At 41.7% G+C, this 138811-nt stretch overlaps 3 protein-coding genes, 1 long non-coding RNA gene and 1 pseudogene across 8 annotated transcripts; 3 read left to right on the top strand and 2 right to left on the bottom strand.

The window, feature by feature from the left end:
* Positions 1-4201: 4201 nt before the first annotated feature.
* pgm2l1 (phosphoglucomutase 2-like 1) lies at positions 4202-26602 on the bottom strand. Its single transcript, XM_024444391.2, is given in 15 exon segments — positions 4202-5085; positions 5368-5501; positions 5719-5908; positions 11415-11544; positions 11958-12002; positions 12005-12050; positions 14642-14822; positions 15072-15169; positions 15453-15642; positions 16722-16915; positions 17399-17482; positions 17841-17925; positions 19568-19674; positions 24910-25077; positions 26032-26602. Coding segments are annotated over 15 exon segments (1848 nt in total). The 5' UTR covers positions 26125-26602; the 3' UTR covers positions 4202-4982.
* Positions 26603-26715: 113 nt separating this feature from the next.
* LOC112266697 lies at positions 26716-28021 on the bottom strand (annotated as a pseudogene).
* A 15694-nt stretch (positions 28022-43715) lies between these two features.
* On the top strand, positions 43716-55104 carry LOC112266694. Of its 2 annotated transcripts, none has more exons than XR_002955980.2 (6): positions 43716-44029; positions 44626-44696; positions 45220-45312; positions 45436-45545; positions 45789-45891; positions 51758-55104. It is a non-coding gene; the product is annotated as an uncharacterized LOC112266694 (long non-coding RNA). The 2 variants fall into 2 exon arrangements; XR_006078785.1 differs by having other exon boundaries at positions 45789-45914.
* Positions 55105-58531: 3427 nt separating this feature from the next.
* spcs2 (signal peptidase complex subunit 2) lies at positions 58532-70803 on the top strand. 2 transcript variants are annotated; one of them, XM_024444389.2, is made up of 5 exons: positions 58532-58685; positions 67916-67999; positions 68119-68279; positions 69142-69276; positions 69475-70803. In XM_024444389.2, exons 1-5 carry the CDS (start codon positions 58647-58649, stop codon positions 69659-69661), a joined length of 606 nt encoding a protein of 201 aa, XP_024300157.1. In that variant the 5' UTR covers positions 58532-58646; the 3' UTR covers positions 69662-70803. The 2 variants fall into 2 exon arrangements, with proteins under 2 accessions (XP_024300157.1, XP_024300158.1); XM_024444390.2 differs by having other exon boundaries at positions 58590-58685; positions 67919-67999.
* Positions 70804-77190: 6387 nt separating this feature from the next.
* On the top strand, positions 77191-130400 carry LOC112266692 (ATP-binding cassette sub-family G member 1). Of its 3 annotated transcripts, XR_002955979.2 has the most exons (16): positions 77191-77520; positions 79956-80199; positions 98595-98712; positions 99199-99331; positions 99771-99821; positions 114710-114855; positions 121268-121391; positions 121675-121789; positions 122085-122230; positions 122374-122475; positions 122683-122851; positions 123048-123148; positions 124067-124225; positions 124809-124927; positions 125048-125134; positions 129509-129607. XR_002955979.2 is itself a non-coding variant. In XM_024444388.2 (15 exons), exons 2-15 carry the CDS (start codon positions 79980-79982, stop codon positions 129735-129737), a joined length of 1932 nt encoding a protein of 643 aa, XP_024300156.1. In that variant the 5' UTR covers positions 77191-77411; positions 79956-79979; the 3' UTR covers positions 129738-130400. The 3 variants fall into 3 exon arrangements, 2 of the variants coding, with proteins under 2 accessions (XP_024300156.1, XP_024300155.1); XM_024444388.2 differs by lacking the exon at positions 125048-125134 and having other exon boundaries at positions 77191-77411; positions 129509-130400; XM_024444387.2 differs by lacking the exon at positions 125048-125134 and having other exon boundaries at positions 77194-77520; positions 129509-130400.
* Positions 130401-138811: the final 8411 nt, after the last annotated feature.

Genomic DNA, 138811 nt, shown 5'->3' with positions numbered 1-138811 from the left:
GTCCAACTAATCCCCCTACAATTTGTCGGCGGTATCCCCTTTGTGTGGCCGTAATGCACCCCCAAAAAATTCCATGCCTTTTGCGGCCAGTCGCCATTGTTCCCTTCTCCCTGAGTGCTGCACCTCTCACTCACATGGCTCTCCATCACATTATCGGGTCTTTCTCACAGGCTACAAGTGAAGACAGACACTTTGGATGAGTAGGCCTAACGAACAGCAAAAGCAATAGCCTATGTCAATCTACTATTCCCCATCGTACAAAAGTCAACCTATTCTATTCGAGAAATACATTTTCCAAAACATAGTCCGGGACAGTTGTGGGATGCAATAGATCCCAAATTAATACAACCACTAGCATGAAAAAAAAAACGTTTTTACTCAATGCAACAGATGAGAACATTTAGCTTAAAATGTGATAAACTATTAGTCTATTTCTTCACATTATAAGCACAGCAATGCGTACACGGCAGTAGGCTATAAGCGTGAATGTTCCATTAGTGGGAAAACACCATTATCAATAGTGACCACAAATGCGATTATGCATGTGAAGCTTTTATTATAAAGGTGCATTTTTATGGTGAGAATTATCTTCCGCAAACTTGAAAATCGTACTGCTTATGTATGCCAGTTAGGCTCTACACCCCTGGATTAATGTGCTTAATTTAAAGAAGTTATTTGGCCACTTTGATTATGATTACAACCCATATCAAAACATATAGGCCCATGGGCTAGGCTTCATGAGGTGTGCGACTATGATTCGAAAAAGTACAAAAATATATTGTAAAAAAGCCATTGTTTCTTGCCTTACACTGGGTATAATTCATAAGTGATGGGCTAATATTGCCACCCATCAGACTATTCTTGATTTAATCTCGTCTTTACATATACAAAATACTATAAACTCAGTAAAAAAAGAAATGTTCTCTCACTGTCAACTGCGTTTATTTTGAGCAAACTTAACATGTGTAAATATTTGTATGAACATAAGATTCAAGAACTGAGACATAAACTAAACAAGTTCCACAGACATGTGACTAACAGAAATGGAATAATGTGTCCCTGAACAAAGGGGGGGTCAAAATCAAAAGTAACAGTCAGCTGGTGGCCACACCAGATACTGCATTAAGCACTACAGTGCATCTCCTCCTCATTGACTGCACCAGATTTGCCAGTTCTTGCTGTGAGATGTTACCCCACTCTTCCACCAAGGCACCTGCAAGTTCCCAGACATTTCTGGGGGGAACGTGCCCTAGCCCTCACCCTCTGATCCAACAGGTCCCAGACGTGCTCAGTGGGATTGAGATCCGGGCTCTTCGCTGGCCATGGCAGAACACTGACATTCCTGTCTTGCAGGAAATCACGCACAGAACGAGCAGTATGGCTGGTGGCATTTTCATGCTGGCGAGTCATGTCAGGATGAGCCTGCAGGAAGGGTACCACATGAGGGAGGAGGATTTCTTCCCTGTAACACGCAGCTTTGAGATTGCCTGCAATGACAACAAGCTCAGTCAGATGATGCCTTGACACACCGCCCTAGAACATGATGGACCTTCCACCTCCAAATCGATCCTGCTCCAGAGTACAGGCCTCGGTGTAAAGCTCATTCCTTCGATGATAAACGCGAATCCGACCATTACCCCTGGTGAGACAAAACCGCGACTCGTCAGTGAAGAGCACTTTTTACCAATCCTTGTTTGGTCCAGCGACGGTGGGTTTGTGCCCATAGGCAACGTTGTTGCCGGTGATGTCTGGTGAGGACCTGCCTTACCACAGGCCTACAAGCCCTCAGTCCAGCCTCTCTCAGCCTTGCGGACAGTCTGAGCACTGAGGGATTGTGCGTCCTGGTGTAATTCCGGCAGTTGTTGTTGCCATCCTGTACATGTCCTGCAGGTGTGATGTTCGGATGTACCAATCCTGTGCAGGTGTTGTTATACGTGGTCTGCCACTGCAAGGACAATCAGCTGTTTGTCCTGTCTCCCTATAGCACTGTCTTAGGCGTCTCACAGTACGGACATTGCAATTTATTGCCCTGGCCACATCTGCAGTCCTCATTCCTCCTTGCAGCATGGACTAAGGCACGTTCACGCAGATGAGCAGGGACCCTGAGCATCTTTCTTATGGTGTTTTCAGAGTCAGTAGAAAGGCCTCTTTATAGTGTCCTACGTTTTCATAACTGTGACCTGTCTGTAAGCTGTTAGTGTCTTAACGACAATTCCACAGGTGCATGTTCATTAATTCCTCATGGTTCATTAAGCACGCATGGGAAACATTGTTTAAACCCTTTACAATGAAGATCTGTGAAGTTATTTGGATTTTTACAAATGATCTTTGAAAGACAGGGTCCTGAAAAAGGGACGTTTTTTCCCCCCTGAGTATATGTAGGAAATCTGTTTTCATGTAGGACCATTATGCACCTGTCTTGAAACAGTATAATATTAGGAAAGTTGAGAAATCAATATAGTAGGCCTAGCCTATAGAAAGCTGATGGGATCCTCTTTTTAATAGCGTCAATCACAACTAAGAATGTCACAGAAGTAAAGTTTTTCATTTTGATAAGCCTGAATATAGGGTTGTGTTATACCTTTGTACAGACATTTACATTTTAGTCATTAAACTCTTCTTATCCAGAGCGAATTACAATTACTGATTATATATATTTTTTTTCTGTAAATTAAAGCTTTAGAAGTACAATTCATTATGCATATGTCAATACATCTTATGGCTATAGTACTGGGGAAAGTGTTGTTTTAAGATTGTCACCTCTCAAACATCGCTGTAAATCATGCCCCTTTTTAGTGTTAGCAGGAAGGTTCTTTAGTGTCCCTCAGAATAAATGGATCACAACTACTTTTTAGGCAAACCAGAGTTTATTGGTGGAATAACAAGCATACACATGTAACAAGGAGATGTGTTGGAATCCTGATATAATTTCAGAAACAATAAATAAACTTAACAGAAGTCTTAAACATTGAACTAACATTTCATCTCACCAAAAATTTCAAGCATTTTTCTTATCCTCCTAGATACAATTGAAAATATATGCTCTATATTCATATTCTGACAATTCAACAGAATGTCTTTACTTTGGGATTGCTATCCGATATCTTAAATATGCACAATATTAATTCGTACAGGCTATGGTATTGAATCATTGATATTACAGGCATTGGCTAAATGTGTTGCATAAAAATATATATAATGTACTCAAATTATTTAATTTAAGTTTAGGTGGGTCTGGAGAACAGAGTAAAACAGTTACATAATAAAAAGAAAAAAAATGAAATAAATATTGCACAACAATTGTTTTACAAACATTTGCTTAAAGGAACATTTAAGCATTTGGTGCATGTGACAAATAAATTAGATTTTATTTGAGTTTGCTTCATTAGTCCAATTTAATTGATTACATGCAACATATCAACAATGGACAAATTAAACAAATACAATTATAGTTTTGGGGTGGAGTTTTCCTTTAAGTAATACAACTTTCATCCTTTTTAGGTTGACAATACATACAAGCTAATATTCTGAAATTCAAGGTAGTCAACTACTCATCTGCACAACATTTTACAGACACAGTAAAACATTTCATATAATTTTTTTACCTGAAACAAAAAAATTACTAACATGGTCATTTTCAAAATGACAGTTGCAAGTAAAGACTTTGGAATTCCACGGCACTACATTTTTTAAATTTAAGGGTTACAATTACAATTGTTGGTCTAATACGTAAATTTGTTATATGTGAATTCCCCTTTCAAAAAAATAACACAGTAGTTAAAACATATTGCTGTGACTACAAAGTCTCCTAAATGAGGAAAAAAATACATGTCAAAACTGAAATGACAAAATGTGCATAACAGGTGACTTGTTTAGCTAGAAAGCAACAAATAAACAGACTTTGGCATTCAGGTGAACATAGGGCTAATAATGCACTGGAACTAAGGGGCCTAGCCCGAACCATGAAAAACAGCCCCCCAAACCATTATTCCTCCACCACCAAACTTAGGCAGGGAGCTTTCTGCTGGTAGCCGCCAAACCCAGATTTGTTCGTCACACTGCCAGATGGTGAAGTGTGATTCATGACTCCAGAGAATGCGTTTCCACTGCTCCAGAGTCCAATGGCGGCGAGCTTTACACCACTCTAGCCGACGCTCTTCAATATGGGCCATTCTACTGCCAATATTTGTCTATGGAGATTGCATGGCTTGTGTGCTCCATTTTATACACCTTTCAGCAACGGGTGTGGCAGAAATAGCCAAATCCACACATTTTAAGGGGTGTCCACATACTTTTGGCCACGTAGTGTATTTCTTCCTTTCTGGATTACCATTTTGATATGGGTACTTACAGAGTACAGGTGTTAAGACTATGAAATGATTGAAGCTGTAACGCTCACTGATGCAATGTAACAGATAGGGAGGCAGGAGTGGCATTTGCATTACGTACATGTGCAATGTCATACCTTACAATACTTAGCCTTTGGGTACAGTTTATCAACTGTACATAGATTAGAAGCAGCATGCGACAAGTGAGAGGTACTGTTCATATACCACATACACATCTATTAGGTGTGCCTATTAGCACAGCCTACTAGGAACAAAAGGACTAGTGGTATGGATATGTGCACTACAATGGAGAAGAGGCATTTTCATGAGTAAACCTTGTCTGGGGGCTGCATGTCATCTCACCTCATTGCGATTTTGTCTCATGGAACGGCACAGACTGTCCTGGTGTATACCTTAGGCTACTTATTTGAGATAAATGGAAAATCCTCATGTGACAAAAACAGATTCTGGTTTACAAATTCTACTCCTGCATATTAATCCACGTAACCCACCTTGCACACCAAATGAAAAAACCCAGACAAGCAATAGTCTAAAGTACATTTTGGTTTCACAGTTAGGAAAAACATTAATAGAACATAAGCAGGATAGTACAACAATATGACCGATGCATCTGTATAGAGATGAAAAGCCCAACTAGATTGATCGGCGAATCAAGTTGTTCTTATCAGGCTCCAGAAACTCCTCGACGAGAGTATCTGTTACTTTCTTAAGTTCCTCCTCAAGACTTGAGATGTCACTGAAAGCCAAAATAAAAACAATTTTAAAATGCAAAACATTTTTACAATCCTAGCTCGTCTATGGCTTGGCTTTACCTTAATTGCCCCAAATGTGCAGCCATTCGTCTTACACTATAGCTTAAACCAGGTCCAACACACTTTTTCCTACCATCTCTGCCACTAAAATACTGAGACTATACTGGTGCTTTTGGAACTATTCCGTAACACTGTAGCTAGCCCTAGCTGGTCCCTCCAGTGTGTCATTGCTAGTAGAAGGGGGCGCCGTTAGACTCAACACAAACCTTTTTCCAGGTGGTGCACAGAATTCTGTGTAGAACTTAATCTTTGGCTCTGTGCCACTGGTCCTTAGTGTGGCCACGATCCCATTCTGCAGAGTGAAGGTGATCATTTGGCTGCTCTTTGTCATAGGTAGCACCTGAGAGAGGATGGGAGTTTTTACCTATACCTCTCATTATGAACCATTCAATTTGAAGCACACTAATGTATGAAATAAAATTTAAATAAACCACAACATTACACTGTTACGAGAATTATGTTCTCAATGTTCAAAACCCAATTCAATTAAACTACTCAGTCTGCAAGCACACTAATGTATGAAATAAATAAAAAATAAACCACAACATTACACTTACGCAAAGTTTGTCAGGTTGACTACTATCATATCCTGTCGTCACATCTCTCACGTCCACAATGCTGTGTCCACCCGAGGATCTGGGGTAAGTGTTCTCGCCCTCAAAGTTCCGAAGACGTGTGAATATTCTCTTGACAGTAGGGGGGTCGTAGCAGATGACATATGACGTTGTGGAAATGTGATAACCGTAACTGAAGGACAACAACAGTAAAGGATATTAGCATTTAACTGTAGAAGAGAGAGACAATGGATATTTATGGTAAATCAATAAAGTGAAGCTGAAATAAAAACGGCCAACTTTATGGTGCAAAAACACCACAAACCTTAATTTATCAGAAACTACACTAAAAGTATGTGGACACCTGCTCGTCGAACATCTCATTCCAAAATCATGGGTATTCATATGGAGTTGGTCCTCCCTTTGCTGCTGTAACAGCCTCCATTCTTCTGGGAAGGCTTTCCACGAAATGTTGGAATATTGCTACGGGGGCGTGCTTCCATTCAGCCACAAGATCCTTAGTGAGGTCGGGCGATTTGGCCTGGCTCGCAGTCAGCTTCCAATTCATCCCAAAGGTGTTTGATGGGGTTGAGGTCAGGGCTCTGCGCAGGCCAGTCAAGTTCCTACACAGCGATCTCGACAAACAATTTCTGTATGGACCTTGCTTTGTGCACGGGGGCATTGCCATGCTGAAACAGGAAAGGGTCTTGCCGAAACTGTTGCCACAAAGTTGGAAGCACAGAATCATCTGGAATGTCATTGTATGCTTAAGCGTTAAGATTTCCCTAGCCCGAACTATGAAAAACAGCCCCAGACCAGTATTCCTCCACCAAACTTTACAGGCACTATGCATTTGAGCAGGCAGCATTCTCCTGGCATCCGCCAAACACAGATTAGTCCGTCGTACTGCCAGATGGTGAAGTGTGATTCATCACTCCAGAGAACAAGTTTCCACTGCTCTGGAGTCCAATGGCGGCGAGCTTTACACCACTCCAGCCGACGCTTGGCATTGCGCATGGTGATCTTAGGCTTGTGTGCGGCTGCTCGGCCATAGAAACCCATTTAATGATGCTCCCGACAAACAGTTATTGTGTCTGATGTTGCTTTCAGAAGCAGTTTGGAACTCGGTAGTGAGTGTTGCAACAAAGGACTGACCATTTTTATGTCCTGCGCTATTCAGCACTCAGTGGTCCCGTTCTGTGAGCTTGTGTGGCCTACCACTTCGCGGCTAAACCGTTCTTGCTCCTATATGTTTCCACTTTACAATAACAGCACTTACAGTTGACCGGGGCAGCTTTAGCAGGGCAGAAAGTTGACAAGCTTATGACGGTGCCATGTTGAAAGTCACTGAGCTCTTCAGTAAGGCTATTCAACAGCTAATGTTTGTCTATGTAGATTGGATAGCTGTATGCTCGATTTTGTGTGGCTGAAATAGCCAAAAATAGCCAATAGCCGAAATATCCAAAACCACTTATTTGAAGGGCTGTCCACATACTTTTGTATATATAGTGTATATATTTCTATGGTAGTTAGTGTTGTTGCGATACCAGAATTTTACCAGATTAGGTATTATGATACTAGACAGCAAAATGATACCACGGCAAAAAATGAAAGCAGGGAGAACAACTGTGAAAAGGTCAGTCCTCACTTCCCCAGAAATAAACCAAATAACATATTGAATTATAGCCAATACATGATCCATATTCAAATCAGGTTGGTGTGCTATTAGCAATAAGCATTATTATCTGTAGCCCAACTGATAATAAATAGGCTGAAGCATGGGGTTTCCCATATCCATACCCCATTGGGCTAATCATTAGCTAGATCCCAAACTCTAAACATGATGATGTTACTAGTTAGCAACGTAATGAGGACTTTAATGTCTCCCAAAAAATTGCATAAACAGTGAATATAACGTAGTGCCTACCAGTTACAATTGACCCTTTGTTACATTTAGCCCTGGTCTTACCCTATGCAGTCAGTTTGAATTGTAGAGCACTAACTGCTGATATACTCTTTCAAAACAGTGCAGTTTGCACTGAAATTAGGTAGCGATGGAAGTGTTTTCCAGCAATTGCATTGAGAAATGTTGTGCATTGACTGCTTATAAGAATGCATGGTTCTCTGCCTTTTGCACTTGCAACTTGAATGCGCCGCGAGAGGAATTTCTCGCATTAGAACGCACAACAAGCCGACTAGGTAGATAGGTAAACTATTCTAATATGGGGTGCCTGATTTTACTGTTTGTTACCCATTTTGTTGGCAGAAGCCCTAATGTATATGTGTGTGTATATATATATATATATATATATATAGCTTGGAAAATTCCAGAAAATTATGTAATGGCTTTAGAAGCTTCTGATAGGCTAATTGACATCATTTGAGTCAATTGGATGTGTACCTGCGGATATATTTCAAGGCCTACCTTCAAACTCAGTGCCTCTTTGCTTGACATCATGGGAAAATCAAAAGAAATCAGCCAAGACCTCAGGAAAATACATTTAGACCTCCACAAGTCTGGTTCATCCTTGGGAGCAATTTCCAAAAGCCTGAAGGTACCACGTTCATCTGTACAAACAATAGTACGCAAGTATAAACACCATGGGACCACACAGCCGCCATACCGCTCAGGAAGGAGACCCGTTCAGTATCTAGATATGAACGTACTTTGGTGAGAAAAGTGCAAATCAATCCCAGAATAACAGCAAAGGACCTTGCGAAGATGCTGGAGGAAACAGGTACAAAAGTATCTATATCCACAGTAAAACAAGTCCTATATTGACATAACCTGAAAGGCCGCTCAGCAAGGAAGCCACTGCTCCAAAACCACCATAAAAAAGACTACGGTTTGCAACTGCACATGGGAACAAAGATTAAACTTTTTGGAGAAATGTCCTCTGGTCTGATGAAACAAAAATAGAACTGTTTGGCCATAATGACCATAGTTATGTTTGGAGGAAAAAAGGGGAGGCTTGCAAGCAGAAGAACACCATCCCAAATGTGAAGCACGGGGGTGGCCGCATCATGTTGTGGGGGTGCTTTGCTGCAGGAGGGACTGGTGCACTTCACATAATAGATGACATCATGAGAAAGGAACATTATGTGGATATATTAAAGCAACATCTCAAGACATCAGTCAGGAAGTTAAAGCTTGGTCGCAGATGGGTCTTCCAAATGGACCCCAAGCATACTTCCAAAGTTGTGGCAAAATGGCTTAAGGACAACAGAGTCAAGGTATTGGAGTGGCCATCACAAAGCCCTGACCTCAATCCTATAGAACATTTTGTGGGCAGAACTGAAAAAGCGTGTGCGAGCAAGGAGCCCTACAAACCTGACTCCCAACTTACCCAACTTATTGTGGGACGCTTGTGGAAGGCTACCCGAAACGTTTGACCCAAGTTAAACAATAAAGGCAACGCTACCAAATACTAATTGTGTGTATGTAAACTTCTGACCCACTGTGAATGTGATGAAATAAATAAAAGCTGAAATGAATCACTCTCTACACTATTATTCTGACATTTAACATTCTTAAAATAAAGTGGTGATCCTAACTGACCTAAGACAGATAATTTTTAATAGGATTAAATGTCAGGAATTGTGAAAAACTGAGTTTAAATGCATTTGGCTAAGCTGTATGTAAACTCCCGACTTCAACTGCACGCACACACACGCACACGCAAGAAAAAGTATGTGAACCCTTTGGAATTACCTGGATTTCTGCATAAATTGGTCATAAAATTGGATCTGATCTTCATCTAAGTCACAACAATAGACAAACATAGTGGGCTTAAACTAATAACACAAACAATTACACGTTTTCATGTCTTTATTGAACACACCGTGTAAACATTCACAGTGTAGGGTGGGAAAAGTATGTGAACTCTTGGATTTAATAACTGGTTGACCATCCTTTGGCAGCAATAACCTCAACCAAACTTTTTCTGTAGTTGCGGATCAGACCTGCACAATGGTCCGGAGGAATTTTGGACCATTCATCTTTACAAAAAACTGTTTCAGTTCAGCAATAATCTTAGGATGTCTGGTGTGAACCGCTCTCGAGGTCATGCCACAGCATCTCAATCGGATTGAGGTCAGGACTGACTGGGCCACTCCAGAGGGAGTGTTCTGTTGAAGCCATTCTGTTCTTGATTTACTTCTGGGTTTTGGATCGTTGTCCTGTTGCATCACCCACCTTATGTTGAGCTTCAAATGGCGGACAAATTGCTTAACATTTTCCTGCAAAATGTCTTGATAAACTTGGGAATTAATTTTTTCTGTTGATGATAGCAAGCCGTCTAGGCCCTGAGGCAGCCCCAAACCATGATGCTCCCTCCACCATACTTTACAGTTGGGATGAGGTTTTGATGTTGGTATGCTGTGCCTTTTTTATCCACACATAGTATTGTGTGTTCCTTCCAAACAACTCAACTTCTGTCCACAGAATATTTTGCCAGAAGTGCTGTGGAACATCCAGGTGCTCTTTTGCGAACTTCAGACGTGCAGCAATGTTTTCTTTGGGCAGCAGTGGCATCTTCTGTAGTGTCCCCCAATGTTGAATGTTTTATGTATTGTAGACTCGTCAACAGATATATTAGCATGTTCCAGAGATTTCTGTAAGTCTTTAGCTGACATTCTAGGATTCTTCTTAACCTCATTGAGCATTTTGTAGTCATCTTTGCAGGACGGCCCCTCCTAGGGAGTGTAGCAACAGTGCTGAACTTTCTCCATTTATAGACAACTTGTCTTACCTTGGACTGATGAACATCAAGGCTTTTAGAGATACTTTTGTAACCTTTACCAGCTTTATGCAAGTCAACCATTTGTAATCGTAGGTCTTCTGAGATCTCTTTTGTTTGAGGCATGGGTCACATCAGGCAATGCTTCTTGTGAATAGCAAACTCAAATTTTGTGAGTGTTTTTTACAGGGCAGGGCAGCTCTAACCAACATCTCCAATCGCATCTCATTGATTTGACTACAGGTTAGAGGACTTCTGACTCCAATTAGCTTTTGGAAAAGTCATTAGCCTAGGGGTTCACAAACTTCTTCCAACCTAAACTGTGAATGTTTAAATGATGTATTCAATATAGACAAGAAAATACAATAATTTGTGTGTTATTAGTTGAAGCACACAGTGTTTCTCTGTTGTGACTAAGATGAAGATCAGATCAAATTGTATGACTAATTTATATAGAAGTCCAGGTAATTCTTGCCACTGTGTGTGTGTTACATATATCTCCATCTTATCCTGCGCTCCTAACTTCTCAAAAGTGGCTTGCGCTTGGTTAGCTTACTCAGCGTTGCATGTGCAAGATCAAGTAGCTTATCCTACTACTGTCCCATTGAGAAAATTTGCACAAATTACTAGACAGACATGATCCGCTCAGTCAGTATACATTGCGAGACACATTTGATAGAAGTACTGAAAGTAACAAAAATTCTACTACCGAACCATTTTTCATGTTCTTGTATCAAAAAAGTACCCAAAGTTTTGGTATTCCATTTAACACTAGGTTACATAGTCAGGTAGTCGGTTATAGTATCACAGTTCTGACAATGTGTACCTACTACCTAGTTATTCCAGTGAACTAACTACCATGTAGATACAGCGATTTTAGGGCACTTAATGTAAAGTGATACCAAATAAACTCAGTAAACCAGAACGTGGGGTATAGGAGGAAACTGGAATGACACCTACGTTTCAAAGATGTTCTCTAGCTGCTGATGAAGGGTCAGGTTCTTGTTGTAAAGATAAGAGGCCATCTCAGCCACAACCACAGCTGCACTCACTCCATCCTTATCTGGGACCATGCTGCCGCACAAGAATCCTGAAACACACCAGACAAAACAAAAAGACATTTCAGGGCATATTTATAAAATACTAGTCCAATAGTCACTGCAGCTCTCCCTCCTTTAGCAGCCTGTCTGTACCTCAGGTAAACAGTGTACTGATCAACCCATTTGGTACAACTGCAAATGGAAACATTTTCACGTCATATTCTCAATTAAATTGAACTGTTTTCTATAATATGCATTAAAGATACCTTGAAATGTAACAAATAGGCAAATTGTTTGATCAACTCAAAATCATTTGATAAAGCCTTATATTATGTTCAGGATTGATCATTAATTGTTTGCAATAGTGGATACCACCACCATGCATGACTTTATATTCAAAGTTTCAAACTGCTTTCACCATAAACGACAAAGCAAATGTAAGAACTGAAAGAGATTTGTTAACCTATAGACTCCTCAAAGGCGAAGATCACTTCATTCCCCGTTTTGCCAACTCGTGTATTTTCTTTCCGATCCATTTGAAACCAGGCAATGTTTCCTGAAACAGAGTGAACAAGGGTGCATTCTTAGGGCACAATGTAGAAAAATGTAAACAAGTGTTTATTGGACAAATTCAGGTAGGTCCCACTCCACTACCCACCATTGCGACCTGTACGCTCTCGTTGGCTGGCCCTCGCTTCATACTCGTCGCCAAACCCACTGGCTCCATGTCATCTACAAGACCCTGCTAGGTAAAGTCCCCCCTTATCTCAGCTCGCTGGTCACCATAGCATCTCCCACCTGTAGCACACGCTCCAGCAGGTATATCTCTCTAGTCACCCCCAAAACCAATTCTTTCTTTGGCCGCCTCTCCTTCCAGTTCTCTGCTGCCAATGACTGGAACGAACTACAAAAATCTCTGAAACTGGAAACACTTATCTCCCTCACTAGCTTTAAGCACCAACTGTCAGAGCAGCTCACAGATTACTGCATCTGTACATAGCCCACCTATAATTTAGCCCAAACAACTACCTCTTTCCCTACTGTATTTAATTTATTTAGCTCCTTTGCACCCCATTATTTTTATTTCTACTTTGCACATTCTTCCATTGCAAATCTACCATTCCAGTGTTTTACTTGCTATATTGTATTTACTTTGCCACCATGGCCTTTTTTGCCTTTACCTCCCTTATCTCACCTCATTTGCTCACGTCGTATTTAGACTTGTTTATACTGTATTATTGACTGTATGTTTGTTTTACTCCATGTGTAACTCTGTGTCGTTGTATGTGTCAAACTGCTTTGCTTTATCTTGGCCAGGTCGCAATTGTAAATGAGAACTTGTTCTCAACTTGCCTACCTGGTTAAATAAAGGTGAAATAAATAAATAAATACAAATTTCCACCTGTTTGCTTCCGTCACAGATTCTACATTATATTGACCAGACTAGAGGTAGACCGATTAATCGGAATGGCCGATTAATTAGTGCCGATTTCAAGTTTTCGTAACAATCGGAAATCTGTATTTTTGGGCGCCGATTTAAAAAAAAGAATAATAATAAAAATATATATTTTTTAAATTTACCTTTATTAAACTAGGCAAGTCAGTTAAGAACACATTCTTATTTCAATGACGGCCTAGGAACGGTGCCTTGTTCAGGGGCAGAACGACAGATTTTCACCTTGTCAGCAACGCAATAACGACCTGCCTCTCCCTCGTTGCACTCCACAAGGAGACTGCCTGTTACGCGAATGCAGTAAGCCAAGGTAAGTTGCTAGCTAGCATTAAACTTCTCTAATAAAAAACAATCAATCATAATCACAAGCTAACTACACATGGTTGATGATATTACTAGATATTATCTGCGTTGCATATAATCTGACTGAGCATACAAGCATACAAGTATCTGACTGAGCGGTGGTAGGCAGAAGCAGGTGTGTAAACATTCATTCAAACAGCACTTTTGTGTGTTTTGCCAGAAGCTCTTCGTTGTGCGTCAAGCGTTGCGCTGTTTATGACTTCAAGCCTATCAACTCCCGAGATGAGGCTGGTGTAACCGAAGTGAAATGGCTAGCTAGTTAGCGTGCGCTAATTGTCATTGTGTTGCTGGTTCGAGCCCAGGGAGGAGCGAGGAGAGGGACGGAAGCTATACTGTTACACTGGCAATACTAAAGTGCCTATAAGAACATCCAATAGTCAAAGGTTAATGAAATAAAAATGGTATAGAGGGAAATAGTCCTATAATAACTACAACCTAAAACTTCTTACCTGGGAATATTGAAGACTCATGTTAAAAGGAACCACCAGCTTTCATATGTTCTCATGTTCTCAGCAAGGAACTGAAATGTTAGCTTTCTTACATAGCACATATTGCACTTTTACTTTCTTCTCCAACACTTTGTTTTTGCATTATTTAAACCAAATTGAACATGTTTCATTATTTACTTGAGGCTAAATTGATTTTATTGATGTATTATATTAAGTTAAAATAAGTGTTCATTCAGTATTGTTGTAATTGTCATTACACAAAAAAAAAAAAAAAATTGGCCGATTAATCAGTATCGGCTTTTTTGGTCCTCCAATAATCGGTATCAGTATCGCCGTTGAAAAAAACATAATCGGTCGACCTTTAGACCAGACACTGAATTCAAATACATTTCTTAAAAAATGTAGTCAGCAAGATCAGGTGGGACCATTCAAGCCAACAAGAGGGCAGGTACGCATCTGAACAACAGGCACAACTTCGATAGAAGATGTTTTTTTAAATCAAAGTTGACGGGATGTCACATGTCCTTAATTATATCAGTACACTCGTAACAACGTAAGCATTACGAAACTTCTATTCGATTAAATAAGCCTCACATAGCAAGTAAGCCGTTACAATGACCTCCATACAAAAACACCTCGCTTGGTGAGCGAAAAAAACCCCACACAAAACGCCACCTGCTGGAGACAGATTTTGAGTCCAGTTATCCCTCTGCAACCGTTTGGTTTCAGAGGTGAGGTTTTTGGGCACCTGGCAGAGGGCTCTCATGCTACTATCGTGACTGCAGGCAACGCAACCAGATTAATTAAGTCTGAAAGCTAAGGGTGCCTATTGCTCGACCTCCAACCATGCTTCATTCACCCGGAGGAGGAAAACTTACGTACTTCAAAATGGAAGCCCTCTTTCCGTGCAAAGGCCTTGAGGATCTTGGAGGAGACGGTGGTGGCCAGCATGTACATCCTCTCCCTATCAGCCGGGTCTGGGTGAGTCTCCTTCCAATTGAACAGCATCCACCAGCCCAGCAGAGCTGCAAGTTCATTACCTGTGAAAACTTTCCATCGGCACCTAGACAGAACATGACGACAAAGCTAAGGTCAAGAGTTGTCATCTCAGCAGGAAAAACATGTTGTAGCTAACAACCAGGGCACAGAGTTCTCACTAGCAGATCACATGGTCAGGAAAAGCTCTTGGCCTTTGAACAAAATGACATTAGATCTGTGCATATCAGTAATAGCTTGTGGTCCAGTAATTAGTATTATATTAATTAGTATTATATTTTAAGAGAGTAGGCTACATTTGTATCAGGTATTTTACCTGTCAGATTGCTCTGCAACAGCCAACCGATCTGCATCTGGATCAGTTGCCATGACAATCGTGGCATTCTCTCTCTCAGCAAGGCGAAGGGAGAGCTCCTACAACACCAAAATATAAAAAAAACAATCAAGGTTGGACGCACAAGCCACTTTATATTCACGGGAGTGAGATGCACACCAATTTGTAGAAAAAAAATACAGTAATTTTATGCTACAGAGACACGAACGAGGCTGCCGCATTAACACTTCCTTCACGTGCTGCTCGCATGACCCGAGTAGTAGGCTGCATTGACTACAATTCACACACAGCGGGAATTGTGCATCTAGTGTAGCAACTCTGTAGCACTGAAAAGTTAGGTGAATTGATTTAATATTTCCTCACCAAAACAGACTCTCCTTCCTCTGGATTTGGACAGCTGACAGTGGAGAAGTTTGGATCAGGATCTTTCTGTTCTGGCACAGGGATAGGAGGGGGGAACCCAAATGCCCGGAAAGCCTGCTGGACGTAGTCATGCCCTACTCCGTGAAAGGACGAGTGCACGAACTTCAACGGGGACTTGGTGTTGAGTTCTCTGAGAAATAAGCAAGTAAAAACATATATATGCGTGTTTTTTATTCAACAAATATGAATTGTGTTTGCTGCAAAATTCATTGTGGACACTGAGAAAATTTTATTTTTCTGACTCAGAATTCAAACAATTCAACAAATTGAATATGGAAAGGTGATCGGGGGTAATTAAAAGAAACATCTGTGATAACTACAACACGTTCACAGCCAGTGTAAGGGTGTTTGCCAGCTCCCTGCTTCATAATAAATGTGTTTGACGACTCCCAATTACATCCTAAATCATAATTTTCTGAATTAATTTTATTTTTTTATTTATTTCACCTTTATTTAACCAGGTAGGCAAGTTGAGAACAAGTTCTCATTTACAATTGTGACCTGGCCAAGATAAAGCAAAGCAGTTTGACACATACAACAACACAGAGTTACACATGGAGTAAAACACACATACAGTCAATAATACAGTAGAAAAATAAGGCTATATACAATGTGAGCAAGTGAGGTGAAAGGGAGGCAAAGGCAAAAAAGGCCATGGTGGCGAAGTAAATACAATATAGCAAGTAAAACACTGGAATGGTTGATTTGCAGTTGAAGAATGTGCAAAGTAGAGATAGGGGGTGGGGTGCAAAGGAGCAAAATAAATAAATACAGTAGGGAAAGAGGTAGTTGTTTGGGCTAAATTATAGGTGGGCTATGTACAGGTGCAGTAATCTGTGAGCTGCTCTAACAGCTGGTGCTTAAAGCTAGAGAGGGAGATAGGTGTTTCCAGTTACAGAGATTTTTGTTGTTCGTTCCAGTCATTGGCAGCAGAGAACTGGAAGGAGAGGCGGCCAAAGGAAGAATTGGTTTTGGGGGTGACCAGAGAGATATACCTGATGGAGCGCGTGCTACAGGTGGGTGCTGCTATGGTGACCAGCGAGCTGAGATAAGGGGGGACTTTACCTAGTATCCAATTTACCTAATATTGACCTAATATTGACCTAATATCCAATTCTTAAAGGCAGCACACGCCACTGTGAATAAATCAGCATTAACTACTTGTGATCACTTTCTAAAGTACAGACTCCTAGCACTGTGAATTCTTACCTGTGGAAACAAACAGAGCTGAGGTCCTCCATATACATTTTGGATATCTCCCTCAGTGGATCGCTCCTCAGTGGACTGTTGTCTGCCAAACTCTCGTTCCAGGACTCGCTCCATGGCTCTGAGCTCTCTTCAATGCACTTCAGGATCTCCTTGTCATTAGGAGAAGAGATCTGAGCTCCATTGTGCCAGTAAACCTTCAAAAGAAAAGCAAGACACTGTACCAAATGCTAATGCACAGCTTAATAGCTTAACATTGTATGGCATACCTAATTCAACCTCCCCTTGGGACAGGGTTTCCCAAACTAGGTCCTCGGGACCCCCCTGGGTGCACGTTTAGTTTTTTGCCCTACCACTACACAGCTGATCCAAATAATCAACTCATCATCAAGCTTTGATTATTTGAATCAACTGTGTAGTGCTATGGAAACAAACTAAAAGTGCACCCGGGTGGGGCCCCAAAGACAGAGTTTGTTAACCCTGCCTTAGGATATCATTAGCTAGTAATAAAACACCAGGAATAAAAGGAATATATATTTTTTTCTTGTATGATAAATAGCATACAGTCCCCTACAAAATGCAGTGTTAAAAGCTTTTAGTTCAACAAGGATTCTAGATGCTGTACGCTTCATGCCTTGACTCAAGTGACCCTGGTAAGATGAAAAGCAGAAGTCTGATACCTTGTATCCATTGTCCTCTTTAGGGTTGTGAGAGGCAGTGACCATCACACCAGCTGCAGCGCCCAGCCTCTTTACAGCATATGGCTAGGAGAGATCACAAAACAGTAAGGCCTTGGGAACTAAATTTATGTAATTCTTAGCCTATTCTGAAAGGGCTGAGACTTTGACTTTACCAGCTGTATAGCCATATAAGTACATCCAGAGGTTTTTCCTGAAGACACAATCTGGCCATTAAAAACCATTATAACTAAGGCATAGACTTCTTCCTGGTCTGGTCAGGTCACATGGCCAGGTAAATCACCTGGCCCTTTGTATATGAAATCACCAGTATATAGGAAACAAATTGGTAAGCAACCAAGAAACAAGTGATTGTCCAAGGAGGGATAAAGTGGCCAGGCTTTAATTTGAATGAAATAGTTCAATTCAATATATTTGATCTTACCACAAAGGGAGTTGGGACATATGTGGAGAAAAGAAACACAGGAATATCTTTACAAAGCATCACAGCTGCAGTCAACCGGGCAAGTCTGTGGAATAAAAAAGAGAACATAATTTCTTTAGAAGAATAATACTAAATAGTCCATTGTCATTTTAATTTTTTTGTTGTTGCTTTACTGTGTGCTGTATGTAGTTTGAGGAGTTAGCGAGGTAACTTTGGTCAACTCTGAGATCAACTCGGGATAACCCGTACCACAAAAGTGGCTCACCTTTTAGATAGGTCAATTTCGATGACAATTAATCCTTCAGAACTAACCTGCTCCCCGGGCAGACTAACTCAGGGCTAACTCCATTCATCCCGAATGAAGTGTCTGAGCCGCGAGTTTGAGGACCAATGAAATCAGATTCCCTCCCTCTCCCAAAGATTGCGTCATCATCCCCTTCAATTGAGGAAGATGACTGATTAAATATTTTGATAATCAAATGTTTTTTTGTGTGTTCAAAAATAGTCATGTTAAAATACCTCTCTCATTACAGTAATGACAGAATGCATTTGAAACTTCACGCACAGTAAAACTTGTATGACTTAATAAAATTATTGTATCGATATTAGTGGGAAAAAGGTGCTTGTGCATTGAAAAGCACACCAAAGATGGCATTATGATAAGTAATAAAATAAATATGGCACTTCAATATGCCTATTTCACACCATAGCCTGCTGAATTTGCAAGATAACTTTGCTTTCGGCACAAATGAAAATGTGGTAATGACTCGCCCATGGATTGATGTTTCAGCATTGTCCAAATGAAAAGTTTGGTGTTCCACTAGCCACGTGCGACATGCATGCACAGTTACAAGCCTGCTAGAGTTAGCGGCAGATGGACAAGCCATGTCCACCGTCATAGTGCAGATGAAGCCTGATCTGTAATGTGAAGCTAACTGAAGCTGGTTATCTTAAGAAAACCCTGAGTAGATCTAGCTTCAATCGTAGTAGTTGGACGGCAATAATATTTTTTCATGGAGAATTGACCAATTTTCGATCCCAAGATATTTATTTTTATAGTCATAGAAGTAAGCTATGGTTGAGTACTGCACTAGTGTTGTGGTCACTGATATAATGTGTGTAAACAAAGCCAAAGAGTTAAAGTTGCTTTAGGTCACTCATTCTAGAGTAGTCATGTTTTAGTAAAGCAGCTGCACTATTGTTCCGTTTCATTCATAATACTCTTGACATTGAAACATGTTAACCTATTATATAGTTACCACCTCTCTAACCTCTAGGCTACCTGCCGCGCCAAACTCTCTAATATTCTAAAACTCTAGTTTGTGGTTCCCTGCGTGTCAACTGGGAAATAGCCTACAACACAACATCTATTTACTAGTATTATTTAGTCTCTAGAAATTTGTACAGTAGGCCAAGAATGCAATAAATGTTCTCCCTCAGCCCATCTGTATTCACAACTATTTTGCCGTCACACAACTTCAGGAAGGAATGTGACCTCCTAATACACTTTATCACACTTAATAACACACTGCACTGTCGACAGAGCAACCCAAAGCCACAATCATCATTACATTAGGAGTTATTAGAACTAAAAGGCCCACTGATATTTTACAGCCAGTTTTTATCCATTTACATTAAATCAGACTATCTAATATGTAGCCAGTTATACATGTTTGCAAGTGGTGGTATGATCTGCAGAGGAGAAAGGAGGAGGTATAGTATAGTACCGTTCACTGTTGCAACCACTGGCCTCCTGCGCTCGCGTGTCGTATCCAACCACTATGCCACGGCTACCGAAGTCGGGGAAAGACCTGGCCAGGTATTTGTACATACCCTGCAGTGAGGAGGAGTGGGAAAAGAATGGAACGATGAGGCCATGTCTATAGCTCTTTTAAATTCTTATTTTCTATTAACCTTCATGTTTTCACTTTGAAAAGAAGGTAAGGGAAACTCTGGTAAGTAGGTGGGTTGTTAGACTATGTGTGCTGTGCTCCATGAGACAGTCAGTTTGTTACGATACCAGAATTTTGACTTCGATACCAGGTTTGGTATCACTATACTCGATAACATCACGATACTCAAATGATACCCCAGCAACAACAAAAAAATGTATATTAGCCAAAGTCACAGAATGGCACTTGATCTAGACAGATACTTTGCTACTGCTCTGGTCAATCGTTGGGCATCTCGAGTTCAATATAATTTTATACCCAAAATTTTACGGACATTTTTGAGAGACAGCCACTATAAAAATATGCATTAATGAATCAATTATACAATGATAAAATCAATATGACTTTGTTTTTACCAATAATTGATTTGAATGGTAAATCTCTATTGATAAACTGGGTAAATCAATTTTTAGCCTAGGCTTATTAACAATACTGGTGAATGCATATTCAATAGGATTGTGTGCATGCACTGAGTTATTGAGCTTGTTCTGGCTGATTTCATGGGGCTAAAGAAAACAAGCAATCTATTTCCCTTCCATTTGGGGCTTATTTTGCTGTACTGGTCAACAACATTTGCATAAAAGTACTTGCTGTCTCTAACAAGTAATGACATCATTCATGAGGCAAGATGGATGCAACCAGCCCTACTCACAACACACACACACACACGCACGCACGCACGCACGCACACACAAACACAGTTTACTCAGGCAAATAGATAATCTTTGACTGAATAAGTGAATGAAATGTTTTTAGTGGCAAACAGCTTGGAACACATATTTTGCATTATAGCACAATCACAAACAAAGTAGTAGAATTGATGTTTAGCTTCAGCTGTAAGCTAACAAGGAAAGTTAGCCTACAAAGCTGGAAGCTACTGGTATCTTCTTGCACTGTAAAGTGTTCTAGCCTGTATGGGCATTGTTTTGTGAACAATTCGTGAACAATTAACCGTTTTAACATTTCTACATGCCGGGTCACATTATTCAAGTGTGTCAACTTCTGTGTAGCATGAGTGGGAAGCTAAAATCATGCAGCCCAGACTCCCAGTTCAGGTTAGCAATGAGTAACGCTATAGAAGACCTTGGCTGCGCTGATCAGTGAGACAGATTTAACAGAACTACTGAAACTAACAAAAATTCTAGGACTGAACCGTTTTCATGTTCTAGTATTGAAAAAGTACCAATGTTTCGGTATACCTTGCAACATTACTGCTGCTGAAAAAAGTCAGAGGGGAAACACTGTACGGTACATACTGTTGAAGTCAGAAGTTTACATGCACTTAGGTTGGAGTCATTAAAACTAGTTTTCAACCACTCCACAAATGTCTTGTTAACAAACTATAGTTTTGGCAAGTCGGTTAGTACATCTACTTTGTGCATGACACAAGTCATTTTTCCAACAATTGTTGACAGACAGATTATTTCACTGAATCACAATTCCAGTGGGTCAGAAGTTTAAATACACTAAGTTTACTGTGCCTTTAAAAAGCTTGGGAAATTCCAGAAAATGATGTCATGGCTTTAGAAGCTTCTGATAGGCTAATTGACATCATTTGAGTCAATTGGAGGTGTACCTGTGTATATATTTCAAGGCCTACCTTCAAACTCAGTGCCTCTTTGATTGACATCATGGGAAAATCAAAACAAATCAGCCAAGACCTCAGAAAAAAAATTGTAGACCTCCAAAAGTCTGGTTCAGCCTTGGGAGCAATTTCCAAACGCCTGAAGGTACCACGTTCATCTGTACAAACAATCGTACGCAAGTATAAACAACTTGGGACCACGTAGCCGTCATACCACTCAGGAAGAAGACGGGTTCTGTCTCCTAGAGATGAACGCACTTTGGTGCGAAAAGTGCAAATCAATCCCAGAACAGCAAAGGACCCTGTGAAGATGCTGGAGGAAACAGGTAAAAAAGTATCAATATCCACAGTAAAACGAGTCCAATATCAACAGAACCTGAAAGGCCACTCTGCAAGGAAGAAGTCACTGCTCCAAAACCACCAGAAAAAAGCCAGACTACGGTTTGCAACTGCACATGGGGACAAAGATCATACTTTTTGGAGAAATGTCCTCTGGTCTGAGGAAACAAAAATAGGACTGTTTGGCCATAATGACCATCGTTATGTTTGGAGGAAAAAGGGGGAGGCTTGCAAGCTGAAGATCACCATCCCAACTGTGAAGCACGGGGGTGGCAGCATCATGTTGTGGGGGTGCTTTGCTGCAGGAGGGACTGGTGTACTTCACAAAATACATGGCATCATGAGGCAGGAAAATTGTGGATATATTGAAGCATTATCTCAAGACATCTCAAGGAAGTTCAAGCTTGTTCACAATTGGATCTTCCAAATGGACACTGACCCCAAGCATACTTCCAAAGTTATGGAAAAATTAAGGACAACAAAGTCAAGCTATTGGTTGGAGTGGCCATCACAAATCCCTTTCCTCAATCCTATAGAACATTTTGTGGGCAGAACTGAAAAAGCATGTGTGAGCAAGGAGGCCTACAAACCTGACTCAGTTACACCAGCTCTGTCAGGAGGAATGGGATAAAAGTCACCCAACTTATTGTGGGAAGCTTGTGGAAGGCTACCCGAAACAATTTAAAAGGCAATGCTACCAAATACTAATTGAGTGTATGTAAACTTCTGACCCACTGAGAATGTGATGAAAGAAATCAAATCTGAAATAAAACATTTGCTCTACTATTATTCTGACATTTCACATTCTTAAAAAATAAAGTGGTGATCCTAACTGACCCAAGACAGGGAATTTTTACTAGGATTAAATGTCAGGGATTGTGAAAACCTGAGTTTAAATGTATTTGGCTAACGTGTATGTAAACTTCTGACTTCAACTGTACACACCGAGCATTAAAAAAAAAAACATTAGGAACACCTGCTCTTTCCATGACAGACTGACCAGGTGAAAGCTGTGATCCATTATTGATTTCACCTGTAAAATCCTCTTCAAAATCAGTGTAGATTTAGGGGAGGAGACAGGTTAAAGAAGCATTTTTAAGCCTTGAGACATGGATTGTGTCGGGTTTGCCATTCTCAGAGGGTGAATGGGCAAGACAAAATATTTAAGTGCCTTTGAAAGGGATATGGTAGTAGGTGCCAGGTGCACCCGTTTGTGTCCAAAACAGCAACGCTGCTGGGTTTTTCACGCTCAATAGCTTCCCATGTGTATCAATAATGATCCAACACCCAAATGATGATCCAGCCAACTTGACAACTGTGGGAAGCAACATGGGCCATTGAAAGCTTCAATGAATTGAGGCTGTTCTGAGGGCAAAAGGGGGTGCAACTGAATGTTAGGAAGATGTCCTTAATGGGGTTTTTTTTTACACTTGATGTATATACGGTATATATACACTGGGGCGGCAGGGTAGCCTAGTGGTTAGAGCATTGGACTAGTAATCGAAAGGTTGCAAATTCAAATCCCCGTCTCTGTCGTTCTGCCCCTGAACAGGCAGTTAACCCACTGTTCCTAGGCCGTCATTGAAAATAAGAATTTGTTCATAACTGACTTGCCTAGTAAAATAAAATAAAAACTATACCAAACATTAATATTGTTTTCGCCCCTTTCGCCCTCAGAACAGCCTCAATTTGTAATTGCCTATTCACCCTCTGAATGGCATACATACATACAAACTCCATACCTTAAAAATCCTTCTTTAACCTGTCTTTCCCCTTATCTACACTGACTGAAGTGGATTTAACAAGTGACATCAATAAAGGATCATAGCATTCACCTGGTCAGTCCGTCGTGGAAAGAGCAAGTGTTTTTCATGTTTGTATACTCCGTGTATATACTACAACAGCCCAATGCCTTTGACACTGCTTAAATGTAATATTGGATTCTACATTCATATTTTTTTAATTTAATTTAATTACATAGGCCTATGCATGTTACAATTCAGCTCTTTGCCCCAAATGTGTACAATTCAATATAAACCTTAACCATATATCTAAAAACTACTGGGAGGTAAGAGACTCCACCACCATATTTCAATGCTAACGTCCTTGATCTCATTAATGGTTAACCTTAAAATTGCTGATACCAATATATAGAAACCACTGTTACGCCTAACACGTTTATTTTAAAACATTGAAATAGTGGTTTTACAATAACCTGTGATTGATATATTATGCCGACTCACTGGACAGCATTGTGCTTAATTAAAAGGTAAAATCATCAATATGACATCATACACAGCGGAATGCCTACCTGCTTACAGACAACTGCAACAACAACCTTCAAATCTGTCAGGGCTGCCACTATTGGCTGTTTCCATACAGATGGAAAAGTGAGAACACCTATTTTTGCAAGGGCCAGATTGGATTGTGCTGAGCCGCGTAGCACCGGTCCATGGCCCGTGACGTGAACGGGCAAAAGTGGTGAGGGACGAGCGCCCTTCTCAAATCAAACCATAATGTGCGCCGCTTGGTCATGTTGTCAACAAGGCAGCATGGTGCATCGTCCAGAAACATACAACATATCTTTTCCATAAAATATATATTTGAATTTTCAAACTAGTTTTCTTTGGGAAGGCAGATAAAGCATTTTCATCAAAAGCAATCACTTTTGCATGTGAAAAACACAATGACAGTTATTACTCCACGTGCTTAATTACGTCACTTTCGTTTTGAGCCAACTTTGCCGTGGGCTTTGAACGGGGCACCCTGCTCATGCCCAGTAGGCAGCCCGGTTAAAAAAGGAATAGAATCAACTTTCACCCAGTGCAAAACACACCTACCCAAGGTTAATTGAATCTCCTCAATGATACAAAGCGCCATTGTGGGCTATCTCCATTTTAAAAGTACATTTCTACTTGGTAGTCTTCTACTTAAATGAGGTTATTGGCAGTTAATAAACAAATTGAAAAGGTGCATAGTATTGTGCTGGAGTGTATGTATAGTCTGACAAGGTATAAACCCAAGGTTGATGATTTACTGCCACCGAAGAACTGAGCCAATGTTGTTGTTGTTGAGATCTGTAAACAGGAAGTTGTTCCGCTGTACACAATGATGTCATATAGCTGAGTGAGTCTATACCTTTAACATAACCTGTGCCAGAATAGTTTGCTCATAGAAGGAAACTATTATTAACCTGTGTGGACTGGATGATGGTCAGATCATTAATGAGGGCAAAGCCTGCACCCATGGCTGCCCTCAGCCCTGCCGTCCCAAACGCCATCCTGGAGCAGAGCCTACGCCTCAGCTCCTCAACTTGCCCATCCAGCAAAAGGGCCTCTATCTGAGCTCTGGTCTGTGGATTCTGAATGGGAAAGAACATCCCAAAAATATATTAGCTTCACATTCAGCACTCACTTACTGACATCATTACTCAACACAGTTGCACACCACTTAATTTAAAACTGCTTGCAGATTGAATCAAATATACACAATACCAACGGCTTCAGCATTATGGATGAGCTACACTGGAACTGAACAAAAGGATAATCTTGCTGTTGCTAAAAGTAGCCTAATCTTGTTTGTTCAATCTGCATTTAAATATCCTCAGAATATAAGAATATCCTCTTAAATCTAAACAGACATAGATCTGGGCCCTTACAGCTCCTTAATGGATCTGACAGTCCAAGTAAGGTTATGAAGTCTGACATTTAGAGAGTGGGGGGTCAGCCATATCCATTGCTTTTACGGCCTTTCTAAACTAGGGCTCCAGTGCAAGTGTTGGGGGTGGAGTAGAGGCTGCATGAGCCGGGCTCTGTACTTTGCGATTAGTACGGTAATAAGAAAAATTGGTAAAATTGTTGCCTGGATACTAGACTTATTTGTGCTAATATTCCACACCTTGTCATATGCCAAACTGTTTGGCGTAATGACAAGGAGTGGAATGTTAGCACAAACATATCTGGCACCAGGATAGGTCTTGCCCCCCATAACATGTTTTACATTTTAGTCATTTAGCATTCATGCAGAGCGATTTAGGGTTAGGTGCCTTTCTCAAAGGCACAGACAGATTGTTCACCTAGTCGGCATGGGGATTTGAACCAGCAACCAAACAGATACTGGCCCAACGCTCTTAGCCGCTAGGCTACCTGCCACTATTAAAGACACACAAACACACATTTCAGAAGACCACCGATCTGAAGGACAAGGCATTTGCACCTGACATACCAGGCAAGTGACAACCCAAGTCAGTAAGTTACATCGTCAATAAAAAGTGTTCGTTAACTATGATGATGACACTGACAGTTGACTCACTGACCTTATCCCACGTTATCCATTGGTAAATAGCCTTATCAAGTCGCACGTCCCCAGTTGCATGGCAATTTAGGTCCAGGTCTCCGTTGTTCTCCATAGTAAGATATTGTGCAGCAAAACATCAAGCTAGCTAACTACGTAGCTAACGTTAACCAACGTTAGTTTACAAAACTAGCAAACTCACAGGCTAGCAATAGGCCAGGCAGGACATAACGTCCCTAGCTATCGTATCGGTCTTGACGTTGTCTGTGTGTGAGTGTTTGCTTTGGCTACCGAAAGTCAGCAAACAGATATAGCTAGCTAACAGAAGATAAGAAAATAAATGTATTGTCTAACAAACCGTTATGACGCTAGCTCGCTAACATTAGCTGGACGTGCAGAGTGGTGTTGTTGAGCGACCGAGCTAGCTAGCTACTAGTAGTAGTACCATGTTATCATCCGCAGTGGACATCTGGATGGCGTGAACACACTTGAAAACAGCACGCTAGCTAGTTATAACTAGTTATCAAGCGTAGCAACATACTGACCCATCCTTACCAGCCTTGTCCTATCTTGGCACTCAAGTTGTCTTTATTATGGTAAACTAGTTAGTAGAGGTTGGTGGGACTAGTTACCACAGCCACAAAGTCAAAATTGGATATGTCGTAAAAAGTCATCAAAAAAATATATATATATATTTTTGGTCTTAATTTGTGGTTAGGGTTTGGCATAAGGTTAGCAGTGTGGTTCTGGATATTTTTACATCATTTTAGGAAGATATATATATTTTTAAATAGGCGGGGTTTAGACATAATTTTGACTTTGTGGTGGTGGTAACTAGTGACAACCAACTAGTAGCCTTCAGTCGCGGGGCTACATTTGGGACCACCAAAACAGCGGGCTCACACCCTCATAGCGCAATGTGGGAAACGTAGTTTCTTAGCTGACAGATATGCCCGGGAGAGGGAGAGAAAACAACATAATGATTATCAAAACATACATGTTTTATTTACAGTGCATTGTTTAATTGTTATTAGAATATTATCCATGAAGCAGTGTGCAGTCAAACTTATCACTGAAAGTTTCCAGCAGTCGTGGGATGGTTTCTTCAAGTTCTTGACTGAGGGAGGTGACACCTTTGCCAACAATCCCACAATGTTTTCAAACCAGCCCATATCTGTGTTGCAGTTGAGTGCCAATGTTATGTATCTCCCACAATGGATTCCTGAAAGAGGAAACATTTGACTGTGATATCAAGCATGACACATTGTAGCCCTGTTGGTGTAAACATATCAACAAAAAAAGGTTATTTAAATCAAGGGTTAACCTACCAATGGCACATATCTTGTTGTTTCCAAGACCCCGGTGTCTGGGGAGGAGGATGCTTTTAACACAGCAGCCCAAGTTGATTATTGGGTAGCACACCAACTCCCCTGGGCCATGGATAGTTATGAACCCACCACGGTTGCTATGAAAGAATTCAGCACCAAGGAGTTTGAGTCTTTGCTCCTCTTCGAATGGTGAATGTCTAGTTCTAATGGTGTAAACTGGCGGGTGTTCACACAGTAGCAGAGCATTGTGCAATTTGTCTTTAGAATCCAGATGTCTCCTAACATAGAGTTGCTGTACCTGTAATGCACGCGCATTGGAAATACGACCCAACTGGATCACTTCAGCTGCTGCTGTTGAAGGGTGCATTTTTTATGATAATTGAGTGTAAACTCCTTTTTCAATGTTTTCGATAGACAGGCAACTCCAAGTTTCTATTCTGAAGGACATAAAGTACAGTAGACAATGCAGCTCGCATCTTTCACAACGAACTTTGCATCCTTTGCCTGTGTTTGATCATGCCTGGCTCCATGATTCAGGTTCTCCAGTGTCGAGATCTCGTAGATGGGGGGCTGATATGTTAAATCGCTAGTCTACTATTGTTAAATTGTCATCACGGGCGCAGCCATATTGGATTCGTTATTTTATCTTTAGTGGTAGTTCAACCAGCTGAGTGGTGCGTTATTGCCTCCAACTGGACGGGGTTGTAACCCGAAGCCTTTCTGTTATGAGGCAAAGAGGGTCACATTACTGCCCTCTAGCATTTCACTGTTCGAACAACATCAGAGAGAAAATGTCTATGGAGCCCCCTCTGAATACTTCCCCCTTTCCCCAAGTCTGTTAGGCCTATAGTAGATTTGTGAAAGTTAATGGAACCCCTTGCTTTCACCCATCTGTCCAGTTACATCCAGGATATGGAGATAATTATACATTGATTTCATAAGTACTTAAAGAACCAGGCCTGGGCATTGGTGGTAGAGGTGGTATCTACCTTCTTGTCAATTTCCCGCCATCTACACCGACCTGAAAAAACAGGACTGGTAAAAGCATATGCCAGGTAGGATAAGGGCCAACACCACATTGCTTTCACCTATCCAGTATTTTTACACAGATGAAAGGAATGGCATGAGGGAGTCAAATTAGATTATTGTCATGCAGCCCTGATAAGTTCCTTGAGTGTTTAAATTTAGTGGGGAGACATAGAGTGGAACCATTTTTTTCTTTCACTAGTAGCTCTGTAACATTATTCAGACAAGAGCAAGAAGGGCAGGTCTAGGAATAGGCTAATGTAAGAACACATGATACTATTCAATTCCAACATGTACTGTCCACTGGTCCCTATGTTTCAGGTCAGTTTTATTAGGTATGAAGTGCACTAACTACCAGATCTTTTTTTTTTGTTATTTTATTTGACTTTATTTGTACTTTGTGATCCTACAATAATAACAATGTAAAAAAAACAGAAGCTCTGACTCATGACTACTGGTCTTATTAAGTTAACTAGGACTGATTGCAAAGAATAGGCTAAACCTGAGAAACTGTCATATTGCAACTATTCTAAAGAACAGTCAATATGAGCAAATCCTCATAAAATATCTCTGCACAATGCTCTTGGTGCTCCTCACTTTCTTGGCCATTGCATGAAAGTCTTGAAAACTATCCACTTGTGAAGCAGACACGATCAGAATTACTGAACCGATGATTGATTCATCTAGCTGAAAAGTTTTTCAGTGATATTTTGCTGTTTAGTTTTACCACAGACCATAATTTGCATGTATTTGAACCGTTACAAACCTGTAAACTGTGACACTATTTATAGTTGCTCAGCAGATACATTTTCTCTGGGGATAAATATGTAATTTCTATAAACATCTAAGAACCTATTTATAATACCGTACCTACATTTCATGAAAGTGTGAAAGGTAATTTAATCAAATTAAGATACTTAAAATTATACAAAGGCAAACATAAAACGAGCTGTTTGTTAAATGACAGGTGAACAATGCTACCCTATATAATGTTACTTACCCTACATTATTCATCTCATATGCATACGTATATACTGTACTCTATATCATCGACTGCATCCTTATGTAATACATGTATCACTAGCCACTTTAACTATGCCACTTTGTTTACATACTCATCTCATATGTATATACTGTACTCGATACCATCTACTGTATCTTGCCTATGCTGCTCTGTACCATCACTCATTCATATATCCTTATGTACATATTCTTTATCCCCTTACACTGTGTATAAGACAGTAGTTTTGGAATTGTTAGTTAGATTACTTGTTGGTTATTACTGCATTGTCGGAACTAGAAGCACAAGCATTTCGCTACACTCGCATTAACATCTGCTAACCATGTGTATGTGACAAATAAAATTTGATTTGATTTGATTTGAAGTAAATGAGGCAGCTGCATGCTCAAACCACAGCGGGGTCTGCCTGAAACATGAAATAGTTGTGTGTGAGTACTATTTCAGCCAATGTTATAATGCAGGTAGTTCATTAGGGTCACGTTGCAGAAGAAAATGTTCCATATTTTCAATACTGTCCTCGTGTGGAACATTCGTGTTTAACGACTAAACATCAAAAGTAACTAACAAAGTATCAGCAGTCAGACAATATCTTCTTTAAGTAAATCAATCAAATCTTTATTAATGCAATTGCAGACAGAAGTTAACAACGGAAGCACATCACGTATGTTTCAGAGTAAGTTCCGCAAAATAGAAAAGGTTAAAGTTGCTTTAATATAGTTGCCGTCGACCCCTAGTGATGTAACTGCCTACGTCAACACCTTCTACTCATGAGACCAAGCCCATACATATACAGTTCTAAAAACATGCAGGAGAAAACAATAGTCCAGTGTTTTCTAAGAGCTCAGCAGTAATTGTCCATTCAAGTGTGGCTTACAGTGGTATGTCTGACTTGTCTCTTATCTATTTACTCCCCTGCAGGGGTCTGTGTCTATGTGTCTCTTTTAGCCTTGAGGCGCTTTCTCAGAAACACCCTGTTTTGACTGCAATGGCTCACACATCTGCTCAGACCGTTTCTGATAAGAGGCAGAGACTAGAAAAGAACTGTGGAAAGGTTTTAAACCTTATAATGCATATATTGGTAATCTGTGGTCCAGGACCCTATAAATGTAGTGGGGGAGGGTCTTATAGCCCTTCTCCTTCTATTAATACAACATAAGCATGAATACATCAATCATTTGGTGCAGCCCCTATCATGACCCCAAGGTGACCCCCACCAATCCACCCTTTGAGACTAATTAGTCTCACAGTTTCAATCATAATATTCTCCTCTGAAATCAAACAGATTTGGCAAATCACCCGGATCCATTTGATCCCAGGGATGGCCTGCTAAAGGGAGAAACAACTCGTGATGTTCCTGGAATGCTGGTGGGGGGGTGGGGTGAGTCTGTCTATATTCCCATTCCTCCTGAGTCCTGGGAAGAACAATGGGATTAAGAGAAACCAGAAATGCACCAGTCTCACCTTCAGCACAATTTGTATCAGCTTCCACCAACACCATCACTCCAGCATGTTCAAGAGCAGTTACAGTGATTTTCTTACAAATATAAACAGCAGCCAACATCACCAAACCTCCTACAAGTATAGGAGTAAACAATGAAAACAAAGTTAACATAACTTTCCCCATTACATTTAAAAATGTAGCATTAAACCAGTCACCAATTTTGCCAAAGACAGATTTTTCCGATTTTGAAAGAGTTTTACTAAGATCAGCAATCTTATCAATTATCGCAGTCATATTCTCAGAGGAGTCAAGGAGGAGCATAACACAATTGTCAGGATCAACAATACCTAGTACGTTACAGTGTCCTCCTTCCTTCGCCAAAAGATCATCTAAAGCCAACTCATGGCAGCCAAAGACTGCTTTCAGATTTTGGACATCTAAGGAGAGTTGGCTAAATCCTCAGATCGTTAAATTCATATGGGCCTGTAAAGAGTAGGTTACATTTTTTACCCACTTTCCCAGGACAGCCACACCCCAGGTGACTGACAAATAAGAAATCTCACCCGAGAGTAGGACATGACCATAGGCTTCCTGGTTGTCTGGGATGAGTCGTTTGGCGTGCTTCAGTTCCCCAGAGTTGGTTTGACCTGTCTCATTGAAAAGGTTGGTGACCGGAATTCTTAAACATTTCTGTTCTCCCCAAATAACAACATCCCCCCATCCAGGAGGTAAAGTGAGGGACCCCTTGTCACTGCATACCCACATCCATCCAAAAGGTGTTCCTCTATCCTGGAGAGATTTACACCTGTCACCTGTTGCTGTAAGTCTAACACACTAAATTCCCCTTTAGCATAGTTTCTCCTATCACTATACTCTTCTCTCAGTTGACCCATATATACACGGCAAGCTCTAGTATCTCCCATATCTTCCTTCCCATCATTACAAAGACACAGGGCAGGGGTTGACTTCGGGCTTAGGGAGGTCAGTATGGGATTCATGTTCAAGCTTCCATTTCCTAACAATTCTATCCACGGGTGCCTGCTGGGATAATTACACAGTACAAAATGGGTAGTTCTTACCGTGAAGACTGACTCACCTCTCCCGAGTCGAGTTCTAGGCCATAGAGGGATCTGCCTGTTTCCTTCTACCACATTAGGTAAATTTGCTCCCTTCTTGTGACCAACTCAAAATACATGTATCCCATAATCCCCGGGTAACCTCTCAGTTCTTCTCCCAAAGAAGAGTCCTGTGGTCTCCCTTCGCCTAGTAGGTTGATTACCTCTCTGCATAAAGTATAAAAACCCACATTCAAAATCCGTCCTTCTCATAGGCTCAGCCTGACTCCCGAACAGCTCAGTGGTTGATGTAGGCTTTTTAAATACTCAAATCTGGGTTCCTGGCCTCTTCGTCTGATTTCCAATTTTTCTCACCATTTGTATCCATTTGTTGTTTTCCTCAGATCCCCCAGGGGGTCCCGTGGTTGCACCCACAAGGAGACCCATGGAAAGGATGATGGGGAAAAACAAACCACCAGACCCGGTGTAGTCTCTGTTTCCTAGTTATAGAACCTGCGTGTGAGTGTGAAATGATGTCTCCTTCTTCTGCTCATTGGCTAGAGCCTTCATCTTTCTTTCCGGCCTTTTGGTCTGGGCCCTCTGCTACTGTCCTTTAGATCAGACCTTCTTCTTCTTTGGACCTTCTCGGAACATCTGGCTCGAACCTTCTTCTTCAGATGTTCTCGGGGACTTGCCCTCCCTCCCTCCCTCCAGTCGCTCATCCATGGCTTCCACTCTGGGAGATGCTTGTAGTGGGAGAGATGATGCCAGCCGAACCTCTCCGACACTCGCAGGGCTGTTGGTGTCACCTGGAATGGACCCATCCATCGTGGTTGGTTCCATTTTTCCATTTTCGCTTGTGAACTCTGATTTTCACCCAGTCTCCAACGTTTATGGGAAGCTCGTCAGGGTCTTCACCTGGGGGAACCTTGTTTGCTTTCCTATGGGCAGAGTGGAGAGACCTGACAATAGAGGTTAGTTCTTTCAGGTACTCAATGTGATCACACTGTGCCTCAGTTATGTCTATCTGTCGGTCAGTCATAGGTCAAACACCTGGTGTGTTCATGGGTCGTCCTGTTAACATCTCGTAAGGTGTACACCCAATACCTTTGTTAAGGCTGCTGCGCATTTTCATGAGGACAAGGGGCAAGCATTCCACCCAGCTCATTTTTGTGGAATGACAGGCTTTTGCAAGCCCCACTTTGATCTTTTGATTAGCCTCCTCTGTAATCCTGTTACTTTGCGGGTGATAGATGGACACAAACTTCTGGTCAACACCCATCATTTGGGCCACTTTAGCATCTACATCTCCTATGAGATGGGTGCCATTGTCTGCAGGCAAAACCTCAGGCACACCGTACCTGGGTATAATTTCTCTGACTAGCAATTTGGCAACTGTTCACGCATCGCAGTTGGTGGTGTGAAATGCGTCCACCCACCTGGTGAACCTGTCAATTATCACCAGGCTGCATCTCTTTCTTTCTTTTCAATCTACCATGTCTATGAAATCCATAGCAAGGTGGACAAAAATATCCTTTTGGAGTTGGGAACTTCCCTGGTTGCAGTGGAGTTCCCTTGTCTATGTTATATAACAAACATGTCACACAATGGTAAATTAACTGTTCTTTATGCTGATTCAAATTTGGGCAAAACCATTGGGCCAAAATTTTCTCCACTATATCCCCCTTTGGCGAATGGCTCACACCATGAGCCAATCGGCAAATCGTAGAGATCATGGTTGATGGTAAAACAGGGCATGCAGACAAAATATCAGCCTGCTGCTGTTTCTCAAGATCAGTAGTTTCAGATGACACTAACAACTAAAAATAGAATGCATGTGTGTTACAACGGGAAGCAGCCAATTTGACCTCCTCATCAGCTATATGCTGTTACCAATACCAGCATAATCACTCCAACCTGTGTGTGCCTCAACCTTAACAATAGCCAAATTGTTAGGTTTTCGGATAGTTTCAATCAACATAAGGTCTGTTTTTAATAGGTGTGTCTGTGGTATTAGTAAACCCTCTTGCTCTCCAAACCCCACACCATGACAAACCATCCCCAATAGCACATGCTGAGTCTTAATAAACAGTAAGTGCCTTTCATGCCCCTAATTCACAAGAGATAACAATTCTGCCTGTTGCGCTGATAAATATTCTGGTAAGGGCTGTACAATTTTTATTTCTCCTGCAATATCTACCACAGAAAAAGCAACATGTTTCTTCCCTGTGCTTTGATCTATATAAGCAGAACTATCAACGAACAGCACCATGTCAGAGTCAAGCAGAGGTTCATCAAACAAGTCTTTCTTTAGTACACATTCCTGGGCTGTCTCGATGCCCCTGTTACTGTTACTTATCACCCTATCCTCGACTTAGGCGATGTCATCTACAAAATAGCTTCCAACACTACTCAGCAAACTGGATGCAGTCCATCACAGTGCCATCCGTTTTGTTACCAAATTACCTTATACCACCCACCACTGCAACCTGTATGCTCTAGTCGGCTGGCCCTCGCTACATATTCATCGCCAGACCCACTGGCTCCAGGTCATCTATAAGTCTATGCTAGGTAAAGCTCCGCCTTATCTCAGTTCACTGGTCACGATAACAACACCCACCCGTAGCACACGTTCCAGCAGGTATATCTCACTGATCATCCCCAAAGCCAACACCTCATTTGGCCGCCTTTCCTTCCAGTTCTTGGCTGCCAGTGACTGGAACGAATTGCAAAAATCGCTGAAGTTGGAGACTTTTATTTCCCTCACCAACTTTAAACATCAACTATCTGAGCAGCTAACCGATCGCTGCAGCTGTACATAGTCCATCTGTAAATAGCCCACCCAATCTATCTACCTCATCCCCATACTGTTTTTATTTTATTTACTTTTCTGCTCTTTTGCACACCAGTATCTCTACTTGCACATCATCATCTCCTCATTTATCACTCCAGTGTTAATCTGCTAAATTGTAACTATTCACACCTATGGCCTATTTATTGCTGACCTCCTCATGCCTTTTGCACACACTGTATATAGACTTTATTTTTTCTACTGTGTCATTGATTTGTTTATTGTGTTATTGGCTTGTTTATTGTTTACTCCATCTGTAACTCTGTGTTGTTGTCTGTGTCACACTGCTTTGCTTTATCTTGGCCAGGCCGCAGTTGCAAATGAGAACTTGTTCTCAACTAGCCTACCTGGTTAAATAAAGGTTAAATAAAAAAAATAAAAAAATATCTCAGGGAAACCTGAGCTTGTCCAGGTTTGCCTAAACAGGAACAGTGGGCTCCAGTGTCTATTAGAAATGGTAGGTCATGTCCATTAACATTAAGAGTGACCATTGGCTCTTCTCTTCCATCATTCAATTCGTACTGGTGACACTGGAGCAGGGGAGTCGGGCGCCTTCATTGTTGATTCTGAGGGAAATAAGAACTGTTGGTGTTCTGATTTCCCATTGGCCATGGCTGTCCTCTGTCATTAACTTGTCCTCATTGTCCATAGGGCATACGTTGCCCCGGGGGAGCATTTCCAGCTCCAGGCGAGTAGTATTGTGGTTGAGGAGCATACTATTGCCGTGGTGGGTAGTACACTCCATGATGTTGATGTGCCTTAGCAAAGTTTCCTCTTCCTATGCCAGGCCCAAAGTTTCTTCTGCACCTGTTGTAACCTCTTCCATTTCCCCCACACTGCAAACTCACATGCTCCAACTTCCCACAGGTCCAGCATTGAATGTTGTTCCAGTCACGAGGGGCTCTGGTGGGCCCACCTCTTCCAGTCCATGTTTGTAGGTCACCATAAGGCTGAATAGGGAAAGACACATACCCCCTAGGCACCAGGTTCACGGGTGCCGGATGTGACTGTGGGGGAGCTGCAGGCTGTGGTTGTGGTGAGCCTGTAGAAACAACTTGAGCAGCCATCATATTGTGAATAAAACCAGCACTTCCTTTCTCAATCTTTGCAAGCTTGGCCTTCTTCAGTGCAGTGACTAGTCCTCCTTTTCTTGAGTTCTTATCAGTCTTTAGTTTCTTCCAGTTTCTGAACCAGTGTCTGAGATACTCTCTCTTTCTCTCCCCCAGTCTTTCTTCTTCTCTCTTTCTGACTTTCCTTCCTTCCCTGCTCTCTGAATAGGTCAACCATGGATGGTGGCACATTGTACTTTTTTTTGCTTCTTTAGTTGTTAGTATTTTTTTCTTTTTTTCTCTTCTCCTATGTCTAGGAGATGCAAGTAGAGGTTCATCAAACAAGTCTTTCTTGTTCCTGTTCCTTTTTTGTGGAGTGAGTTGGGGTGGCAAGGGAAACTCCCACCAGGAACTGTGCCTCCTTTTTTCATCCAATTCTATTGTTCTCATTCAGCTTGTTGCTGCTGTTGTGTCATCCACCTCCTTCATCAGAGTCCCCTCGAGGATAATTGTGGTTGCTTCTCCTTTTTCTTCTGTCAGTGGTATGAGAGGGTAGATGTGTGTATAGTCACCTCTGGGGTCCTCTGGGTTGAGTCTCATACGGCGGCGGGGTGGTGGGGAGTTTTCCTGTTCTGCCTCTGTCCTGACTAATTTCTTTCCTCCCGCACTCTATTGTTCTCTCCAGCTTTAGTTTGGTCAAAGTAGCCTTGTTCATGAAAATATGTCCTTCCAGCATCATCATTCCTATCACAGTTTCTGATACAAGGGTACTTTTCTTCTTCCCCATCTTTTTGTCAATTTTTCTTGTCTGAATTATTTCCTTGACTAAATCCAACCTAGTCTTGTTGAGTGAACCATCCAGTGGATATATGTTTTCTCCTGCCGTCTCTGTCCAGACATGCCATTTCTTAAAAGTTGATGTAAATTCCACAAAGGGAAACTTATTTTGCATATATTCAACAGGCGTGACAGGCTTCATTGCTCCTATCTCCTCATTCTGGTTTGACTGTGCCATGGTGCTCTGGCTTTTTATTTAGATAGTCTGCGTGTCATGTGTTTTCCAATTTCTATAGGGTTATCCTACAGTGGGTGTAATATGTATGAATATGCCTATATAAATTATTCTCTATCTCCTTTCAGTGTGTGTTAAACAACAGTGGGTGATACTGTAATCCTAATTCTAATCTCACTTAATCCAGGCTATAGTAAATGGTTCTACCAAACTCAAATATATTTCACACATGGGCCTCACAGAGACAACCGCATGATAGACTTAAATTCCTAATATTATATCTTAAGAGTAACAGTAATATTATATTCACCAGGGCCCCTGATGATAGCGTCACAAAGTAATTTTCTATGAATACAACTTTACAAATACACATTTCTGCAGAATTACAACTGCCTTGTAATAATTTACTGGTTTACTAAGGGTTGTACATTTCCTATACTGTCGTATGGTAGGAAAGTGTCACTAACAAATATGTTCAACCTTTTCTTCAAATAACTTCTGTCCTACTCCTAACTTTTTATTCCATTGGACCATGACCCAATAATACCGCCATAATCCACAAACAAACAAACAAATGAAACATACAACACAATATTCATAAACAACTCAACTCATTGCTAGGTAATGTTTTCAGAATTACCTCTCCAACATCAAATATTATTCAACAAATCATCCTCCACATAGGTTAGGGTGGTAGAGGTAATTTTCACAGAATTACCTCTGCAAATCAACTTCTTAATCAACAGGCCACCCTCCCCATAAATCAGGGTAGCCTTAGGTAATCTCCCCATAGGTCAGAATTACCTCTGCAAAATTACTAGTATTTAGGTAATTGTCGCTCAATTACCCAAAATAAAATAGATGATTATCGCTGAATCACCTCTGCAAAACAACTAGTATTCAGGTAATTGTTGCTGAATTACCTCCCAAAATAAAATAGATGATTATCGCTGAATCACCTCTCCTAAAACAAACTATTATTAAGTAATGGTCGCTGCATTACTTCTCCAAAAATCACTCAATTCCATTTATCATATATTGACATCATGTATTTCACCAATAACCAGGTATATGTAATATTTCCAATCTAGAATTCGACTATGTCATATTCAAAGTTTATGTATATATTTGGGTTGAGTGAGGTTCCACTTACTTGTTAGAGGGAAACCACACCAGTGAATGCCAATTAATTACAGACTTAGATTAAACAGGTGTCTGCTTAGCTTGTTCAATTTGGAGCTCTGGCACCATGGTGTAGAATCTCCTCCAACCGGGGTGGACACTTACCAATGGCTCACACATCTGCTCAGACCGTTTCTTATAAGAGGCAGAGACTAGAAAATAACTGTGGAACAGTATTAAACCTTATAATGCATATATTGCTAATCTGTGGTCCAGGACCCTATAAATGTAGTGGGGTCTTATAGCCCTCCCCTTCTATTAATACAACATAAGCATAATAAATTATTATAATACATCAATCATTTGGTGCAGGCCTTATCATGACTCAAGGTGACCGCCATCAAGAGGATCAACAGATTCAATAATAGAAATCATACTGCTGGTGTCGTTTACAAAGGAGGGGAGCTGATCTGCGAGTGGTCTAATAAAAAAAGTTAACAAAAGTCAATAAAGGGGCCTTTACTGCACCAATGCCCACTACAATAGGGCGCCCTGGAGGTTTTGTAACATTCTTGTTATAATTTCGGCAAAGTATAGAAAGTGTCAATTTTAGGGTGTTGAATAGCCAAAAATGTGTGTTTTTTTAGGTGATTTGACCAGAACTTAAATACCTATCTAGGACAGTAAAGATAGTGTTCTGAAATTGGGAAGTGGGGTCACTTCTGAGTTTCTTGTAAAAGGTGTTGTCAAGCAGTTGTCTATGATATTCATTTACATAAACTGTCCTCCATGTGTATACCAACCCACCATTATCAGCAGGGCGGGTACGGACTGACGTATCGGATTGTAATTCATCTTTAGGTTATTATGGAAAGATATGTACTCACGTTTGTTCTTAAGGAGATTACCAACATATTTTTCAACGTGTCTGCAATATGGCTCAATATTTGATTGTGATTGGCTAGAGGTACAAAATAACTCTTACTTCTAAAAGGAGTATGTGCAGGTGAGTAGCCTACATGTTTAGTTGAAATATCACAATTTGGGGAGCTACAGTATTCCCTTATTAAACGGATGTGTCTAAAAAACTTTAACATGTCGACCTTAACATCGAAATCTTTCATTTAAAGACCCTTGCTTCCTTTGGTCTCAACTTAGACTTTGATCTGAAGCCATTTTTGTGATTATTGTGATTTTGCTATTCATTGTAAATGTTTGTAGACCTATATATCCAAATTGTGTCTATGATCGTATGCTATCCATTTCTGTTTTTATATGTTCTATTTACAGTGGGGCAAAAAAGTATTTAGTCAGCCACCAATTGTGCAAGTTCTCCCACTTAAAAAGATGAGAGAGGCCTTTAATGTTCATCATAGGTACACTTCAACTATGACAGACAAAATGAGAAAAAAAATCCAGAAAATCACATTGTAGGATTTTTAATGAATTTATTTGCATATTATGGTGGAAAATAAGTATTTGGTCACCTACAAACAAGCAAGATTTCTGGCTCTCACAGACCTGTAACTTCTTCTTTAAGAGGCTCCTCTGTCCTCCACTCGTTACCTGTATTAATGGCACCTGTTTGTACTTGTTATCAGTATAAAAGACACCTGTCCACAACCTCAAACAGTCACACCCCAAAGTCCACTATGGCCAAGACCAAAGAGCTGTCAAAGGACACCAGAAACAAAATTGTAGACCTGCACCAGGCTGGGAAGACTGAATCTGCAATAGGTAAGCAGCTTGGTTTGAAGAAATCAACTGTGGGAGCAATTATTAGGAAATGGAAGACATACAAGACCACTGATAATCTCCCTCGATCTGGGGCTGCACGCAAGATCTCACCACGTGGGGTCAAAATGATCACAAGAACGGTGAGCAAAAATCCCAGAACCACACGGGGGGACCTAGTGAATGACCTGCAGAGAGCTGGGACCAAAGTAACAAAGCCTACTATCAGTAACACACTATGCCGCCAGGGACTCAAATCCTGCAGTGCCAGACGTGTCCCCCTGCTTTAGCCAGTACATGTCCAGGCCCGTCTGAAGTTTGCTAGAGAGCATTTGGATGATCCAGAAGAAGATTGGGAGAATGTCATATGGTCAGATGAAACCAAAATATAACTTTTTGGTAAAAACTCAACTCATCGTGTTTGGAGGACAAAGAATGCTGAGTTGCATCCAAAGAACACCATACCTACTGTGAAGCATGGGGGTGGAAACATCATGCTTTGGGGCTGTTTTTCTGCAAAGGGACCAGTACGACTGATCCGCGTAAAGGGAAGAATGAATGGGGCCATGTATTGTGAGATTTTGAGTGAAAACCCCCTTCCATCAGCAAGGGCATTGAAGATGAAATGTGGCTGGGTCTTTCAGCATGACAATGATCCCAAACATACCGCCCGGGCAACGAAGGAGTGGCTTCGTAAGAAGCATTTCAAGGTCCTGGAGTGGCCTAGCCAGTCTCCAGATCTCAACCCCATAGAAAATCTTTGGAGGGAGTTGAGAGTCCATGTTGCCCAGCAACAGCCCCAAAACATCACTGCTCTAGAGGAGATCTGCATGGAGGAATGGGCCAAAATACCAGCAACAGTGTGTGAAAACCTTGTGAAGACTTACAGAAAACATTTGACCTCTGTCATTGCCAACAAAGGGTATATAACAAAGTATTGAGATAAACTTTTGTTATTGACCAAATACTTATTTTCCACCATAATTTGCAAATAAATTCATAAAAAATCCTACAATGTGATTTTCCCACTTTTTTCCCCCTCATTTTGTCTGTCATAGTTGAAGTGTACCTATGATGAAAATTACAGGCCTCTCTCATGTTTTCAAGTGGGAGAACTTGCACAATTGGTGGCTGACTAAGTACTTTTTTGCCCCACTGTATAAGGAGGTGCAAAAGATTATTGATTGAGTTATGTAACTGATTGTTTTCAAGCCCCTTGCAAACTGGCAGTTTCCAATCAACAATGATCATAACATAAATTAATTTCCAGGGTGGGGTGTCTTGGGGAAAATATGGGAAACTCTTGAAAAATAAATAAGTGAAAAAAGACTATGGCCAAGTTGGGTTTTACAAATAGCTTATATTATAGCAGTGAATATAACTTTAGGCGTGCGTCAACTCTAAGTCCAGGACAGTAGGCATATGTACTATTGGCGCCCACAGTAAATGCTTTGCCACTAGCCTACAGTCAGATTGCCTGCCCATAGAGCCCCACATTGGAGGTGTCATAATACCTATAAAACCTAGTGGTCAAACAGGGAAATGGTTCCAATTTTACATTTTTCCTATAGGGAATTTTAGTAGAGACACTTAAAATAAGAGTTGTGTTTTGTGTAGGCTTACCCTGGTGTATCTGAGAGTGAATACAGGCAAATAGAGGTGCCCTCTTTTCACGACTGACTTGGTGTGTTTGGACCATGATAGCTCGTTGGTGATGTGGACACCAAGGACTTGAAATTTTCAACCCACTCCACCACAGCCGGGTCAATGTTAACGGGGGCCTAATTCAGCCCACCTTTTCCTATAGTCCACGATCAGCTCCTTTGTCTTGCTCACATTGAGGGAGAGGTTGTTGTCCTGGCACCACACTGCCAGGTCTCTGACCTCCTCCCTGTAGGCTGTCTTATCGTGGTCAGTGATCAGGCCTACCAATGTTGTGTCGTCAACAAACTTAATGATCGTGTTGGAGTTGTGTTTGGCCACGCAGTTGTGAGTGAACAGGGAGGACAGGAGGGGACTAAGTATATACCCCTGAGGGAACCCAGTGTTGAGGATCAGCGTGGCAGAAATATTGTTGCCTACCCTTACCACCTGAGGGGTAACAGTATAGCTTCCGTCCCTCTCCTTGCCCCAACCTGGGCTCAAACCAGGGACCCTCTGCACACATCAACCAGTCACTCACAAAGCATCGTTACCCATCGCTCCACAAAAGCCGCGGCCCTTGCAGAGCAAGGGGAACAACTACTTCTAGGTCTCAGAGCGAGTGACGTCACCGACTGAAACACTATTAGCGCGCACCACCGCTAACTAGCTAGCCATTTCACATCGGCCACACATAGTCACTTCACCCCTACCAAAATGTAGAAATGTCCTCGACAAACCTGCAACCCCGCAAATTGACTCGATACCGGTACCCCCTGTATATAGCCTCATTATTGTTATTTTATTATGTTACTTTTTATAATGTTTTACTTTTGTTTATTTGGCAAATATTTTCTTAACTCTTCTTGAACTGCATTGTTGGTTAAGGGCTTGGAAAGTAAGCATTTCCCGGTAAGGTCTACACTTGTTGTATTCGGCGATTGTGACAAATAAAGTTTGATTTGATATATTGATAAAAGTCACCTTGTCTAAGAGAGATTTACACGGTTATCAAAACATCACACCAGGTAAACCTACACAAAACACAGTGCTTATTTTAAGTGTTACTAAAATCACCTATGGGAAAAATGAATGGTGGAAAAACGATATGAACCATTTCCTTGGATGACTGCTAGGTTTTATAGGTATTGTGATTCACACTGTGGTACTATATAGGATTATTTAGTGCATGTGGTGGGCTGGGTAAGTGGCGTTTGCATTTCCTAAACTTGGTCCTCAGGACCCTAAGGGTTGCACATTTATTTGTTTGCCCTAACACTACACAGCTGATTCAAATGATCAAAGATTGATAATTTGTTCATTATTTGAATCACCTGTGTAGTGCTAGGGCAAAATCCCAAATGTGCACCCATTGGGGTCCCGATGACCGAGTTTGGGAAACCCTGCCTTAGGGTCTTAGCGTGTGCAGGCTATTCGAAGGCACAACTCCGCTAATCCGGTAAAATAAATCAAGCACACACAATTTGTGTTCCTCTGCTGTCGTTGATGCATTGAGTGACTGGGGGGGATTGTTTTCAAACATAGAGATAGGGACAGAGATGGAAGAGAGACACCCCACTCCCTCGTTTTTGAGGGGTTAAATTACAGTCAACCAGGCACAGATAGAGCTCTACCTGTGTAGAGAAAACTCCCCTTTGTCTCCAAAGTGCCCTTTTCGGTGGTGGTATTCAAAACCATTTTCATCTATGCGTCCAGAACCAAAAAGCGCATTTTGATTGTTGATCAATGACCAGTCATCACCATTGGTGCACCTTGTTTAATTTCCTCTAGTTTTGCCTGGCAAAAACAAGTAGGCCTACGTTAACATCCGAATAAAATACAATTTAGAAATGTACTACTCATTCATAGCCAGAAAAATAGGCTACCTGACGATTTGATTGACAATTTTCATATTTCAGATTGGCCTAGTTTGGGTGGCTACTGGCTATGTGCCTAAAGATGAGCAGCTGTAAAATCGCACTACCTTCAATTTTATGCGATGAAGATGTAATATTCTGGCGAATTTATTACGTTATTTGTGAGAAAGAACAGGGCTTCCAGGCTGGCAGCTTGAACTAGCACTCTGCAGGCAGGCACGGTGCAAGCATTAAAGAAGATCCTCTCCATCCAATCCTGCAACCTCTGCTATAAGTAGTCTGTATGATTTTGCTTGCTCTGGACCTCAGAGAAGTGACATGATATATCCCTACTTGATATTGGCTGCTAACATGAATGAATTTAAGCTCCAAATTGCAGGTGTAAAATGCCATTTATTTTTGTAGCCTAGTTTGCGTTTTGAAACAGCATCACCGTTTATGGCGGTAATGACATACATTTGGTAAGCAATTCTGCGCGCATGTTCGCATCTGCAGACGCGCGTGCATGCGCGGGGGTCACACGTTTTTTTGCTACTCCCTTCGCTGGTAAAAGTTTTAATACATGATAGTGGTAACATTTGGGTTGGCTATAGTAATGGTAGGCCACAGTATTTATTTCAATCTTCAATTTTGACTGGAATTGTGTTTGTCATTGTTAGTAAGTCCATAATTTATTCCAGTTCAAAATAATTTAGCAAAATACTTTACTCATCATATTGTGCTGCTTTCCCCTTTTATTGTAATAATTGCTGAACAAGTTCCTGAACACCTTGTGAACATCGAACTTTGGGAAATTGTTCGAAAGAGTTATCCACAACGATGCAAGAGAATGGAGCAGAGAGACTGTGAGACTTGTGGAGAAGGTATGCTTTTTTGACAACAATTCCGTTTTAGGCTGTTCTGTCGGGTACATACATCTGTATGTCGTAAGGATTTTGTCCAGTGTTCTTAATTTGTTTCCTTGTATAGGCTACCTGCCATTATGATCACGAACACAAAGTAGGAAAGCATTTTGGCTTTTTTATTCGCGGCATAAAAAACATTTTTATCACGGCAAACATTGCAACTTACAGTGGTTAACAATTGTGTTTGTTTTACAATGATATAATTAGGAATTACAACGGTTTCTCGTACATTGTATCACACTATTCAACTCCGGGCTATGCGTTCTTCCGTACGCGCCTTGGATTGTCATTCCATTAGGAACCAGTAGGCTATTGGACAGACAGACAAGGATGGAGAGAGAACAAGACCAGTCAGTTCTGATATACTATTCTAAGCATAGAAAGTTTGGCTGTGACTTGCCCAGGCTTGGGGCTGGGGTGTTTTTCAATGTAATATGTTACGGAATTTTGGGAGTACCTGTTCTATCCAGTGGTTCCCAAACCTTTTTGACCCAGCTCTTGTTTTGAGAAAATTTGAGTGATTTTGATAACTTAAATGTTTTATTTTCCTCAAGAGATTTTCAGCTCACCTGATCAGGTATCCAAATCTGGAGAGATCTGACTGGAGTATGGAAAACAAGTAAAGGTAATATGGATTATTATAAACTGGGTGGTTTGAGCCTTGAATGCAGAAAGACGTGGTATATCATACCATGGGTATGAAACATTTATTGTTACTGCTCCAATTACATTGGTAACCAGTTTATAATAGCAATAAGTCACCTGGGGGGGGGGGTGATATATAACCAATATATATTGGCTAAGGACTGTGTCCTAGCTCTCCACGTTGACTCGTGGAGCAGCCCTTAGCCATTGTATATTGGCCATATACCACACCCCCAGGCCTTATTTCTTTTTAACATAGCTATTTACAGTGTTGTACAAGAAGTGTTGTACAATGTCCCTAAACCCCTCAAAAGGAGAGAACTATGTGTTTGAGACTTAAATTAGAGAACATTTTAATACATTGATATCATCATCTTATTCCTATTCTAGAATTCCATTGTTGTAGATGGGCACACAACACATTGATTTTAAACAACCACAGGTCATGTGAATGATCCCTTGGGTTCAGTTCCTATCAGTAAGAAGGCATTTTTATTTTTCAGTTACCAATGAATGAAGAGAAAGAGGAGGGGAGGAGGAAAGTCCTCCACAACAGAAAAGAGGAATTTGGAACACTCAAGCACTTTCAAGATCCTGTTAGTTTTATCTTGTAACAATCATATGAATAGATTGTTGAATAGATTGCTCCGAATGGTATGCCAACACATTGATAAATAAGTGTAAACATGATGCTGAGATATTACAGCCTTTTCTTCCAGTTCTTTGGGTTGCTGTCAGACTCGGAGAATGAAGAACCTTTTGGGAAGAGAACCAGAAATGTGTCTGCATTTGTTAGAAGAACAAAGACCTCGGCAGACTTCACAAGAGAGTACTGAAATCCCTTTGCTTCTATTATCAATGTTTTTTTTGTTTTTTTTTTACATTGAAGGCTGCTTGTAACTGTAATAATGTCATTATTACAGTTGAATAATCGTGTTGCTCACATTTTACTGAATGCTGCAGTATTGATTCTTTGCACACATACATTTTCAAAGCCATTGAACGATTGATGTTACATTGAATGTTTTTTCTACTTATATTCAGTTATTTACTTAGTCCACTTTTCCCTCAGTGGTCTACAGACGAATGTGGTGCAGAGAAGCCAGAGCTGTACTGATACAGAGGAGGGAAGGTGAAAAATGAGGGCGTCTACTCATCTTCCTGGACTGGACAAGGTATAAAGCTGGGCTTTTTAAAGGTAGATTTTATTCCCTAAAATGGTCAGATGTTTATTTCTGAAAAGCTTTAAAAAGGTCCCGAACAGTCATTCTGATTCCATATAAAATAGCCTTTTGAGTGACTAAAATACTGTATCACTCATATTTTTGGGTAATAGAAAAGCTCAAAATTGTAGACATTCTTTTCTATCATGGCTAAGTTCTCTCTCATGGCTTTACTACCAGGAAGTTTGAAAAGAGGCTGAGAGGGCTGGGAGTTTATATTCATGAACTTGTCTTGACTGACAGCTCTTTGATACGCCTACGTCAAGAAACTTTGATGCAAACAACGTTGAAATTGGCATGTCTTTTCTGATGCGGTTCGCAGCAGCACAAACCAATGTGTTGACATGACAACTGTCAGTTTTGAACGACCCCCCCACCCCTTTGTTCCCTTTGTGCCAGTAACTAGCGAACACCAGACACAGATGAAAGGGGAGACCTAAGTATCTTTGCTATATATGAATAGTGTAAACTTTTAATATTTGCTGACACCCTACAGTCAAATTTTGGCACCAGTAGAGTAGCTACAAGTGCCTTCAGAAAGTATTCACACCACTCAACTTTTTCAACATTGTGTTTAAAATAGACATTGAATTTAAAATAGATTAAATTGAGATTTTGTGTCACTTGCCTAAAGTGCATTACGGAAGTATTCAGACACCTCAACTTTTTCCACATTTTGTTACGTTACAGCCTTATTCTAAAAGTGATTAAATTAATGTTTTTCCTTATCAATCTGCACACAACACCCCATAATGAGAAAGTGAAAAATAGGTTCCCTACGGTGAAGCAAGGTAGTGGCAGCATCATGCTGTGGGGATGTTTTTCAGCAGCAGGGACTGGGAGATTAGTCAGGATCAAGGGAAAGACGAGTGGAGCAAAGTACAGAGAGATCCTTGATGAAAACCTGCTCCAGAGCACTCAGGACCTCAGACTTGTGTGACGGTTCACCTTCCAACAGCACAACGAGCCTAAGCACACAGCCAAGACAATGCAGGAGTGGCTTCGGGACAAGTGTCTGAATGTCCTTGAGTGGCCCAGCCAGAGCTTAGACTTGAACCCAATCTAACATATCTGGAGAGACATGAAAAAATAGCTGTGCAGCAACGCTCCCCATCCAACCTGACCGAGCTTGAGAGGATCTGCAGAGACGGGAGAAACGCCCCAAATACAGGTGTGCCAAGCTTGTAGCGTCATACCCAAGAAGACTCAAGGCTGTAATCACTGTCAAAGGTGCTTCAACAAAGTACTGAGTAAAAGGGTCTGAATACTTATGTAAATATGATATTTCAGTTTTTTTATGAATTTGCAAAAATTTCTAAACCTGTTTTTGCTTTGTCATTATGGGGTATTGTGTGTAGATTTATGAATGAGGGGGGGAAAAAACAATTTTTATATAAAAAAAAATATTATATCAAAGTAGAATTATGTTTGACATTTTTACAAATTTAATTAAATGAAAAGCTGAATTGTCTTGAGTCATTAAGTATTCAACCCCATTGTTATCTCAGGCATAACATGTTCAGGAGTAAACATTTGCTTAACAAATAAAATAAAATACAACGGGTGTAGAACTTACCGTGAAATGGTTTCTTACAGGCCCTTAACCAACAATGCAGTTTAAGAAAATGGAGTTAAGCGATTTACTAAATAAACTATAAAGTAAAAAATAATTATATAAAAACATCTGAAAAGTAACTCAATTTGATTCATTTGTTCAGCTGTCTTATGATTTGGGTGTAGAAGCTGTTAAGGAGCCTTTTGGACCTAGACTTGGTGCTCCGGTACCACTTGCCCTGTGGTAGCAGAGAAAAGTCGGTGACTGGAGCATTTTTGGGCCTTCCTCTGACATCGCCTAGTATATACCCTACTGTTCAAAAGTTTGGGGTCACTTAGAAATGTCCTCTGCCTTCTAGGCATAGTTGCAAAGAAAAAGCCATATCTCAGACTGGCCAATATAAATAGATTAAGATTGGCAAAGAATACAGACGCTGGACAGAGGAACTCTGCCTGGGCGGCAGGGTAGCCTAGTGGTTAGAGCGTTGGTCTAGTAACCGGAAGGTGGCAAGTTCAAACCCTCGTGCTGACAAGGTATCTGTCGTTCATCCCCTGAACAGGCAGTTAACCCACTGTTCCAAGGCCGTCATTGAAAATAAGAATTTGTTCTGTACTGACTTGCCTAGTTAAATAAAGGTAAAATAAATAAATAAAAAGGCCAGCATCCTGAAGTTGCCTGTTGACATTGAGACTGGTGTTTTTTCGGGTACTATTTAATGAAGCTGCCAGTTAAGGACTTGTGAGGCGTCTGTTTCTCAAACTAGACATTCATGTACTTGTCCTCTTGCTCAGTTGTGCACCGAGGCCTCCCACTCTTTCTATTCTGGTTAGAGACGGTTTGTGCTGTTCTGAGAAGTGAGTAGACAGCGATGTACGAGATCTTCAGTTTCTTGGCAATTTCTCGCATGGAATAGCCTTAATTTCTTAGAACAAGAATAGACTGCCGAGTTTCAGAAGGTATTTGTTTCTGGCCATTTTGAGCCTGTAATCGAACCCATAAATGCTGATGCTCCAGATACTCAACTAGTCTAAAGGAGGCCAGTTTTATTGCTTCTTTAATCAACCCAACAGTTTTCAGCTGTGCTAACATAATTTCAAAAGGTTTTCTAATGATTTATTATCCTTTTAAAATTATAAACTTGGATTAGCTAACAACGTGCCATTGGAACACAGGAGTCATGGTTGCTGATAATGGGCCTCTATATGCCTATGTAGAGATTCTGTAACAAATCAGCCATTTCCAGCTACAATAGTCATTTACAACATTAACGATGTCTACACTGTACTTCTGATCAATTTGATGTCATTCTAATGGACAAAAAAAAGCTTTTCTTTCAAAACAAGGACATTTCTAAGTGACCCCAAACTTTTGAATGTTAGTGTAGATCCTGGATGGCAGAAAACTTGGCTCCAGTGATGTACAGGGCTGTACGCACTACCCTCTGTAGTGCCTTACGGTCAGATGCCGAGCAGTTGCCATACCAGGTGGTGATTCAACCGGTCAGGATACTCTCAATGGTGCAGAACTTTTTGAGGATCTGGAGACCCAAGCCACATTTTTTTCAGTCTCTTGAGGGGGAAAAGGTGTTGTCGTGCCCTCTTCACAACTTTCTTGGTGTGTTTGGACCATGATAGTTTGTTGGTGATGTGGACATCAAGGAATTTAAAACTCTCGACCTGCTCCACTACAGCCCCGTCGATGTGAATTGTGGTGTGTTCAGCCTCCTGTTCCTGTAGTCCATGATCATCTCCTTTGTATTGCTCACGTTGAGGGAGGTTGTTGTCCTGGCACCCCACTGCCAGATCTCTGACCTCCTCCCTACAGGCTGTCTCATTGTTCTCGGTGATCAGGCCTACCACCGTTATGTTGTCAGCAAACTTAACGATAGTGTTGGAGTCGAGCTTGCCACGCAGTCGTGGGTGAATAGGGAGTGCAGGAGGGGATTAACCACGCACCCCTGAGGGAACCCCATGTTGAGGATCAGTGTGGCAGATGTGTTATTGCATACCCTCACCACCTGGGGGCAGCCTTTCAGGAAGTCCAGGATCCAGTTGCAGAGGGAGGTGTTTAGTTCCAGGGTCCTTTAGCTTTTTTGGGCACTATGGTGTTGAAAGCTGAGCTGTAGTCAATGAAAAGCAGTCACCTACGTTGCAATCAACTTGCAATAATAGTGTTTAACATGAGTTTTGAATGACTACCTCATGTCTGTACCCCACACACACACAATTTTCTGTAAGGTCTCTCAGTCATGCAGTGAATTTCAAACACATATTCAAACACAAAGACCAGGGAGGATTTCCAATGCCTTGCAAAGAAGGGCACCTATTGGTAGAAAAGAAAGCAGTTGCCAGAGAGAAAGGAAACAGCTCAGAGATTTAACCATAAGGCCAATAGTGACCTTTAAAACAATTAATTTAATGGCTGTGATAGGAGAAAATATTAAGGATGGATGAACAACATTGTAGTTACTCCATAATACTAACCTAAATGAGAGTGAAAAGAAGTAAGCCTGTACAGAATAAAAATATTCCAAAACATGCATCCTGTTTGCAATAAGGCACTAAAGTAAAAGTGCTAAAAATGTGGCAAATAAATGAACATTATGTCCTGAATACAAAGCATTCTGTTTTGGGGCAAATCCAAAACAACACATCACTTCATATTTTCAAGTATGGGGGTGGCTGCATCATGTTATGGGTATGCTTATCATCGAAATGGAATAGAGCTAAGCACAGACAAAATCTAAGAGGATAACCTGGTTGTCTGCTTTCCAACAATTTACTACAATAACCTAAAACACAAGGCCAAATATACACTGGAGTTGCTTACCAAGACGTTCCTGAGTGGCTTTGTTACATTTTTACTTAAATAGGCTTGAAAACCTATGGCAAGACTTGAAAATGGCTGTCTAGCAATGATCAACAACCATTTTGAATCATTTAAAAATAATGTGCAAATATTGTACAATCCAGGTGTGCAAAGCTCTTAGACTTACCCAGAAAGACTCACAGCTGTAATTTGCAAACATTTCTAAAAACGTGTTCACTTTGTCATGGGGTATAGCGTGTAGATGGGTAAGACATTTTGAATTCAGGGTGTAGCACAACAAAATGTGGAGTAAGTCCATACTTTCTGAAGGTACTGTATACAAACCACGCCCCTCCGCAAACTTGCCTTCTCCGCTGTTGGTTACAAGGTGGTACTTATTTAAATTAGGTAAGAGAATATCATAGTTAGGGTGTTGTCCAATGTTTCCTCTAAGCTGTGTGTGTGCACAGGACTGCAGGGCAGAAGAAATGCCAGGCCGCGCAGAGGGGCAAGAGATTGAACTTCACTGAGTTCACCACATTAGTTTGCAATATATAGATCAATGTTTTTTTTCTGTGATCAAATCAACGTTATCAGTCCCTTTTCAATGCAACAAACCAAATCTAACTTTCCTAAGATTGAGTCTGTGATTTTATTGTAGGCATAGCCAGAGCGCAATGCAGTACAATTCGTCCGGGTAGCCGATGAGGGGTCTTTCAATAACCTGCAAGTGAATGAATGTGCTTTTCAGATCAGAGCTGCACATGTTAACATGTATTGATATTGTTTGCTAGTTAGTGAGTTATTAGCCCAGGTGTAGGTCAGCAATGGGGAGTTACTGCTTCCTACAAGAGCACAAAACATGTAGGCTACATTTTAAGCTGTCTTTAAAAAGGGGCCGTGTTGTAATTTGAGACAGGCTTGAATATGCAAATAAGCCAATGGGCAGAGGGGTAGCCTACAGTGTCTAATTCTCTGCATGGTAATAATAATACAATTTATTTTGTAAAGTGGTTTCTTGCATCATACAATAGAATGCAATTTACACTCACCTATTTGGCTCATGGTGTTAGACTAAGTAAAAAAATCATACATTTATGTCAAGCCCTTCATAATGTTAAAATGTTTTTAAAAGTCTTATGAAATGTAGTAGGCCTGTAATTTGCTCAGTACCCCAAAAACTTTGAGGGAGCATTGGTGATGTCACCCTAATGTCACCCTACCCTTAATAATCTTGCCTCATTGAATCTAAGTGTTTAACATGGGATGGGACCAGTAACTTTATGATCAAACTTGATCAATGTAGAAGCAACAGTCATTTTTTGTGCTTTGGTAATCATACTTTGATCTGGTTTCATCAAAATAATCCAATTTCATGAAAAATATGATTTTGACTTCATGACCTTTTTAAAACATTGCTCTTCCTCTTTTTGTTGGTTTGTTGTCTCTGTACAGGCAAGTATTGCTCTCAGCTACAATGCAGGAATCCTTCTGTCCTCTGAGAACAGCCAATTTCTTTCGGCACACATAATTATCCAAGACAAGAGGCATAGCTGGCGAGGCGTCATCATGGCTTCATCAACACCTTTTATAGTCCCCCAGTCGAAACAGGAGAGGTCCATTAGCCCTGAGAGCAATGACAGTATCTCTGAGGAGCTGAATCACTTCAAGCCAATAGTGTGTTCGCCGTGCACCCCACCAAAGCGGCTACCTGACGGGCGAGTGATGGAACCCACAATTGTGAAGTCCACCCCACGGAACTTATTCCGCAGCCTGGAGAGGCCCACCAGCATATCCTCCAGGAATGGAAGCAGATAGAGGTGGACCGTCAGTCTGTCAGTGACCTCAAAGGGCACCTTGACCAGCCCCATAAACGTGGACCTTGTTTTCAAACCAAGCCCCATAGAGAAGGATGGCAAGCCCTGCAGCTGCGCTCTAGCAGCAAATAAGGGAAAAGAACACTTGGGTAGGTGTGCCAAGACTGATTCCTCTGGGCAAGAGAATGAAATAACTTGTATACATAATAAACAAAGAGTGATATTTTACCAGGCCATTGGAGAGACGGCCCTCCATCAAAAACAATTCAAAGTTTCATACTCCATTTGTACCTTTAAACAGTGAGGAGACTGTAACTGAGTGTGGGGTTTCTTCAGAGTCTGTGGTGATACCTGTATCACATTGTGGACCAACTTCAATTAATCAAAATCCAACCTTAGTCCCACACAATATAAATGACAGTGTTAGGGGTTGCAATCTTAAATCAAAGGACTCACAGGATCAGAGAAAATATTTGGACAATAGAAACGGTGCCCGGAACAAACCTACCTCAAGGAGGGGTAAGAAGAGGAGCCAGAAGACAAAACACCTGGAAGAGACCGAGTCTGGACTCAAAAGGCCCAGAGCCAATATGGTTTCAATATAGATTGTGCACAGGCTGACCTGTACATTCAACAGGTACAGCAAGTGAGTGAGGATAGAGAGCTAGCGTTGAATCTTCAAAGACAGTTTGACAGGGAACAGCAACAAGTAGACAAGCAAAAGACCAGTTTTGACAAGTACTTTCTCCGGTCCTGCAGTGAAAACAGAATCGAATGCAATCCACGTAGATCAGGAAGAATTTCCAAAAGGAATGAGCACTTTTATTGCAATTATTAAATGGTTATTCTTGTGCTTTTTTAAATTATTAAAACCTGCCAACTTCTTGCATACAAGAACTATACTGTTTTTGCTGACCATGTTCCAAATTCAGTGCTTTTAAAGATTAACTTAGATTTAGTTTCTATGAACATGATTTTGCTGAACATGATTATTTTCTTCTCGTTTGCAGTTACTTGTGACAGAATGTAAAAACACTACATCATATATTTCTGCAGTTAATGCACTGAGAAAAAACTAAAGGTTTCACGGCATGAATCATACATGACCCTGAACACAAAGATGTTGTGTTGATTCATACTGTGCAGACACTTGAAAATCTTTGTGTTCAGGGTCATGTATGATTCTGATTCTAGCTCAGCCAAGGATGTGGACACAAGATCTAGCACTATTACTTTGTCAGACCCTTCATTCAGATTCCCATTAACCCAGAACAGTACAATCCTATTGATTATTTCATGATCCACATGTTCCTTTCTGCACCAACGATACTTTGCACTTAGCACCTCTGTGATGTTTTGGGAAACACTTGTACCATCTTAGTGCATTAGGAATGATGCATTGTTAAAACACTGGTAAAATGTAAGTTCCATTACAGTGAAACCTTGCCCATCCTTTGGCTCAGCTAAAATATTTTTCACACAGGCGGTGTCCATTGGCACCTCAATCGCTCTAAATCTCATTGCCTTTTGTAGCAGAATTTATTTGACATAATTTGGTATTATTTTTTAGTTGAAGGTATATTCAGCAATGTGGTTTTTACCATGAACAGCTGGGTGTCTTGCGACACAGAGTTGCACAGATTATCACATTTAAGTCATATTGATTTGTGTCTGTCAATGTTAGTATTTGCCAAAGTAGTGGTTAACATTACAGAAACCCCATCAATAAGATTTAACGATCTGACAATCTGGACAGAAAAACTGCAATGGAGGCAGCCTGAAACGTGTGGGTGTTGAGGTATACAGCTGCTCACACTCTTCCGTTGCACTGCAGCTCCTGGTCATGTCAGATTGTTGAGTTAAAGGATCAGTGTGGACAGGTTAAATATATGCAATGTGTAAACTCTGCTGAAAACTATTACAGTAATATTGGAAAGGGGTACAATGTTTTTTGGAGGATGATTTTCTGATCAAATTCAATACCGGTCTGTTTTCTGTATGCCCACACTTCTACCTCAACCCTCACTGTTGCGATTTTGCATTTCTCTCAAATGATTTATGCCCTCTTATTGACTACTACAAACTAAAATGGCTCTATGCATGTGCATGGTACAACTTTACAAAGCTGTAGCACTGCCAAAGCTCATACTTTTGATAATTAGGATAACTGTTTTATGCAATATTTCTATTGGAGAATCCACATTAATATATTTCATCAGCATTGTTATTTTTCTAATCTTTGAGTTGTACTTACTATATTGTTTGAGACACTTATTCAAAGGGCTATTATATTTGATCTGAGAAATGTCTTTCCATATTTTATTTGATTCTTGTTTTTCTGAAGATATATTTTTTTCCAATGGCATATGCCAAAATATTAGCTTTAATGTCCATTACTACTTAAACGTTTAAGTAGTAAAAGATATTGCAATATTAATATGCACATTATGTACACATACTTTTATACTTTTTTTGTACATACAGTTTAAATAATCAGATGCATATTTTAGTATTGGAGGGGAAGTTGGTGCCAAATGGAAATAGGTTAGTGCCAAATGGTTGATTTCTGTCGACTGTCATACATCTGCAGTTTTTTGTTTACTTTCCTGATTTAAAGATTAGGTTATTGATTCTTTATAGTAATCAGAATGTACCACTTGTATAGCCTACATGATTCACTGACAGCGCTGTACTTTGAAGGAAACAACTTGTTCGGATCATGTCCATTCACATTCTGAAGTAACTGTGAAACACAACCCATTCAAACGGAACGGAGACCTGAAAGACTTTCATTCAAGCTCGTCTCATTTTCACTTTAAGTATGTAAAGAGGTTGGCACACACAGTTGAAGTCAGAAGTTTTTACATGCACCTTAGCCAAATATATTTAAACTTTATTTGAAGTGTATGTCAGAATAAATAGCTGAGTGATTTATTTCAGCTTTTATTTCTTTCATCATATTCCCAGTGGGTCAGAAGATTACATACTAATTGAGTGTATTTAGTAGCATTGCCTTTAAATTGTTCAACATGGGTCAAATGTTTTGGGTAGCCTTCCACAAGCTTCCCACAATAAATTGGGTAAATTTTGGCCCATTCCTCCTGACAGAGCTGGTGTAACTGAGTCAGGTTTGTAGGCCTCCTTGCTCGCACACACTTTTTCAGTTTTGCCCACAAATGTTCTATAGGATTGAGGTCAGGGCTTTGTGATGGCTACTCCAATACCTTGACTTTGTGGTCCTTAAGCCATTTTGCCACAACTTTGGAAGTATGCTTGGGGTCATCGTCCATTTGGAAGACCCATTTGCGACCAAGCGTTAACTTCCTGACTGATGTCTTGAGATGTTGCTTCAATATATCCACATAATTTTCCTTTCTCATGATGCCATTTATTTTGGGAAGTGCACCGGTCCCTCCTGCAGCAAAACACCCCCGCGCTTCACGGTTGGAATGGTGTTCTTCGGCTTGCAAGCCCCCCTTTTTCCTCCAAGAATAACGATGGTCATTATGGCCAAACAGTTCTATTTTATTTCATCAGACCAGAGGACATTTCTCCAAAAAGTTAGATCTTTGTCCCCATGTGCAGTTGCAAACCGTAGCCTCGCTTTTTTATGGCGGTATTGAGCAGCTGCTTCTTCCTTGCTGAGCGGCCTTTCAGGTTATGTCGATATAGGACTCGTTTTACTGTGGATATAGATACTTTTGTACCTGTCTCCTCCAACATCTTCACAAGGTCCTTTGCTGTTGTTCTGGGATCGGTTTGCACTTTTCGCACCAAAATACGTTCACCTCTAGGAGACACAATGCATCTCCTTCCTGAGTGTTATGACGGCTGCGTGGTTCCCATGGTGTTTATACTTGCGTACTATTGTACGTGGTACCTTCAGGCGTTTGGAAATTGAGTGGTTGAAAAATGAGTTTTATTGACTTCCGGCTTCAACTGTATGTTATTCTGTGTTTTTTCTCTCCAGTATCTGGTATTGAAATGTGAAATGTTTGAATGCTGAATGGCTTTCCAAGACATTGATTTGACCACTCAACTCAACACAATGACAGGAAAGATCATATATAATATTACAGTCATTGATTTGCATTGGATGTCATACATACAACTCCCCAAAATTTAAATATATTAGTTGTCTTCAAATCATTAATTTGAACTTGAGTTTCTAGCTAAATTCAATAGATCTTACTATCTTTAAGCTTCTATTTTTCTTCCTCAAACTAATTTTCTTGTAGCTATAACTAGGGCCATGCTTTTTTTGTTTTGTTTTGGCACTTTACATTTAATAGTATTTCCAGCAATGTCTACTAGCCTTGATGCAGGTATAAAACCCTAGGAAATGTTGTTTTAATTGACACAAGTTGTTTCCAATCAATCACTACAACTGTGTATTTGGCGGGGATGATCACCTAAACCAGGGGAGGCGTTGCTCTGAAAATCTAAATTGCACAACACCTAAGAGTAACTCCCTCCAAGTACATCTAAGGCACTGCATCTCAGTGCCAGAGGCATCACTACAGACCCTGGTTCAATTCCAGGCTGTATCACAACCGGACGTGATTGGGAGTCCCATAGGGCGGCGCACAATTGGCCCAGCGTCATTAGGGTTTGGCCGGGGTAGACTGTCATTGTAAATAAGAATTTGGTCTTAACTGACTTGCCTAGTCAAATAAAGGTAAAAAAACAACATTGGGACCCTAGGACCCCCTGGCCATTACTACACCAACAATTATATGCCATAGAAAACACTCGAAGGGCGACTGCACTTCCTGATTTGGCATTGCTTTTCATCAATGCTCAATTAAGGAATGCTACCGGGCATGACTGAAGGCAAACAAGAGTTGTCTTGGGGTGTGGCTTGATTTGGGTGTGTCTTTTCCATTCAATCACAACTAACAAGGGCAGTATTGAGTACAGCGAGTTATGCTAAGCCATTTTTGCTAACAAAGTTTTGACGTTAAGTACTTCTCCGCTCATGACTGACTTGCCATCTCAAGATGGTCAGCTAATTCAGTTCTATGTGTAGGCTAAAGCCTAAAGCACCTAGCTAGCATTGCCTGGTGATAACTGCAGCTAGCATTCATATCTGTAACATAAATATAAATGCAACAATTTCAAAATTTTTACTGCGTTACAGAATCTTTAAGGAAATCTGTCAATTGAAGTTAATTAATTAGGCCCTGATCTATGGATTTCACATAACTGGGCAGGGGTGCAGCCATGGAGGACATAGGAGGGCATAGGCCCGCCCACTTGGGAAATCCATAGATTAGGGCCTAAGGAATTAATTTCAATTAATTTCAAATCCTTCTATGAACTGTAACTGAGTAAAATCTTTGAAATGGTTGCATTTATATTTTTGTTCTGTATACATACTAGACAGAGAAATCTATATTCCCTCTTCAATTTCATCATGAAAACTAAAATTATATTTTTTGGTCTTAATTTAAGGTTGGGGTTCAAATCAGGTTTTAAGAAGATAAATTGTCGATGTGGGCAGGGTTTATGACTTTGCGGTTTGCCCAGATTGTTAACGAACATGTGAGCTGGGCGAGCTAAAATGAGGGTGTTCGATTTATCTGGCACGCATTGCACGGTTCAAAGCCCACGGTGAAATCACCTCATAACAAAAGTGACTTAATTAAGCACGTGGAGTAATGTGTAGGATTATGTATATTCACATGCAAAAGTGATGTGAAGATATATTTTTATGGAAATGACATCTTGACTGTTTCTGGTTGATTGCACCATGCTGCCTTGTAACAACATGACCGAGATTACTGTTCGGTTTACGAAGGTGCTCCTCCCTCAGCACTTTTGCCCGTTCATGTCACGGGCCAATGCCGGTGCCCCGCGATTCTGCATAATCGATGGCATTGTATGCATGTAAGAAAACTGGCAAGACATCAGTAGGTTTATAATTGAACACATTTATGAAGATTTTACACTATTGTGGAGAGATGTACTGTTTGGATTCTTTACATACAATAGAAATAAGCGGAATCATTTTTATGTAATTAATTTCATTATTCTTTTGGCCAAATTTCATATACACAAATGTAAATTTACAAACAGAAAACCACATTTTCGTACCCTACAAAAAGAAATTGAACTGTATTTTAAGACGGTTAAATGCTCTACTAACAAAAAAGCTGTTAGAATTGTAAGTATATGCATGTCCCTTAAGGTCCTTGTGTAATTGTAATGTGATTATTGTACCCCCTAGCGCGATTGTCCATTGTTTGTAATCTATGTATGCTTGTGTTCTCTCATGTGCTTTATGTATTGATTTGTTGTTAATAAAAAAATTAATTAAAATTAAAAAAAAAAAAAAAGATTCTGCATAATCGTATCCACCCATTGCATCCTCATTCTTTGTTTGAACGGTGGGGGTAAATAAAAACACTCAACATCGCTTCCGTAAACGTACGTCGTTCCTAGTTAGTTTGGTTGGCTGCAAAAATTATGATTTTAGCCAATCACATTGTTCCAGGTCACTCACAGCAAATGTACAGGAAGGAAAGATGGCAGCCAGAAATGGGAAGAATGGTCTACTTGAGAAAGTAAGAATTATATTACACTAATTCATGCTACATTTTATAAAACACGGGGATCGGAAATTAAACCTGTCATGCTTGGGTATTTTTCAATAGTTGACCGCATAGCCAATATTGTATTACGCCACGACAGGCATGTCTACTAGTAACAGACAGACCGTTCATTTTGAGCTAATATTAACAGTAGTTAGCAAGCTAGTTTTACTTTCTTGAAGGCATTGGCTATACAAATAACGTGGGCTGTTTGTATGTTCTAATTTCAAGAGGAACGCAGATCTGCTTTGAAGTGAGGGAAGCTAATTGACCAGCTAGCTAACTTGGATGAGCTATGGCTAGCCTAGCATGCTACTAGCTAATATTATTCCTCGTTGATGGCTTTCCAGATGTTAACACTACGCGCTGGATAGCTAGCTAGGAAACTATAGGTAGCATATGCTGACAACTTCACTAGATGTATAGTTATAGTGACTAGCTACAGTAACTAGATAACTAGTAATTCTATATTGCATCAACAATTTAACCGTACTATCTGGATTGCATTCATTGTAACAGTGCAATTGTTTAACAATTGGAGCCTGGTATTTTTTTGCCTGGAAACCCGACGTTCAATTGCATTAAATTCTTACGTCGGGCAGAAATGAATGTTTGAATCGGGAAAGTTTCCTCATGACCTCTGAGACAGAATGTTGAATACAATTCTAATTGAATGTACTTTACCAGTTGGTCCTTTTGGCAGTAGGAATGTGAGACCATATATCCACTGGAAAATAGTCCTGAGCAATATTTAAAAAAATGTATTTTTAGGTCGGTTCGGTTACCTCCCCCTCCCCCCTCTATGTTAAGGTAAAAAAAAAAAAAGCATCTGAGAATATTAAGGGAAATTCCAAAGCCAAACATGATTTTTTATATATATATATAACACACAGTGGGGAGAACAAGTATTTGAAACACTGCCGATTTTGCAGGTTTTCCTACTTATAAAGCATGTAGAGGTCTGTAACTTTTATCATAGGTACACATCAACTGTGCGAGACGGAATCTAAAACAAAAATCCAGAAAATCACATTGTATGATTTTTTAAAAAGTAATTAATTTGCACTTTATATAAGAATTCCAGCTCTCACAGACCTGTTAGTTTTTCTTTAAGAAGCCCTCCTGTTCTCCACTCATTACCTGTATTAACTGCACCTGTTTGAACTCGTTACCTGTATAAAAGAAACCTGTCCACACACTCAATCAAACAGACTCCAACCTCTCCACAATGGCCAACACCAGAGAGGGTGTAAGGACATCAGGGATACAATTGTAGACCTGCACAAGGCTGGGATGGGCTACAGGACAATAGGCAAGCAGCTTGGTGAGAAGGCAACAACTGTTGGTGCAATTATTAGAAAATGGAATCACCCTCTGTCTCCAATCACCCTCTGTCTGGGGCTCCATGCAAGATCTCACCTCGTGGAGCATCAATGATCATGAGGAAGGTGAGGGATCGGCCCAGAACTACACGGTAGGACCTGGTCAATGACCTGAAGAGAGCTGTGACCACCGTCTCAAAGAAAACCATTAGTAACACACTACACCATCATGGATTAAAATCCTGCAGCTCACACAAGGTCCCCCTTCTCAAGCCAGTGCATGTCCAGGCTCGTCTGAAGTTTGCCAATGAACATCTGGATGATCCAGAGGAGGAATGGGAGAAAAATAGAGCTTTTTGGTCTAAACTCCACTCGCTGTGTTTGGAGGAGGAAGAAGAAGGATGAGTACAACCCCAAGAACACCATCCCAACCGTGAAGCATGGAGGTGGAAACATCATTCTTTGGGGATGCTTTTCTTCAAAGGGGACAGGACGACTGCACCGTATTGAGGGGAGGATGGATGGGGCCATGTATCACGAGATCTTGACCAACAACCTCCTTCCCTCAGTAAGAGCATTGAAGATGCGTGGCTGGTTCTTCCAGCATGACAACGACCCGAAACACACAGCCAGGGCAACTAAGGAGTTGTTCCGTAAGAAGCATCTCAAGGTCCTGGGGTGGCCTAGCCAGTCTCCAGACCTGAACCCAATAGAAAAACTTTGAAGGGAGCTGAAAGTCCGTATTGCCCAGTGACAGCCCCGAAACCTGAAGGATCTGGAGAAGTGGGCCAAAGTCCCTGCTGCAGTGTGTGCAAACCTGGTCAAGAACTACAGGAAACATATGATCTCTGTAATTGCAAACAAAGGTTTCTGTACCAAATATTAAGTTCTGCATGTCTGATGTATCAAATACTTATGTCATGCAATGAAATGCAAAGGAATTACTTAAAAATCATACAATGAGATTTTCTGGATTTTTGTTTTAGATTCCTTCTCTTACAGTTGAAGTGTACCTATGATAAAAATTACAGACCTCTACATGCTTTGTAAGTAGGAAACACTGCCAATTTGGCAGGTTATCAAATACTTGTTCTCTCCACTGTATATTTTTAAACAGACGTGGGTACCCTTTCAAATTAGTGGATTTGGCTATTTCAGCCACACCCGTTAATGACAGGTGTATAAAATTGAGTGCAAGCCATGCAATCTCCATAGACAAACATTGGCAGTAGAATGGCCTTACTGAAGAGCTCAGTGACTTTAAATGTGGCACCGTCATAGGATGGCAGGTACCCTAGTGGTTGAAGCGTTGGACTCGTAACCGAAAGGTTGCAAGATCTAATCCCGAGCTGACAAGGAAAAAAAATCTGTCCTTCTGAACAAGGGAGATAACCCACTGTTCCTAGGCAGTCATTGAAAATAAGAATTTGTTCTTAACTGACTTGCCTAGTTCAATAAAGGTTAAAAAAAAAAGTTCATAAAATTTCTGCCATGCTAGAGCTGCCCGGTCAACATTTAGTGCTGTTATTGTGAAGTGGAAACGTCTATAAGCAACAACTGCTCCGCCGCAAAGTGGTAAGCCACACAAGCTAACAGAACAGTACCGCTGAAGTGTGGCGTGTAAAAATAGTCTGTCTTCGGTTGGAACAAACTACTGAGTTCCAAACTGCCTCTGGAAGCAACACAATCACTGTTAGTTGGAGTTTGATGAAATGGGGTTCTATTCCCGAACATCCGCGCACAAGCCTAAGATCAACATGCGCAATGCCAAGCGTCAGCAGGAGTGGTGTAAAGCTTGCTGCAATTGGACTCTAGAGCAGTGGAAACGTGTTCTCTGGAGCGATAAATCCCGCTTCACCATCTGGAAGTATGATGGACGAAAACACCATCTGTGTTTAGCAGATGCCAGGAAAACTCTGCCTGCCCAATGCACAGTGCCAACTGTAAAGTTTGGTGGAGGAAGAATAATGCTCAGGGCTGTCTTTCATGGTTTGGGCTAGGCCCCTTAGTTCCAGTGAAAGGGATCTTAATTAACGCTACAACGTACAATGATATTCTAGACGATTCAACTTTCAACTAGACGATTCAACGGTCCAACTTTGTGGCAACAGTTTGGGTAAGGCCCTTTCCTGTTTCAGCACAACATTGCCCCCGTGCATAAATCGAGGTCCATACAGAAATGGTTTGTTGAGATCAGTGTGGAAGACCTTAACTGGCCTGCACAGAGCCCTGACCTCAACTCCATTGAACACCTTTGGGATGAATTGGTGGCTGACTGCGAGCCAGGTCTAATCGCCCAACATCAGTGCCCAACCTCACTAATGATCTTGTGGCTGATTGGAAGCAAGTCCCCATAGCGATATTCCAACAGCTAGTGGAAAGCCTTCCCAGAAGAATGGCAGCTGTTACAGCAGCAAAGGGAGGACCAACTCCATATTAATGCCCATGATTTTGGGATGAGATGTTTGAAGAGCAGGTGTCCACATACTTTTGGTGATATAGTGAACAAAACATTGAAAATATTTAATCACCTTTTTCTGGTCCACATAGGGTAGACATCAATCGCAAAATAGAATATGACTGTGAAATAATAAAATATTTTGTGTATATTATTTAGACTTTCTTACATTCCTGTATTTTTCGTTCTTTAGTCAACTCTTTGCTGTCTGGCATTTGGCTGCTACAGCCTGAGCAATGTTCTCTGTGCTCCCCATACTGTACTGTAGGGATCAACAACTAGATTCAGCCGCAGGCCTTTCTTTTTTTGAGCGGATGGTCGGGTGGCCGGAACATAATTACAAATTTGTAGACTGCAAATTGACCGCAAGAAGCTCAAACAGATGTTTAACTAAAACAATAATTTTAAACCTTGCTTACAGCTTATACAGATTTGCTGTATACGATCACATTTGTCTCTGTGAGTGAATACTTAGGAATAGATTTCTTGAATTAAAATTACTTGGAGCTGATTTTCTGGTGTTATTAGTCTCGTACAACAGAGTGGGGGGAAAAAAAGTGAACGGTAGTGTACGTACAAGTTTGGGGTCACTTAGAAATGTCCTTGTTTTTGAAAGAAAAGCAAAAAATAATTGTCCATTAAAATAACATCAAATTGATCAAAAATAGTGTAGACATTGTTAATGTTATAAATGACTTGTAAGCTGGAAACGGCAGATTTTTTATGGATATCTACATCGATGTACAGAGGCCCATTATCAGCAACCGTGACTCCTGTGTTCCAATGTCATATTGTTAGCAAATTTATTGATCATTAGAAAACCCTTTTGCAATTATGTTAGCACAGCTGAAAACTGTTGTGCTAATTAAAGAAGCAATAAAACTGGCCTTCTTTAGACTAGTTGAGTATTTGGAGCATCGGCATTTGTGGGTTCGATTACAGGCTCAGGCCCTGGTGCACAACTGAGCAAGAGGAGAAGTACATTAGTGTCTAGTTTTGAGAAGACGCCTCACAAGTCCTCAACTGGCAGCTTCATTAATTAGTACCGCAAAACGCCAGTCTCAACGTCAACCGTGAAGAGACGACTCTGGGATGCTGGCCTTCTAGGCAGAGTTGCATAAAAGAAAAGAAGCCATATCTCAGACCGGCCAATTAAAAAGAAAAGATTAAGATGAGCAAAGGAACACAACTGGACAGAGGAACTCTGCCTGAAGGCCAGCATCCCGGAGTCGCCTCTTCACTACTAAAAGACACCAATAATGCGAGACTTGCTTGGGCCAAGAAACACGAGCACTGGACATTAGACCTTTTGGAAATCTGTCCTTTGGTCTGAGGATTCAAAAAAAAAATTGTTCCAACCACAGAGTAGGTAAACGAATGCGCTCCGCATGTGTGGTTCCCACCTTGAAGCGTGGGGGTGCTTTGCTGGTGACACTGTCACTGATTTATTTAGAATTCAAGGCACACTTAACCAGCATGGCTAACACATCATTCTGCAGCGATGCACCATCTCATCTGGTTTCCCACTGTTTAAGAGTTGGACCGCAGATTGAAGTAAAAACAGCCAACAAGTGCTCAGCATATAACTCTTTCAAAACTGTTGGAAAAGCATTCCAGGTGAGAGAATGGCAAGTGTGCAAAGCTGCCATCAAGGCAAAGGGTGGCTACTTTGACGAATATGAAATATATTTTGAACGAGTCACATGACACCGGGGAGGGAAAATGGCTAATTGGGCCCAATTTGGACATTTTCACTTGGGGGTGTACTCACTTTTGTTGCAAGCGGTTTAGACATTAATGGCTGTGCTTTGAGTTATTTTGAGGGGACCGCAAATTTACACTGTTATACAAGCTGTACACTCACTACTTTACATTGTAGCAAAGTTTTAAAAAATCTGTGTTCTCACCATGAAAAGATATAATCAAATATTTACAAAAATGTGAGGGATGTACTCACTTTTGTGATATACTGTGTATATCTATGTGTATATATATATCTCTGTGCCGAAAGGCCCCAGAGTCTGCAACACCACCAAGCAAGCGGCACCATGATGACCAAGGAGCTCTCCAAACAAGTCAGGGACAAAGTTGTGGAGAAGTACAGATCAGGGTTGGGTTATAAAAAAAAAAAATTAAACATTAAATCCATTATTTTAAAAAATGGAACGAATATGGCACCACAACAAACCTGCCAAGAGACTGCCGCCCACCAAAACTCATGGACCAGGCAAGGAGGACATTAATCAGAGGCAACAAAGAGACCAAAGATGACCCTGAAGGAGCTGCAAAAGTTCCACAGCGGAGATTGGAGTATATGTCCATAGGACCACTTTAACAGGATTTCAGCCGTAAGAAGTTAGTGGAAAAAAATAAGCAAACACGTTTGGTGTTTGCCAAAAGGCATGTGGGAGACTCCCCAAACATATGGAAGAAGGTACTCTGGTCAGATAAGACTAAAATTGAGCTTTTTGGCCATCAAGGAAAACTGTCTGGCACAAACCCAACACCTCTCGTCACCCCGAGAACACCATCCCCACAGTGAAGTGTTTTTGGCAACATCATGCTGTGGGGATGTTTTTAATCGGCAGGGACTGGGAAACTGGTCAGAATTGAAGGCATGATGCATGGCGCTAAATACAGGGAAATCCTCGAGGGGAAACCTGTTCCAGAGATTTGAGACTGGGATGGAGGTTCACATTCCAGCAGGACAATGACCCTAAGCATACTGCTAAAGCAACACTCGAGTGGTTTAAGGGGAAACATTTAAATGTCCTGCAATGGCCTAGTCAAAGCCCAGATCACAATCCAATTCAGAATCTGTGGTATAACTTAACCTGTCTAGGACTGGCCAACAGCCAATGAGGGTGCCAAATACAAATCAACAGAAATCTCACAAGGCACCATTTTAAAGATACAATTCTCGTTAATCCAGCCACAGTGTCTGATTTCAAAAATACTTTACAGCGAAAGCACCACAAATGATTGTTAGGTCACCACCAAGCCACAGAAAAACCCAGCCATTTTCCAGCCAAAGAGAGGAGTCACAAAAAGCACAAATAGAGGGAAAATTAATCACTAACCTTTTGATCTTCATCAGATGACACTCATAGGACTTCATGTTACACAATACATGTGGAAGCCTTAGGAAGTGCAATCGGACCAAATTTACACTGTCTTGGATAGGCAAAGACTTAAAAGCCTACAAACCTCAGATTTCCCACTTCCGGTTTGGATTTTTTTCTCATGTTTTTGCCTGCCATATGAGTTCTGTTATACTCAGACATCATTCAAACAGTTTTAGAAACTTCAGTGTTTTCTATCCAATACTAATAATAATATGCATATATTAGCATCTGGGACCTGAGTAGGAGGCAGTTTACTCTGGGAACGCTATTCATCCAAAGGTGAAAATGCTGCCCCCTATCTCAAAGAAGTTAAAAGATTGCTGTACACCAGCAGAACCCATCCAACTTGAAGGAGCTGGAGCAGTTTTGCCTTTGAAGAATGGGCAAAAATCCCAGTGGCTAGATGTGCCAAGCTTATAGGTACATACCCCAAGAGACTTGCAGCTGTAACTAATTCAAAAGGTGGCTCTACAAAGTATTGACTTTGGAGGGGGTGAATAGTTATGTTCTATAGTCAAGTTCTCTTTTGTCGTTTGTTTCACAAATATTTTGCATCTTCAAAGTGGTAGGCCTTTTGTGTAAATCAAATACTTTTTTATTTTGAAGGCTAACCACAAAGTCCACTGTTGTGGCTAATCCTTATTGTGGCTAGCTTCACATAGATGGTCCGACCACCGTTCATCAAAGAACTGTCTTATAAATTAGGGTTATTTTAGAGGATGACACCTAGCTATGTAGTTGGCTAACTATAGCTACTGAAACAAATTGTCATTTTGTTCTTCCTCCATTGTTTGCATCCATGAGCTAGCTAGCTTTTTTTTATTTTTATGACCAGCACTGCAGGTGTGCAAGACAACTTTACCAGCATCATAGCATTCGTTTCAATTAATTGTTGTGACGTATGAAATACGAGTGGATAGTGTAATCGATGTGCAATAACTACGTGAGAAATTAATGAACGCGTTAAATTAGAATGTGTCGTGCAGTCATATTCAGGTCTTGATTGGTCAACAAGCTTAATTGACACGTCAAATAGTGTTATTTGACACGTTAGAGTATCTTTTTTTGACACCCAAAGACCCAAACGGCGTTCCATAGCAAAGACCAAACGGCGTTCCATAGAAATCCTGGTTGAGAATGAAACGACTGATCAAACTAACAAAACAGCACAGCAAGTAAGTAAAAGTAATCGGTTTTGATTGTTTTACTGGTAATAAGAACATATGTAAATTCCAACGAAGTAACCTTTTATTTAGCTAGGTAAGTCAGTTAACAAATTCTTATTTATAATGACGGCCTACCCTGGCCAAACCCGGACGACTACCCTGTGCACCGTCCTATAGGACTCCCAATCACGACCGGATGTGATACAGCCTGGTTTCGAACCAGGGACTGTAGTGATGCCTCTTGCACTGAGATGCAGTGCCTTAGACGTGTGTGTGTGTGTATAAACTATTTACCTGTACTAGAATGCATAAAATGCCACTAAAATTAAGTATCGTGTTTGGGTTTTTTTGCATGGAAAATATTAGGTATTGGCTAAAAATCTGTGCATCATTAGTTTGAAGTGACTCAAAATCTATTGATTTGCATGTCCGATTCAAATCTTTTAGTTTTCATGCAGTCTGAACAGTCACAAGGCACATGGAATCTGACCTGATTCCTGGCCATGTGACTTGTCTTTATTTGCCCTCAAGTGGTATTTAGACTGTTAATTCAGCATACCTTGTTGCTTGCTAGCTACTCTGACTTTTTGTCAAGAACATGTGGTAGCTAACAAGCTAGTTAATTGTTTACAAACAAATATAGTGAATAGAAAGCAAGTGCTAGAAAGCAAAACAGCTACCTAATGCTAAGGACTTGTTTTGAAAGTTGGATCATCTTACATATATCCATCCTTTGGCTTTAAGTGTTATCCTATGATTTTGAACATTCAAAGCAAATGGGAAACATAACTTAACTTCCTGAGTGACAGGAAGCACAAACACCACCACCAATCAGCCTACACCAATGCGAGCACACACACCCCTCATTACTATGACAAATAGCATAGCCTTGTCAGCAAATGACTGCTGTCTGAACGAACACACACACACACACAAATCTGATTTGGTCACTTGTAACTTGATGTTTGGACAGTCAGTCCAAAATAGATTTGAAAAACAAAACTGATTTTGAGCATTAGGCCTGCAGTGTGAACAAGGCGTAATTGTCATCTAACATGCCCCTGCAATAGGAGTTTGCTAACTATCAAGAACTGTGTTGCTCATACTATTGACCATTGTCATTTGTTTTCAGTGGAGGATTGATGAGAAACCTGTGAAGATTGACAAATGGGATGGTGCAGCTGTCAAGAATTCTCTTGATGATGCAGCGAAGAAGGTTTGCATACAGTACAATGAGGGGGAAAATGTACACAGACAAATTAGCTGATTTCCAGTCTCTTGTATGGTTTTGACATTTTACATCTGTTATGATCATATTTTTCCAACATTCATCAGGTGCTCTTGGAGAAGTATGGTTATGCCGAGAACTTCAATCTCGTAGATGGACGTCTCCTCATTTGCACAATCTCCTGCCTCTTTGCCATCGTAGCTTTAATTTGGGACTTCCTTCATCCATTCCCTGAGTCCAAGCCAGTCCTGGCAATCTGTGTTATATCATATCCTTTTAAGGGAAAAAATAATTAAACTACTGCTTTGTCACAGTAGAAGACATGCATAAAGATGGCATAAGTGTCTATAGTTTGAGGTAATTTACTACTACGACCACCGCCATGATTCCTCGTTACACCTACCACTGTGCAATACGCCCATCTACATGGTCCAACTAAAGTTAGCAAATATTAATTGTGGGAAGTGTGTGGAGGAATGATGGCAGTGTTGATTGTGCTAAATGATGTCAAACTGTGCCATTGTTGTGCACGTAAACTTTATTTTATGTAATTTAATTTCTACATTCCATTGGTGTAATGCAATCCTAACACAGCACAGCCTAACATGCCTTATTGCTTTTATAAAACAATTCATCCAACTGTGGATATTGCTTTAAAGGCCTCTACAGTTTATTTATTTTATGTCCACTTGTGCATTTTGACATTTACAGACTGATGATAACATGTTTTTGATGAGTTATTATTACCCTATTTTACATTTATCACGGCTTTACATGCTGACCACACCGCTCACGTGTGGTCCACACTCCAGTCCAGTTGGTAGTGGTAATGTACCACTACCACTATGCAGTTGGTTGCCAACAAAATAAATTCAGAAGAAGAAGCCTGAAGGAGGAGAGAGAACCAGAAACAAACTTGTACCCTTTAATCTGTGGATTAATTGTCGGAGTAGAGGACCTTGTGCATTTCAGGTAAAATAACCAAAATGTGGGTGGACAAAATGAACATGTGTGCGATATCACACGTGAACATGTGCGCGGTCTGGTCAGCATGTTAATTGTCCTTCCGAAAATGTCCGTTATTGGATTCTGGAATTTATATATCCATGTTTTCCCTAACGGATCCTTACGTATTTCATAATGATGGGCTTTCTAACCTTATACACCTCCTACCAAGAGAAGAACATCTTCCTCGTTTCTGTCCAGAAAGATCCCGCAGGCATGGACCTTGACCACACCTGGCAGCTTTCATCTAGTCTGAAAAGGTACTTTTTGGGGGGGGGTGGTTTACCTTTTTATGCATTATTTTGTTGTTGGTACTATCACATTTTCTAAGAGCTGATGCCTGGTAATGTTTTTAATTTATCTTGATATTGAAAAGTCCTGCCTAGCAAATTTGTTTGCTTGTTTTAATTTTCAAGTGTTAACAGTGTGTGGTGTTGTGACTTCGAAACTCTCTGCAGGTTTGATGACCAGTACACACTAAGAGTGTCCTTCACAGATGGGAAGTCCAAACACACACGGGAGCAAGAGATCACAAAGTCTGTGGGGGCTTTCTTTGACGGGAACGGAACGCTGGTCATGGACCAGTTTGAAAAGTGTGTGTCAAAACTCCATAATACCTTGGCCACTGAAAAGAAGACAAAATAATAATGATCAGACCTTTACAATGCTGCACCACACCGGCATGAACTGCAGTAGAGCACACTGGTATTGTACAATCCTGGGTGCATTTGGATTAGTTATTGGTTGTTATAAAAGTCTGCACGCCAGCATTTGTTGTCTTGTTATAATTGTCCAATAAATTTGAGGGTTGTCATTACATTTCCCCCCTATGTTTACTTTGATACAGGTTTCATCTAGACATTGCTTTTGAGGACCCTTAGGACAACTTAACAAAACTTGATCGGTGCAAAAAATGTCTTCTCCCTTGAATGGCTGTTAAAAATTAAGAGATTGGTCTTCTTTGACTTTTCTTCCCCAGATTTGATGCTTTAGGACAAAGCCTTACGTAATGCGTGCAGTGACCGACCGGATCATTTTTGTTGGAAATTATGTTAAATTGTCCTGAAAGACTTATTCAACTACTGTCCTTTTAAAAGCTTTGCAATTCTACATGTATGTATTTATGTATTTTTTTTAATGGATTTTGTTACCATAAGGCTTTATAGGGCAAAATAAATGATCTGGAGGGACTGTATCCATACATTTCTTAGTGTCGCCGCCATGCCTCCCTTCAGTACATGGTTTGTTGGACGTATTTCTTTAAATTTGGAATCTGTTTAGGTGGAACTGCCATGTCCTTTTGCAATATTACAACAAAGACATTACTTCAAACAATTATTCCCCCCCTCCAGATATTGCACATCACTGCATGTGTGATAGCACAGCAGAGTATGTACTGCAATTTTATTTTTCATTGTGTTGCTGGATGCTCATCTCCTTTTCAAAAATAATAAAAGGCCTAGGGGTGATCAGTGGCACTGTTTCACCTTTTGCGGCGCCACTTTAAAGCAGGGATAATTGTTTTGATGTACATGTTTTTGTCAACGGTTTGAAAATGAAATGATATTGATCAGTTATCCTCACTCGAATGCATGACCATTTTAGATATTTAATTTATATTGTGACGGTTGGATGATATTCCTGGATAGTTAATTTCTCTGTAGTATGACTTTAAAAGTGAGGGGTACAGAGACGTTGCCATTTTTGTCTGTAGGTTTTTGGCTTTAGCAACCTTATTGTATGTACCTGTTCATATAAGTTTCAAATAAAGTTAGAAGGCATTTTTACATTTGTCTACTTTTTGATCTGTGTTTCAATGAATAGGAGTGCTGATCTGGGCCTGTATCCACAGTGTCGCAGAGTAGAAAATTGCTCGTAAGTGCTGAGAGTAGCGCTGTTTTACTCTTATGGGTAAAAGTGAAAGCTATGCATGAAGCCTTAAGTCGAGTCCCACCTAGTCGACAGATATTTAGGAGTCCTCATGAGCAGTCTTAACCAGTTATGAGTTACCAGCCGGTGTCTTGCTAAAAAGGCAGCAAGTCTGGTTTCTGTGCCATAGACAGGACATTTCTTTGAAGTTGAAAGAATATTTCTGGGTTGATCATATAGAAATTAAACAATCTAGACATACATGCAACAATAGTCCTATCTCTTGTGGGTTTGACAAGGATTTCACTCAAGCCTAATTCACATCACATACAGTGCCTTCAGAAAGTATTCACACCCATTTACTTCCACATTTTGTTGTTACAGACTGAATTTAACATTGATTAAATTCAGTTGTGTCACTGGCCTACACACAATACCCCACAATGTCGAAGTGGAATTATGTTTTTAGAAATGTTTACAAATTAATAAAAGCTGAAATGTTTTGAGAGTCAGTAAGTATTCAACCCCTTTGTTTATATATAAAAAGCCTAAATAAGTTCAGGAATAAACATTTGCTTAACAAGTCACATAAGTTGCATGGACTCACTGTGTGCAATCGTGTTTAACATGATTTTTTAATGACTACCTCTAAGGTCCCTCTGTCGAGCAGTTAATTTCAACCACACGACCAGCGAGATTTTCCAATGCTTCACAAAGAATGGCACCTATTGGTAGATCGGTAGAAAAACAGACATTGAATATCCCTTTGAGCATGGTGAAGTTATTAATTACACTTTGAATGGTGTATCAATACACCCAGTCACTACAAAGATACAGGTGTCCCGCTCACGGATTTCACCATGAGGCCAATTGTGACTTTAAAACAGTTTGTGTTTAATGGTTGTGATAGGAGAAAACTGAGGATGGATCAACAACATTGTAGTTACTCCTCCACAATACTAATCTAATTGACTGAGTGAAAAGAAGGGAGCCTGTACTAAAAAAATAATATTCCAAAACATGCATCCTGTTTGCAGCAAGGCAATTAAGTAATACTGCAAAAAATGTGGCAAGGCAATTAACTTGTTAATTTAGATACACACAGATCGCATGATAGAGGAAAGTACCCAACACAAGAACAAGAGACAGGAATAGAGACAGTTTGTGAAAGTATGCCTTATCTAATTTGAAAAACTAGTGCAATTATTTTGTCAGACAGCTCTGCTCTATGCTTAGGCTAGCCTAGCTGTACTGAACAAAAATATGAATTCAACATGCAACAATTTCAAAGATTTTACTGAGTTACAGTTCATATAAGGAAATCAGTCAATTGAAATAAATTCATTAGGCCCTAATCTATAGATTTCATATGACTGGGAATTCGGATTTGTATCTGTTAGTCACAGATGCCTTTAAAAGAAAAGGTAGGGGCGTGGATCAGAAAACCAGTCAGTATCTGGTGTGACAAAATTTGCCTCATGCAGCGCAACACGTCCTTCGCATAGAGTTGATCAGGCTGTTGATTGTGGCCTGTGGAAAGTTGTCCCACTCCTCTTCAATGGCTGTGCGAAGTTGCTGGGTATTGGTGGAAACTGGAACACGCTGTCGTACATGTCGATCTAGAGCATCCCAAACCTGCTCAATGGGTGACAAGAATGATGATTATGCAGGCCATGGAAGAAGTGGAATATTTTCAGCTTCCTGGAATTGTGTACAGATCCTTGAAACATGGGGACGTGCATTATCATGCTGAAACATGAGGTGAAGGTGACAGATGACTGGTACGACAATGAGCCTAAGGATCTCGTCACGGTATCTCTGTGCATTAAAATTTCCATTGATAAAATGCAATTGTGTTTGTTGTTGGTAGCTTATGCCTGCCCATACCATTCTGGCTGTAACACAAAAAAATGTGGGAAAAGTAGAGTGGCCTTTTAGAGTGGCCTTTTAGTGTCCCCAGCACAAGGTGCACCTGTGTAATTATCATGCCGTTTAATCAGCTTCTTGATATGCCACACCTGTCAGGTTAATTGATTATCTTGGTAAAGGAGAAATGCTCACTAACAGGGATGTAATCAAATTTGTGCACAGAATTTGAAAGAAATGTGCTTATTGTGCATATTGAACATTTCTGGGATCTTTAATTACAGCTCATGAAACATGGGACCTATATTTACATGTTGCGTTTATATTTTTGTTCCGTACATGTTACCTCTGGCAGTGTTATCAGAAGGCCCAACATTGATTTTTACTTGCTACGCAGACAAAACACAACTTTAAATGTCTGTGTCACCAAATGATTTTAGCTCCACAGATAAATGATTAGTCTGTATTAGTAATTGAAATACTTGGACGGCTCACAACTTCCGCTAGCTAAATCAAGACGAGACCGAGGTACTTATTATTGGAGCCAAAGCACAGAGAAAGAATTTGGCCGCACATTTTAATTCACGGGCAATAAAGATAAAACACTAGGTAAAAAACCTGGGTGTAAGTTTAGATTCTGAACTCAATTTAGAATCCCACATTAGGAATGTGACCAAAATAGCTTTTTTACCACCTGAGGAACATTGCCACGGTGTGGCCGTTTCTATCTCAGGCTGATACAGAGACTCATCCATGCATTTATTGTAAGCAGGCTTGACTACTGTAATGCTCTTCTGTGTTGCCTACTCAAGAAAGCCATTGGGTACTGACCAAGACCAGACGGAGAGCACACATTACATCGGTTTTAAAGTCTCTGCATTGGCTGCCTGTGAGTTTTGTAATTCATTTTAAGATGCTTCTATTGGTTGTCAAAATCTATCTACTATTGAGCACCCTAATACATTTCAGACATGCTTTTAACTTATGTACCCAGTAGATCCCTCAGGTCCTCTGGCCTTTTATAACTATCCCAAAGCCTAGGACCAAGAGGCATGGAGAGGCAGCTTTGAGTTACTATACCCCCTGCCTCTGGAATAGCCTGCCATAGAACCTGAGGGGGGCCGAAACTGTGGACATATTTAAAAGGGATCTTAAAAAACAAAGCTTTGCTTTTCCTTAGGGTGCTTTTTTAGTGTTTCAGCTTTTTATACTCTTATGTTGATTGTGTAGAAAATGTTTCAGTTTTTATTTTAATTGTTTATTTGGTTCTTCCTGTGAAGCGCATTGTGTTGTATATAAACTCAGCAAAAAAATAAACATCCCTTTTTCAGGACACTGTCTTTCAAAGATAATTCGTAAAAATCCCAATAACTTCACAACGTCGGCAACTTGGCAACGTCGCCTATGGGCACAAACCCACCGTCCCTGGACCAGACAGGACTGGCAAAAAGTGCTCTTCACTGACGAGTCGCAGTTTTGTCTCACCAGGGGTGATGGTCAGATTCACGTTTATCGTAGAAGGATACGATAAACGTACTCTGGAGCCTGTACTCTGGAGCAGGATCGATTTGGAGGTGGAGGGTCCGTCATGTTCTGGGGCGGTATGTTACAGCATCGTTGGACTGAGCTTGTTGTCATTGCAGGCAATCTCAACTCTGTGCGTTGCAGGGAAGACATCTTTCTCCCTCATGTGGTACCCTTCCTGCAGGCTCATCCTGACATGACTCTCCAGCATGACAATGCCACCAGCCATACTGCTCGTTCTGTGCGTGATTTCCTGCAAGACAGGAATGTCAGTGTTGTACCATGGCCAGCGAAGAGCTCAGATCTCAATCCCATTGAGCACGTCTGGGCCTGTTGGATCGGAGGGTGATGGCTAGGGCCATTCACCCCAGAAATGTCCGGGAACTTGCAGGTGCCTTGGTGAAAGAGTGGGGTAACATCTCACAGCAAGAACTGGCAAATCTGGTGCAGTCCATGAGGAGGAGATGCACTGCAGTACTTAATGCAGCTGATGGCCACACCAGATACTGGCCACACCAGACCGTTACTTTTGATTTTGCAAGTTTGTTCAGGGACACATTACTCCATTTCTGTTAGTCACATTGTCTATGGAACTTGTTCAGTTTGTCTCAGTTGTTGAATCTAGTTATTTTCATAGAAATATTAACACATGTTAAGTTTGCTGTAAATAAATGCAGTAGACAGTGAGAGGACATTTCTTTTTTTGCTGAGTTTATTACCACTATTATGTCACCTAACTGGTGCCCCCGCACATTGACTCTGTACCGGTGCCCCCTGTATATGCCTTGTTATTGTTATTTTACTACTGCTCTTTAATTATTATTATTATTATTATTTTTTCTTAAAACTGCATTGATGGTTAAGGGCTTGAAAGTAAGCATTTCACTGTAAGGTTGTATTTGGCGCATGATTCATGTCTGACATTTGCTATATAAATAAAGCTTGATTTGATTTGAATACAAGTGGCTGCTGCTTATTTAGATCTTACATAATCTAGATCTTAACACTGCGTTTGCCTTACAGAATTGCGTTGCAGTGGAAGTTAATTTTTATTTTATCTTTATTTAACCAGGTAGGCTAGTTGAGAACAAGTTCTCATTTGCAACTGCGACCTGGCCAAGATAAAGCATAGCAATTCGACACATACAACAACACAGAGTTACACATGGAATAAACAAAACATACAGTCAATAATACAGTAGAACAAAAGAAAACAAAAAGTCTACATACAGTGAGTGCAAGTGAGGTAAGATAAGGGAGTTAAGGCAATAAATAGACCATGGTGGCGAAGTAATTACAATATAGCAATTAAAACACTGGAATGGTAGATGTGCAGAAGATGAATGTGCAAGTAGAGATACTGGGGTGCAAAGGAGCAAGATAAATAAATAAATACCGTATGGGGATGAGGTAGGTAGATATATGGGCTGTTTACAGATGGGCTATGTACAGGTGCAGTGATCTGTGAGCTGCTCTGACAGCTGGCGCTTAAAGCTAGTGAGGGAGATATGAGTCTCCAGCTTCAGAGATTTTTGCAGTTCGTTCCAGTCATTGGCAGCAGAGAACTGGAAGGAAAGACGACCAAAGGAGGAATTGGCTTTGGGGGTGGCCAGTGAGATATACCTGCTGGAGCGCGTGCTACGAGTGGGTTTACAATACAAACATTCTAATAGGCTAGGTAGCTGAGCTGAGATTATGTTCTCTTATGCTTCGAACACACCAACAGCTTTTACACCCGAATTACATTAATTTCCAATGAAACGCTGCGTTTGCCTTGCAGCATTGCGTTGCAGAGGCAGTTGCAGTGCATACGTTGGATTTAGGTATCCCTCTTTCCCGATTGGAACACACCCATTCGTCTTGCGGATGTACAGTGAGGGAAAAAAGTATTTGATCCCCTGCTGATTCTGTACGTTTGCCCACTGACAAAGAAATTATCAGTCTATAATTTTAATGGTAGGTTTATTTGAACAGTGAGAGACAGAATAACAACAACAAAAAACAGAAAAACATATGTCAAAAATTTTATAAATTGATTTGCATTTTAATGAGGGAAATAAGTATTTGACCCCTCTGCAAAACATGACTTAGTACTTGGTGGCAAAACCCTGGTTGGCAATCACAGAGGTCAGACGTTTCTCGTAGTTGGCCACCAGGTTTGCACACATTTCAGGAGGGATTTTGTCCCACTCCACCAGAAATCTTTCTAATTGAGAGGGGGTCAAATACTTATTTCCCTCATTAAAATGCAAATCAATGTATAATATTTTTTACATGCGTTTTTCTGGAATTTTGTTGTTATTCTGTCTCTCACTGTTCAAATAAACCTACCATTAAAATTATAGACTGGTCATTTCTTTGTCAGTGGGCAAACGTACAAAATCAGCAGGGGATCAAAGTTTTTATTTAAACGTTAGAATTTCAGCACCCCAGTTGTACAGGACAAACGGTAAGCGTTTTCAGAATTGACATTTTTACAAGTATCAATGTTGTTGTTAGCATAACGTTTCCAACACACCGACAGTGATTTGCTCAAAAAAATAATCGACATCATCTGGATATGTATGCAACAAAAGTTCAACATTCACCTTCTGCTACCATTTCTGTCAAGCCGTCTACGCATACAGTTGGACGCATATGTTCGATAAATCCCATTTATGTACCACACCGAACGCACTGCCTCTGCAACGCAATGCTGCAAGGCAAAACGCAGCGTTTCATTGGAAATGAATGTAATTCTGGTGTAAAAGCTGTTGGTGTGTTCGAAGCGTAAGAGAACGTAATCTCAGATCAGCTACTTAACCTATTATAATGTTTGTATTGTAGGCCTACATCGTGTCTGGCAAATTGAAGATTATGTGCGTACTGTGCAATTCGACGAACAACAACCTGGAGAGAGGCGAGTGTCTTTGTCCATGTATGCTCCTTCAACCCATACACCTCCAGTTGTTGCCAGTCCAGTTTGTGACGTCACATTCCTAACACTGTAGTTGGTTGTGCGCTTGTAAACAAATAGGCTACTTATTTCGTCCTGGGCACAGGGCAGGCAAGACACGCGGGAAAGAATAGAAAGAGTGAACACATCGAGCGCAGTGCACACGAAGCGGCGATGCAACAGATGTTTGCAGGTTATTAGGTGGGATATTTTTGTCCTTTTATTGGAGAAAAAAAATCTAGGGGGAATGGAATGTGTTATGGCAGCCTTTTCTGTTAATAACGCCACTGTCACTAACTCCATCATAATGGTAAGAAAACTCTTATTCATTAAACATGAATAACGTGATTGTGACAATGTATTGTGGTAATATTGATGGTATTTTCTTAAATTACATAATTTCATTATTTTATTTAACCTTTATTGAACCAGGCAAGTTGATTATGAGCAAATGCTTATTTACAATGTTGGCCTGGCAAGTTGTGCATTTCTTTCAATGCATTTCTATAAATTAACATGTCTGATCAGAATTGTTCTATCAATCCAATTTAAATAAATCAAATGTATTTATAAAGCCCTTCTTACATCAGCTGATGTCACAAAGTGCTGTACAGAAATCCATCCTAAAACCCCAAACAGCAAGCAATGCAGGTGTAGAAGCACGGTGGCTAGGAAAAACTCCCTAGAAAGGCCAGAACCTAAGAAGAAACCTAGAGAGGAACCAGGCTATGAGGGGTGGCCAGTCCTCTTCTGGCCGTGCCGGGTGGAGATTATAACAGAACATTGCCAAGATGTTCAAATGTTCATAGATGACCAGCAGGGTCAAATAATAATAATCACAGGGTGCAACAGGTCAGCACCTCAGGAGTAAATTACATTTGGCTTTTAATAGCCGATCAGTTTTGCTCATCCAAAATTGATCATCATAATAGGCAGCCTAGATGAGAATAACCCCTCTACAAATAATGGAAACACATTATGATTGTGTCAATACTGTGGGAAATACATTAATAGATGTTTTGCCTTTTCAAATCATGATAATTTCAATATTGATAACAATATTTGTTGATTATTAGGCAACATGACTATATCAGTGTGTGAGTTTCTCATTTAGGCTTTTTGTTTTAATTTATGGACCATAAAAGAAATGCTGGCTTAAAAAGAACCCAATTTGGGTTATTTGGTAACCCAGGGCTGGGTAAATATTGGAAAGAGCATATGCTGGGTTATTTTGACCAAGACAGTTGGGTTGCGTGAATAACTCAACATGTTGGGTTGTTGGGATTACCCAAACATGTGTTAATTTAACCATCAATTGGGTATTTTTAATTTCATGCTGGGTTGACCTAGCAGCTGTGTTTTTTTAATGTAACTAGGTTATTTTCAGGAGGCGTGGCTTATTAGGGTGTGGCTTTCTGATAGATATTATTCATGAGAGTAAATGTCATTCCTTCTCACCATGTTAAGTTTAGATACTGCAAATAAAATGTCTCCTTAAAATCTTTATTATTTTGCACATTCTTCTAGAATATTAAGATTATTTATTACATATTATAATAAGGTGGTATCTATCCCGACAATGGGATTTGTGTAGGCTTTAAAGGGAATTTAAGGCTAATTGAAGCTACAAAAATGTAAATGTTCTACCATAACATGTGATAACTATACAACAGAACAGATGAACAAGAATGACATTTACTCTTACAACAATCTGAAAGCCACACCCCTACTGAACTACATATAGTACATATCTACATGTCTCAATAACCCAGCACCAATAACCCAGCACCAATAACCCAGCATCAACAACCCAACCGCGCTCTTTTTAAAGAAAACAATCCAACTAGCTGACAGTTACTGACAGTTAGCTGACATTACCTTATACACCCGTGTCTTTTCTTTGGTGTTTGTCTGTTCTTACTTCAGTATGACAATATTTTTGTTCTGAAATTATAACTCAATCAAATGTATTTGCCTCTAACCCAGCAGTTGGGTCAACCAAACAACACAGCATTATTTTGTGTATGAACCATAGATAGAATGGCTGCCCTCATTCTTCAATAATCAATATTGAATTACTCAATTTGCATATGTAGTTAACACATACCATGTAGTTCATCAGTATCAGGCTAACACCATCAGGCATGGCTGTTGTTTTTCTTTGCGCTCAGAGTAAGCTAAGCTTTGTCCGATTGTAACCCCGGCACACTGCATATAGATAGAAACAGATTAGGCGACTCTGCAGTAGCCTACAGTAGCCTATGCCAATATGCACTTTGCCTAAATCGTAATCTGAAAGGTGAAATGATCAGACATGTTCATGTCTTATCAATTAATTGTTTTTTAAGATATCTTTATTGTATTCAAGTTTTATTGTTGTCTGGGATCTGTTTAGTGGTCAAATTACAATTATTGACATTGATTCTTGAAGAATATAACTTATAAATGCCTCTCAGTCTTAACAAAACTGTCTTGGTCTATAATAACCCAAAGTTTTTTTACTCAATTTTATTTTTTAATAAGAAGATCGTAAACAAACAATGTATAGCCTCAAATGTTTGAAACTATAATTTGGATGTCATGGACTGTCATTCCTTGCATCACAAGAATTGTCTATGATTGTTATCAAAACAAGTGCTGAGGTGGCCAGTGTAAACCTGCCGCATTTTGTTTGCTAACTTTTTGATAATTCAATCATTTTATACCCCAAACCACCTATTTTACCTCTCTCTTCATCATCACCAGAACACCAATGGGCCTCCTGATCTGATGCTGGACCCCAGAACTGTATGTGTATCTATCGATGAGGTGGTATCCAATCATGTGAGAAGTCAACAGACTCCATTATTACATGGGCATCTCAAGAAAGTGGAGAACAGTCTAACTGAAGCCCAACGTTTTTCCTACCTGCCACGTCGACCAGCAGTTAACATTGAATTCAAAGATGTCTGCTACTCAGTTCCTGAGGGACCATGGTGGGGAAAGAAAGGTGGGTGCATTATTGACGTCATATCATTTAAAAAAAAAAATCTAATCAAACAACAGATACGGGCCCTAACCAACAATGCAGAGAGAAAAATAGAAAAACAATAGAAAAACAATAACACAAGGAATAAATACACAATGAGTAACGATAACTTGGCTATATACACAGGGTACCAGTACCAGGTCGATTTGAAGGGGTACGAGGTAATCGAGGTATATAAGTACATATAGGTAGGGGTAAAGTGACTAGGCACCAGGATACATAATAGGCAGTAGCAGCAGATGAGTCAAAAGAGTGCAAAGGGTAGTCAATGCAGATAGTCCGGGTAGCTATTTGATTAAAGTTGCACTATGCAGAAATCCATCCGCCATTTCCTGGTTGCTAAAACTCTAATAGGTCACCTAATTTATGTGACAAATAAGCTAGTATAGTGTAGAGAATCATTGTACTATCTAAACCGCTATGAAATATATTTCCCATAAACAACAATATTGTTGTTTCAGTTGTTTGAAACTGGTGTACAAAATTGAAAGTAAAAGATGCAAAAACAAAACTTAAGAAAGGGAAGCATTGAAATAGTGCTTATAGAATTGATCTACTGCTTCTTAGAATGATATATCTGTAATTCAAGTAGAATGATAGATCTATAATTCACATTTCTATGTGAATTTGGCCAGGTCGCCTGAAAAGTTACATATTGCCACTTTAACTATTTAGGCAGTCTTATAGCTTGGGGGTGTAGAAGTTGTTCAGGGTCCTGTTGGTTCCAGACTTTGTGTATCGGTACCACTTGCTATGCGGCAGTAGAGAGAGAACAGTCTATGACTTGGGTGGCTGGAGTCTTTGACAATATATAGGGCCTAGAGGTCCTGGTATATAGGTCCTGGATGGCAGGCAGCTCGGCCCCAGTAATGTACTGGGCCATACGCACTACCCTCTGTAGTGCCTTGCAGTCAGATGCCTAGCAGTTGTCATACCAAGCGGTGATGCAGCCAGTCAAAATGTTCTCAATGGTGCAGTTGTAGAATCTTTTGAGGATCTGAGGGCCCATGACCAATCTTTGGGAAGAGATGTTGCTGTGTCTTCTTTACAACTGTGTTGGAGTGTGTTTGTGTGGACCATGTCCTTATTGATGTGTACAATAAGGAACTTGAATCAAAACCCCCTCTACTACAGTCCTGTTGATGATGTGGATGGGGGCGTGCTCGGCCCTCCATTTTCTGTATTCCACAATCAGCTCCTTTGTCTTGCTGATGTTGAGGGAAAGGTTGTTGTCCTGGCACCACACTGCCAGGTCCTCCCTATAGGCTGTCCCATTGTTGTCTGTGATCAGGCCTACCTACCACCGTCATGTTGTCAGAAAATTTAATGAGGTGTTGGAGTCGTGCACGGCCACGCAGTCGTGGGGCCCCCATGTTGAGGGTCAGCATGGCGGATATATTGTTGCCTACCCTCACCACCTAGGGGCGGTCCGTCAAACTTCTGTCTGATCCAAATGCAGAGGGAGGTGTTCAGTCCCAGGGTCCTGAGCTTAGTGAGCTTGGAGGGCATTATGGGATTGAATGCTTAGCTGCAGTCAGTGACAGCAATCTCACATAGGTGTTCCTCTTTATCCAGGTGGGAGAGGGCAGTGTTGAGTGCAATAGAGATTGCGTCATCTGTTGGGGCGGTATGCGAATAGGAGTGGGTCCAAGGTGTATGGGATGATGGTGTTGATGTGAGCCATGACTAGCCTTTCAAAGCATTTCATTGCTACAGATGTGAGTGCTACTGGGCGATAGTTACTTTGGCATTCTTGGGCACAGGGACTATGGTGGTCTGCTTGAAACAATACAGACCGGGCCAGGGAGAGGTTGAAAATGTCCATGAAGACACTTGCCAGCTGATCAGCGCAAACTCTCAGTATGCATCCTGTAATCCATCTTGCCTTCGTCCTCGTGGATGTTAACCTGTTTAAGGTCTTATTCACATTGGCTACGGAGAGCGAGATCACACAGTAGTCTGAAACAGCTGACGCTCTCATGCATGGTTCAGTGTTGCTTGCCTTGAAGCGAGCATAGAAGATATTTAGCTTGTCTGGTAGGCAGGCGTCACTGGGCAGCTCACAGCTGGGTTTCCCATTGTAATTCCATGCAAGCCCTGCTACATCCGACGAGCTTCAGAGCCGGCGTAGTAAGATTTGATCTTAGTCCTGTATTGACGCTGTGCCTGTTTGATGGCTCGTGGCCCGCTCCTTGAAAGCGGCATCTCTACTAGCCTTTAGTTAGAGCTGCCGAATGTTCCTGCATCACCTTATGGGCGGACTTGTTACCGAAAGAGACAGGGGAGTTTGTCAGGATATGAAAGGAGCAAAGCCTAGGTAAAAAGTTAGCACAAACCCTGCCTCATTCTTCTGAAAACTTAACCCTGGTATAGAGTTTCATTTTTCAGTGGGACAATTGCACAAATGTTAGTACCAAAGACACACCAGAATAGCTTTCCAATGGGTGTTAAGTGTTTCTGAGTGGTCCAGTCTCATTTCTGACTTACGTTTGCTTGAAATTGAAAGTTTAAATAATGCTGTCCATCAATAATTCCCAACTAAATTTACTGAGCTTGAGCAGTTTTGACAAAAACAATCAATAAATGTTGCCCTAAGAGTTGTGCAAAGTTGGTAGAATCTTATTTTAAATTATTCACAGCTGTAATGGCTGCCAAAGATGCATCCACGCCTGTGGGGTGTGAAGACATATGCAATCAAACATCTTAATATTACTTTATATTAATTTGAAAAATTTTCTATATTTTCTCTTTCACTTTGAAAATCTGGAGTAGGTTTTGTAGATCGGTAGGATAAAAAAAAGATATTGCCTATTTTGATGTTATTTTAAGGCAGAAAAATATGAAGATTGTGCAAGGAGTGTGTAAAATTTACTAGCAACTGTATAGCTAGAGCCATTTTTACATGGATTCGCAGAGCTGCATGATGTTACGCAATGATTGTTATGTCTTGTGGATTATCATATATAAATGTGGATTTGCATATAGGCAGGAATAGCCACTAGATTGATTTTGCAGGGATCTTATTTTGAGGTTCAATGAAGCTTGTAACATCTCGTGTTCAGATAACACATAACAAGTATCAGCTCCAGTTAGGGACCCCAAATCACTTTTTAGAGGAATAAGCTGCCCGACAACACTCTATCCCCACTGACCATTTTAAGAATCACCAACCATTATAAAAGTTGATTTGATGTTGAGAGGGCCGGAAGGCTATGGCTTCAAAGACGTGCCATCATACAAATGACTATAAACAAAGTAAGCTATTACTTGTTAGCCTTTGAATAGGCACATCCTTTCTCCCCCTGGGTAAGTGATTACTCTTCCACAAGAGCTGAGAGAGAGAGAGAGTTTAGCAAGTTTGCTTTGCATTTGGAATTGGGTGCTGGTGGTAGTGTTTCTGGGAATCCGTGTTGACGCAACTGCACAGCTGGCTAGAAGCTCTGGCACGTTTTTACTGGAGGGGCCCTCCTCCCATCATAGCACGGCACTGTCTTCATTAGCACTCTCCTTCTGGATGTTCATTGGCATGCAGACCTGCACCTTCTGTCTGTCTGTGCGTCTGTCCATCTGTTTAGGTCAGAGAAACATACAGACAACATTAAGATATAGAAGTGAAGAGAATACAAACATGTAACCTAATCTAACATGTAACCTAATCATTAAAAGGCAGCCTTCAGTATAAGATGCAGTGACGCACATGTATTCTACTTAAACAAAAAACACATCAACAATGAGCATGAAGGAAATGTAGGTAATCTAAATTGAATTGACGTTTGATTCAGATGATGGGAACTTCTGTCTGACCTCATGGAATTGACCATTGTCCCTGCCAGGCTTTAGGTCTCAGCAACATTACAGCCTGTATTGTTCCTGCTTGACTGAAATGGAAACTGGGCCATCAAGCTATCCAGCAAATATTTGTAGTCAATACGAAAAGGAAACTGACTGTCTGTCTGTCTCTATCCCCTTCTCAAAGCTAAAAGTGGCAGTGGCAAAATCAGATTGGACAAATATATAGTATCAGAGTTGTATGGTCTAGTTTCTTTGACTAGTCTGTGTGCTGTAGCATCATGTCTGTCATTTTCTCTCTCTCTCTCCCCTGGAGGGATTCAAGACTCTGTAGGATAATCTGCGATCTGTGCCTCTCATCCAAAAGGAATTTGCATTAGAATTGTTTGTGTCTCAATAACGGGGTCAGGGCCCACATTCACAAAGCACCTCAGAGTAGGAGTGCTGATCAAGGATCAGGTTCTCACGCTTATTCATTATGATTTAAAAGGCAAAACTGACCCTAGATGAGCACTCCTACTCGGAGATGCTTTGTGAATACTGGCCCAGATCTCTTTCTACATGAAAGATACATGAAGACTAAACCTGCTGTCAGGGGACATGGATAAGGATCTCCTCTCACTGAAAATAGCTTTGATGGTTTAACAAATGACTATTACCTACTTTAGAATCCTTTGGTACAAAAGAGTGTATTTTCATATTGAGAGTGAAATGACAATTGAAGAGTTTCATTCCAGAACACTATATATCCATTTTCAGAAATGTTGGTTAATTAGTTGTTGTTGTTTAAATGAATTATGAAAGAGATTGGTGTGCTTTTCACTTTCTAATCATGGCATGGGGCTGTTCAATGACATACATGTATTTGTTTAAAATATATCACTTGATGGTTTAATTTCAGAGAAACAAATCATCATGTTTTTTATTCAAAATTATACAGTTGAAGTCAGAAGTTTACATACACCTTAGCCAAATACATTTCAACTCAGTTTTTCACAATCCCCGACATTTAATCCTAATAAAGATTCCCTGTCTTTCTCTAAAAAGTACGATCTTTGTCCCCATGTGCAGTTGCAAACCGTAGCCTGGCTTTTTAATGGTGGTTTTGAGCAGTGGCTTCTTCCTTGCTGAGCGGCCTTTCAGGTTATGTCGATATAGGACTCGTTTTACTGTGGATATAGATGCTTTTGTACCTGTTTCCTCCAGCATCTTCACAAGGTCCTTTGCTGTTGTTCTGGGATTGATTTGCACTTTTTGCAACAAAGTATGTCCATCTCTAGGAGATGGTTTCCTTCCTGAGCAATGGCTGCGAACAGATGAACGTGGTACCTTCAGGTGTTTGGAAATTGCTCCCAAGAATGAACCAGACTTGTGGAGGTCTACAATTTTTTTCCTCCCAGATCTTGGCTGATTTCTTTTGATTTCCACTTGATGTCAAGCAAAGAGGCACTGAGTTTGAAGGTTGGCCTTGAAATACATCCACAGGTACACCTCCAATTGACTCAAATTATGTCAATTAGCCTATCAGAAGCTTGACATCATTTTCTGGAATTTCCCAAACTGTTTAAAGGCACAGTCAACTTAGTGTAATGTAAACTTCTGACCCACTGGAATTGTGATACAGTGAGTTAGGTATAAGTGAAATACTCTGTCTGTAAACAATTGTTGGGAAAATTACTTGTGTCATGCACAAAGTAGATGTCCTAACCGACTTGCCAAAACTATAGTTTGTTAACAAGAAATTTGTAGAGTGGTTGAAAAATTTGTTTTAATGACTCCAACCAAAATGTAAACTTCCGACTTCAATTTTACACAGTGAAATGTAACAAATAACTACATGTTTTATAAATAAATGTACAAATCAATATTTAAATTTGAAAAAATTATAATAATTAAGTTCTGTAATATCAGATCTGTGTATACAACATTTAGATTTATTTTTTTTGTAATTTAGCAGGTGCTCTTATCCAGAGCGATTTACAGTAAGTGCACTCCTCTTAAGATAGCTAGGTGAGACTACCACATATCACAGTCAAATACACTAATTGTATCGAACATTAGGAACACCTGCTCTTTCCATGACATAGAGTGACCAGGTGAATCCACGTGAAATCTATGATCCCTTATTGATGTCACCTGTTAAATCCACTTTAATTCGTGAAGATGAAGGTGAGAAGACAGGTTAAAGAAGGATTTCCAGGCCTTGAGACAATTGAGACATGGATTGTGTATGTGTGCCATTCAGAGGGTGAATGGCAAGAAAACATATTTAAGTGCCTTTGAACAGGGTATGGTAGTAGGTTTGAGTGTGTCAAGAACTGCAACGCTGCTGGATTTTTCACGCTCAACAGTTTCCTGTGTGTGTGTATCAAGAATGGTCCACCACCCAAAGGACATCCAGCCAACTGACACAAATGTGGAAAGCATTGGAGTCAACATGGGCCAGTATCCCTGTGGAATTCTTTTGACACCTTGTTGTCCATGCCCCAACGAATTGTGGCTGTTCTAAGGGCAAACGGGGTGCAACTCAATATTCGGAAAGTGTTCCTAACGTTTTGTACACTCTGTGTACACAGGATATGAACATTCCATTCCAGCTAAACAATACACTACCGGTCAAAAGTTTTTAGAACACCTACTCATTCAAGTGTTTTTCTTTGTTTTGACTATTTTCTATATTGTAGAATAATAGTGAAGACATCATAACCATGAAATAACACATATGGAATCATGTAGTAACTAAAAAGTATTAAACAAATCAAAATATATTTTATATTTGAGATTTGCCAAATAGCCACTCTTTGCCTTGATGACAGCTTTGCCCCACACTCTGCATTCTCTCAACCAGCTTCAACTGGAATGCTTTTCTAAAAAGTCTTGAAAGAGTTCCCACATATGCTGAGCACTTGTTGGCAGCTTTTCCTTCACTCTGCGGTCCAACTCATCCCAAACCATCTCAATTTGGTTGAGGTCGGGGGATTGTGGAGGCCAGGTCATCTGATGCAGCGCTCCATCACTCTCCTTCTTGGTCAAATAGCCTTTACAAAGCCTGGAGGTGTGTTGGCCCATTGTCCTGTTTGAAAACAAATGATACTCCCACTAAGCCCAAACCAGATGAGATGGCGTATCGTTGCAGAATGCTGTGGTAGCCATGCTGGTTAAGTGTGCCTTGAATTCTAAATAAATCATAGACAGTGTCACCAACAAAGCACTCCCACACCATAACACCTCCTCCTCCATGCTGTATTGTGGGAAATATACATGCAGAGATCATCCGTTCACCCACACCACATCTCACAAAGACACAGCAGTTGGAACCAAAAATCTCCAATTTGGACTCCAGACCAAAGGACAAATTTCCACCGGTCTAATGTCTATTGCTCGTGTTTCTAGGCCCAAGCAAGACTCTTCTTCTTTTTTTGTTTTTGTTGTTTTTGTTGTTTTTTGTTGTTGTTGAATTTGACCCCTTTTTCTCCACAATTTCGTGGTATCCAATTGTTTTTAGTAGCTACTATCTACTATTGCCAGCTGGTGGCACAGCTGGCGATGCAGTACAGCGCCCTTAACCACTGCGCCACCCAGGAGGCCTAAGACTCTTCTTCTTATTGGCATCCTTTAGTACTCATTTCTTTCCAGCAATTCGGCCATGAAGGATTGATTCACACAGTCTCCTCTGAACAGTTCATTGATGGGGTCAAATTGGGGTCATGACAGGGGCTGCACCAAATGTTTGATGTAATATAATAATTGATTATGCTTATCTTGTATTAATAGAAGGGGAGGGGCTATGGTACCTCTCCTCCTCCACATGTATAGGGTCCTCGACTACAGATGAACAATATGTATATTCATTATAAGGTTTTTAAATTGTTCATAGTGTTGTTCACAATTGTTCAAAGTCTCTGCATCTTATAAAGAAATGGTCTGAGAAATGTGTGAATTATTGCATGGTGTAACGGTTTTCTAGTGGTGATGAAGGAGAGTCGGACCAAACTGCAGCGTGTCGATTGAGATTCATGTTTAATAAAATAAAGAAACACGAACACTACACAAAACAATAAACGTAATCGAAACCGAAACAGCCTATCTAGTGCAAACTAACCGAGAGTACACATAGGACACTAAGGACAATCACCCACGACAAACTCAAAGAATATGGCTGCCTAAATATGGTTCCCAATCAGAGACAACGATAAGCACCTGCCTCTGATTGAGAACCATTCCAGACAGCCATAGACTTTGCTAGATAACCCACTAAGCTACAATCCCAATACCACCACCAAAACCCCAAGACAAACACACCACAATTACAAAAACCCCATGCCACACCCTGGCCTGACCAAATACATAAAGATAAACACAAAATACTTTGACCAGGGCGTGACAGAACCCCCCTAAGGTGCGGACTCCCGAACGCACAACCTAAACCTGTAGGGGAGGGTCTGGGTGGGCATCTGTCCGCGGTGGCGGCTCTGGTGCTGTACGTGGACCCCACTCCATAATTGTCTTAGTCCACCTCCTTAGTGTCCCTTGAGTGGCGACCCTCGCCGCTAACCTTGGCCTAGGAAACCTAACAACGGGCCCCACTGGACTGAGGTAGCTCGGGACCGAGGGGAAGCTCGGGACCGAGGGGAAGCTCGGGACCGAGAGGAAGCTCGGGACCGAGAGGAAGCTCGGGACCGAGAGGAAGCTCGGGACCGAGAGGAAGCTCGGGACCGAGAGGAAGCTCAGGAGTGAGAGGAAGCTCAGGAGTGAGAGGAAGCTCAGGCAGGTTGATGGATCTACCAGATCCTGGCTGGCTGGTGGTTCCGGCAGATCCTGGCTGACTGGCACTTCTGGCGGATCCTGGCTGACTGGTGGATCCTGGCAGACTGGCGGACCCTGGCAGACTGGCGGATCCTGGCTGACTGGTGGATCCTGGCTGACTGGCGGATCCTGGCAGACTGGCGGATCCTGGCTGAATGGCAGTTCTGGCGGATCCTGGCAGACTGGTGGATCCTGGCAGACTGGCGGATCCTGGCAGACTGGCGGATCCTGGCTGACTGGCACTTCTGGCGGATCCTGGCTGACTGGCGGATCCTGGCAGACTGGCGGATCCTGGCAGACTGGCGGATCCTGGCAGACTGGCGGATCCTGGCAGACTGGCGGATCCTGGCAGACTGGCGGATCCTGGCCGACTGGCTGACTGGCGGATCCTGGCAGACTGGCGGACTGGCGGATCCTGGCAGACTGGCGGATCCTGGCAGACTGGCGGATCCTGGCAGACTGGCGGATCCTGGCAGACTGGCGGATCCTGGCAGACTGGCGGATCCTGGCTGACTGGTGGATCCTGGCTGGCTGGTGGTTCCGGCAGATCCTGGCTGACTGGCACTTCTGGCGGATCCTGGCCGACTGGCGGATCCTGGCCGACTGGCGGATCCTGGCCGACTGGCAGATCCTGGCCGACTGGCAGATCCTGGCCGACTGGCAGATCCTGGACGACTGGCAGTTCTGGCAGATCCTGGCCGACTGGCAGTTCTGGCGGATCCTGGCAGACTGGCGGATCCTGGCAGACTGGCGGATCCTGGCAGACTGGCGGATCCTGGCCGACTGGCGGATCCTGGCAGACTGGCGGATCCTGGTCGACTGGCGGATCCTGGTTGACTGGCAGTTCTTGCAGATCCCGGCTGACTGGCGGATCTGGAAGAGTCTGATTGACTGGCAGATCTGGAAGAGTCTGGTTGACTGGCAGATCTGGAAGAGTCTGGTTGACTGGCAGATTTGGAAGAGTCTGGTTGACTGGCAGATCTGGAAGAGTCTGGTTGACTGGCAGATCTGGAAGAGTCTGATTGACTGGCAGATCTGGAAGAGTCTGATTGACTGGCAGATCTGGAAGAGTCTGGTTGACTGGCAGATCTGGAAGAGTCTGGTTGACTGGCAGATCTGGAAGAGTCTGGTTGACTGGCAGATCTGGAAGAGTCTGGTTGACTGGCAGATCTGGAAGAGTCTGGTTGACTGGCAGATCTGGAAGAGTCTGGTTGACTGGCAGATCTGGAAGAGTCTGGTTGACTGGCAAATCTGGAAGAGTCTGGTTGACTGGCAGATCTGGAAGAGTCTGGTTGACTGGCAGATCTGGAAGAGTCTGGTTGACTGGCAGATCTGGAAGAGTCTGGTTGACTGGCAGATCTGGAAGAGTCTGGTTGACTGGCAGATCTGGAAGAGTCTGGTTGACTGGCAGATCTGGAAGAGTCTGGTTGACTGGTGACTGGCAGATCTGGAAGAGTCTGGTTGACTGGCAGATCTGGAAGAGTCTGGTTGACTGGCAGATCTGGAAGAGTCTGGTTGACTGGCAGATCTGGAAGAGTCTGGTTGACTGGCAGATCTGGAAGAGTCTGGTTGACTGGCAGATCTGGAAGAGTCTGGTTGACTGGCAGATTTGGAAGAGTCTGGTTGACTGGCAGATCTGGAAGAGTCTGGTTGACTGGCAGATCTGGAAGAGTCTGATTGACTGGCAGATCTGGAAGAGTCTGATTGACTGGCAGATCTGGAAGAGTCTGGCTGGCTGGGCAGACTGGCAGTGCTGGGCAGCCTGGCGATGCTGGGCAGACTGGCGATGCTGGGCAGACTGGCGACGCTGGGCAGACTGGCGGTGCTGGGCAGACTGGCGATGCTGGGCAGACGGGGGGCACTGGGCAGACTGGGGCACTGGGCAGACGGGGGCACTGGGCAGACGGGGGGCACTGGCGGCGCTGGGCAGACTGGCGGCACTAGCTGCTCCATATAGGCTGACAGCTCTGGCGGCTTCTTACAGACTGACAGCTCTGGCGGCTCCGTGCTGACTGGCTGCTCCTTGCAGCCTGGCAGCTCCTTGCAGACTGACAGCTCCTTGCAGACTGACAGCTCCGTGCAGACTGACAGCTCCGTGCAGACTGACAGCTCTGTGCAGACTGACAGCTCCTTGCAGACTGGCTGCTCCATGCAGACTGGCTGCTCTATGCAGACTGACATCTCTGGCTGCTCCATGTAGGCTGACAGCTCTGGCGGCTCCGTGCAGCCTGGCAGCTCCTTACAGACTGGCAGCTCCTTGCAGACTGGCAGCTCCGTGCAGACTGACAGCTCCTTGCAGACTGACAGCTCCTTGCAGACTGACAGCTCCTTGCAGACTGGCTGCTCCATGCAGACTGGCTGCTCTATGCAGACTGACATCTCTGGCTGCTTCATGCAGACTGACAGCTCTGGCTGCTCCATGTAGGCTGACAGCTCTGGCGGCTTCTTACAGACTGGCAGCTCTGGCGGCTCCGTGCAGACTGGCAGCTCCTTACAGACTGGCAGCTCCTTGCAGACTGGTAGCTCTGTGCAGACTGGCAGCTCCGTGCAGACTGGCAGCTCCGTGCAGACTGACAGCTCCTTGCAGACTGGCTGCTCCATGCAGACTGGCTGCTCTATGCAGACTGACATCTCTGGCTGCTTCATGCAGACTGACAGCTCTGGCTGCTCCATGTAGGCTGACAGCTCTGGCGGCTTCTTACAGACTGGCAGCTCTGGCGGCTCCGTGCAGACTGGCAGCTCCTTACAGACTGGCAGCTCCTTGCAGACTGGTAGCTCTGTGCAGACTGGCAGCTCCGTGCAGACTGGCAGCTCCGTGCAGACTGGCAGCTCCGTGCAGACTGACAGCTCCTTGCAGACTGGCTGCTCCATGCAGACTGGCTGCTCTATGCAGACTGACATCTCTGGCTGCTTCATGCAGACTGACAGCTCTGGCTGCTCCATGTAGGCTGACAGCTCTGGCGGCTTCTTACAGACTGGCAGCTCTGGCGGCTCCGTGCAGACTGGCAGCTCCTTACAGACTGGCAGCTCCCTGCAGACTGGTAGCTCCGTGCAGACTGGCAGCTCCGTGCAGACTGGCAGCTCCGTGCAGACTGACAGCTCCGTGCAGACTGACAGCTCCTTGCAGACTGGCTGCTCCATGCAGACTGGCTGCTCTATGCAGACTGACATCTCTGGCTGCTTCATGCAGACTGACAGCTCTGGCTGCTCCATGTAGGCTGACAGCTCTGGCGGCTTCTTACAGACTGGCAGCTCTGGCGGCTCCTTGCAGACTGGCAGCTCCTTACAGACTGGCAGCTCCTTGCAGACTGGTAGCTCCGTGCAGATTGGCAGCTCCGTGCAGACTGACAGCTCCGTGCAGACTGGCAGCTCCGTGCAGACTGGCAGTTCCGTGCAGACCGGCAGTTCCGTGCAGACCGCTCCGCAGCTCCGTGCAGACCGGCAGCTCCGTGCAGACCGGCAGCTCCGTGCAGCCGGCAGCTCCGTGCAGACCGGCAGCTCCTTACAGACTGGCAGCTCCTTGTAGACTGGCTGCGCTGAACAGGCGGGAGACTCCGGCCGCGCAGGAGAGGAGAAAGGCTCTGGCTGCGCTGAACAGGTGGGAGACTCCAGCAGCGCTGTAGAGGAGAAAGGCTCCGGCAGCGCTGAACAGGTGGGACGCACTGTAGGCCTGATGCGTGGTGCTGGCACTGGTATGCCGTGCATGCTATGCCAAGCCCACACCTTTCTTTCTACTCTGTCCAATACATCCTCCACACTCTCAGACTCAGCACTCTGCTTCGCCGACAGCTTCAATTCCATCCATGGCTCGGCCCAGGGTCCTTGTCCGTCAAGGATCTCCTCCCAAGTCGATTTATCCAAAGAGTGCAGCCTCTCCAAATGCTGCTGCTGCCTCTGTTGCTTCTCCTGCTGCTGCCTTTGCTCCTGCTGCTGCCTTTGCTGCTGCTGCTGTTGCTCCTGCTGCACCTGTCGCTTCTCCTGCTGCTGCTGTTGCTGCTGCCTCTGTTTACCACGCCGCTTGGTCCTTGGTTGGTGGGTGATTCTGTAACGGTTTTCTAGTGGTGATGAAGGAGAGTCGGACCAAACTGCAGCGTGTCGATTGAGATTCATGTTTAATAAAATAAAGAAACACGAACACTACACAAAACAATAAACGTAATCGAAACCGAAACAGCCTATCTAGTGCAAACTAACCGAGAGTACACATAGGACACTAAGGACAATCACCCACGACAAACTCAAAGAATATGGCTGCCTAAATATGGTTCCCAATCAGAGACAACGATAAGCACCTGCCTCTGATTGAGAACCATTCCAGACAGCCATAGACTTTGCTAGATAACCCACTAAGCTACAATCCCAATACCACCACCAAAACCCCAAGACAAACACACCACAATTACAAAAACCCCATGCCACACCCTGGCCTGACCAAATACATAAAGATAAACACAAAATACTTTGACCAGGGCGTGACACATGGGGTCTGTGAGAAAGCACTTCAAAGATAAACATAGAGCCCTGCAGGGGAGTAAAAGATATAAGAGGCTAGTCAGACATACTTTTATAAATCAACTTGGGGGGGTGGACATTTACTACGGAGGCTTTAGAAAACAATGGAACTATTGTATCTCTCTTGCAAGTTGGTATAGATTTGTATGCATGAGCTTGGTCGGATGAGTAACAGGTAATGACGTATGCAGTTACATCACTAGGGCTGGACTTCGGGCTTAATACAATTTGGGACTTACTTGGGACGTCCTATGGGGCAGAACTCAGGAGAGACATCATTGTATGTGCGATGTTTGATCTTTGACTTCTGTCTACAGCTGTATTTTGATTACAATTGTTATGATTTATAAGTGCACATTTTGAGTGTTCCTTATTTGTTATGTAAATTAAACGGAGCACAGAAAATACAGAACCAACATGATGTTGAGATGTGTCTGTTGAACTCTGTGAAGCATCTATTTGGTTTGCAATTTCTGAGGCTGTCACGCCCTGATCTGTTTCACCTGTCCTTGTGATTGTCTCCACCCCCTCCAGATTCCGCTTATTTTCCCCAGTGTATTTATCCCTGTGTTTCCTGTCTCTTTGTGCCAGTTCGTCTTGTCCATTCCTGTGGCAGTCCTCATGACAGCCAGTTTCATCATAGCACTTGATGGTTTTTGAGACTGCACTTAAAGAAACTTTAAAAGTTCTTAAAGTAATGATGGACTGTTGTTTCTCTTTTCTTATTTGAGCTGTTCTTACCATAATACGGACTTGGTCTTTTACCAAATAGGGCTATCTTCTGTATATCCCACCTACATTGTCACAACACAACTGATTGGATCAAACGCATTAAGAAAGGAAAGAGATTCCACAAACTAGTTTTTAAGAAGGCACACCTGTTAATTGAAATGCATTCCAGGTGACTACATTTTGAAGCTGGTTGAGAGAATGCCCAGAGTGTGCAAAGCTGTCATCATGTCAAAGTGTGGCTATTTGAAGAATCTCAAATATAAAATATATTTTGATTGGTTTAACACTTGTTTGGTTACTACATGATTCCTTATGTGTTATTTCATAGTTTTGATGTCTTCACTATTATTCTACAATGTAGAAAATAGTCAAAATTAAGAAAAACCCTTGAAACTTTGGCCTTGTACTGTATATTTTTCATAGCTAAACAGGTGGAGCTCAAAACAGGTGGGGCTCTGCCCTGAATGACGGGTCTATATAAGCCTAGGCTCGGAAGAAATAGATACCAATTAAGCCCTCTTGTTTGTAAAGTGAAATTAAAATTAAATAATTGTAGAAATATTTTACTCGACTAGTGTAGGTTTTCTCCATCTGTTGCTGTGCAACACTTGCATGACAAGTTATATATTTGTTATATATTTTCAGCACCAGGCGCTGTTCACCTCCTATTGACTGTGCTGCGGCTGCATCTTTACGTTTCAGCACCACAAAATTGTCTGCTTCCCGTGTAACAGGGTTATATTGGTGATTCCCCATGCCACTTTATTGTTAAGCCAATGGGTTTTTGGTTTTAGTTTTGTCTTGTCTTCACCTACTCAACATGGCATCTTATTGGCTGGTTTGCGTAGCTTGCTTACGAGGGAGGATGTTTCAGTTAGAATCGTCCCAGTGAACAAGTACCAAACCAGCGGTAAGTTGTTGGTTGCAAAGCACTGTACGTCAAAAGTGATTTTTATACTCCCAAGTGATGATTTAAATGTAAAATTTTATATCAATTTGTTTGTAAATGTTATTCGAACATCACACATAAAATGCAGTGTTTTTGGAGAATATTTGTTGTGCATTTTGTTGTACAGAATTCCGGCTAATACTAGCTAGCAACTTACTGTGTCTGGTGACACAGGGGTTCATATATTTTGTACAGTGCGTGAGTGCAGAGTTGGATGGTGAGCCGTGCATTGCATGATGTGCAATTTTGTGCTGTTCCTATCAGAATAAAGCTCCATGACTGGTGCTACAAGTTGGAGTTTGTGTCAATGATTGATTGTACACAACGCAAGAAGAGTACTGTTACACCTGCTTTATTAGTTGACTGTCTCCTGCATTCTCTCTCCACATGAATTAAGTTCAAATGTAACTTTTTGCATTAATTTAGGTAGGGTAATTTCCTTTTGGGGACATTGCATTTGGGAGTATTTGCATCTCGAGTCTGAGATTATTTTGTTATTATTATTTATTTTTATGAAAAAATATTAATAATTCATTTGGGGCCTTTGGGGGGGAAAATAATATTGCTGGTGGGCCAGATTTGGCGCCAGTTGGGGAACCCTGATATATAATATGCATAGGATAAATATTACCCCACTACACAGGAACACCTGTGCTAAACTAGAATCGGTTCTGTTCCTTTATTGTTTATTTTATTTTATTTTTTTACCTACTTCTACATCCTACTGTCACTTTGAATTTTGTCCTAACTTTGTTGATCTGCTACTACATATATGCATTTAATATTTTGTTATGAGTAACACAACTTTTGGTAACAAACAACATTTTCTACCTTCTTTCGAAGGTAAAGACCGCTTTCGGAGAACTGTTATGAGACAGGAAAGGACTGACAATGAACTGTAGATTGTGTTTATTGAGTAGGCCTAACTTAGTACATTCAATTAAAGAAATGAAAAAGTTTAATTGACTTTTAATCAAATCCCGGCTGACTGTTTCTTTGCTCTAGAAATATCATTTCTCTAAGTTAGTGGAATGGCTCTTAGTTTTATGACTCATCTTGGTCTCGTCCAATTTCAAGAATCACAGAGTGAACACTGGGTGTTTGTGCCTTATAAGCTGAGCAGCGAAGGGAGACATCGGGTGATCATCCTCCTTGGCTGCTCTCCATCTCCTTCCTGGCATTAGTCTTTCTCAGGAAGAGAAGGGGAGGGGAAGCCCTCCACTCTCATCCTTCCTCAGCATCACCAACACAAACAGAAACACTTGGAGTACTGCGGCAGTAGCTATGCCCGCCACGTGTTTTTCCTTTTAAACCCCTTCACAGCTTTCTCTGGCCTCCCTCCCTCGCGCTCACCTCTCTTGCTCCCTCATCATCTCCCCTCTGTTTTTTTGCAGCTGCTCACTGATGCAGATGGACATGCATTAAATATGAACTCTTTCACCTCTTTTTAGACCGTCTTTAGTTTTCCCCACACACATCTGAAATATATATTTGGACCATACAGGTCATTTGAAAAGCACTTAATGCAACTTTATTGCCGTAATTTTAACTTCAGGGGAGTATGTATTAAGACGAATCCAACCCACTTATTTAGCTGCCCACCCTAAAACCTGTTGAACCAAATTGTTGAACTCATATTAAATGGGTTGTACATACTTCTTATCTTCTTCCAAAGCTCAGATTTAATGCAGAGTGTGTGATTTCGACCTTTCTGCATAGCCTACTCTGTCATTATTTTGCCAAAGGGCATTTTGCCAAAGGGTATTTCAGTGAATGCAACCAATTCAATGAACTGTGATTAATCCTATTGTTTACATGTGCTCATTGGGTGTGAATACAAGTCTTTGCAGAATTTGGTTACCTGCTTTGTTTTTACCAGGTTTGTTTGAAAAACATTTTTGTCCGTTTTTGTCCGATACCATGCAGATATGGACACTGACACTGTGACGTTTCATGGGGTCATGCTTTGGACTCGAATAATTGAAAGGAATTGATTTTGTAAATACATGATATTTGTTTACCTCCAACTCCCTTTCCGAGTAGGATAGATCGATGGAACTTGAATTTGTTTCTCACATGTTTGTTCAGTTCTCTTTCTGTAACATGCTGACAATTGTCACGACTCAAACCATGTTAGCCTGCTGAGCTAAAGACTAGGCATTAGCTTTAGTCTCAGACAAAATGTTACTCATCACATTTGTATAGTGAACCAGGGTTTGGATATATTTTTGCTTGTCTGTTGAAGGATATAGCTACCATTTATAGTGGGATTCAACACCAACTAGGCATACAGTAACAGTCAAAAGTTTGGACACATCTACTCATTCAAGGGTTTTTCTTTATTTTTACAATTTTCTACATTGTAGAATAATAGTGAAGACATCAAAACTATGAAATAAGTGTGCAAAGCTGTCATCAAGACAAAGGGAGGCCACTTTTAAGAATCTCAAATATAAAATATATTTTGATTTGTTTAATACTTTTTTGTTACTACATTATTCCATATGTGTTATTTCTTAGCGTTGATGTCTTCACTATTATCAATGTAGAAAATAGTAAAAATAAAGAAAAACCGTCAAGTGAACAAGTTATGAACATGCCCTTCGTGAACCAGTCAATTACTGTCTATGCACACACTGCATGGCTTACATGCTGTGTCCTCACAAGGGAGAGGTTACTAAAGTGCATCCTCTCCTCCTAGCAGGGAACACTAGGTTCCATTAAAAGAGGACAGAAAAGGTCAGAGGTATTTGTGTATCGCTCTGAAGGATTATAACAGAAAATCCAATTAAACTGGTAGCCACCGCAATCAACTGGATTAGCGTTCAGCTAGCTGTGTCCATTAGGTGAATATCAGGTTACTATAGGCCATTCCACTCCCGGCTAGGGGATGATTTCATTTACATTTTATTTACAGCTTTAGCATATATGATTGATTTAGAGTGAGGCAATGTTTCTCAACTCTAGTACTGAGACCTTGGTCACTGGGTTACACATTTTTGTTCTAGCTCAGCACTAACCCACCGGATCTAAATAATCAAGGTCTTGAATCGGGTGTGCTAGTGCTGGGCTAGAACAACAATGTGTTCACCATTGACACAAATAGGCTGTTCAAACAGAATAGATAAACAGCTCATGTAAAAATGGAATGAATTCTAAAACGTATGAGAATAACTTCATTTATAAAGCATATTTTATAAATGCAGCAAAATGCTTCACAAAAAGCATCCCAAAAAACATTACTCCCACAGTGTGGGTTGATTTGAATCACACCATGAGCATGTTTGGGTGGGAACCCTTCTAATACCAAGCATGTTCTGTGGTCTGAAATGTGAGCATGGGGAGATTACAATGTAATATACACCCACCCAGATAGGTGCATTCACTTAGAAAACACAAAATACAAATATGTCCTTTTAACCCGAAACACAGAGGGTTTTATTCGAGGAGGAGGGAAAACATAGACAGATTTAAGCAGGTACTGTGTGAAGTTGAAAGCCTGAAGTGCCATTGTGAGGCTGATTGAGGGTTTTATATGGTTCTGCTTTCTTTTGTACCCGACTTTCAGGTTACAAGACCCTGCTGAAAGGGATCTCTGGGAAATTTACCAGCGGCTGCCTGGTGGCCATCATGGGTCCCTCAGGAGCTGGGAAATCTACGCTGATGAATATTCTGTCCGGCTATAGGTGAGCCACAGGCCTGACACTTAACACCCAATAGGTGTAAAGGTCGCTGATAGATGAGTAACTTACAAGAATCACGCCACACCTACAGCTCTGGGCATTAAAAAGTTGTCATTACAAAAAGCCTTGCTGCAGCTTGGTGTTTACCTTGATGTGACTCTCGCAGGGTGATGCCAAGCGGCACGTTCATTCGCAATAATTTAACATTGACCCATGTCATGAAATACATTTTTGAGAATGATTACTATATGTCTTTTTGTATATATTCCATTTTTATTTTATGTGTATGTTTTCATGTTTGAACTGGTTAGTCCTCTTCCAAGCGATGACCACTTGGGAAATACGTGTTGTTCATGTTGTTTACATTATTCTCTGTTCTCTGTTGTTTCTATTTCTATTGTTCACTTCTCTTTTAAACACAGATATAAATCAAGTCTATCATATGGATCAAATGCATAACCCAGGTATGGCTTTGCCCTCTGTCTGTAGGGAAACAGGGATGAAGGGGGAGATCTTGATCAATGGACAGCCTCGTGACCTGCGTTCTTTCAGGAAGGTCTCGTGCTACATCATGCAGGACGACATGCTTCTGCCTCACCTCACAGTACAGGAGGCCATGATGGTAATTGTTTGACATTTTATTTAACCTTTATTTATCCAGGAAGTCCCATTGAAGTCAGAAGACCTATTTTACAAAGGAGACCTGGCCAAGAGGGCAAGTCAATAGATCAAACACATTACAGTGCATACACAATGGAAATTTATGTTCCGGAAGTAAACAATAAGTTAAAAGGGTGGAACATTTAGAACGCTGCAGATAGAAATGCTATGTATTAGAGGCATCAGAATTCCTTATTCCACATTGTCTTTTCTAAACAATGCATTTATATGTAACATTGTGTACTCCAAAACTTGGGCTTTCTTTTCATTAATAAGATACACCTTCTCTACATGGTTGCTTCTGAGACATGAAAGATGCATGCACCTGCACACGTAGACTTTGTTTCTCTTATTTGGGACGCAGCCAAAGTGTGAACTAAATCTTCCTCTCTGTCTCCTAGGTGTCTGCTAATCTGAAGCTCCAGGAAAAGGATGAGGGCAAGAGAGACATGGTAAGAGAGTTGTATGGGAACGGCTTCAGAATCCTCCCTCACCTTAATCTCCTGCATGTTTCCTGATCCTCAAACTGGAAACTAGGACCAGTTACTATTTCAGCACTGGAGTGTTGCTACTAGTGCAGTCAGTACTGGCTTTAAACAGGCTGGAATGGATGTAAAGTGATATGATGAGTGCTACTAACCACTGATACAGGGTCAGATATTATGCCCTCCCCTTATGCTTAAACAGATTCTTTGGGATTTTGGCAATGAAGCCCTTTATCTACTTCCCCAGAGCCAGATGAACTATTTTTATGTCTCTTTGACTCCTTGCTGTCCCCAGTCCACCTGGCCGTGCTGCTGCTCCAGTTTCAACTGTTCTGCTTGCGGCTATGGAATCCTGACCTGTTTACCGGACATGCTACCTGTCCCAGCCAGACCTGCTGTTTTCAACTCTCTAGAGACAGCAGGAGCGGTAGAGATACTCTGAATGATCGGCTATGAAAAGCCTACTTACATTTACTCCTGAGGTGCTGACCTGTTGCACCCTCGACATCCACTGTGATTATTATTATTTGACCCTGCTGGTCACCTATGAACTTTTGAACATCTTGGCCATGTTCTGTTATAATCTCCACCCGGCACAGCCAGAAGAGGACTGGCCACCCCTCATAGCCTGGTTCCTCTCTAGGTTTCGTCCTAGGTTCTGGCCTTTCTAGGGAGTTTTTCCTAGCCACCGTGTTTCTACACCTGCATTGCTTGCTGTTTGGGGTTTTAGGCTGGGTTTCTGTACAGCACTTTGAGATATCAGCTGATGTAAGAAGGGCTTTATAAATAAATTTGATTTGATTTGTCCCATATGAATGACATTAGAGGTAGTTTCTCTAGCCAATGCTAACTAGCGTTAGCACAATGAGTGGAAGTCTATGGGTATATGCTAGCTATCATGCTAGTAAATACCATAGACTTCCAGCCATTTGGCTAACGCTAGTTAGCATTGGCTTGCAAAACTACCTCTAACTTCCTTCCTACTGGACACAGAGACATAAAAATAGTATCCACTAGTTCATCTGACTCTGGGCAGTAGAGAAAGGGCCTCATTGCCAAAACCCCGAAGTATTCCTTTAAGGTTTGCAATAAGGGTTGGGTATCTGACCCTAGATCTGTGATTAATGTAGACATACGTATATGTTAAGTTGCTGAGAGGAAGGGATGTGGTTACAGTGCTTTTGCAAAGTATTCAGACCCCTTGACTTTTTCCACATTTTATGTTACAGTCTTATTCTAAAATGGCTTAAATTGTTTTTTTGCCCTCATCTATCTACACACAATAGCACATAATAACAAATCAAAAACAGGTTAGATTTTTTTTTTCAAAAATAAAATATGGAAATATCACATTTACATAAGTATTCAGACCCTTTATTCAGTACCTTGTTGAAGCACTTTTGGCAGCGATTACAGCCTCGAGTCTTCTTGGGTTTTATGCTACAAGCTTTGCACACTTGTATTTGGGTAGTTTCTCCAATTCTTCTCTGCAGATCCTCTCAGGCTCTGTCAGGTTGGATGGGGAGCATCACTGCACAGCTATTTTTAGTTCTCAGAGATGTTCGATTGGGTTCATGTTCGGGCTCTGGCTGGGCCACTCAGGACATTCAGAGACTTGTCCCGAAGACACTCCTGCGCTGTGGTGATTTTTCTTTATTATCAAATGAGCAGACAAATTTATCACAAGTCACGATTCTACTTAAACTAAATCTTTATTCACTTATTAATAAGGAAAGCAGGTAACACCACAAACACAAGTGAATGATTTGAGTGCTCTGCAATAATGAGGGTAGTCAACACAACACTCTTGACTGTTGGGTTGAGAGCCCCTGTCACGTTCTTTCAAAATCGAACCCAGAAGCAGACCAGGACAAGGAGAGTAGGAAGAAGGTGAGTATTTATTTACAAGTGAATGTGAATGGGTAGATATATCCAGGTGGCGTAGCGGGCAGCGGTGGTGAGTTGATGGGAGTAAATAGGTGGATCCAATGGGGTAGCGGAATCCTCCGACGACCAGGCGGGAATGGGGTAAATGATCCGGGTGAGTAACTGAAGACAGAACAAACGGAGGTAAGTTTAAGGCAAGCAATATGAAAAAAACAACAAAACAAATTCTATCCAACTTGAGGCTGATACTATGGCACCACATACTGTTCATGGCTAACGATCCGGCAGGGAATGGATGTCAGGTCAGAGCTTTTGAAGGGGAGAGGTGATGATCAGGACAGGTGTGCAGATTACTGATGGGATACAGGTGCGGGTGAACATCGATCTCCCAACAAGCTAATTTGCCCGGCAACCAGACAGGACACCGGAAACACACTCCAGGACAGAAACACAGGCAAACACAGACTCAGGAAGCGGGATTCGTGACAGTACCCCCCCTCCGACGAACGCCACCGGGCGGACTACCTGGAGCGCCAGGGTGGAGGCGGTAGAAGTCACGAAGCAGGTCGTCATCAAGGATCTGACGCCGAGGAATCCAACTCCTCTCCTCTGGACCATATCCTTCCCAATCCATGAGATATTGGAAACCTCGACCCCGCCGTCTGGAATCCATTATGCGGCGCACCGTGTAGGCAGGACCACCTCCGATCATCCGAGAAGGAGGAGGACAAGGAGGAGGGGGCAACAGAGGACTGAGGAGAACCAGCTTGAGGCAGGAGACATGAAAGGTGGGGTGTACTCGAAGCGTTGCCGGCAATTTGAGTCTGACCACAACAGGGTTAATGATTCTCTCCACCACAAACGGACCAATGAACTTTGGTGACAGTTTCCTCGACTAAGTCCGTAGAGGAAGATCCCGTGTAGCCAACCAAACCTTATCTCCGATGGTATAAGCGGGAGCAGGAATACGGCGACGATTCGCCTGGATCTGATACCGGTCAGAAACTCTAAGGAGGACCTTCCTGGCCCGATGCCAGGTCCGGTGGCAACGACGAATGTGGGCCTGGACAGAAGGAACCGAAAGATCCCTCTCCTGAGAAGGAAACAAGGGAGGTTGGTATCCGTACAGGCATTGGAAGGGGGACATCCCAGTGGCAGATGAAGGAAGGGTATTATGGGCATACTCGACCCAGGGTAATTGAGATGACCAAGAGGTGGGATCAGAGGAGACAAGACAACGCAGCGTGGACTCCATCTTCTGGTTGGCTCTCTCCGCCTGACCATTAGATTGTGGGTGAAATCCAGAAGTGAGACTGACTGTAGCTCCAATGGCCAAACAGAAGGATCTCCAGACAGCAGAGGTAAACTGAGGACCACGGTCAGAAACAATGTCACTGGGCAATCCGTGGACCCTGAAAACCTCCCTAACCAGGATCTCGGACGTCTCCGTGGCAGATGGAAGCTTGGAGAGAGGGACAAAATGAGCAAACTTGCTGAATCTGTCCACAATAGTCAGAATGACGTGTTCCCAACAGAAGGGGGCAATCCCGTGACAAAATCCAGGGCCAGATGCGACCAAGGTCGCCGAGGAATAGGTAGGGGGTGAAGAAGCCCAGAGCTGGGCCAATTGGTACTTTTGTTCTGAGCACAAACAGGACATGCGGCAACAAACCTCCGGGTATCCTCTCCCATGGCAAGCCACCAAAAACGTCTGCGCAGTAGCGCCATAGTCCGAACAACGCCAGGGTGACAAGCTATCTTGCTGGCGTGGGACCACTGAAGAACAGCAGAACGGACCGACTCAGGCACGAACAACCGACTGGGTGGACCGTTACCGGGGCCGGGCTGCGTCCGAAGGGCCGCCATCACATCCTCCTCAATCCTCCATGTAACGGCTCCCACAACAAGGTTCTGGGGAAGAATCGTCTCAGTCTTGGCCCCACTCTCATCCGTCTTGGAGAACATCCGGGACAAGGCGTCCGCTTTGCCGTTCTTCGACCCAGGTTGGAACGTCAGGGAAAAATTGAAGCGTCCAAAAAACAAAGCCCACCTGGCCTGACGGGAGTTGAGACGTTTAGCCGATTGCACGTAAGCCAGATTCTTGTGGCCAGTCCAGACCACAAACGGTTGCTCCGCTCCCTCCAACCAGTGACGCCACTCCTCCAAGGCAAGCTTCACAGCGAGAAGCTCCCGGTTACCCACATCGTAGTTTCTCTCAGCTGGTGAAAGACGACAAGAGTAGAAGGCGCAGGGATGGAGTTTACCGTCAGTGGAGCTACGCTGGGACAGGATGGCGCCCACCCCCACATCAGACGCGTCCACCTCAACAACAAACTGACGGGAAGTGTCAGGTTGAGAGAGAATCGGCTCGTTGGTGAATCGGCTCTTCAAGTTCAGAAATGCTCGGTCTGCCTCAGGAGTCCAACAGAAAATTCTGGTGCAAGACGTCAGAGCAGTTAAAGGGGCGGCCACCCGGCTGTAATCACGGATAAACCTCCGATAGAAGTTTGCAAATCCCAGGAATCTCTGGAGCTGCAATCTCGTACCGGGCCGGGCCCAATCCCGAACCGCCCGAACCTTCTCTTGGTCCATCTTGATCTCACCCCTGGAGATGATGTACCCGAGGAAGGATGTAGTGTGGGCGTGAAAATCACACTTCTCTGCCTTCACAAACAGACGGTTCTCCAATAACCGCTGCAGGACCTGCTTAACATGCTGGATGTGGCTGGAAAGCTCCTTGGAGAAAATCAGAATGTCATCCAGGTAAACGAACACAAACAGACCGATCATATCCCTCAGCACGTCATTCACCAAACCTTGGAACACTGCTGGAGCGTTGGAAAGTCCAAACGGCATCACCTGGTACTCGAAATGTCCCATAGGTGTATTGAATCCAGTCAACCACTCGTCCCCCTCTTTGATCCGAACCAGATGATACGCATTGCGTAGATCAAGCTTCGTAAACACAGTAGCACCCTGTAAAGAATCAAAAGCGGAGCTCATCAAGGGCAAGGGGTACTTGTTCTTGACCGTAATATCATTCAACCCCCGATAATCAATACACGGTCGAAGAGAGCCATCCTTCTTACTCACAAAAAAAAATCCAGCTCCCAGGGGTGATGACGAGGGACGAATGAGACCTGCAGCAAGAGACTCCTTTATGTAGGTCTCCAGGGCTTCCCGCTCAGGTCGAGAAATACTGTATAACCGTCCCTTGGGAAAGGCAGCTCCAGGGAACAGCTTAATTGTACAATCATAAGGTCGGTGGGGAGGAAGTGACTGAGCTTTCTGCTTACTGAACATCTCACCCAACTCGTGATATGTTTCAGGAACCAGGGACAAATCAGGAGGAGCAGACTCACTGACCCGACTGGGGACAGCATGAGAACAGGCAGTCCTGAGGCAGTTAGCATGGCACTCAATGCTCACCCAATCGAACAAAGGATTGTGTTCTCTTAGCCAGGGGTATCCAAGAACCAGAGGAACATGGGGGGAAGGCAAAATGAAAAAAGAAATAACCTCTGAATGATTCCCCGACAACAACATCTTAACCGGTTCAGTCCTCATAGTGATCCGTGCCAGAATACTGCCGTTCAGAGTGGTTGCTTCAATGGCTTCCTGTAATTGCTCCTTGGAAAGCCCCAGCTGTTCCAATAAGTCGGCATCAATGAAGCTGTCATCGGCACCTGAATCGATGAAAGCGTTAATCGCTAAACTCTGATTCTTATTTATGAGGGTAGCAGGAAAACGAGGTCTGACAGGGCTCTTGAGAGGTTGAAACTGGCTCGCTAACAAACCTCCCAAACTTAACGAGCCGAGCAGTTTACGGGCGCTGAGGACAAACGGAGATGTAATGTCCCGAGCTACCACAGTAGAGGCAGCTGTTGGTCTCACGTCTACGTTGGCGCTCGCCCTTAGTTAACCCGTGCCGCCCCACTTGCATAGGTTCAGGATCTGGCGGCAAGACTCCTCCACTAATCCCGTGTGAAGGAAAATGATCAACCCGTTCTTGTCCACTTCCTGACCCGAATGGTAACCGAGTCTCAGATTGATAACCGAGTCTCAGATCTCTCGGACTCTATTATCTACCCGAATAGCTAAGGGGACCAAGCTGTCTAGATCACTAGGCTCTGGATAGGATATCAGCTCGTCCTTGAGTTGCTCCGACAACCCCTGGTAAAAAGCCGCTTGTAGTGACTCCTCATTCCAACCACTCTCCACAGACAATGTCCTGAACTTGATCTGCCACACTGCGAGCTCCTTGGCGAAGAGTGAACAAACGTTTAGCTGCGTCCTTACCTCGGACTGGATGGTCAAAAAGCTTTCTCATCTCTCCCGTGAACTCCTGGTATGAAGCCATGCAGGTCTCCTGTCGTTCCCAAACGGCTGAAGCCCATTCCAGAGCTCTTCCACGCAGCAGTTCAATAACAAAGGCTATCCTAGCCTTGTCAGTGGCGTAAGAATGGGGCTGCAGATCAAACACTAACCCACACTGCATAAGAAAAGAACGGCATCTTCCCAAATCCCCCTCATATTTATCAGGCGTCGGTACCTTGGGTTCACGGAAGGAAACCGCACCAGACACGGCAGGTGAGATGGGTGAAACAGGTGGTGAATGAATCACCGGCAAACTGAGCTGATCCTGGATTTGTGTCAAGCTAGCAGATAAGTTCTGGATTGAACCCGCTATCTCCTGTAGCGCCGTCTTGTGTTGTCCCAATGTCTTCCCCTGCTGGGTAATGGCATGGCAAACGGAGTCCAGGTCCGCTGGGTTCATCCTTGGCCGGATCGTTCTGTCACGTTCTTTCAAAATCGAACCCAGAAGCAGACCAGGACAAGGAGAGTAGGAAGAAGGTGAGTATTTATTTACAAGTGAATGTGAATGGGTAGATATATCCAGGTGGCATAGCGGGCAGCGGTGGTGAGTTGATGGGAGTAAATAGGTGGATCCAATGGGGTAGCGGAATCCTCCTCCGACCAGGCGGGAATGGGGTAAATGATCCGAGTGAGTAACTGAAGACAGAACAAACGGAGGTAAGTTTAAGGCAAGCAATACGTAAAAAACAACAAAACAAATTCTATCCAACTTGAGGCTGATACTATGGCACCACATACTGTTCATGGCTAACGATCCGGCAGGGAATGGATGTCAGGTCAGAGCTTTTGAAGGGGAGAGGTGATGATCAGGACAGGTGTGCAGATTACTGATGGGATACAGGTGCGGGTGAACATCGATCTCCCAACAAGCTAATTCGCCCGGCAACCAGACAGGATGCGTTCCAGGACACCGGAAACACACTCCAGGACAGAAACACAGGCAAACACAGACTCAGGAAGCGGGATTCGTGACAGCCCCAACACAAAGAATACCAAGATCTTTTATATGGCAAAGATCAAATCAAACTTAATTTATTTTGAATTTTAAATAAAAAATTAATTAAAAAAATATTATTTATAACAAAAAACACAAGGAAGGGGTAACATTAAAGTATTAGAACATGAAGGACAAACAAGACGCTTTGTTACATGTATCAATCTTTCCACAACAGAGCCATCCTTATGTGTGAGAGTGCGTGTGCATGATAGTGATATAAAATATGTCATAGCTTCCTTTTTCATGATCACAATCTTGTGAAACCCGAACCCTCCAAGATCCTCCCACAGTTCCCCAATAGCTGTCCCTCAACAATTCGAGATCCCTCCCTCAGCCCCCCCATGGAAAAAAAATACAATGAATTCCATTCCCCACCCCCAAGAACCCCCCAATGCACCAACAACCAAGCGATTTAACTAAAGAGAAAAAAGGAAAAGACAGAAGAAATGAGCAAACAACAATGCAAAAAAAATACAAATAAAAAATTAATTAATTTAAAACAAAGGACATCAAGGACAACTGAAATCGTAACAGCAGGGCCTACTTTATATGTTTGTGTGCATGTCTGGCACTATTACATCTATGTGTGTGTTCTTGTATGTGTTTATTTGAATGAGAGTGTGTGTATATGCGTGTGTACAAACACCTGCACCTGCATGTGAGAAACTTTATTTGTCACATGCGCCGAATACAACAAGTGTAGATCTTACCGTGAAATGCTTACTTTATAAGCCCTTAACCAAAAGTGCAGTTCAATAAAGAGTTAAGAAAATATTTACCAAATAAACTAAAGTAAAAAATTATAAAAATAACACAATAAAATAACAATAACGAGGCTATATTACAAGGGGTACTGATATTGAGTCAATGTGTATGGTAGGGGTGAAGTGACTATGCATAGATAATAAACAGCAAGTAGCTGCAGTGTACAAAACAATTAATTTTTTATTTTTTATTTTACCTTTATTTTACTAGGCAAGTCAGTTAAGAACAAATTCTTATTTTCAATGACGGCCTAGGACGGGTTAGGGTTCCCATTTGGGAACGATCCCTTCCGACGTTAACTGGGACGTGGCGCATGGAACGCAAAAATATTCTTAGAAATATTTAACCTCCACACATTAACAAGTCCAATAGCTCAAATGAAAGATAAACACCTTGTTCATCTAGCCAGCAAGTCAGAATTCTAAAATGTTTTACGGCGAAAACATAGCACATATTTATGTCAAACCACCACCAAAGACACAGCTATTTTGAATTAGCCACGTTGAACAAAATATGCAATCAACAACCGCAGGATTAAAAGAAAAATAATTCACTAACCTTTTAAAAATCTTCATCAGATGACAGTAATAGGACATGTTACACGGTACATTTATGTTTTTTTTTCAATAATATGCCATTTATATCCATAAATCTCTGTTTACAATGACGCCATGTTCAAAAAATGCTACTCAAATGTCCGGAGAAATGATGATATCTGCCGGAGCTAACGTCAGATAACAAGCAATACACATCATAAACTTTGACTAAATATACATGTTCTACATATAGTTAGAAAGATACACTTCTTCTTAATGCAACCGCTGTGTTACATTTATTTTTAACGTTACAGAATTCGTTCACTAGGCTATAATATGAGACAGCGCTCAGAAATTAGCATTATGTCTCCTCTATCTCGGAGTCCACAGAAACCCATAATTAACACATAAATATTCCCTTACCTTTGATGTTCTTCGATCAGAAGACGTGGAAGGAGTTATACTTACCAAAAACTGCGTTTGGTTTTCAAGTCTGTGTCTTTAGGTTATCAAACACGACAAATTCCGGTCGAAATGCAGGCAAAATTCTAGTGGATGCCCATCAAAACTTCAAAATTACATATTATATGTCGACTAAACTGGTCAAACTAAGTGCAGAATCGAGCTTTAGCATGCTCTAAACATACAAAACAATCCTTAGCGTGAACAGACAAACCTACATCGTTTGGTGAATCTTGGAACAAAGAGAGCTCCGGAACCGACGTGCGCATGAAAGTGCATGTATTTTCGCGTGACCCGGAGGTTTCAGCCCGCAACTCAAGGGAGCGTGCGATTCTCACAATGGCAGGCCCCACTGAAAGGGGACATCGCGCTGAAGAGATAGGAACTGTTCCCAGATCTGTAGCTGGTTGGGAAGGGTGGGGGCGATGACGTCAAAGTTGTCCCAACTTTTCTGTTGCCAAGAGAGAGTTTGGGAGAATGGCTGCCCTGAGAGTTCTGCTTTACATAGAGACATAATTTGAACGGTTTTAGAAGCTTTAGAGTGTTTTCTATTCAATAATAATTATTATATGCATATATTAGCAATTTTTGACAGATTTTTTTTCTGTTTACTATGGGCACACAATTCCTCCAAAGGGGGCAGTATTCAGCCCTGTCTTTAACAGGCTTTAGAACAAATTCTTATTTTCAATGACGGCCTAGGAACAGTGGGTTAACTGCCTGTTCAGTGGCAGAACGACAGATTTTGTACCTTGTTAGCTCGGGGATTTGAACTTGCAACCTTTCGGTTACTAGTCCAATGCTCTAACCACTAGGCTACCCTGCCGCCCCATATGGGACAAATCAAATCAAATCAAATGTATTTATAAAGCCCTTCTTACATCAGCTGATATCTCAAACTGCTGTACAGAAACCCAGCCTAAAACCCCAATGTGGGGGGGGGGGGTCAATGTAAATAGTCCAGTGGCCATTTGATTAATTCTAGTTCGAGGTGAGTAATCGCTGTTCTGATGTCCAGAAGTTATTTTTGGTCATAGGAGACGGTAGCAGCAACATTATGTACAAAATACGTTATAAAATAAGTTACAAACAATGCAAAAAAGCTAACAAAATAGCACAGGTGGTTAGGAGCACTTAAAATGCCAGCCATCTCCTCTCTGGCGCCATTCTACACCCCTTAGTTTACATGACAAACAACAGATATGTGGAATGGGTCACACGGTGAGACTTGATATATGAGAAAGGAGTATCCCCCAGCCATACAGCATTTGCTATGAAGACTGTTCTTATTGCACAGAGTTTGGCACCTAAGACAAGTTTCCCCTCATCATTTTCCATACCCGAGCCATCTCTCTCTGGTACCTCATAATACACAAACACCATTTCAGTCTATGAATTGCAGGCTCAGTCAGACCGGAGCCATCTTCCTCACATGAATGGAATATGGCTCCTTCGATTTATCACCAAAGGCATCACAAATCAATTTAAATTTGACCTTTATTTAACTAGGCAATTCAGTAAAGAACAAATTCTTATTTTCAATGACGGTCTAGGAACAGTGGGTTATTGCCTTGTTCAGCTGCATATTTTTTACGTTGTCAGCTCGGGGATTTGATCTAGGCTACCTGCTGCCCAATTACCAGAGTTAAATCTCAAAAGCTCTTCTCAATTCACACAGACACAATAGAGTTCTAAGAACCCTATTCTATTGCATAAAACAACCATTTGATGTAATAACAGTACTATAACATAATCTTGTAATTTCGGCACCATAGTGCTAAGGGTCATTGTCCTGTTGGAAGGTGAACCTTCGCCCCAGTCTGAGGTCCTGAGAGCTCTGGATCAGGTTTTCATTAAGGATCTCTCTGTACTTTGCTCTGTTCGTCTTTCCCTCGATCCTGACTAGTCTCCCAGTCCCTGCCGCCGAAAAACATCCCCACAGCCACCACTATGCTTCACCGTAGGGATGGTGCCAGGTTTCCTTCAGACGTGACACTTGGCATTCAGGCCAAAGAATTCAATCTTGGTTTCGTCAGAACAGATCATCTTGATTCTCATGGTCTGAGAGTCTTTAACCTCTCTTGGGTAGGGGGCAGTATTTTCACATCCGGATGAAAAGATTGCCCAAAGTAAACTGCCTGTTACTCAGGCCCAGAAGCTAGGATATGCATATAATAAAACTGTTAATATTATGTCTGTGAGTATAACAGAACTGATATGGCAGGCGAAACCCCGAGGACAAACCACCACCACCCCATAAAAAATTCAGCCTACCTGTCGCGCCCTGGCCTTAGTTATCTTTGTTTTCTTTATTATTTTGGTTAGGTCAGGGTGTGACATGGGGGATTTATGTGTTTTGTCTGGTCTAGTCTAGGGGTTTTGTATGTTTATAGGGTGTGTCCTTTCTAGGTGTTTATGTAAGTCTATGGTTGCCTAGATTGATCAATTAGAGGCAGGTGCTTATCGTTGTCTCTGATTGGGAACCATATTTAGGCAGCCATGTTCTTTGGGTATTTTGTGGGAGATTGTCTTCTGTCTTTGTGTCTATGCACCAGATAGGACTGTTTCGGTTTTCACATTTGTTGTTTTGTATTTTGTGGTGTTCTCATTTATCGTCTACATGCTGAACACTAACCACGCTGCATTTTGTTCCTCCTCTCCTTCAACGGAAGAAAACCGTTACACTACCACTGTTTTCAATGGCTGTCACTTTTATTATAAAGTGAAGTCCTCCCAGATTGCAGTTCCTAGGGCTTCCACTAGATGTCAACAGTCTTTAGAAAGAGTTTAATGCTGGTTTTTGGAAAAATTAACCAGAAATTGTAGTTTTTCTAGGTGGCTCCCATTTTGCCTGTAGTGTTTCCAAGCGCGTGGAATTGCGCGTTCCTTGGTATTTTTTTCTGGTAAAGACAATAACGATTCTCCATCTTAAATTTGATCGTTTATTTACGTATTAGGGTACCTAAGGTTTGATTATAAACGTTGTTTGACTTGTTTGTAAAAGTTTATTAGTGACGTTTGGGATTAATTTTGTATGCATTTTGATGGAGGGAAACTGGGTGGATTATTGACTGAAACACACCAGCTAAACTGAGTTTTTATGGATATAAAGAAGGACATTATCGAACAAAAGGCCCATTTGTGATGTAACTGGGACCTTTTGGAGTGCCAACAGAAGAAGATCATCAAAGGTAAGGCATTTATTATATTGCTATTTCTGACTTTCGTGTCGCACGTGCCTGGTTGAAATATGTTTTTCATGCTTTTGTATGCAGGGCGCTGTCCTCAGATAATCGCATGGTGTGCTTTCGCCTTAAAGCCTTTTTGAAATCTGACACAGCGGCTGACTTAACAAGAAGTTAAGCTTTATTTTGATGTATTACACTTGTGATTTTATGAAAGTTAAATATTTATAATTCTGTAGTTTGAATTTTGCGCTCTGCAATTTCACCGAATGTTGCCCATAAGAAGTTATTTAGGTGCCTTTTGGCAAACTCCAAGCAGGCTGCCATGTGCCTTTTACTTAGGAGTGACTTCCATCTGGCCACTCTACCATAAAGGCCTGATTGGTGGAGTGCTGCAAAGATGGTTGTCTTTCTGGAAGGTTTGTCAATCTCCACAGAGGAAGTCTGGAGCTCTGTCAGAGTGACCATCGGGTTCTTGGTCACCTTCCCGACCAATTGCCCTTCTCACCCAATTGCTCAGTTTGGCCGGGCGGCCAGCTTTAGGAAGAGTCTTGGTGGTGTCATGACTGGCCTGTAAGGATCAGGTTACCATGGATGACAGTTCTACAGAGAAATCTCTCACTCCCGCAGAGGGGGAGAGGTATAAATGGGAGGGGGGTTATGACACCTCCCACCAACTGTAAATCTTAAGGCAGCCGACGAATCCTGTGTTCTGTTAGTGTTTGGGGCTGGAATGTCTGTGTGGGCCTTCTGGATAATCTACCTCAGAACTGTAACATGCAATAAATAGACTTTGGGACATTATATTTCATCAGCCGAATTGGTGGTAACAATGATAGATGAAATATAAAAATAAATGTTGTTTTTGTTATGTTATTATAAGTTAAATGACGACGTTATAATGAAAACATTGTAACTTGAAGAGTTTTTATAATATGTACATGATTTTTACATACTGTGCATTGTGTAGAAAATATACAGATCAAAGAGAATGTTTTTGTAAAGATGAACTTTGATGTTTAGTTGTCTAAACCTTGTTCTAATACCTTGCCTTGTATTGAGCCACGCCCCAGGGAACCCAGAGAGCATGCCATAAAGGCAGAAATGCCCCTTTGTGACCCGAGGGTATGAAACATGTAAGTTAAGAATTTTACATACCAGACTAAGTTGACCGCTTGCTGCAGCCGGGGTCCACAACTAGTTGTGACCCCAAAACACAACACGAGGAAGAGGACATAGGAACCTCTTAACAATCAAGGCTACGGTTAATTGTTATATCTAAGAAGGTGAATTCAAGAAGGACCAACCGGGTTATTCTCTTCAAGTCATTGGTTGTCTACACGGCCCTCCTACCCAAGCTGGGAACGTCTACACGGCTGATTAGCCTCCTCAGAAGCCCACTCTCACAGAACGCAAGGAAACAGACAACCAAGAAAAAGGACATTGTGACATCGGGTGGACAATCAGAAGGAGACTCAGCCATCGAAATAAATACCTAATGGAGACCTTCAACAAGTAAATACATTCATTATAATTCTGACCCATAAGAGCGACAGTTCGGGGCAAGGTGTTAGGGCTAAACTAAGCATAGTTTACAAATGTATCCAAGTGTGCTTTTCTCACGTGCACTCTCTCTCCCTCTCTCTCTCTCTCTGTTTCTTTCTTTAAATCTCCATTTTGTGTAACGTGTCATATTGTGTTGGTCTGCTAGAGACCTGTTGCCATTGTATGAAGTTCTAACCAATGACCTAGACTGTTTATGTATGTGTATCTTATATTATCATCTAGCTTGTTAGTAAATAAATTATCAACTCAACTGGTGTGGTACGGAATGATTTAGTGAGACCCGGGTTTGTGCAGATTTACGAATTATGCGACGTTCAGAATGAGACTGATTAGGAAATTAATTAATTAGTTACTGCTATGATATCGATAGTCTGATATTTTTTTAGCTAATTTGGGAAACAGTAACTTTATTAAACAAACTTTTCCCATGGTGCCCCAGGTTGAGTTCATGGTTACCTGATTACTTTAATTAAGTAATTGTAAACATAGTTTATTATTCAATGAATAGCAGTCGTCACATTAATAATACAAACATCACGACAGTGGTTCCAAACTTTTTCCATCTAAGAATGATAGTGGCCACTGTGTTCTTATGGAGCTTCAATACAGAAGAAATATTTTGGTACACTTCCCCAGATCTGTGCCACGGCACACAATCCTGTCTCAGACCTCTAAGGACAAATCCTTCGACTTCATGGCTTGGTTTTTGTTCTGACATGCATGGTCTGTGTCTTTCCAAATCATGTCCAATCAATTGAATTTACCACAGGTGGACTCCAATCAAGTTGTAGAAACATCTCAAGGATGATCAAAGGAAACAGGATGCACCTGAGCTCATGTCATGTCTCATAGAAAAGGGTCTGAATACTGAATATGTAAATAAGGTATTTCTGTTTTTAATTTTTAATAAATTTGCAAACATATCTAAAAACCTCTTATCACTTTGTCATTATTAATGAGAGCAAAAAAGTATTTTAGAATAAGGGTGTAATGTAACAAAATGCGAAAAATGGGAAGGGGTCTGAATACTTTCCGAATGCAATGTAGGTGTTTGTAACCTTCCTGTGTTGTTTTTATAAGGTGAGGGAGATCCTGACGGCCCTGGGCCTGCTTGAGTGTGCGAAAACTCGAACGTCACATCTTTCAGGGGGGCAGAGGAAAAGGCTGGCCATCGCCCTAGAGCTTGTCAACAACCCTCCCATCATGTTCTTTGATGAGCCCACCAGGTCAGAAGGTCCTATTGTACATCGTATAGAACACATGCATAATGTGTCAGTGGCAAGGAAAGTCCTGACGTGACAATGGATTATAATAACGTGCCACGGCCTAAGCACACTCTAAAGTCCATATTTAGAGTCAATGCTATTCTTTCATGAGATGTACAGGCAATACAACGTCGTTGTTGAGTGTAGGTGCTTTTTGTGTGTTTTTTTCTGTCTTGTTTGTGTTGTAGTGGAAATGTCCTGTAATTTACCAAATCATGAGACCAAACCACCACACAAGTCAGAGTTATCATAAAGTCCATCTTTAATTATTATAAGCTCCATCACAACCCTGTGACTCTCAGATCAATTCAGTGTCTATCAATGAATTCTCTGAGAGTGCTTACAAAACAGTTCTTAGTATCATTTATAGCCAAGACACCCATCTCAACTCACATGATGAATAACAGATCTTAGGAACATTACAAAGGAAGACTTTACTTGAGAGAGGAGTATCCCATAGCCAGACAGCATTAGCTATACATTATCGTTCAGTTTGCTCTCCTAAAACGAGATTCTACTTCTCGTTCTTGGTACAACATAGTACCAAGACATTACCTCATCCACTAGCATATATCAAATACACCCCTTCTGGACAAGATCACAGAGACACAGTGACTGGCACACAGACATTGTGGAGCCAAGAGATAATTGGTTCCCCCTCAATCACCCCTTCACATGGTTTAAAAGATATGTTTACATATGAAGACAAGCTTGACCTCTCCCCTTTCTGTGGCCCAAGTAACTGAACCCTGACAGAGAACAGATAACTGCAACCGGCCAACACTATTATCCAAAAATAGACATTCTAATGACATATCTCACATAAGCATGCAATAAAATGAATAAAACATTTTACTTATAAATGTTACCTAAATAATTCTGATTCTGCTACGACAGTGTCCCCACCAAAATAAATCTGAAAGACAATTCCAAGGTTAACCTATCCTCTTTTGGAAAAGAGGATGCAATTGAATATCGTTTCTCCCAGTTGGCTTCTGGTTAGGAAAGACTGAATCTCATCAGGGGCACAGATGAGTCCCAAAGTCCTTAATGGCCAAAAAGCAGCCTTTTATCTTCCTTTGGTTTCGATTTGTACAATCTGTATGGATTTGCCTTACTCCTGAAGCGCACACTAAATTGTCTCTTGGCACTGTGATAAATCGAGGGTGAAAATGACCTTACAGTAAAGTACATTTGTTGTTTTTGTTGCCTGGGATTAGGAATATGGTTTGATGTGATTTTTGAATGACTACCCCTCCCTCTGTCCCCCATACATACAACATCTGTAAGGTCCTTCAGTCAAGTATTGCATTTCACACCCAGATTAAACTACAAAGACCAGGGATATTTTTTGAAAGCCTAATAAAGAAGGACAGTGATTGGTAGGTGGGTAACAATAACAAATCAGACATTTGAATATATCTTTAAGCATGGTCAAGTTAATTATGCTGTGAATGGTGTAGTAATCACCCAGACGCATTAAAGATTCCGTCCTCCTTCTGAACTGAGCTTGCAGGACAGGAAGGAAACTGCTTAGGGATGTAACCATGAGGCCATTGGTGATTTTAAAATAGCTACAGATTTCAATGGCTGTGATAGGGGAAAACTGAGGATGGATCAACAACATAGTAGTGACGCCGCAATAATGACCTAAATGTGTGAGTATAAAGAAGAATGCAAATATACAGCGTAAAAATAGACATGGCACTAAATGAATACTGCAAAGGGATACACTTTTTGGCCAAAAAGCAGAGCCTTATGCTTGGGGCAAACACAACACATCACTGAGTAAATGCCTCCTTATTTTCAAACATGGTGTTGGCTAAAACATGATATGGTGATTCTTGACATTGGCACAGACAGGAGTTTAAGCTATGTGGAATTGTTTTAAAAAGATCATACCAAGATTCATTATCCTATTTCATTTTGAATTTTCAGACCCCTTGAAGTATCGACATTTTTTATTAAAAAAATATTTGATTAAATGTTTTATTTGGCATTACTGCTATTAGCCCATACAAACACATTGAATAACAGGTTTACTACATGGAATAACAGATAGTCCCCCCCCCCAAAACTCTAAAGGAGGTTTGTTCTGAAGTGTCTGTTCTATATCTGAGAGATAGAAGAAAGATCAGGAAAATTATATATATATATATATATACACTTTTCCTGATATATATATTAATTTTTTTACATGTATTTAACCTCTTATTTTAGGCACTAAACAGTCTCCATATACTGTTTACTTCCATACATGTTTTCAAATGGTACCGGGGGACCTTCAAACGAGTCTTGTAACGCTGTGGGCGTCCTAGAGCAAAACAACCGGCATGTACAGTACCAGTCAAAAGTTTGGACACACCTACTCATTCAAGGGTTTTTCTTTATTTTTTACTATTTTCTACACTGTGAAGACATCAAAACTATTAAATAACATGCATGGAATCATTTAGTAACCAAAAAAGTGTTAAACAAATCAAAATACATTATTTAAAGTAGCTACCCTTTGCCTTGATGACAGCTTTGCATACTCTTGGCATTCTCTCAACCAGCTTCATGAAAATCAAATCAAATTTTATTTGTCACATACACATGGTTAGCAGATGTTAATGCGAGTGTAGCGAAATGCTTGTGCTTCTATAGTTCCGACAATGCAGTAATAACCAACAAGTAATCTAGCTAACAATTCCAAAACTACTACCTTATAGACACAAGTGTAAGGGGATAAAGAATATGTACATAAAGATGTATGAATGAGTGATGGTACAGAGCAGCATAGGCAAGATACAGTAGATGGTATTGAGTACAGTATATACATATGAGATGAGTATGTAAACAAAGTGGCATAGTTAGTGGCTAGTGATACATGTGTTACATAAAGATGCAGTAGATGATATAGAGTACAGTATATATGTATACATATGAGATGAATAATCTAGGGTATGTAAACATTATATTAGGTAGCATTGTCTAAAGTGGCTAGTGATATATTTTACATTATTTCCCATCAATTCCCATTATTAAAGTGGCTGGAGTTGAGTCAGTGTGTTGGCAGCAGCCACTCAATGTTAGTTGTTTAACAGTCTGATGGCCTTGAGACAGAAGCTGTTTTTCAGTCTCTCGGTCCCAGCTTTGATGCACCTGTACTGACCTCGCCTTCTGGGTGATAGCGGGGTGAACAGGCTCGGGTGGTTGTTGTCCTTGATGATCTTTATGGCCTTCCTGTGACATCGGGTGGTGTAGGTGTCCTGGAAGGCAGGTAGTTTGCCCCCGGTGATGCGTTGTGCAGACCTCACTACCCTCTGGAGAGCCTTACGGTTGTGGGCGGAGCAGTTGCCATACCAGGCGGTGATGCAGCCCGACAGGAATGCTCTCGATTGTGCATCTGTAGAAGTTTGTGAGTGCTTTTGGTGACAAGCCGAATTTCTTCAGCCTCTTGAGGTTCAATGTTCTGAGTGAGTCACCTGGAATACATTTCAATTCACAGGTGTGCCTTGTTAAAAGTTCATTTGCGTTTGAGGCAATCAGTTGTGTTGTGACAAGATAGGGGTGGTATACAGAAGATAGCCCTATTTGGTAAAAGACCACGTCCATATTATGGCAAGAACAGCTCAAATAAGCAAAGAGAAATGACAGTCCATCATTACTTTAAGACATGAAGAAAAGTCAATGCGGAAAATATCATGAACTTTGAAAATGCAGCCCAAATAAAGGCTTCACAGAGTTCAAGTAACAGACACAGTATCTCTGGGCGGCCTGGCATTTCTTCTGTGTGGCAGTCCTGGAGGAAGTGTGCGACCGCGCACATGCGCAGTTTAGAGGGAACATTGTTCATAATCAGCGGCGACCCGTTGCCAGCTAAACAGGTGGGTCTCTGAATGGCCTGTTTTACATGTTATATTGGCATTGATTACATGTCACATATCAGTTTGCAAACAATATCAAAAATTAAGAATTTAGTTTCTAAAGCCGCATGTCTCTTTTTTGCTTTCTTGAGTCAGGCAGCTCCAAAATGCAGGTGTTTCAGCCTATCTTAGTGCTTTCTGTGGTGGTGGTGGTGGGGTAACCAGCAGAAAATACGGAGCGAAGCAAATCCTTTTCAATCCTTGTCAAATAAATATAAATTATAGATAAAACGTATCGGTGCTCATCAGCCATTGGACATAAACATTACACAACAAGATGTAAAATCGAAAATTCAACAATGAGTGGTTTGGAGGGAATCAGTGGCTAACAGCAGGCATTGCAAAACACCCACTAGCCTGCTATTCAGTGGATTGGGATGTGTGGTCCAAGTCTGGGTTTTAGGGTTTCTTTTACAAGTTTAAATAGATCCAGCGTGACTTCTGCCGCTTTCAAAACAACTGGAAACTCGGAAATGGGAAATCTCAGACTTCAGTGATTTCAAGACAACTGGGAACTCTTGAAAAAACGAGCTCCGACTAGGAAAATACAATTTGAATGGTCATCCAACTCGGAATTCCAAGTCGTGGACTCTGGCCTCTTATTTGAGCTCCGACCTGAAGATCACTAACATCATGATTCAACCTTGTTTTTTTAGAATTCCTAGTTGTCTTGAAAGCACCTTAAATCCAGAGAATGATAGACTTTGATGACAAAATTTGCCCACGAAGGACCGCCACACCACCTTCCTGTTCAAGTGAGCACAGCACAACAAGGTGAGTCCAAAAATGCTTTGTATGCTGCTGCATAAATTATGTTATATGCCAGGGGTACTGTAGCTAAGAAAGTCATACTAAGTTTATGTTGTGCCATGTGCCTCACCCCAATAATCTGGTCCCTTTTCCCCATTTAGCCTATAGAATGTTTTAGAGAAATGTCATCATCGAATATTGTAAGAGCTTTCATTGTCTGCTTATATTCCCCCTTTATTTTTCCTATGGTTCTGACTTGGTGTACACAGAGAATACTGTAAGAATGACCCATGTTCTGAATTCTGTCGCTGTACATTTCAAAAGTGCTGAACAAATATGACTAGTTCACTCATTAACGTCTTAATCAAAATTACATTTAGCCTCTTATCCGCTCACCGTCCCATTATGCCATAGTTGTAATTGTCAGTAAAAAATCAAATTTGTTTCAGCAAGTCAGACATATCAGCTATGTTTTTTTTAAAGGCAGTAAATAAGGCTGAATGAACTGTTTCGTTACCAGACAAGGCTCCTCTGATAGCCAGGTGTAACAGTGGTAAGGTGTTGGCCCTAACAGTTTGTGGGTGACATTTGTCACCGTTATAGTTCAATTAATGTATTGTTTAATGTTGTGTTGTGTTGTGTAGTGGCTTTGTTGTGTGTAGTGGCTTGCATCTAAAAAATATGTTTTGAGTTAGCCCCACCAAGATTGACATTCTACTTTCGCCGGTGGTCATAATACAAGACGATTTTGTGAAAATACCAGTTTTTGGAATGTCTCATGGTCTGACAAACACCTCTCCAGCTCTGTTACCTTTCACTGCAGATAGGGAAGTGTGACATTGGCAGATGCAGTGGATTGAGACACATCCAATGCAAATACAGCTATCTCTAGCTTAAACGGACAGATTTTTATAGGGATTTTTGTATTATGCTGAAACAGGGTTGGGGTCAATTTGAATTCAAGTCAGCCAATTCATGAAGTAACCTGCAATTCCAATTCAATATTCTAGAAAATATTTAATTTGATTTTCAATGACTTCTCAATCAATCAAGAAGGAGAAACTGTTTTTGAGAGCAACAGCATGCAGCGTCTCCTAAAGGGATTTATTCCTCATGTCCAATCCTCTGATGCCTTCTAAGACCGACACTTCATCTGCCTCTTTTATCCTCTCTCTCAGCTGGTTAACTGCACTGTGATTACACACTCCCAATCCAAAGAATCTTCTCACCTGCTCAAAATTACTGACATGATTCATATCAGTGCCCAGTGGTAGGACCATTAGATCACAAACAAGAACGTTAACTTAAGTAGCTAATGTTAGTCATTGTGAAAGCCCCCTTTGTGCCCACTCTGAGCAATTGTTGATTGCAGGCTCCTTGAAACAGATGTAGAAAAAAGGATGAGGGGTAACCAAACACTGGCCATGGAAAGGACTGTACAGGATTCTGTACCAACTCACATTAGTTGTCGGTAAAGTTTTCCCCCAAGAAACAGTTCTTCAAGAAAGGCATGGACAAGAGGGACTGTAATGTTGCTGTGTCATTAAAGTGGCAAATAGTGCTAGTTTATGCAATGTTCTTCTCCCAGTTCTCTTCACTTGTTTGCTTCTCCACGATCTCTAAGATGTTACTTTAGGTGTGCAAAAGCCAATCTATTCTTTGTTTTGACATTGTCCACCATATACTAACCTTGGCCCCTATACCTTGTTTTGCAGTGGCCTGGACAGTTCCTCCTGTTTCCAGGTGTTGTCTCTGCTGAAGGCCCTGGCCTATAGTGGCCGCACCGTTATCTGCACCATCCACCAGCCCAGCGCCAAGCTCTTTGAGCTCTTCAACAAGGTCAGCCTCCAACCTGGCCTACTGCTAGCCTGAGTTCCAGATCTGTTTGAGTTGTCTTACCAACTCCTACACCATTGGCGTGATAACATAAACAGATCTGGGATTCAAGCAAGCCTACTGCATGGGAATCTATGAAAGGCCCAATGAAACCACAGGATCACAGTTGGAAATGTATGTAGTAGCCACACATGTGGGGCAATTACTTATGGTCCCTAAATGAATGGTCTGCTAAATTAATGTACTGTATCCTGATTGCTTTGTGCCCCTGTGTTTCCCTCCCTAGCTGTATGTCCTTAGCCAGGGCCAGTGTATCTACAGAGGGAAAGTGCCTAACCTGGTTCCTTACCTTAGAGAGCTGAGGCTCAACTGCCCAACATACCACAATCCTGCAGACTTTGGTGAGAAACTCTAACCAGTTTAATGAGAAACAAGTCAAATGTGGTATAAAGCATTCTAGAAACTATATCTATTAGTTCATCCGAAAATGAATTCTCAGAATAACTTTACAGATGGTTCGTGCTTCTACACCTGCATTGCTTGCTCTTTGGGGTTTTAGGCTGGGTTTCTGTACAGGATTTTGTGACATGATGTAAGAAGGGCTTTATAAATAAATTTGATTGATTGATTGGTTCCTCATTCAGTATTCACTGGGGTTTCTGTGACATGCGTACCTCTTTCTCCATTTGATCCCAGTGATGGAGGTGGCGTCTGGGGAGTACGGTGATCAGACGGCTCTTTTGGTGAAGGCCGTGCAGGAGGGGAAATGTGAGCAGGTCTACAAGATAGACATGAATGATGGACCCCTCAACCCCTTCCTGTGGCACAAATCTTCTGAGGAGGTAAAAGGGGGATTAGTGTATTACTACAGCTCTCAATGGGTTGAAATGAAGAATCTCATTGAGGTGATATTTTCAGTCAAAGCACTTCAGGTTATGCAGTCTCTCTCTCTCTCGCTCGCTCACTCACTCACTCACTCACTCAGGATTCCCCTTCCGGTGAGGGCTGCCACAGTTTCTCGGCCAGTTGTCTGACTCAGTTCTGCATCCTGTTCAAAAGGACATTTCAATGCATCATTAGAGATACAGTAAGACATACTTCCGCACACTGATTTGATTTTGTACTGCAACAGCTTCCGCCTCCCTTTAAAATAACCAAATGTTACATAATGAACCCCAAACACATTAATAAAATTAAAAGCATATGAAAATAATAACAGAAGAATAATAGCAAAAGCACAATGGATAGGAATATATATAAACTTTTTTTTTCTCCGACTTTTCTGGTCCTACAGGTGCTGACTCACCTAAGAATCACCTCTCACATTGGGATTGGGATTCTGATTGGCCTGCTCTATCTGGGCATCGGCAACGATGCCAAGAAAGTGCTCAGCAACTCCGGCTTCCTCTTCTTCTCCATGCTCTTCCTCATGTTTGCTGCTCTAATGCCTACTGTTCTGACGTGTGAGTATTCTCAGCTCTTCTTAATGACAGACATCTGCATGCGTTGATTTAGTGCATGAATTCACAACAGTCATAAGCCATTGTATACAGTATGTATAGAAGTAGAAGTAGACTTTGCTGAGATGTACCTTGCACTGTTTCTGATTACCAAAATGAGATTACTATGAGCCTGTTTTCTCCATCTCTCTAATTGCAGTCCCTTTGGAGATGGGAGTGTTCCTAAGAGAGCACTTGAACTACTGGTACAGTCTGAAGGCTTACTATCTGGCCAAGACTATGGCAGACCTCCCCTTCCAGGTAATAACAATGTCACAAATAACTCTGGAGGATCATTTTTAGTAGTGTGTTGTGTCCCAAAAAATCTGTAAGTTGGTATTTCATCAAAATGCAAAAATAGAGAAAAAAAACACAAAAAAAACATTACGATTCTATCATTCACTGAAAAGAGAAAAGGTATTGTAACTAAAGAAACCTGATATGGGAGCTCAAAGCATCGAGGTCAAAAAGTAATTCTGTTTCAGAATTTCAGACAAATCCCACAATAACATTACATAAGGAGGCTTTTGGGGCGGCAGGTAGCCTCGTGGTTAGAGCGTTGGGCCAGTAATCGAAAAGTTGCTGGATCGAATCCCCGAGCTGACAAGGTAAAATTCTGTCGTTCTGCGCCTGAACAAGGCAGTTAACCCACTGTTCCCCGGTAGGCTGTCATTGTAAATAAGAATTTGTTCTTAACTGGCTTGCCTAGTTAAATAAAGGTAAAATACCTTTCTTTATAATTTACGCTTCACCAGGGGTTTACTGCATGTTTTCATTTATTGTATTGAATCTAATTGGGCTTTTTTTCAACAATTCAAAATTATTATTTCAAAGCACAAAAAGCTTGGCTTTGTGTTTTAGTTTAATGCTTCAATGATACACAGTGTGTGTTCCATGGTGAGGTACTGTTGGCTGAACATGATGAATGTGAGGTGTGCGTATCACAATCCTAGATAGCAACAGCTTCTCCTGGTGTTGTGCCCTTCACCAAGGTACATAACCACCTACACGACCCTGGGGGTGCTGCACTGACGCTGTCCTTCCAATCTGTCAATGTGTGGTTGGGAGTGTATGCAACTGTGCGTGCATATGTGTTGGGGGTCGAGAAAAAAAAGCTGAAAAGACCATTTCTGTGTCCACAAATACACAATCAAGTATTTTTCTTATTTTGCTTCACAGATAGTGTTCCCAGTCGCCTACTGCAGCATCGTCTACTGGATGACGTCCCAGCCGCCTGACGCTGTACGTTTCATCCTTTTCTTGGCCCTGGGAGTCCTCACCTCTCTTGTGGCCCAGTCTCTGGGCCTGCTGATAGGAGCGGCTTCCACCTCGCTACAGGCATGTCCTCCATTCTCTCAATACTAACACGAGATAATAACTGCTATACCTTAAGCGGGCGGGTGTTAATTAAGAAGCGCGGTTTGACGGGTCATGTATCGGAGGACGAATGACTCAACCTTTACCTCCAAAGTCCGTTGGGGAGTTGCAGCGATGAAAAAAAGATCGAAATTGGGGAGAAAAAAGGGGGTCAGATAAAAATATATATTTTGTCCTGGGGCTGGTCTAAGCATAGTGCCGCCCCTGTACCACATACTGTATGCCCCTGGAGGAGACAGCGTTTTTATCCCCTGTTCCACCACTCACACTCTCTGCTGTATCCCTCTCACCTGTCCCCCATCTACATTTCTAATTTGAATCTGTAATTACAACTTTTTTAAATTAATTAAACATATCTTTATATATGTTTTACTATATTTCGTATTTACACAGTACCAACCTATAGTATATGCATATAATTATATGTTTCTCAGGGTGGTACCCAATTCTATTCTAAGCAGACGATTAACCGCAATATGTACATGTAAGATGGTTACAGTGAGTCACGTGCTGCCTCTGATTTTGCCGCTTGTCCATGTCTCAGGTTGCCACGTTTGTAGGTCCGGTGACTGCCATACCCGTGCTGCTTTTCTCTGGCTTCTTTGTCAGTTTTGACACAATTCCGTGGTATCTTCAGTGGATGTCATACATTTCATATGTCAGGTAACTAGTTTTTCAGATACTTTTCAGACTTAAGGGCCCTGATTTTTTTGGCACTTGAACAGTAAGGGAAAGTGGGTTATGTTGAGCCAAAGGGTTAATTGAGCCACTCCTTGTTTCTAGGAAACCATACACAAAATGAATAATGTGACCCAATATTTAGGAAGATATCATGGAGTCTGTGAAGGAAGAAACCATATGGAAAAATTGGTAAGCAAGTTAGGCCCCCCAAATATTCACATAGTCAAATTAATGTATTGTTTTACGATTGTTTTATACCTCAGTTGGGGTCTATTTAAGCTACAATTTGAAGTCCTAAACCTATAGCATGAAAGTGCATCCTTATAACTGTGTGCTCTAATTATAGTCAACATTTTTGCTTTGGGGTAAGTTGAGCCAATGGCCATGGGGTAAATTGAGCCAATGGCCACCATACACCATACAAATGATTACATACAACAAATCTGTTTAATGCATGGTATTTTTGCAATGTGTCATGCATATGAATTCAACGGAGTGCATTTTATTGTTAAAGAGCATCATGCCCTGTGTATACAAATGTAAAACAACCAGGAATCTAGTCCCAATTGAGGTTCTTGAGAGAGCAGCCAAGGTTTTATGTGAATTTTGTTATCTGTTCATAAACTTCAATTAATCTACTCAGTCTGCAACCTAGAGTTTGTAAGATTCTGGTTGAATGAAGCAGAGTCCCAGCTTACAAAAATCAAAGTGTTTATTCACGAGAACGTTCTGAAGAATCCAGGTCCTGCAGTACCTAGCTTCTGTAAGCGTAAAAGCCTTGGTTTCATGCATGTTAACATTAGAAGCCTACTCCTTAAGTTTGTTTTACTCACTGCTTTAGCACACTCTGCCAACCCGGATGTCTTAGTTGTGTCTGAATCCTGGCATAGGAAAACCACCAAAAACCTTAATCTCCATCGCTAACTATAACATTATCCGCCAACATAGAACTGCCAAAGGGGGCGGTGTTGCAATCTACCGCAAAGATAGCCTGCAGAGTTCTGTATTACTATCCAAGTCTGTACCCAAACAATTCGAGCTTCTACTTCTAAAAATTCACCTTTCCAGAAACAAGTCTCTCACTGTTGCCGCTTGTTAATGACCTTCCTATGCACCCAGCTGTGCCCTCGATACCATATCTGAATTGATTGCCCCCCATCTATCTTCTGAACTCGTGCTACTAGGTGACCTAAACTGGGACATGCTTAACACCCCGGCCATCCTACAATCCAAGCTTGATGCCCTCACTCTCACACAAATTATCAATGAACCTACCAGGTACAACTCCAAATCCGTAAACACGGACATGTCATCCTAACTAACTCGCCCTCCAAATACACCTCTGCAGTTTTCAATCAAGGTCTCAGCGATCACTGCTTCATTGCCTGCATCCATAATGGGTCTGCGACCAAACGACCACCCCTCATCACTGTCAAACGCTCCCTAAAACACTTCGCAAGCAGGCCTTTCTAATTGACATGGCTGGGGTATCCTGGAATGACATTGACCTCATCCCGTCAGTAGATGATGCCTGGCTATTCTTTAGAAGTGCCTTCCTCACCATCTTAAATAAGCATGCCCCATTAAAAAAATGTAGAACTAGGAATAGATATAGTCATTGGTTCACTCCAGACCTGTCTGCCCTTGACCAGCACAAAAACATCCTGTGGCATTCTGCATTAGCATCGAATAGCCCCCTTGATATGCAACTTTTCAGGAAAGTTAGGAACAAATATACACAGGCAGTTAGAGAAGTTAAGGCTAGCTTTTTCAAACAGAAATTTGCATCCTGTAGTACTAACTCAAAAAAGATCTGGGACACTATGAAGTCCATGGAGAATAAGAGCACCTCCTCCCAGCTGCCCACTGCTCTGAGGCTAGGAAACACTGTCACCGCCGATAAATCCACTATAATTGAGAATTTCAATAAGCTTTTCTCTACGGCTGGCCATGCTTTCCACCTGGCTACCCCTACCCCGGTCAACTGCCCAGCACCCTCCACATCAACCCGCCAAAGTCCCCACCATTTCTCCTTTACCCAAACCCAGATAGCTGATGTTCTGAAAGAGCTGCAAAATCTGGAAATCAGCCGGGCTAGACAATCTGGACCCTCTCTTCCTAAAATTATCTGCCGAAATTGTTGCAACCCCTATTACTAGCCTGTTCAACCTCTCTTTTGTATCATCTGAGATTCCCAAAGATTGGAAAGCTGCCGCGGTCATCCCCCTCTTCAAAGGGGGTGACACTCTAGACCCAAACTGCTACAGACCTATATCTTATCCTACCCTGTCTTTCTAAGGTCTTCGAAAGCCAAATTAACAAACAGATTACCGACCATTTCAAATCCCACCGTACCTTCTCCACTATGCAATCTGGTTTCAGAGCTGGTCATGGGTGCACCTCAGCCACGCTCAAGGTCCTAAACGATATCATAACCGCCATCGATAAGAGACATTACTGTGCAGCCGTATTCATCGACCTGGCAAAGGCTTTCGACTCTGTCAATCACCACATTCTTATTGGCAGGCTCGACAGCCTTGGTTTCTCAAATGATTGCCTCGCCTGTTTTACCAACTACTTCTCTGATAGAGTTCAGTGTGGCAAATCGGAGGGCCTGTTGTCCAGACCTCTGGCAGTCTCTATGGGGGTGCCACAGGGTTCAATCCTCAGGCCGACTCTCCTCTCTGTATACATCAATGATGTTGCTCTTGCTGGTGGTGATTATCTGGTACACCTCTACGCAGACGACACCATTCTGTATACTTCTGGCTCCTCGTTGGACACTGTGTTAACTAACCTCCATCCGTTTTGTCACCAATACACTACCCACCATTGCGACCTGTACTCTCTCGTTGGTTGGCCCTCGCTTCATACTCGTCGCCAAACCCACTGGCTACAGGTTATCTTACAAGTCTCTGCTAGGTAAAGCCCCGACTTATCTCAGCTCACTGGTCACCATAGCAGCACCCACTTGTAGCACACCCTCCAGCAGGTATATCTCACTGGTCACCCCCAAAGCCAATTCCTCCTTTGGTCGTCTTTCCTTCCAGTTCTCTGCTGCCAACGAACTGCAAAAATCTCTGAAGCTGGAGACTCATATCTCCCTCACTAGCTTTAAGCACCAGCTGTCAGAGCAGCTCACAGATCACTGCACCTGTACATAGCCCATCTGTAAACAGCCCATCTATCTACCTATCTCATCCCCATACAGTATTTATTTATTTATCTTGCTCCTTTGCACCCCAGTATCTCTACTTGCACATTCATCTTCTGCACATCTGCAATTCCAGTGTTTTAATTGCTATATTGTAATTACTTCGCCACCATGGCCTATTTATTGCCTTAACTCCCTTATCTTACCTCATTTGCACTCACTGTATATAGACTTTTTGTTTTCTTTTGTTCTACCTTTATTTTTGACTATGTTTTGTTTATTCCATGTGTAACTCTGTGTTGTAGTATGTGTCGAATTGCTATGCTTTATCTTGGTCAGGTCGCAGTTGCAAATGAGAACTTGTTCTCAACTAGCCTACCTGGTTAAATAAAGGTGAAATAAATCTAAGACATCCATTTTATAGCTGTGCACATACATACACACAAACAGTAGATGAGTTTTATCCTTCTACATAGTTGTATCACTACCCAGCCGACAGTTCCGTTCCCCCGAGATTAGGGAAACCTTGAGGAGTACTCCCTGTCCTCATACGTTTTCTCAGAGTTCCTGCCAGTTCGGTTCAAACAGTTGAATTGTTCTTCGGTATTTTCTTAGGCACACACATACAAGTTCAAATCCTAAGCTACACTTTGCTCAGACAGTCTGTGTTTTTCCACTATACAGATACATTGTTTAATCTAATTCTGACTAAAACTACACACATCAGATTATAATTTTATGATTTTAATCAATTTCATACAATTATAAGGTTTCAGAGTGGAATTATTTAATCATTATCTTTCAACATTTAAATTATTTTATCACAAGGTGCGAAAGAGAGGCTATAATAGAGGAGGAGAGGCACAGAAGGTCTTATCTGATGACATGGAGTCTTGAGCTTGCTAAACGTATCAAGAATCTCACGGACGAGTTCCAATGGCCTTTAGTAGCCTCAAATTCAGAGAACTTGCCTACGAATTGGCACATCGAAACAACATCCCTGTCTCAGACAACTGGTCAAGAAATGGAGGGGTATAGAATGGAACAGAGAGATGTATATCTGAATGTAGGCATACATTTAAGATATACAATATACCACATTCAACTTTGACCTACCAGCACCCACAATCACATGAAACCATTACCCACTTACCACAAGGCGGCTCAAATTACCCAGACCCTATGTTACCCCATACCTGGACAAACTATGTTTTCAAAACTGTTATGTTTACATGAATTATGAGAGATGCACAACATCCTGAAATATATGTAGATATTCTTATAAATAATAGAAAATGTCCATTGACGTTGGGATGCCGAATGTAAAAAATACCTCAACTTACCCCACTCTCTCCTACTGCTCTCATCCTCTTTAACAGCACCATAAAACAGTTCCTATTATTTTGTAGGTATGGCTTTGAAGGTGTCATCCTCTCCATCTACGGGCTGGACCGGAAGGACCTCCACTGTGACAAGGATGAAACATGCCACTTCCAGAAGTCGGAGGCCATCTTGAAAGAGCTTGATGTGGAAGATGCCAAACTGTACCTTGACTTCATAGTGCTTGGCATGTTCTTTGTGACCCTCCGTCTCCTCGCGTACTTTGTGCTGCGCTATAAGATCAGTGCAGAGAGGTAAACTGGGGAGTGGCGGTAGGAGGGAGGAAGGCCCAGATCGCTTGCAAGCTGGAATTCTGCTTCTAGAGACCTCCAGGCAGTGGCCCAGAAATACACCATGCACACTAAACTTTTGGCCAAAGACTACAGAATATAGACAACTGTTGTGTGAGGGTGTGCATGCAGTATGACTCTACTTAGCTTAGACAAACAAATATGGCAGAGAGGAGCTCAGTGCCTAAGGCCATGGATGATTCCCAATATTACAAGAACGTTCTTGTTTAAATACCAAAACCAAGGCTCCTGTCACAGTAGGAATCTAGATGTAATCGCCTTGTGCAAGGGAACCAACTGTAAGTAATGTAAGAGTGTTGTTGATAGGCTCTTGTCTAGTCTGTAGTTCCAGACTGTTTTATATGATCACTGTGTGAAACCAATTAAATGAAATAGCTTGGTGGAAGGACAATGGGAAGACAGGGCCACACTTAAACAGGAGCTGATTTCCTCCAATGTGTGTTTATTACATAGGACTGCCAGATCAAATGGGTCTGTAATCTGGGACCCTCGGTCAGTACAGGGAAAGGTACAATAGTGCTTGTTGCTAATGTGGGATAAAGCATACATCACATACAGTGCCTTGCGAAAGTATTCGGCCCCCTTGAACTTTGCGACCTTTTGCCACATTTCAGGGTTCAAACATAAAGATATAAAACTGTATTTTTTTGTGAAGAATCAACAACAAGTGGGACACAATCATGAAGTGGAACGACATTTATTGGATATTTCAAACTTTTTTAACAAATCAAAAACTGAAAAATTGGGCGTGCAAAATTATTCAGCCCCTTTACTTTCAGTGCAGCAAACTCTCTCCAGAAGTTCAGTGAGGATCTCTGAATGATCCAATGTTGACCTAAATGACTAATGATGATAAATACAATCCACCTGTGTGTAATCAAGTCTCCGTATAAATGCACCTGCACTGTGATAGTCTCAGAGGTCCGTTAAAAGCGCAGAGAGCATCATGAAGAACAAGGAACACACCAGGCAGGTCCGAGATACTGTTGTGAAGAAGTTTAAAGCCGGATTTGGATACAAAAAGATTTCCCAAGCTTTAAACATCCCAAGGAGCACTGTGCAAGCGATAATATTGAAATGGAAGGAGTATCAGACCACTGCAAATCTACCAAGACCTGGCCGTCCCTCTAAACTTTCAGCTCATACAAGGAGAAGACTGATCAGAGATGCAGCCAAGAGGCCCATGATCACTCTGGATGAACTGCAGAGATCTAAAGCTGAGGTGGGAGACTCTGTCCATAGGACAACAATCAGTCGTATATTGCACAAATCTGGCCTTTATGGAAGAGTGGCAAGAAGAAAGCCATTTCTTAAAGATATCCATAAAAAGTGTCGTTTAAAGTTTGCCACAAGCCACCTGGGAGACACACCAAACATGTGGAAGAAGGTGCTCTGGTCAGATGAAACCAAAATGGAACTTTTTGGCAACAATGCAAAACGTTATGTTTGGCGTAAAAGCAACACAGCTCATCACCCTGAACACACCATCCCCACTGTCAAACATGGTGGTGGCAGCATCATGGTTTGGGCCTGCTTTTCTTCAGCAGGGACAGGGAAGATGGTTAAAATTGATGGGAAGATGGATGGAGCCAAATACAGGACCATTCTGAAAGCAAACCTGATGGAGTCTGCAAAAGACCTGAGACTGGGACGGAGATTTGTCTTCCAACAAGACAATGATCCAAAACGTAAAGCAAAATCTACAATGGAATGGTTCAAAAATAAACATATCCAGGTGTTAGAATAGCCAAGTCAAAGTCCAGACCTGAATCCAATCGAGAATCTGTGGAAAGAACTGAAAACTGCTGTTCACAAATGCTCTCCATCCAACCTCACTGAGCTCGAGCTGTTTTGCAAGGAGGAATGGGGAAAAATTTCAGTCTCTCGATGTGCAAAACTGATAGAGACATACCCCAAGCGACTTACAGCTGTAATCGCAGCAAAAGGTGGCGCTACAAAGTATTAACTTAAGGGGGCTGAATAATTTTGCACGCCCAATTTTTCAGTTTTTGATTTGTTAAAAAAGTTTGAAATATCCAATAAATGTCATTCCACTTCATGATTGTGTCCCACTTGTTGTTGATTCTTCACAAAAAAATACAGTTTTATATCTTTACGTTTGAAGCCTGAAATGTGGCAAAAGGTCGCAAAGTTCAAGGGGGCCGAATACTTTTGCAAGGCACTGTACATTCCAAGCATGTGAGAGACTGTACAGTACCAATATATACTGTCATTTATCCTGGATGAGTTTCCCGAAACAAATGTGGCATGTGGCGCTCGACAGCCTAGCCTCTCAGGCGCAAGAGAGTAACTGTGCTTGAACAAACTAATTAATAAAATTAAGCACGTTCTATGAGTGGCATCGGCGGGGGTCTGGGTTTTTGAGAGAAATAAAGTACCACGTTAACACCCCTGCTCAGAGGCCTGTGGTTGTGATTATAGGGCTTGAATAGTTGAAGGAAAATATGGGGGATATGAATTCTGATGTGACTGTGGCTGGCTTAGTATAATTACAAGCCAGAATCCTAACCTGAGATCTGAGCATGTAACACAAACAGAAAGTTAAGTATTACATTATCTCAAGCATACCAACACAGCTTAGTTTGAATGGCATGGAGGATTGATACAATACTCTTTTAGTCACTCCACAGTCAGTCATGTAAAATGGAATTGAGAATGAAGAGCATTTTATACTAGCTCATGTTCTGTCACACAATCAATTCATAAAAGACATGGCAGCCTAGGTTGGGGCTTGTTTTATCTGTCAACCATACCAAATACCATACCATACCGTATTTCTGTAAGATACTGAGGGCTCTATTTTATCAAACTTAATGCCATGGTAAGTCACTAAGGCTAAGACTGTTGGTAGCGCTATAGGTCCAGAGGTGTTTTTTTTGTTGCTATTTTCACTGCAGAAATTATGGGCGCAGTAGCTGGCAGTTGTGTGAAAGGGCTGGGATAAATTGGGAGGCTTGTCCCCTCACTGGCCAATCAGAACGAGGTCCATGGCTAAATATGTGGGTGCTTCTAGTTGTGTATTTACGGTCTTTCATGTTTTAAGTTGTTATCAAAGCCAATTTGAATGTTAGTCCGCTATAGCCTAGTTTGTTAAATAGCCTACAGAAACAAAATAACAACATGTAGGCATATTCCATCTTTGCTAAATACATTGAACATGTTTGCAGTCCATATTGTTCTAAGTCTTGTTCTGCCATTGCTTCAATATGGAAATACACTACCGTTCAAAAGTTTGGGTCACTTAGAAATGTCCTTGTTTTTGAAAGAAAAGCTAATTTTTTGTCCATTAAAATAACATCAAATTGATCAGAAATACAGTGTAGACATTGTTAATGTTGTAAATGACTATTGTAGCTGGGAAACTGCAGATTTTTTATGGAATATCTACATAGACACATACAGAGGCCAACCATCACATCAGCAACCATCACTCCTGTGTTCCAATGGCATGTTGTGTTAGCTAATCCCAAGTTTATAATTTTAAAAGGCTAATTGATCATTAGAAAACCCTTTTGTAATTATGTTAGCACAGCTGAAAACTGTTGTAATAAGCAATAAAACTGGCCTTCATTAGACAAGTTGTGTATCTGGAGCATCAGCATTTGTGGGTTCGATTACAGGCTCAAAAGGGCCATAAACCTTTCTTCTGAAACTCGTCAGTATATTCTTGTTCTGAGAAATTAAGGCTATTCCATGAGAGAAATTGCAAAGAAACTGAAGATCTTGTACAACACCGTGTTACGACACCCTTCACAGAACAGTGCAAATTGGCGCTAACCGAAATAGAAAGATGTGTGGGAGGCCCCGGTGCACAACTGAGCAAGTCTGGATGTAATTTTTTTGCAGTACTGTTTATTCGAGATGATATGAACAATGTGGACAATTTTCAGCAAGTTGCAACATTGAAACAGAAATAAACAGTTTTCCATAAACAAGGTCTAAATCATGTTTGATTGCACCTCTGGATGTCATTTTATTTGCAGTACTGTTTATTCGTGATGATATGAACAATGTAGACCATTTTCAGCAAGGTGGAACATTGAAACACAGAAATAAACACTTTTCCATGAACAAGCTCTAAATCATGTTTGATGAACTCTGGATAAAACTTGTTTTTGTTATGGTTATTCGAGATGTTATGAAAACACTAAGAATGCATAAATAAGCACTTTTCCATAAACAAGCTCTAAATCATGTTTAATCCACTCTGGATGTCCAATTTTTGCCTTGCTGTCTATTTGAGATTAAATGAACATTGTGGACAGTTTTCAGCAAGTTCGGGTTTTATATTAGTATTTGAGTTGTTTTTTTAACTATATAATAATAAGTTACGTTTTAATGGAAGATGTGGAGGGTTCTAGAGGGAACTGGGAGAAAAACACTTCCAGCTGGAGAATCTGTAACCGAACTGCAACCCAGAACTTTTTAATCTGCACATCTGAGTCCACAGAATTGAACAACATCGACCCCAGGAGTTATAAAAAGACCCAGACTCAGCATCCAGCCTCAACAACAAGGCGAACTGGACAACATCTACTCAAGGAGTTACAAAAAGACGTTTAGGGTTTGGCTACAACATCGACGGCCTCCATCTTCAACACCCAGACTCTACCTCTATTTCGAACCCCAGCCTCAACAACAAGGCGGTAAGAACACACACTGAGCAGCACATTGTCTCGTGCTGCCCAGTAATTCACATCTTGCAATTAAAACACGCCCGTCCGGTGGCTGCACGCTGTCCTGCCCCTACTAGGGAACGACACCCACCCTAACAGGTATAGGAAACCATGCAGTCCCTTATGAGTATAGTAACGCAGCAACGCAGTAGTAGAGCCCAACAACCCCTTAACAACAGAGTCCCACACCCCCCTCTCTGCAGACAGCCACACCTAAACCAACCCCCTGATGAGGCAAACATCAAAACTGTACTTCAAATTGATACAGGCCATCCATCAAAGAAATCATTGATAAAGCCATCTCAGGCCGAAGGTCCCTAGTGGCATGATGAGACAGGTGAGCAGACTCACCAATTGTATCAAGCCATCCTCACCCACAGATTACACTGCAACCCAAGTACTACAGAACACACAGCAATGGATGAACAATAATATGAACATATTACAAATACACTACCAGACAGTTATTGAATCACTCACACAACCACCCAATACATTCAACACTCTTGCATTGCACATAGCTGTGGGCTGGTCGCATAAGAGATACACAGAAAAACTGACACACACTACCATCACTACAGTGAAAACAATTTTGAACCATTCCTTAGAAACTCACGACAGACAACTCCCTAGGGCTACCCTTTCTTACCCCACTACAGAGCTAACCCTTCCCCTTAGCCAATAACCACATTGGCTCCCGGTCCACTGGAACAGAACCCCTGGCACACAACCTCAGCTCAAATCCAGGCCCCACGACAGTTGATTTCTCTGCCCACCACTTCAGCACCAGTTCCTTTCTCATCCTCGTTGGAGGACTTCCCTCCTTCACCAAAGTTCTCTCCTCTAGTTAAGCCTCAGGCTTCTCAAACGATCATCACCATTGGGGCCACGCCCTACCCCAACACAGTGCTCTTTAAACCAGAAGCTAAATAATCAGTATCCTCCTCTTCCTCAGACACAATCTTCTACTGAGATAGGGATCCGTACCTCAACACCCTCTTCCCCTGTTGCACCTTCGCAGACACAGATAGATGTCAGCAATATTGCCCCAAACAACTCCCCATCTCATTCTAAGAACAACATGGCACCCACTCCCTCCCTTTCTTCCAAAGTAAAAGGAAAGGAGATTATGAGAACCCCTACCTCCACTTCCCCTCATGACCCACAGAGATTTAACAACCCAGGGACCACCCAGGAGAACAGTATTCAAAGTATCATTGGTCCCCCATCGCCCACCATAGGCTCCAACCTTGAATTGATAACCACTAACACCTCTAATTTAATCCAGGCCCCAGTTGAGTTCCACCATAGGGCCTGCAGCCAGCTTGAAACCCTCAATGTTATAGCAACACTCCCCAATCCCCTGATTAAAACTCCTAAACACAGCAATGTTTCAGTTAAAATCTTGGAAAGGATTTCACCTCTAGCGCCACATCAGGGGGTGAGACTAGGACTGGGCAGTTCCAGGGGCAAATGACGATTAATGGACAAAACAATGGGCAACAACCCAAAAACAACCAATCTGAGCTCTCCCAAAAAGACACCATGTCACTGCCAGTCCGAGACCCCTGTATAACTGGTGCCTTAGCATACTCACCCAAGTTTGAATTCCAACCCCAGCCTCAGCCCCAGCATCAACCCCCAACCCCAGCAACCCTTCAGAAAGCATCGTAACATAAAGACAGATCAAATGGCAAGGTGGCAGATTGGAATTTTAAGGGAAATAAACCAATACTAGTCTTGGGAGACTCAAATGTTAATAGAATCCCTCCATTTCATAACCCAAACATACAAGTGGACAGTGACCCTGGAGCAACATTTTACCATTTCACAAAGGTCCTGGAGAAAACAGAGGTTCATTTAGACACCAGCATAGTGGTTCTCTCAGTGGGCATAAACAATATGGATAATGACCCATACAAAACATCAAACAGATTGCATCAATGCACAAGGAAGCAAGAGTCACTTTCCCTAATGCAATTATTTACATCCCCATTATTAACCACTCACACCTCCTTTCACCAGATCGAAAACAGAACCTCAAAGTCATTAACGGTTACATCACCACACATGGCCCATTTCTCTTGGAGATACCCCATGATGAATTCCACACAACATACCTGATACACTGGACAACAACCACAGCAGACCTCATTTTTAAGAATTGGTGTGAGCAGCTAAATTTAGAATAGGCTCTACCCACAATTTGGACCCACCTAGCCACACCACACCCTTCTTTTCCCCCAACCCCTGTACTCTCTCCCCCTTCCCCCCCCAGTTGCTTTCTTAGATTACCCAGCAGAGGGGGTAGTTGACCCCCTCTCATCAAACATCATGAATTTATCTTTTCTACTCACAACAGCACAGACCCGACTTTTGGAGAGGGGGGTTGTCTTTCATTCCCCGCCCTGGTAAATTTGACTGGGAGGAACTTCATAGGGACACACATAAATATCATCGACGACTTAAACTTCTAGACTACTTTGACTATCAGACAAATGACAACCATTTACCATTCACCCTTCCTTCAATCTGGGAACCCAAACTGTCCCAGATAGATAGGAGGGTAAAGAACCTAGCAATAGACCAGACAATGAAATACTACAATTATTAGAAATCAGCCTCACACACAATTACTTTATATTCAATGATAAGCACTACTTACAGGTGGAGGGAACAGCTATGGGCAAGAGATTTGCCCCGGGCATATGCAAACTTTTACATGGCTGAATGGGAGAGAGAGGCATTGTCCAAGTGCTCACATCAACCTACAATCTATTACAGACTTCTAGACGACATTATAGGAGCCTGGCCTCATGATATCCAACTATTCACTGAATTCATTAGCATTCTCAACAGTCACCACACATCCATTAAGGTTAAATACATAATAATAGATCCATGTGAAGTACACTTCTTGGATACTAGTTCTCTTTAATCACATAAATCAGTCTCAAAAAACAATATTCACTAAAATTTATTTCAAACCAACAGATACACATGCTTTACTCCACAAATCACACCAAACATACATTTAGAGGCATCGTTAAATCACAAATTATACGGTTTCATAGGATTTCCTCCTGCAAACAGGACCTGGGAAAAGCAATTCAAACATTATTTCATGCACTCAGACAGAGAGGTTACTCTAAACGATATCTCAGAACCATAACAAACAGCACCTTGGGGGCCCTAACTCCCATTCAACCTACACACTCACATAACACAAGTCCGTCAATCACTCTTTTGGACCCCAACCTCCATTATAGAGGTTCCGGAGACATTTCCAAATCCTCCCCTTCCCCTGATTTCAACCCTGACCACAACCCTAAGCTTAACCCTTACCCTAATTCGGGTTCGTATCCTGCTCCTGCCCATAACCATAATCCAACCCCTAACGCTAACCCTAACCTCACCGCTAACCCCACCCCTAATCCTAATCATAACCCTACCCCTCCTAGAACAGATTTTGAAATTGACCCCCTCGGAACCACAATCTTTTATTTCCTCCTCTCATTCCCCTTCCGAGCAGCAGACAATCCTCATCCCCCTAGTTACTACATTCTCACATAGGATCAGACCGTTACATGAGGCGTTCAAACACAATTTTTCCATCACCCAACAGGCATACACACCCCTCCAGCCGTATAGAATAATCTCAGCATTTAGGAGGAATAAGAGCCTCAAAGACATCCTCATCCAAGCTAAATACAGTACCAAGCCCCCAACCACCCAAACCCTACACGGCCCACTTCAGACCAAGAAAATTCATTTCAAACTCATACAGCAAGAACTCCACTCCAGTTTTAGACTCCATTTCACTCTACACTCCAAATGTCATATATGTATATAATCACTTGCACATTTTGCAAAAAAAACTACATTGGGAAAACCCAGTATACAATAGAAAATAGATTTAAACAACATTCTATACAATATCAAACGGGCCCATTTACACACAGAACTAGTGACTCATTTCCAGGATCACCCCATCACTTACCTCAATATATCAGGATTACAGTCGTGTTCTGGGTGGACCAGTGGGCGGCGAAAAGCAGTGGAACGTAGGTGGATAAGAGACCTACAAACAATTACACCCAGCGGTCTGAATGAGCGTTTTTAACTGGTAAGATAGGATCAATTGAAGGGCATAGCACTTGTTTAAAGGGTTCTCAAGGAGTTGGAAGAAGGATGCACCATAAAACAAAGATGCATGCTTATTTATAATAGTTTTATTCCTTTCGTTTTTATGTATTTGAATTTGTTTTAACAAAGAAAATGAATTTTCTTGGTCTGAAGTGGGCCGTGTAGGGTTTGGGTGGTT

Source organism: Oncorhynchus tshawytscha, linkage group LG14 (assembly GCF_018296145.1).
Source record: "Oncorhynchus tshawytscha isolate Ot180627B linkage group LG14, Otsh_v2.0, whole genome shotgun sequence".
NCBI classification, from domain to species: domain Eukaryota; kingdom Metazoa; phylum Chordata; class Actinopteri; order Salmoniformes; family Salmonidae; genus Oncorhynchus; species Oncorhynchus tshawytscha.
Note: the sequence above shows the minus strand (reverse complement) of the source record. Positions and strands in the feature narration are given on the sequence as shown.

Coding starts and splice junctions, on each gene's coding strand:
- spcs2 (XM_024444389.2), top strand. CDS start 58,647: ATGGCAGCCAGAAATGGGAAGAATGGTCTACTTGAGAAA. Junction 68,280..69,141: donor CTGGCAATCTGTGTTATATC/ATATCCTTTTAA, acceptor ACGGATCCTTAC/GTATTTCATAATGATGGGCT. Junction 69,277..69,474: donor CTTTCATCTAGTCTGAAAAG/GTACTTTTTGGG, acceptor AACTCTCTGCAG/GTTTGATGACCAGTACACAC.
- LOC112266692 (XM_024444387.2), top strand. CDS start 77,458: ATGGAATGTGTTATGGCAGCCTTTTCTGTTAATAACGCCACTGTCACT. Junction 99,822..114,709: donor ATGAGGGCAAGAGAGACATG/GTAAGAGAGTTG, acceptor TGTTTTTATAAG/GTGAGGGAGATCCTGACGGC. Junction 124,226..124,808: donor CGGCTTCCACCTCGCTACAG/GCATGTCCTCCA, acceptor TCCATGTCTCAG/GTTGCCACGTTTGTAGGTCC.